Source organism: Nycticebus coucang, chromosome 21, assembly GCF_027406575.1.
Source record: "Nycticebus coucang isolate mNycCou1 chromosome 21, mNycCou1.pri, whole genome shotgun sequence".
In the NCBI taxonomy this organism is placed as follows: domain Eukaryota; kingdom Metazoa; phylum Chordata; class Mammalia; order Primates; family Lorisidae; genus Nycticebus; species Nycticebus coucang.
The window spans coordinates 36090520-36234698 of NC_069800.1; the positions used below are offsets into that span (position 1 = coordinate 36090520).

At 43.2% G+C, this 144179-nt stretch overlaps 3 protein-coding genes and 2 pseudogenes across 6 annotated transcripts; 2 read left to right on the top strand and 3 right to left on the bottom strand.

Moving 5' to 3' along the window:
* The first annotated feature begins 579 nt into the window (after positions 1-579).
* ZNF343 (zinc finger protein 343) lies at positions 580-28843 on the top strand. Of its 3 annotated transcripts, XM_053574668.1 has the most exons (7): positions 580-859; positions 2694-2780; positions 7583-7709; positions 7861-8108; positions 8289-8347; positions 9027-9153; positions 18023-28843. In XM_053574668.1, exons 4-7 carry the CDS (start codon positions 8066-8068, stop codon positions 19522-19524), a joined length of 1731 nt encoding a protein of 576 aa, XP_053430643.1. In that variant the 5' UTR covers positions 580-859; positions 2694-2780; positions 7583-7709; positions 7861-8065; the 3' UTR covers positions 19525-28843. The 3 variants fall into 3 exon arrangements, with proteins under 3 accessions (XP_053430643.1, XP_053430642.1, XP_053430645.1); XM_053574667.1 differs by lacking the exon at positions 7583-7709; XM_053574670.1 differs by lacking the exon at positions 7583-7709 and having other exon boundaries at positions 18026-28843.
* A 2550-nt stretch (positions 28844-31393) lies between these two features.
* Positions 31394-39736, top strand: SNRPB (small nuclear ribonucleoprotein polypeptides B and B1). 2 transcript variants are annotated; one of them, XM_053574671.1, is made up of 7 exons: positions 31394-32051; positions 34189-34340; positions 36016-36127; positions 37547-37699; positions 38208-38346; positions 38639-38764; positions 39587-39736. In XM_053574671.1, the coding sequence occupies exons 1-7, from the start codon at positions 32049-32051 to the stop codon at positions 39622-39624; spliced, it is 723 nt and encodes a 240-aa protein (XP_053430646.1). In that variant the 5' UTR covers positions 31394-32048; the 3' UTR covers positions 39625-39736. The 2 variants fall into 2 exon arrangements, with proteins under 2 accessions (XP_053430646.1, XP_053430647.1); XM_053574672.1 differs by having other exon boundaries at positions 31408-32051; positions 39440-39736.
* An 8819-nt stretch (positions 39737-48555) lies between these two features.
* Positions 48556-49163, bottom strand: LOC128574038 (60S ribosomal protein L13a-like; annotated as a pseudogene).
* Positions 49164-52760: 3597 nt separating this feature from the next.
* On the bottom strand, positions 52761-53140 carry LOC128574039 (60S ribosomal protein L34-like; annotated as a pseudogene).
* Positions 53141-56249: 3109 nt separating this feature from the next.
* On the bottom strand, positions 56250-93166 carry TGM6 (transglutaminase 6). The gene is made up of 13 exons (XM_053574673.1): positions 93088-93166; positions 81088-81261; positions 80260-80502; positions 79390-79508; positions 78023-78151; positions 76301-76478; positions 75633-75771; positions 73802-73905; positions 73485-73727; positions 68482-68823; positions 60828-60982; positions 60436-60569; positions 56250-59272 (listed from the first exon to the last, which is right to left on the bottom strand). Exons 1-13 carry the CDS (start codon positions 93092-93094, stop codon positions 59119-59121), a joined length of 2121 nt encoding a protein of 706 aa, XP_053430648.1. The 5' UTR covers positions 93095-93166; the 3' UTR covers positions 56250-59118.
* Between the last annotated feature and the right edge of the window lie 51013 nt (positions 93167-144179).

Sequence of the window (144179 nt, forward strand, 5' to 3'; positions counted from 1 at the left end):
GCAACAGGAAAATTCAATTTAATTTTTATTGACCATTATGATTTAAACGCTCTCCCCATGAGCAGAAAGCCTGCTTTGCCGACCCCCAACTGGCCTGTTGCAGAAGGTATGAATGCAGCCCAGTTCTTAACCAGGACCTTACCTAAGTGGCCAGTCCGATTCCAGCCTGAGGGAGGCTTCCATCTTCCAAGAACTGGATGAGAGTTTGTCACTAACTATAAGAACTTCAACAAGAAACTGACTACAAGGCACCCAAAGGAATGCAAAGGAGTTGAGGGTAAGGGCTCAAGAGAAACTTTGGGAGATGGCTTTGTCCATCTGTCTCCCTCCCCACATCCAAGTAAAACGGAGATGACCACAGGGGTGCAAGGAAAGACTAAGTCAAACCTAGATGGTCTCCACGTTAAGTTGACGCGGTTGTTACGGTCCCTGAAGCGAAAGCACTCTGCTAATTGGTGCTCTTCAGCAGCCAAATTGGCCAATCAGAAACGCCTTCTCCGGAATCCGGAAGCGCTAGCGAAGCTGCCGCAGAGGCCTCTGGGGAGTATAGTCTTTCTAAGGAACGGGCCAATGGGGCAAAAACTTCGCTTGGGAACCGGTACCTATTTTCAGCCTGGGCATTTTGAGAAAAGAGACGGGAGGCTGTCACTGCGATAGCCATTGTCCCGTTAAATTAACGCCCAGAAGCGGCTCCGCGACCGCCCAGGGAGCCGGAGCCCGCGAGGATTCTGGGAACTGAATTCTGGCGTGGGCCCGAGGCCGACCGCTGCGGCGAGGCCTACCGGGTCCTTGGCCTCAGGATGCTCCTTCTCGGGCGGCGTGTACGGTCGGGAAAGGCCAGACCTAGGCGAGGATTCAGGTAGGGGAGTGCGAGCGGCGCTGCAGGAAACGCAGGCCGGAGGTTGCGAGCGTTTGGGTTTTAGGGGACGGGGTGCGGCTCCAGGAGCGCATTTGGGGCGGGGCAATGGGGAGACCTCTGAATTTCTGGGCGCGGCAAGGACCTTATTTCCCTAGCTGCGGCAAGATTGATCTGGAACTCTAGTTTCTTTTTTAACGGTGGTGGGATTAGAGGCCAAACAATTTCCAAATGGGGAGGGAGGCCCCAGTCTAATGATGTATCCCTAGGGTTTATTTGGGCTGTGGGGATGAGTTCAGGCAGGTCTAAACAGGGCAACAACCTCTGTGCTGGGACGAGAGGTGTGGCTAGGAGCTTTTATCCCCGGGTAGTCTTTTGGCGAGGGATCGTTTACTTGGGTTCTGCATCACCAAGTGGTTGTGGAAATCTAGGGCTCATCTTGAATTCCAAAGTTTTTGTTTTGTTTTTTACTTTTTGGGGTGGGGCTGGGTATGTCCAAAGTGTGTTTGAGCATAGGTGGGAGAGAGGACATCTCAGGCCTTGACATGCCTTGGTTTGTTCTGATGAGGTTGGGGAATAGGTGGTGAGCCCCACGTAATCAAAATATCCTTAAGGGGTGGGTGGGGAGGGTGTCTCGGTCTGGAGTCCGCGAGGTTTTTAGAGGGGTGAGGAAGATTTTTTTTCCCCTAGTAATAGCGGACTGTATCCCGCTGGCTTGCATCTGGGCAGTTTTTTTTTTTTTTTTTTTTTTTTTTTAATTTGGCCGGGGCTGGGTTTGAACCCGCCACCTCCGGCATATGGGACCAGCGCCCTACCCGCTGAGCCACAGGCACTGCCCTACATCTGGGCAGTTTTTGAATGGAGGTAGCTCTGTTTTCTGGGACCTCTTGTTCCAGGGTTTATTGTGTGGCGGGTGCCTGCTCAGCTTTGTGGCAAAGATCCTAGGTTTGGTTGTAATGTGTGTGGCCAGTTTGGATGATTCGCTCTTTTCTTGGGTGTTCTTCTCTCAAGTGTTGGGGCCAAATCTCTGCTTTGGGGATTTAAGGGGGGGTTAGGGACCCCTTAAGGGTGGGGACTTCTGAGAGCTGTTGCTCGACTATATTACTTCTGGCATGTGGCGAGCCTTAAAGTTTTTAAAAAAGTTCTGGCATGTGGCGAGCCTTAAAGTTTTTAAAAAATATTTTGCTAAAGACAAATTTTAAACTTACCCTGTAGAATCATACAGGGACCCCACCCCACCCCCCTTGGACCTATCCCCAAATTCAATGTTCCTTAACTCACGGCCAATCTAGATTCAGCTATATTCCCTCAATGCCATGTGTGCATATACTTTGAGAATAGTTAGACCCCAAAAGAGCTGGACACTATTTACATTGCCATTGACCCAAATGACTAATTGTGTGGCACTCCACAACTAAACTTCAAATCTAGGTACTTTCTAGCTTTGTCAATTTAAACAAGATACATAATTGTGCCTGTTTATCACAAAACCTAACTCATGGAATGTTTGGAAGGTAAAATTTGTACAGGGCTTGGAATTGTCTCTGGTATACAGTAAGAGTTTAGTAAGTGTTAACTATTACTAATAATATCACAATTTGAGGCCCATAGCATTAAAAAGATAAATATGTAGTAGTAGAATGTTAGAGCAGGCTGTATTCTGATGCCCACAGCTGGCTCTATCCCCTAGAAGCTGTCTAGATTCTTCTCTTCTCTAGCAGACCTGAGGCTTTTTTTAAAGGAAGAGGATACTCCCTCATTTTAAACTTGGGGATTTCTAGCCTCATATCTAGGGGCCAGGAAAGAATCCTGAAGCTCATATTGTCTGTTTCTTTAGGTCTACCTTCTTGAATCCCTGCCTGACAGGAAGGGACTGTCTGTTGAGAAAGAGAGGACTTCTGTGCTCCTGACAACCTAATTCCAGGTAGGTCACCTACTTTTCATGTTTGTCTTCTCTGCTCCAAATAATGGGAGAATTTTCTTTGCTAATCCTGACATATCGTGCCCTCAATGTCCCATTTGAGGGTCTATATCCTACTTGTTTCCCCAGGATATCAGGGCTGTTTTATGGGTAAGGGCCTCTGCAGCGAATATTGTCCCAGACCAGTGCTCTCATTCAGATTCCCACCACCCTAGCTCCAATGATACTTCATCCTGGCTGTTATATTCCTAGGGCTGTGTCAGGTGCTGTGAAATAAAAAAATCATAGCAACCACCATTTATTGGGAAGTTGTCCTGTGCCTGGCACTAGGTTTACAGTCACCATGATATTTTAATCCCTCAACAATTTGAAAGTTAGGAATCAAAATTCCCATTTTTATAGGCAAACTGACATGCAATTCTCAGCCTGTGTAACATGGCTGGGTCAAGTGGAATTAAATTTAACATTTCTTCAGTTACCAATATTCTGTAATTCCTATTTTATTCCAGATCCCTCAAGCTCACATTTTGTTTGCTTTTGCTGTCCTTGATGAATCAGTTAGGAAGCATTTTTGTAATGTTTTAGAGCATTTAATATTTATTACAAGAATCACCTATTTCTCAACATTTTGTTAGAATTGACCAATAAAATTATGTAAATCTGATGTCTTTGGGGGAGCAGGTCTTTGGCTTCCCTTTGATTTTTTTCTTTGGTTAATACTTTGTTTATTCTTTTCTTTTTCCTTTTATTTTTTGGCTTGATTTTAGGCAATTTATATTCTCCTAGGAAATTACCTGTGCTTTTTCTCTCTGTCTCTTCCCCTGCCCCCTTCTCTCTCCCCTCTCACCTTTTGAGCAGATTATTTATCCCCTTTGCCTGGTGTGTTGCTTCTTGGATAGATGTGCAGACTTCTAAACAGCAGCATCCTTTTCATTTCTTTAGATCTTCCCCGATGGCCTTCTATGATGACTTAAGTTTCTCCTGGACAGTAAGATCCCTGGCTGTTTTCTGATAGTGTGACAAGTGTAGAGACTTATGTCCTTTATTTTCGTGTTCTAGGCATAGCCACAGATCCTAGCACCTTGAAGTCTCAATCAATAGCAGGGACTGGAGCTAGCTGAGAGTGAGTTCATGGGCTTGGGAACTTCATCAGATATCCTGGCATCCCTCTGTGTGGCCTCTCCTTAGGTATACATCCTACCCTGCTGAGCTTAGAAATGATAATGTGACTTGATTGGCCTATGAGCTATGGTCAGAAGTATCTCTTTTGGTAAGATTTCTAAGAGCCTGTATATAGTTCTCCGTCTTTCATCTCCCTCTGTCATATTGGCATTTTACAAATAGAAGCTGCACTTTAGTCCTGGAGTGAAGGTAACTTAACACAATTACATTTAACAGATGATGTACATAGAGCCTGACTGAGAAATAAATCTTCATTACATTAAGCCACTGAGATTTGAAGGGGGGTGTTTGTTACTACAGCATAACTCAGCCTATCCTAACTGATAGAGACCCTTTCTCTACTTCATGCTGAGGATTCTGTCTTCCTCAGGGTGAATTTCTTTTTATTTTTTTAAACTTTATTCAAATTAATGTAAGGGTGCAATTTTTAGGTTACATTGTTCTCACTTCCAGTGTAAAGTTCCATTTGTAGAAGAGCCCCTCACCAAGGGGACCTGTTATACACCCTCACAATGTGCACATTAGGTGAGATCCCGCCTCATGCCCTCCCTCCTTCTGCCATATGTTCTCCCTCCTCCCTCCTCCCCCTCCCACTTCCCTTTACCCCGGAACTGGATTATATCAGTGTTTTATTATTCTTATGAACATGTAATTATTTATATATTGGTTTTGTATTAGTATGGAGTATATTGGATATTTATTTTTCCATTCTTGTGATACTTTACTAAGAAGAATGTATTTCACCTCCATCCAGGTAAATGTAAAGATGTAAAGTCTCCAGCTTTTTTAATGGCTGAATAATATTCCACGGTGTACATATACCACAGTTTGTTGATCCATTCATGAGTTGATGGGCACTTAGGTTGCTTCCATGACTTGGCAATTATGAATTGAGCAGCAATAAACATTCTAATGCAGATGTCTTTGTGGCAAAATAATTTATGTTCTTCTGGGTAGATATCTAGTAATGGGATTGCAGTGTCAAATGGAAGGTCAGCTTTTAATTCTTTGAGGATTCTCTGTACTTCTCTCCAAAAAGGCTGTATTAGTTTGCAATCCCACCAGCAGTGTAGAAGTGTTCCTATCTCTCCACATCCGTGCCAGTATCTGGTGTTTTGGGATTTTGTGATGTGAGCTAATCTTGCTGGGGTTAGGTGACATTTTAGAGTGGTTTTGATTTGCATTTCTCTGATGATTAAAGACATTTTTTCATGTGTTTGTTGGCCGTTTGTCATCCTCAGAGAAGTTTCTGTTCAAATCTCTTGCTCACTTATGGACATAGTTGTTTGCACTTTTCTTATTGTTTGAGTTCTATGTAAATTCTAGTTATCAAGCCTTTGTCAGATTCATAACATGCAAAAATCTCCCATTCTGAAGGCTCTCTGTTTGCTTTGTGGTATTCTTAGTTGTGCAAAAGCTTTTTAGCTTGATCAAATCCCAGTTATTTATTTTTGGTGTTGCTGCAATTAGTCGGGGGTGGGATCGTCCTCATAAAGTTTTTTCCTAGGCCAATATCTTCAAGTGTTTTCCCTATACTCTCCTCCAGAATTTTTATTGTTTCATGTCTTAAATTTAAAACTTTCATCCAACGAGAATCAATTTTTGTCAGTGGTGAGAGGTGCGGGTCCAGTTTCAGTCTTCTGCATGTGGATAAACAGTTCTCCCAGCATCATTTGTTAAATAAGGGTCCTTTTCCTCATTGTATGTTTTTGTTATGCTTCTCAAAGATTAAATGACAATATGTGGCTAGATTCTCTATCCTATTCCATAGATCTACATCTCTATTTTTATTCCAATACCATGCTGTTGTGATCACTAAATCTAACCTGAAATCTGCCAATGCGATGTTTCCAGAGTTGTTTTTATTTCTAAGACTCAGGGTGAATTTCAAACCCTGTCTGCTTATTTTTTGCCCATTCACTGAGTTATTTGTTTAGTGGACATTATTATAAGCAATGATAAAGAAAAAGGGCTTTGGAATTAGAATCTTGGTTTTTAGGCTTGGTCTGACACTGTGTAATCTTAAGGACCAACTTTTTAGTTCTTCAGTGTCCTCCTCCGTGAGATGGAAAGAACATCAGTATCTGCCTCTTGGCTGTGTTCTGAAAAAAAAAAAAAAATTTTTTTTTCTTTTTTTTTTTTGAGATAGAGTTTCACTCTGATGCCCTGGGTAGAGTGTCATAGCTCACAACAACCTTAAACTCTTGGGCTCGAGCACTACTCTTGCCTCAGCCTCCCTAGTAGCTGGGACAATAGGTACTCGCCAATGACACCTGACTTTTTTTCTTCTTCCTCTTCTATTTTTCGTAGAGACAGGGGTCTCACTCTTGCTCAAGCTGGTCTCAAACTCCTGAGTTCAAGCAATCCACCTGCCTTGGTGTCCCAGAGTGCCAGGATTATAGGCGTGAGCCACTGCGCCCAGCCTCAAACCTAGTCTTTTTTCTTTCTGAGTCACTTTGTCACTCTCAGACTGCTGTGATGTCATAGCTCACAGCAACCTTAAACTCTGGGGCTCAAGCAATTCTCTTGGCTCAGCTTCCAAGTAGCTAGAGTAGCAAGACTACAGATACCCACCACAAGGACTGCCTATTTTTCTGTTGTATTTGTCATTGTTGTTTAGCAGGCCCCGGTTTGAACCTGCCAGCCCTGGTGTATGTGGCAGGCGCCCTAACCACTTAGCTACGGGCGCCGAGCCCTCAAACCCAATCTTATTCCTCCTCCATTTGTAGATTGGCTTTAGCTCTGGATCATGACCTTTTATAGTAAAGCCATAGCCCCTTTTGGGAAATGCTGTTCTTAGGACCAGAGAAATGGTGGAATCATGCCATGCTTAGAAACAGCACAGTCATTTTCACTCACATTTCATTGTACAAGACAAGTCATGAGGCCAAGCCTAATGTCAGGGTCAGGGAAGTACAATCCAGTTATAGAGAAACAAGTAATTGGGAATGATGATAAAATCTACCTATTATAAAGGTCTGTTTTATCCTAATTACTAGGATTGAACTAGCAAAAAAGACTGAGATGCATTTCTTTTTACATTTTAGTAAAGACAGTCATATAAATAGAAAAATTACAATACAGTATGATTAAGGTGAGATGGCCAGGTTGGACAAAAAAGGGAGTAATCATCTGTGCCTCTGGTATTGGGAGATGAATCTCAAGAGCTTCTCAGGGAACCCCACCTAAGCCTCCAGAAGGGTATTAGGCATTGCAAGGCCTATAGTCATTTGGGCTGAGATCCTGGATGAGGTGTCTGAGGAGCTTCTGAAGGTGGCAGAGATCTTTGGGACCACATGAGAATTTTGACATGGGCCTATTAGGAGATGCCAGTATGCACCTCTGATAAGGTCATGTGGTGCATGCATATAGAGATGGAAGTTGGGGGGTTATCTTTACAAAATCATGGTGAGACCTAGGGCTCTGCCTAAGGTAAAGAAGGACTCAGGGTAGATCCCCCAAACTCCTGAGAGTATAGGGACATAGAAGATTGAACACAAATAGAACCTTGGCTGAGGGAGTCAGCATCTGAATTCTGCATGCCCTGATTGGTCTAGAAGAAGACATTCAGAGGCTTTTTCTCCCTAGGCATTATGTTACATTCTGTTTCCTCTTTGACTTAGGCTCTAGGTAGCAGAAACTGATCCAAGACATGAAGTCTGAATCTCAGGTGCAGACGTGGAAGAACTTGTTCATTTTGAAAGCTAAGGGAGAGTGGCAGAAGACAGACTTGAAGGCCTAGAAATGAAGGTAGAATGAATGAAGGTTGAAAACCCCTTTAGATAGAGACTCCATGTTACTTGAATGAGTGTGAGAGGATAGGGTCCCTGCTGAAGAGGCATGAAGCTTAGGGCCCATAATAAAGGCCCCAGCAATGTCCATTTGCTTCTCCATCCTGCAGGTCCTGGCTGCTTGGAAATGAGATGGGCTTTTTAAGGTTGGAAGTCACACTACACACCAGCAATCTACCTTAAGATGAAATAATATCTACTTGGGCCTCTGGCAGACATACGCTGGGCTAACTTTGGGCCCATTATGTTGCCTATTCTTCTGTACTGTGAGAGCAAGCCTGGGAGAAGATTTTGTCTTCAGAGAATGAGGAAAATATGGAGACCATGAAGAAATTGTCTCAAAATAATAAGGCAAAAGGTGAGAATTGTTGAGGGTCTGGAAAGGTGAAGAGGGTGCCAGGGCTCCAGGTTCATTGGAGAATGCTTCAGAGGTCACAGCTGAGTGTAGTGGCTACTTTCTCATCCTAAGACTCAGAAAAGCTACTCTGGGAGTGTCATGAGCATTCTGGCTTCTCATAGCTTCTTTTTCTTTCCCTAGGTTTGCCTTCTAATTATATTTACTGGCCCCAAGAGAAGGAAGACAGGCCCCAAGTACTGGTGAGTAGGGGTTATTTTTTTTTTCTGAATTGATTCATTTTCCAGAGAATAGATATATATTTTCTTTCTTGGGAAGGGAGAAAGCAGACAACACTTAGATAAGTGAAGCATTAGGGGCTTTATTTGGAAAAAGATTGTTAAAATATGTAGGGAAAGATAGGGGTTTACAGATCCCATTTAGTAATCTGGATGTTTCAAAAATACCCATTCTAGACCCCATCAATGACTCCCATTTTTCTTATAGTCAAAGTTTTCTTCCATTTTCTTCTCTAAATCTTTACCATTCCCTACTGCCCAGAAAAGCCCCAAGTCCATGATGCCTTTTTTTTTTCTCCAGCCTATCTTCTGCTGTTCCATTTCTGAATTCCTTCATTACGAGTGCTCAAGGTCACCGTTCTGAACACTTGAGGTTTTCAGATTGATTCACAAATAATTTCTCCATTTAAATTCTAAGTGATCAAAGGCCTAGAATATGTTTTGTGCATTAGTTAAGCTCCCACAGGTTTTAACATAAAGCTAGATGCATAGTAATGCCCAGAAGAACATCATACGGAGAACTGTGTACCCTGAAAAGAATTAGATCAACTTGGATATCCAGACTCCAGGGCTACTAGCCATGCTTCTCTTACAGGCAAAATTTTGGTAGCTTGCTGTACATTAACTTCCTGCCTGTTTGTAGGCACTAGTTACATTCAGGGATGTAGCTGTCATCTTCACAGAGGCAGAATGGAAGAGATTGAGCATGGAGCAGAAGAACCTATACAAAGAAGTGATGCTGGAGAATTACAGCAATCTACTTTCGCTGGGTGAGACTGTGTTCTTTCCTTCATTAATTCAGTAGAGATTCACCGATCACCTACTGTGTACTGGAAAGTATTCTAGATACTTATAATACATTAGTAAATGAAATAATAATCCCTTCCTCCATGGAGGAAACAGACACCAAACCAATACCTTCATACACAGAGATATTGAAATATGGTATGTTAAAAGGCAATAACTGTGACATAGTAAAAAGTAACAATAAAATAAAACAGGATAAAGGAGTATTGAATGTGTTAAGATGACTGGCTGAATTTAAAAATTGGGTATTTGAAATCAATGAGGAAGTAATAACATTTGACCAAAGACAGACTGTGGCGAGGAAGTTAGAACTCTAGATATGTAAGATAAGAACATTTTAGGTGGAAGAAATCAGTGATGCTAAGATCTTATGGAAGGGATGGTTCCACCCAGTGTAAGAAACTGCATGACAGCCACTGAGGCTGGGGCATAGTTTGCAAGCAGAGAGTAGTGAGAGATCAACAAATTATAACCATCAAATTTTTGGTGGCTTTGAATTTCATAAAGCATATACATATATTTTCATTTGTTTAAAACATATAATGATTTTTTAAATCTGGGTAGATAAATGCTTGGCTTTTGGGTATCATAAAGCATAAACATGTATTTTCATTTGCTTAAGAATATATAATGATTCTTTAAATCTGGATTGATAAATGCTATCAAGTGCACCATTATGCTGGATGAGAGGTTGGCCAACCTTTTCTCTAAAGGGCTAAACAGTAACCATTTTGGGTTTTGCAGGTGGTGTAGTCTCTAAACAACTCTTACCTTTGCTACTGTAATGCAAAAGCAGCTGTAAGTAACACATACATGGATGAGTGTTCCAATAAAACTATTTATGGACACTAAAATTTGAATTTCATATATCACGAAATATTACTACTCTTGAGTTTTTTCTAACCATTTAAAAATGTTAAAACCACTTTTAGCTTGTGGGCTATACAGAAAAAGGGCACCAGATTTAGTCTGTAGGCCACAGTTTTCTGCTCCTTGCCTAGATCAGTGCTGTCTAGTAGAAATATAATATGAGCCACTTAGGTAATTTTAAATTTCCTAGTAACCAGATAAAAAAGTATAACTGAACAGGTAAAATCAATTTTAATAAGATATTTTACATAAAAAAAATAAAATTAAATTAAAAAAAGATATTTTATTTAACTCAATATGTCAAAATATAATTTTAACATGTAATTAACATTAAAAATAATTAGATATTTTACTCATTTTTTTACTAAGTCTTTAAAAATCTGGTGTGTATTTTACACTTGGAGCGCATGTTAGTTCAGACATTCCAAGTGCTCAATAAGCACGTATGGTACCACCCAGTGGATGGTGCCTTTCTGGTTGTTCCTCTAGATAAAGCATGGAAAGAAGGATTCACATTTTTAGAGTCATAAACCAATTTCAGGCAGGAATTTCTTTAAGGGTTTCCTTCAAATGGCATGGCTGTTTGCCTGATATGAACTAATTAGGTTTATTTTGTTCCATTTTCATCTTCTTTTATGTGTTTTGAGCTGATCCACCCTGATTTGAACCAACCTCATCTGACCTGGCTCCATCTAAATCAGTATGGAGTCATTCATTTCAATCTGGTTTGATTTATTATTATTTTTTTAATGGTTCTATGTGTTTTGATTTGGCCTTAGCTAGTTAGCCTAACTAGATTTTATTTTTGTTTTTCTGTAGTCATTTTATTCTCCCTCCTTCTCTTAATACATTTAACTGGTTCAGAGGAAAATGTTAAAATGACCTTGTTTGAATTAATCTTGACATTGAAAATGTAGAATCCTAATTGCATTCCTTGAAATAGTTTCCTTTGTCTTGCTTGACACTGTAAACTGTAGTTCCCTAGATTCTTATGTCTCTCTTTTGTGCTTTTACTTCTGTCTTTCTTTTGGACTGTAGAGGTCCATAGGACCTGCTATCATATACTCTTTTTCTGTGTCTGTATTCACGCCCTTTAACATTTTATGAACTTTAATGATTTTCCCCAATCATATATTATAATGAACTCATTTTCTATCACTGTCTCACCTGTGCTTTATCCCCGTATTTCTACTTGTCTGAAAAACAACCACAAGTTTAATCTCAATGTTATCGAAAATTGAAAGCATATTAGTTTTTCTCTTATTATCTTTTTCTGTGTTTCTTTGCATATTCGTATTATAATGTAAGGGCCCTGGTAGAAATAAATGGGTCAATTCTCTTTGAAATAATTTTTAAAGCCTTCACAGGGGTGATACTTTAGTAAGTTATATAGATAATAGTGTGGTAACCAACAAACTCAATACTTCATTGGCTTATAATAGCAGATATTAATTTCTCACATTTACTTTTCACTGTAGTTCAGATGTGGCTTAACTCTGTTAGTTCTGGGATCCACTATCTGGGTCGTGGGGTTTTCAAGGAAAAAGAGCAATAATGGAACCACGTTTTCCCTCCCTCCCTCCCTTCCTCCCTTCCTCTCTTTGTCCCTTCCTTCCTTCCTTCTTTCCTTCCTTCGTCTCACTTGTCACCCTTGGTAGAGTGCTGTGGTGTCATAGCTCACAGCAACCTCAAACTCCTGGGCTTAAGTGATTCTCTTGCTTTAGCCCCTCAAGTAGCTGGGACTACAATGCCCAGCTATGTTTAGAGATGAGGACTAGCTCTGGCTCAGGCTGGTCTCGAACCTGTGAGCTCAGGCAATCCACCTGCTTCAGCCTCCCAAGTGCTGTGATTATAGGCATGAACCACTGTGCCTAGCCAAGGAACCACATTTTTTTTTAATTGTTTGGGATTCGGTACATGAGTTACACTGATTGTGTTTGTTAGATAAAGTCCCTTTTATGGTTTTGCCCCACCCCCAAGAAGTGTGCCATACCCTGTGACCCCCCATCCTCCTCCCTCCTCCCCTCTCCCTGCTCCCTTATTCCCCTACCCTCCCTTGTATTAGGTCATCTACTGCCTTCATATTAGAATTGAGTACATTGGCTTCTTGCTTCTCCATTCTTGTATGCTTTATGGAACCACATTTTTGCTCTTAAAACTTGTTTGACAGTGCATTAACTTCCTACTAACCTTTGTCAACAAAGGTACATCACAAAGCTAAGTCTGATGTCATTGTGGTGGGAAAGATAATCCTTCTTTAGAGATGGGCTCAGTGGGGAGGGTTAGCCAATATGTAACTAAAATGTAATTTACTGCAAGAGGGAAGCTTAAGTTGAAACTTCAAAAGGAAATTAGGATTCATAGGGTTAATGCATGTCAAGGAGGAGCTGGAACCATCTAGACCTAACAGTTATCAGCATATTACCCACTTGCTTCATCCTTTACTTCTCTCTTTTTTGCTTTATTTTAAAGTTAATCCTAAATTTTACCCTTAAAAAAATCATGATATTGGGCGGCGCCTCTGGCTCAGTGAGTAGGGCGCCGGCCCCATATGCCGAGGGTGGCGGGTTCAAACCCAGCCCCGGCCAAACTGCAACAAAAAAATAGCTGGGTGCTGTGGCGGGCACCTGTAGTCCCAGCTACTCGGGAGGCTGAGGCACGAGAATCGCTTAAGCCCAGGAGCTGGAGGTTGCTGTGAGCTGTGTGATGCCACGGCCCTCTACCAAGGGCCATAAAGTGAGAGTCTGTCTCTACAAAAAAAAAAAAAAAAAAAAAATCATGATATTTTACCCTTAAAAAAATCACATTTCTCTAAAAATTAAAGATGACTTCTTACATAACCACAATAACACTATCACATTCAACAAAGTTTGTGGTAGCATCTAATACCAAATGTATGCCAAAATTTTTTTATTTTTAAAAATATATATTTGTAAATTAAATCAGCCTGTCAGTTATCACTGAGGTAATTCTTAAAGTTAACATATCCATATAAAAAATTAGTCATAAGCTCTTTTGTGAAATTCATGTAGAAAAATCATCATGGAAAAGTAGGCAGGAATACACTGAAAAATAAAACTTATAAAAGGGCATTCTGCATATTAGATACTAAAACATACTATGAAGGGCGGCGCCTGTGGCTCAGTCGGTAAGGCACCGGCCCCATGTACCGAGGGTGGTGGGTTCAAACCCGGCCACGGCCAAACTGCAACCAAAAAATAGCCGGGCGTTGTGGCAGGCGCCTGTAGTCCCAGCTACTCGGGAGGCTGAGGCAAGAGAATCGCTTAAGCCCAGGAGTTGGAGGTTGCTGTGAGCTGTGTGAGGCCACGGCACTCTACCGAGGGCCATAAAAAAAAAAAAAACAACAACTCTGTCTCCATCAAAAAAAAAAAACAACAAAACATACTATGAAACCTTTAGAATTAAAACCATGTGGTGCTGGCACATGAATAGTGAAATAGACCAGAAGAATCAAAGAGAAGGTTAACAAATAGACTCAAGTACTTAGGAACTTTGGTGTGTGATAAAGGTGGCATCTCAAATCTCTGGAGTAAAGATGGACATTTTAATAATTGACAAATGGATTTAGTACTGGGCAAATAGATATCCATTTGGAGAAACATTGGAACATACCATATACTATACACAGAAAAAATGCCAAATGACTAGAGACCTAAATGTAAAAAATTAAACCATGGACATACTAGAAGAAAATATGAGTAAATCATGGACATACTAGAAGAAAATATGAGTAAATCTTCTGTAACCTGGGCATAGGAAAAGGTTTTCTAAATTTGCTTAAAACAGGTGCGTAAAGGAGAAGGTTATTAAATTTTACATTATAAGCCAAGTCACAAGAGAAACTTCTGGGACATATTTATCATGTGCAATACATCACATATAAAAGGTTATTTTCCATAATGTAGAATGAATCTTAAAATCTAAGGAAAAGAAACCAAATAGAAGTGGGCATATACCTGAAGAGATAATTCACAAAGTATGAATTGCCCCGAAGTGTATGAAAAGATGTTTGACCTCATTTCTAATGAGATATGTGCAAATTAAAACTGCACACCATTGTCACCTATCATATTGGCAACATTTCAAAAGGTTGACAAAACTGTTGGCAAAGTTGAGGGATATAGGTACTGTTATACAGTGCAGATGGCAATGCAGAAATGGTACAGCCATTATGGAGAGGAATTCGGCAATATCCCACAAAACCATAAATGCATATACTTTGACTTGGCAATACTACTTATAGGAATTTACTCTGATGATTCATTGCCAACAATAATATGAAAATACCTGTGGCGGCGCCTGTGGCTCAATGGAGTAGCGTGCCGGCCCCATATGCTGGAGGTGGCGGGTTCAAACCCAGCCCCAGCCAGAAACTGCCAAAAAAAAAAAAAAAAGAAAAGAAAATATGTTTGTACAAGGTTATCCATTAAAGCATTATTTGTATATAAAATATTATAAATAACCTAATTGTCCCTATGTAGTAAATTGGTTGAAGAAATTATGGTACAACCTTCTAGTGGGTTTCTTCAAAGGTATTAAAAAGAATAAGGAAGATCTCTCTGAAATGATATGGAGTGAGTTATAGGATATATTAAGTGAAAAAAGCCAGGTGCAAAGAATATTTTAAAAAGTAAGAAATTGGCTTGGCGCTTGTAGCATATTGGTTATGGTGCCAGCCACATACGCGGAGGGTGGCAGGTTTGAACCCAGCCTGGGCCAGCTAAACCACAATGACAACTATAACAAAAAAAATAGCAGGGTGTTGTGGTGGGCGTCTGTAGTTCTAGCTACTCCGGAGGCTGAGGCAAGAGAATCGCTTAAGCCTGAGAGTTTGAGGTTGCTGTGAGCTATCACGCCACAGCACTCTACTGAGAGTGACATAGTGAGACTGTTTCCCAAAAAAAAGTGAGAAGTTAGGAGAAGCAGAAATATATATGTTTGTTTTTTTTCTGCACAAAGTAACACAGGATAAATAAACCAGAAATTAATGAAATTGGATTCCTAGGAGGTTTTGTGTGGAATTGGGCTGGAAGGATATGGAAAAGAGGCATTTCCAAAGGTCTGAGGAGAACTTTCTGAGTAGTTTTTTACTTTTGGAACATAGTAGTGTTTTACATACTCAACAGAGAGGGGGGACAAAGAGAAACAAAGCTACCTGGGTTTCAAAATAATAACATGACCACAGATTGGGTGGTGTCTGTGGCTCAGTGAGTAAGGCGCTGGCCTCATATACCGAGTGTGGCGGGTTCAAACCCGGTCTCGGCCGAACTGCAACAAAAAAATAGCCAGGCATTGTGGCAGGCGCCTGTGGTCCCAGCTAATTGGGAGGCTGAGGCAAGAGAATTGCCTAAGCCCAGGAACTGGAGGTTGCTGTGAGCTGTGTGACGCATGGCACTCTACTGAGGGCGATAAAGTGAGACTCCGTCTCTACAAAAAAAAAAAAAGAAAATTGACCACAGGCAACGAGGAAAATAACTCAGTTATCCTTTGAACAGTGAGCTTGACCATATATCCTAGTGCAGCAGGGATTGGCAAACACTGGTCTACAGGCTGAATCTGTCTCACTGCCGATTATTGTAAATAAAGGATTTTGAAACATGGTCATGTTCATTCATTTATGTATTTATGGCTGCCTTATTGCTGCAGTGGCAGAGTTAAGTAATGAGTTAAGTTATGTCACTCGGTATATGAGGCCAGCGCCTTACTCACTGAGCCACAGGCGCCACCCAATCTGTGGTCATGTTATTATTTTGAAACCCAGGTAGCTTTGTTTCTCTTTGTCCCCCCTCTCTGTTAAGCAACAGAGACCATGTGACCTAGAAAGCCTAAAATGTTTACTACTTGATTCTTTACAGAAAAAATTGGCCAACTCCTCCATTGACAAAGAAAAACTGCATACATAAACTGTATTTTGTATACTTGTTTTTTGTAAGGAGTGGCTCAACTATTCTGAAACTACATTCCTTGCATTTTAAGGTTAAGCAAATGAATAAATATAATGATGATTTGGGGAGCCAGTTCTTGACTATATAGTTCTTTAGCAATACATGCTGAATTAATATGTGGCAATGGGACATGATACAAAGGTCTCTGTAAATCAAATTATTTCTCTCTTTTTTTTTTTTTTTTGAGACAGAGTTTCACTTATTAACCCTCGGTAGAGTGCTGTGCTGTCACAGCTCATAGCAACCTCCAAATTCTTGGGCTTAGGTGATTCTCTTGCCTCAGCCTCCCGAGTAGCTGGGATTACAGGCGCCCGCCACGACGCTGGGCTATTTTTTTGTTGCAATTTGGCCGGGGCTGGGTTTGAACCCGCCACCCTCGGTATATGGGGCCGGCGCCTTACTCACTGAGCTACAGGTGTCGCCCAATCAAATGATTTCTTTAGTGAAATAATGACATTTTATTAGTAAGACATAGGGTTTAGAATTATAATGAGTATACAGGAGGTTCCTTTAACAGGGGTTAACTATAAGGAGCTGTGGTCCCCATTTTAACACAGAATAGACACACATGGGATTTCTTCAACTGAAACACTTCTCAGGGATGTAGGGTATAATAGACTATAGTCTAAATGGCCTTATATGCTTCCCGATAAGCCAAAGGGAAGACAGCAAAAAGTCACACCGAAAAAATCAAGACTGAAGGTTCAGCTCACAAAACTCTAGAATTATCACAAAGTCTTATAAGACATGACTGGCCAGGAATGTTTAAAAACAAGTCATGAATTATGGTTACTTCAAGAACCCAAGTAAACAAAATAAACTCAGGGAGTACTCAGTGAGAGCAACCAAAGGCTGGCGGCTTCTGCGAAACTCCCTGGTGGCAGGCTGTCAGACTTGCAGCTGTGTGCACACAGGGCTTAGTTAACTGTGTGGCCCGGCGGTTCCAGCACTGGTGAGGGCCTTGTCAGAGTAGCCAAAGGTAAAACCAAAACAAAAGATCACAACAGGTCAGAAGATCAAAAGGCAGAAGTCATTTACTCACCAGTGATACACCAGTGATTTTACTGTATGGTTTGGTGAAGGGGAGAACACGGGGTTTTAACTGTTAGGTAGGGGTTTCATGGTAGTTATGCTAATTAAGGTTTAAAACTTTATAATAGTCTGGCTAGGATAGAATGAGTCTTTGGGTATAGTTCATTATACAGACTCCACCTTTCATTGCTCAAGCAGGTGTCCTCAGGTCCAGTTAGGGTCTGGGTCCAAGTACAGGGTCATTTATCTGCATCATTTGAATAGGTTCAGTTGTGATGAAATGCAGCATCTGGTTTTGATATCTCATAGGCAGGTACTTCTGTAAATGAAATGTTCCTCTTTTATACCAATTTCTGAAAAACTGAAAAGAAGGGAAGGTTTAGATCAGCTTGGTGCTGGAATCCTAAAATTGTGGACCATGTCTTTCCTGTTCACTGCTGAATCCAGTGAGAACCTAGCACTTAGAAATTTTCTAAGAAATTCACAGATGGGCAGCTTGAAATTCAGCTTTACTTCATATATAATCTCTTCAACCAATATTTCTCATATCATCTCCTACATTTTTATGTCTGTCAGTCCCTTTTTTATATTGAGAAAAGCCGTGAGGGGGATTTCCACGTGGGTCATTGAGACCATTACCTCCATGTAGAACACAAGTTGTGGATAGTATATCAATTTGAGTGTGTGTGGCTTAGATGATTTTAGCAGAAGTAAAAGCCTAACTATAATTAAATCTGTTTACAGAGCAGACTCAAAAGATTCCTAGTCTGACATATAGAAGATGTTTTTGGTGTGGATTTTCTGGATTGCAGTAGAAATTGTAATATGTAAAGTGGACTATAAAGGAATTATTGGTTAGAAACAAATTGTGTTGTACATATATTATCAATTACAAATGTGGCAGTGAGACACCCTGGGTCCTAATACAAGGCAGGTGTTCTAACTGAAAACTTTCTTTCTTCAGCAGAACCAAACCCAGAAATCTACCCTTGTTCCTCCTGTCTTCTGGCCTTCTCCTGTCAGCAGTTTCTCAGCCAACATGTGCTTCAGATCTTCCTGGGCTTATGTGCAGAAAATCATCCAGGGAATTCCAGACCAGGGCATCAGGAACAGCAGGAGCAGCAGTATTCTGATCAAAGCTGCTGCGGTAAAAAGACAGAAAATCAAGAGGAAGAAGGTGGCTCCAAACTCTTGTCTGCCAAGACAGAGGAGAGAGAGAACTCAAGGGCATCCTCTAGCCCATACCAAGGACAGTCAGCAAGTCCTAGGGAAGGCAACATGGTGGTGGAAGCAGAGCCCATCTCAGCCCATAGGGTAAACCCTGTGCAACCAGACAGAGGATTGAAGGAATTAGACATCTTAAGATTTGGAGCCGTCAACTGTAGAGAGTTTGAATCAGACTATAACTTGGAATCAAACTTTATTACAAACCCAAGGATTCTCTTAGGGGAGAAGCCCTATATTTGCAGTGATTGTGGGCAAGGCTTTAAAGACAGGTCAATCGTTATCAGACACCATAGGACACATTCAGTGGAGAAGCGTTATGCGTGCAGTGAGTGTGGCTTTAGCCAGAAGTCCAACCTCACCAGACACTGGAGAACACATTCAGAAGAAAAGCCTTATGTGTGCAGAGAATGTGGGCAAACCTTTAGCAATAAGTCCATCCTGAGTAGACATCAGTGGACTCACTCAGGGGAGAAGCCCTATATGTGCAGTGAGTGTGAGCGAGGCTTTAGCCAGAAGTCATCCTTCATTAGACACCAGAGAACACACTCAGGGGAGAAGCCCTACGTTTGCCTGGAGTGTGGACGAGGCTTTAGTGATAAGTCAACCCTCAGAAAACATCAGAGGACACACTCGGGGGACAAGCCTTATGTTTGCAGGGAGTGTGGGCGAGGCTTTAGCCAAAAGTCAAACCTCATTAGACACCAGAGGACACACTCCCATGAAAAGCCTTACCTTTGCAGGGAGTGTGGGAGAGGCTTTTGTGACAAGTCAAACCTCATTGTGCAGGAGAGGACACACTCAGGGGAGAAGCCTTACATGTGCAGTGAGTGTGGCCGAGGCTTTAGCCGGAAGTCCCTCCTCCTTGTCCACCAGAGGACACACTCAGGGGAGAAGCATTATCTTTGCAGGGAGTGTGGGCGAGGCTTTAGCCAAAAGTCAAACCTCATTAGACACCAGAGGACACACTCCCATGAAAAGCCTTACATTTGCAGGGAGTGTGGGAGAGGCTTTTGTGACAAATCAACCCTCATTGTGCATGAGAGAACACCCTCAGGAGAAAAGCCTTCCATGTGCCGAAGCCTTATAAGTGCTGAGCCTGACTGTGGCCAAGGCTGTAGCCGGAAGTCACTCCTTGTCTACCAGAGGACACGCTCAGGGGAGAAGCGTTATGTTTGCAGGGAGTGTGGGCGAGGCTTTGGCTACAAGTCAAATCTCATCAGACACCAGAGGACACACTGAAGGGAGAAGCCTTGTGTATGCAGGGGTCATGGGCAGACTTGAGCAATCAGTCAGACTTCATCTGACACCAGAGAGACACACAGGGAGTGGTCCCCATGTGTGCATGCGGTGTGAGTGAAGTTTCAGAGATATGTCACCCTCATCAAGCACTGGGGGACATGTGCAGGAGAGGGGCCTGTGGCCATAAGTCACCCTCCAGCATGCATGGAAGGACACACTTGGGAGAAGTTTGTATGTGCAGGGACTGTGGGTGAGGCTTCAGCAATGAGTCAACATTTATTGAAAGTCCAGTGGCAGATGCTGGGGAAAAGTGTCACATGTTCAGAGAGTGTGTGAGCCTCCACGAAAGAACAGTCAGGCACAAGATGGTGCACTCAGGAAGAGTCTTTATTTGCAGGCAGTATGGGCAAAACTTTTTTTATAGACAGAGTCTCACTATGTAGTCCTCGGTAGAGTGCTGTGGCGTCACAGCTCAAGGGCTTAAGTGAGTCTCTTGCCTCAGCCTCCCAAGTAGCTGGGACTACAGGGTGCCTGCCACAAGGCCTGGCTATTTTTTTTGGTGGTGGTTTGGCAGGCCCTGTGGCTGGCGCCCTAGCCACTGAGCTACAGCCGCTGAGCCTGGGCAAGACTTCTGTGGAAATACATTGCAGGGAGGATCCAGATGTGGGGACGCTGTGGAGCTGTACCCAGATGAGCTTTTTAGGGCTAACACCCCAGCTGCTCCAGAGAAGTGTGCTGCTGCAGGCAGAGCTGCTCTCCTTACTGGGACTGGCTCTTAGCCCCAGGGAGCTGTGTGATAAGGGTTATGCACCTTCCAGGGCAGGGGGATCCTCCTCAGTGACTGGTTCATGTAGGGAGATAAAACCCTCAACTGGGACAATTCCAAAGGGTCCATCCCAAATCCAGAGGTCCCTATTGAACTGACTGATCTATTAGTTGTGAATACATTGTGGATCAGCTCCTTCCTCTACCCAGTCTTGCCCCAATAAACCCTGATTCTCCTAACTGTCTCTCCAGGCAATCTGGTCTGAGACATCCGTGGTGTAAAAGGAGTGTGGCTGAGGCTTTGGCTCTAAGTCACCCTCAACAAACTACAGAGTACACTGAGTAGAAGCTCTGTTGTACAGAGAAAATGGGCAAAGACTGGGGGAAAATGTATGCCTCATCAGAGAACAGCTTTTTGGGGAGAAGCTTTCTGTGAGTGGAAAGGGAGAATGTGAGGCACTCAGCAATAAATTAATAAATTAAACCTCATCTTGTAGTGGAGGACACACTCAGGGAGAAGGCCTATGTGGGCAAGGTTTGTGGGTGGAGCTTTATCATGAGGTCTCTTCTCAGCAGACTTGCCAGGGCAGTCTTGCAGACCACTACCTCACCCACCTCTGAGTGGGTTTCAGGAGATGTCTTGACCCCTTAACCTGTATGTGAATAAAGATGGCCATAACAATTAAATAGGCCTTTCCCCCAATTTTGCAATCAGATGGAATAAAAAAGTAAGCTTTATTTAAGTAATCAAAAAATAATCAGTGGATGTGGTATCTCATGCCTGTAATTCCAGCTACTGGGGAATGTAAGGTGGGAGGATGTCTTGACCAGTCGGAGCAACCAAATGAGACCCTGACTGTAGCTCAGTGAGTAGGGTGCCAGCCACATACACCAAAGCTGGCAGGTTCGAGCCCAGCCTCGACCTGCTGAACAATAATGACAACTACACTCCAAAAATAGCCGGAACACAACTACGGTGCATCTTAAATTTACTAAGTGTAGAATATAAATGTCTTAACACAGTAACTAAGGAAATGTGGTGAAGGCTATGTTAACAAGTTGGATGAAAATATTTCAAATGGTATATAAAACCAGCATATTGTACCCCATTAATTGCATTAATGTATGCAGCTATTTATTAAAAAAAAAGCCAGGTGTGGTGGGTGCCTGTAGTCCCAGCTACTTGGGAGGCTGAGGCAAGAGAATTGCTTAAGCCCAAGAGTTTGAGGTTGCTGTGAGCTGTGACATTATGGCACTCTACTGACACAGTGAGACTCTGTCTCAAATAAATAAGAAAAAATTAAGAAATGATCAACTTGTTTTAATTTCAGACATGAATTCTTTCCCATGTCTATCCTTTTGTTTTAGTCAAAATTTCTTTAATAGGCTCAGACCATGTACTTTAGTCACTCTTAGGATTAGAAAGGTGCCAGGAATTCAATTTCACAGTCTGGGTTTCCTGCATGAATTCAACCCTTGAGAATCAATCTCATAGGTATTGTGGAGAATCTGATCCCTTTCACGGGGAAGAGGGATTAGGTTCCAGAGACAGGCCACCTGCAGGGAGGGCATGTCCCAGATCTCTGCTTCTCCCCACTGAATGCTCTCTCTCCAGAGTGTCCTTTCTGGGCTCTAGGCAGTTCTCTTTACCCCATTGAAGTACTGTGGATCCTCAATGATCTGTGCATGTCCTCTTGTTCCAGAGACCCTTTAACTATACCCTCTCTGTAGCCTTCTGGGTTCTAAGGGCAGGTCCTAACCATGCCCAGTCATGAGTCATTGCTTTGGGCCTCTTAGCTCCTCCCCATGTCAGATCAACAATAATAGATGTGAAGACCCCTAAATAGCTCCAATACCATGTCCTGTTGGGTTTCCAGGCCTAGGGTTCAGTCCTACTAATGATACCTTACCTGTACATCATCCCTCTAATAATTGGTCTAAGATAACTGAGCCATACCCCCACCATTGTTTTTCAGACCAAGGATCTGCTGCTCTTTAGCCACACACTTTTCTAATCCTCCCTCAGGGCCTGAATTGCCAGTTTTTTTACAATTCCACTAGCCCTAACTCTGACTTCTATGTCCTAGGTCAATAACTAATAACTAGAGAGGGTCTGCCTAGGTTCCAGCAAATTTGAGAGAGAGTCACTGGCTCCAAGGCCTCTACCCACATCTCCAGCCATGAAGTCAGCTGTCTCAGTCTGTTTTCCGCTGGCATAACAGGATAGCATATACTGAGTAATTTATAATGAATAAAAATGTATTCGGCTCATGGTTCTAGAGGCTGCGAAGTCCAAGAGTGTGGTGTTGGCTTCTAGTAAGGGCCTTCATGCTGCATCATCCCATGGCAGAAGGGGGAAGGGTAAAAGCATGTGAGACAAATCAGGGGAGATGAACTTACTCTTTTTATCACAAACCCACTCCAATGATAACCCACTCCTGTGAGACTGACATTGAGCCTTCATGACCTCTTAAAGGTCCTACCTCTTAATCCCTCATCAGAATGGCAATTAAATTTTGATACGAGTTTTGGAGGGGACAAACAAGCCATAGAATCCACTTTCCAGTGGCTACTCAGAGTCAGGTCTGGTGGGGAAAAACAATGTGTTACCCTGGGAGTGTGGGCCCCCACCTTTTGCCACATTACCCTCATGTCCCTTTGCTAAAACTACCCCTGTAACACCAACACTCTGCTTCTGGGCATAGCTAGAGGCCACTGAGGGAAAAGTATGTAAGTATCTAATGGGGTATGAGGAGGGAAGAGACAGATCCTCCTCATTCTGGATAGTTCCCACATCTCTCCCTATGTCCTGCCATTGGGAAAGAAAAATGGAAGCAAGAAACCCAGCACCTACCTTCGAAAAAAAGGGTGAAAAGAAAGAAAATGATGCAGAAAAATATTTTTAACTCCTGGGCTCAAGTGATCCTTCTTACTTAGCTTTCCCAGTAGCTGGGACTATAGGCATGCATCACCATGCCTAGCTACCATGACCTCAGTGAATTCAGAATCCACCATCCTTTCTTGCTTTAAGTTTTAAAATGGTCTTTGTCATGCTGATTTTTGCTGAGTCTTCCAAAAAAGTGGCAGTGGATTGTGAGAAATGAACATCAATTATAGTATAGAAACATTTGACCAAGTAATCACAATGGGTGGAAACAATGAAATCTGGCAAAACAAAAAAATGTGTAGAAACGAGACTACCGGGTGTAGCAAGGCAATACCTTGTGGGATGAGTCCAAATTAGTCACCTGGGGGTCACAGAGAATATTTGGGTTGTGGGCACTTTCAAGGTGGTCGGCAACCTAATAGCACCTGGTTATGAAATTAGATAGTGATTCAGATTAGAGGTGGAATTATTTATATACCCAAGCTTGATCCTAATTTTAAAATACACATAACTAAATATATGTATATGTCTCATATATGCAAAGTAAGCTCATATTTTATAATCAAATTTTTTCTAAAACAGAACAGATGGTAGGACATTCTTGGCAAACATAAGATTTTCTCATTGCATAATCTTTTTTCCCTTAGTAAATATCATGTTACGCTTTTCTTTTTTCTCTTAATACCCATAAAACATGTAAGGGGTAAAATCGATGTTCTTACCCTGGAAAGATTTTTTTTTTGAGACAGAGTCTCACTATGCTGCCCTTGGTAGAGTGCTGTGGCATTATAGCTCACAGCAACCTCCAACTCTTGGGCTTAAGTGATTCTCTTGCTTCAGCCTCCCAAGTAGCTGGGACTACAAGGTGCCTGCCACAATGCCCAGCTATATATATATTTTTTGGTTGTTGTTGTTTCCTCACCACTATACTAATGACGATGTTGTAGTTGTTGTTGCAAATGTCATTGTTGTTTAGCTGGCTCAGGCCTGGTTCGAACCCACCAGCCTAGGTGTATGTGGCTGGTGCCCTACTCACTGAGCTACGGGCGCCACCCTGGAAAGATTATTTTTATCTAGTTGTGTACCTTATTTGTTAATTTTAATATAGAAGTTGTTTTGGAGAACAGCCACTCGCCTGTTTTTTAATTAAAGAGAAATTTGGGACAGGCTGAAATATGATATTCTAGAAATATAAAAAATTATGAAACAAGATTCCTAGAGTTCCACTTACTAGGTTCTTAAAAGGATAAAAAACATTCCTTCTCTGAGTGTTAGGGCAAGAATTGAAGATTAGAAAAGTCTCCCAAAGCCAGGTTACACAACGGGGCAGGCTATGCTCTCATCTGCTGTAGTTGATAGTCTCAGGTTACCCTGAGCAGCTGGCTCAGCAGCACCCTCACTGCTGCTGGTCACCAGTTCTCACCTTTCCCCTACTTTCCAATTCCTTTGGGAACTAGAAAGCTTTTTTTTTTTTGGGCTGGGAGGAAGAGAGTTTACTTTTGTGAATTTTTCTTATTTTATTTTATTTTTTTTTGTAGAGACAGAGTCTCACTGTACCGCCCTCAGGTAGAGTGCCATGACGTCACATGGCTCACAGCAACCTCTAACTCCTCTAACTCTTAACTCTTGGGCTTACGCGATTCTCTTGCCCCAGCCTCCCAAGCAGCTGGGACTACAGGCGCTCGCCACAACGCCCGGCTATTTTTTTGTTGCAGTTTGGCGGGGACTGGGTTTGAACCCGCCACCCTTGGCATATGGGGCCCGCGCCCTACTCACTGAGCCACAGGCACCGCCCTACTTTTGTGAATTTTAATGGTACTTAAATTAGGATGCGTCTGAGCTTCCTCTCTTCTGTGTCTCTTTTAGTAACCCAGCATTAAAGTACAAGGTCATGGACCTTCAAATATGTCTAGCAAACTGCCACTAAAAGAGGCTTAACTTGTGTTTTGACAGAAGAGCTCAACTTGTAAAAATCTTAGAGTAAATAAATTGTGTAATGTTGGAGGTATGCCTCCCTAAGCAAGTAAAATTATGAAAACATTTCCGATCATAATTTTTGCTGAATGTATTGGCAAAGGAATTTTATATGGAGTTGGAGATCTAGAAGAGATGCTGCAGGGAATCTGAGAGGAAACTTCAGAGCATGAAAGATAAAGTGTAATGAATATAGCACTGAGACTAGGATAAATTTGGCAGCTGTCCAGGAAAAATTTATAGCTAAACCATGGTGATAGCAGAGTGGGCTGAAAGAGAAGACAGACTGTTAGGTGTGTCTTCAAATCATGTGGTGGTTGCCTGGATATAGAAGAGGGGGAGAATGTAAGAAGAACTCCCGCAAATACAACTTTCCAACAGAAGATATATTTGCAAGAGAAAAATTTCTCACCACTCCAGAAATCACAGGACTAGTTCCTTCTCTGAGGGTAGGTTGCCTGGCTGTCCACTTTTTCTTATCCGAGGCCAGGAGTCTGCCCGTCTATGTGGTAGAATATGTTTGTAAGCCTGTGGAATTATGTCAGTTATTAATTTACTATTTCAGCTCCAAATTCACCTGATCTGTACACATGGATCTGGGTCCTATAATTATCTTTCCTTTGCCAGCTGGATGAGGTTTATCAGTAGAAGGGAGACTGGAACAACATTGCCCGAGAAAGGACCCTCTTTCTTAGGTTGGATGGCTCATTCATCAGGCCCCTGCAGGGTACCCTTTTTGCCTTTCATTCTTTGGGCAGTGAAGTTTTATGAAGTTAAATGCCTGCTGGACAGCTTTCTCCACCAATTAGTCACCGTATATTCTCTCCAGCTCTCCACTCAGGCACTGGTGGTATAGTTGAAAACCTAAATAACACAGGCCTGTACCCCAGTCCAGGTCACTGGTCTTGTACCTTTTTTTCAGCCCCAGAGGTATATATGCTGGGGGCTTCACAGGACTGGCTGTCCAGCAAGCAGGCCACCTGACCTTCATCTTATGCAGAGGTTTAGAGCCTCCCAGCCTAGTTTGCTGTTCCTGTGACCTTCTCCCCAGCTCTAGGGCTCCAGCAGCTGCCCTCAGCTGCCTCAGCCCAAGCTGTGCAGAGAAGTACACTAGGTTCTTGTAGTCTCCATTTCCAGCAGTGCCTTGACCCCCCTCTGCTCACCTACCCCCTTTGACCTTGGCTCTTTTTATTTTTAACTTGGGCCTTCCCCACACAGACATAATGTAGTCTAGGCCTTGTATCAGCATCAACACCCAGCTCTCTACATTCCAAACTCCCTTTGTGCACCTGTCTATCAGCTTTGGCTTGCCTGGTGACTTTGAACTAGGTCTAGCCAGCACAATCTCTCAATTTCTCTAGTGAGCCTTGGAGAACTCTCCTTCCAAGTTTGTCTTTTCTTGAGTACTCTCCCTTAGTTGTAGGGTTTTCTTTCAATATATATGTTACTCTCCTACTATTATCTAATAATTCTTTATGATAAATTTCCCATTTAAATTACTGTATGGTTTCTTTTTTCTGATTGAAATCAGGTTGACACAGGAATGGATGTATATATATGTGTGTGTGTGTGTTTTTATATGAGAATAATGACATGAAATTTGACTGCATTTATTCATGAACCCAGAGATAAGCCAAGGAAATAATGCAAATCAAAGTCGTTAGTTATTAATACTTAGCTAGGGCTATGACCCTGAACCCAGAAACAGAAATCTAACGGTCAAGACCAGAGGTTGGCAGACTACAGCTGAAGGCCAACTCTGATCTACCACATGTTTTTGTGTGGCTTTGAGCTAAGAATGGTTTTTATATTTTAAATGGTTAAAAAGAATGAAAAGAAGAATAGTTATTTTGTGACACATATTTGTGTCCATAAATAAAATTTTGTTGGGACCCAACAACACACATTGCTATGTATTATCTATAGCTGCTTTCATGCTACGTGGTAAAAGTTGAGTAATTGCAACAGAGACCAGATGGTCCACAAACCCTAAAATACTATCTGGCCTTTGACAATAAAAGTGTACTGGAAGGCTGGGAGTGGTGGCTCACGCCTGTAGTCCCAGTGCTGTGGGCGGCCGAGGCGGGTGGATTGCCTGAGCTCAGAGGTTCGAGACCAGTATGAACAGCAGTGAGCCAGAGTAAGACCCCGTCTCTACTAACATCAAGAACATCGCCAGAGGAAGAAGAAAATGAACAACAAAAAAGAGTACTTCAAACGAAGAAGAATGAACAAGGAAGCTGAAATTAAAAAAAAAAAGTGTACTGGAAAAGAAAAGAGATAAAACTATAAAATTGTTTGAAGAAAACAAAGGAGTAAATCTTTAGTGCCCCAGATTTGGCAAAAAAAATTTTTTTTTTTTTTTTTGAGACTGTCTCACTATGTCATCCTTGGTAGAATGCTGTGGTGTCATAAGCTCACAGCAACCTCAAACTCTAGGACTTAAGCAATTATCTTGCCTCAGCCTCCCAAGTAGCTGGGACTACAGGCGCCTGCCACAATGCCTGGCTATTTTTTGGTTGTAATTGTCGTCGTTTGGCAGGCCCGGGCTGGATTTGAACCCACCAGCTCTGGTGTATGTGGCTGGCACCCTAGCCGCTGAGCTACAGTGCCCAGCCTTAGCAAAAGATTCTTAGCACTATTTCAAAAACATGACCACCACCAACAAAATATAAATTAGACCTCATAAAAATTAAAAAATGTTGTGTAGGGTCTATTGAGAAAGTGAAAATTCAACCCACAGAATGGGAGAAAAATCTATAAAATCATATATCTGACAAGGGACTTGTCTAGAATACATAAAGAATTCTGGCTCAGCACCTGTAGCTCAAGCGGCTAAGGCACCAACCATATACAGCAGAGCTGTTGGGTTTGAATCCAGCCTGGGCCTGCCAAACGACGACAACTATAACCAAAAAACAGCTGGGCATGATGGTAGGTGCCTGTAGTCCCAGGTACTTGGGAGGCTGAGGCAAGAGAATCGCTTAAGCCCAAGAGTTGGAGGTTGCTGTGAGCTGTGATGCCACAGCACTCTACCCAGGGCGACAGCTTGAGGCTCTGTATCACAAAAAAAAAAAAAAAAGCTTACAACTCAATAATGAAAGACAAATAGCCCAATTAAAAAATGAGCAAAGGATCTGAATGGACATTTGTCTAAGGATGATATATAAATAGGCAATAAGCATGCAAAAAGATGCTGAACCTCTTTAGTCACCATGAGGCAAATGCACAACTAAACTCTGATATCAGAGATAGGTCTACTTCACACCCTTTAGGATGGCTTGAATCAAAAAGTTATCAGATAATAACAAGTGTTGGTGAAGATGTAGAGAAATGAGAACCCTCATATAGTGCTTGTGGGAATATACCATGGTGAAGCCACTTTGGAAAATAGTCTGGAAGTTACTCAAATGATTAAACAGAGTCATCATATGACTCAAAAAGTCTACTCCTAGATATATATCCAAGAGAAATGAAAGCATGTATCTACATGAAAACTTGTACATGAATGTTTATAGCAGCATTATTCATCATAGCCAAAAGGTGGAAACAATTGAAAGATTCATCTGATGAATGGATAAAATGTGATACAATAGTCCCCCATTATGTTAGGAAGATATGTTCCAAGATCCACAGTGTATGTCTCAAACTGGATAATACCAAACCCTATACCATACTATGATTTTTCTCATAAGATAAGAAAAATAGATATATAATATCTATATAATGGGCGGCGCCTGTGGCTCAGTCGGTAAGGCGCCGGCCCCATATACCCAGGGTGGCGGGTTCAAACCCAGCCCCAGCCAAACTGCAACCAAAAAATAGCCGGGCGTTGTGGCAGGCGCCTGTAGTCCCAGCTACTTGGGAGGCTGAGGCAAGAGAATCGCTTAAACCCAGGAGTTGGAGGTTGCTGTGAGCTGTGTGAGGCCATGGCACTCTACTGAGGGCGATAAAGTGAAACTCTGTCTCTACAAAAAAAAAAAAAATAATAATATCTATATAATATATAGATGTTATAAGACTTAATAGATAAGTCTTATAACATCTATTATAATTTATAATATATATTTTATAATAGTTTATAATTATAATAGTTCAATTTATAAATTAGGTACTAGTGATAAAATAGAACAATTATAACAATATCTTGTAGTTAAAGTCTTGTAAGTGTGGTCCTTCTCTCTCAAAAGTTCTTATTGTATTGTACTCACCTGTTTTTGTCCTGTGATTGACTGCAGTTAACTGAAAACACAGAAAGTAAACCATGAGCATTGAAAGACTATTAATATATATCTGTAGTAGGGAATATTATTTGGTCATAAAAAATGAAGTTTGGTATTAATCTCTGGTGTTTAAAAACATATAAAAGAAAAAAAGTAAAGGAATGAAGTATTGCAACATGCCACAACACAAGTGAACTTTGAAAATGTTATGCTAAGTGAAAGAAGGTAGTTGTAAAAGACCACATTATTATATGATTCCCTTTATAAAATGTCTAGAATGTCCTTCATACTATTTCCATTCTGGTCTCTGCTCACAAACTGCTCAGAGAGGCTTTCCCTGACTACCTAAATAAAATTGCACCCCATCACTCTCAGCCCTCTGCCCTTCATTTTTTTATATTACTCTAATGTTACATTGTATATTTATTCATTTGGTTTGTAGTATTTCTCCTCATAAGCTCCTTGAGGGAAGGGCCTTTGTATCTCAGTAACAGTGCATGGCCTTAATAAATGCTAAATTATTTTAAATGTATGCATGAATGATGTATTAAAGGGTTGGGTAACCTGGGGTAAAGGAACAGCTGAGGAGCCAGATCTATCTACATTCATTCATTCACATTCTGACTCTGCCACCTTGAGCAAGATAATTCATCTCTGAGTTTTTAAGTCTTCATCTACAGGTTGACAGAAACAGGACAACAAACATACCTCTTAGAGAAGGTGTGAAGATGATGAAGCCCTGAGGTGGAAGCATCCCTTGCTGGGTTTGAGGAACAGCAAGAAGATGAGTATCACTGGAGGATGACGAATGAGGGGAATGTTGAAGGAGATGATGTTGGAGAGGAATGCAGGGCTGGTAGCACTAAAAATTATTGGGAGGTAAAGATCAGGGTAGGATATCATCTGATATCCCACTACATTTTAGAAAGATTCATCTGGCTGCTTTGGTAACAAGAAAGGAAGTAGGGAAACCATTTAGGGTCTTCAGTAATGATTTGAGACAAAGATGAGGCTAGGCATAGTGGCTCATGCCTGTAATCTTAGCACTTTGGGAGGCTGAGGCAGGAGGATCGCTTGAGCCCAGGAGTTTGGGGTTGCAGTGAGCTGTAATGTCCCCAGTGCTCTCCAGTCCACGTGACAGAATGAGGCTCTGCCTTAAACAACAAGGCTCTGTTAAGGCTCTGCCTTAAACAACAGCCACAAAAAAAGACGACAATACCTAGGACTAGGGTGGTAGCAGTGGAGCAGGTGACAACAATCATATTCAAGGTGGGTTCCACAGAATTTGCTGACAGATTATCAGATGGCAGAGAAGGAGGAATCAAGAATGCTTCAAGGTTGGCACTTTCTTTTTTAACCCAGTTTCAGTTCACTTTGAGGATGGGGAACACTGGTGTATAAAAGGTGGAGAGTTAGCCTGGCATTGTGGCAGGTGCCTGTAGCCACTTGGAAGGCTGAGACAAGAAAATAGCTTAAGCCCAAGAGTTTGAGGTTGCTGTGAGCTGTGACGCCACAGCACTCTACCGAGGGTGACATAGTGACACTCTGTATCAAAAAAAAAAAAAAAAAGGTGGAGAGTTAAATGAAGAGGCAGGGGTTAAAGGAATAAATTAAAAATCTTATGTGTATAGGTAGTATTTAAAAGTTATGGAACTGGCCGGGCACCATGGCTCACGCCTGTAATCCTAGCTCTCTGGGAGGGTGAGGTGGGTGGATTGCCTGAGCTCACAGGTTCGAGACCAGCCTGAGCCAAAGCGAGACCTCATCTCTAAAAATAGCCGGGCGTTGTGGTGGGCGCTGTAGTCCCAGTTGCTCGGGAGGCTGAGCAAGAGAATCATTTGAACCCAAGAGTTTGAGGTTGCTGTGAGCTATGATGCCATCGCACTCTACTAGGGGCGACAAAGTGAGACTGTGTCTCAAAAAAAAAAAAAAAGTCATGTAACTGAATGAGATTATTCAACAAATATTCAGCCTTTATTTTGTGCTGAACAGTATTCTAGATACTACCGCAGTGAACAATACACAAAGAAAAATCCATACCTCCAGGGGCTTACATTCTAATGGGGAGCGGATAATAAAATAACAAAAATATACAGCATGTTAGGCAACAATTGATATTAGGAATAACAAAGGAGTGAGCCGGGTGGGGAGCTTACAGCTTTAAACAGGATGAAGAGGGATGTCTCACTGGGAAAATATTATTTAAGCTGAAGTCTTGAAGGAGGCGAAGGCATGAGTCTTTTCACATATTTGGGAAACTAGCCTTCCAGGTAGAGGCAAAAGCAAACGCGGAGATGCTGAAGCAGGAGCTCGTCCAGCCAGTTCAGGAAATGCAAGGACAAGCTGTACAGGAGAGAGCCGGGAGAGTGGTGGAAGTGCGGGCCCGCGGTACTGACTCTAGCTCGTAAAGCTTCCAAAGCACATACTGAACGTTTCCAGTATCCAGACTGAAAGTTAACGTCCCCGCACGCCGACCCCGAGCCTGCTTTGAATACGAAACTCCAGTCAGCGGCCGGAACTCAAGGGCTCCGCGCCGCGACCGGAAGTAGATTCCTACCCAGCATTTTACCCGTGACTGCACTTCCGGTAGCGGCGGCGGGAATTCGGCTGCCAGTGGGTGACTAGGCCTCTCCAGCGGCAATCCGGCGGGAATCAAAGCCATCAGAACCGCCACCATGGTGAGGAGGCGCGGGCCAGCGGCGCGGGAGTTTCCGAATCTGTGGAGGAGTGGGGACCGCGATTGTCTGGGGAGGAAGCCGTGGGTGGGCGCCGCTTATGGCGGTGAAGGCCCTGGTTAGGGCCTTTCGGTCAGAGCATGAAAGACCTGGACCTCGGCCTTTCGGCCGGCCGGCGGGGTGGGGGGTGGGGAGCCCGGAACCGGGGGACGTAGGCCGAGATCGCTAGCTCGGTGGGGTGAGAGTGGAACCACGGCTGTCGACACCGCTGTAGCCACAATGCCGGGGACCTTGTAGGCACTCAGTAAACTTTTGCTGAATAAATATATGCCCGTGGTTTCGGAGCGGGCCCTAGGGCCGCGGGTAGGACTCGGGAAAAGAAAGGTTCAGACTTGTGAAGGGGGATGAGAGTCTGAGCAGTTGCGGAAAGGGGCGGCAGGGATTGCCGCCCAGGCTAGAGAGTCTTGCCAGGTCTAGTAAATAGGGAAGAGGGAGGGGAAGGGAAATGAGGAAGTTTGGTTAGTTTAGCTCTTCTGTTGTTAAGCATATTTGTATGTTTGCGCGTCTGACTTCTTAGGCTCTTGGCGCTACACCATCAAATGTTCCCTGAACTGAGTTAATTGGGGACACGGATAATACAATTCAGGTTTAGGTAAAAGTTTTAGGCGGGAGGCGGGGTCAGAGTGCTTTCTAGAGTAGATGGTTCTTCAGCAGAGTCCGAAAACATTGTCACGAGTTTTCCTTGCAAAAAACGGGAGGGGATCTGCAAGGCAAAGCATGAAGGATAGTATGATTGAAAGTTGCTGAAGGAAAAGATGTTGACGACGAGAGGAATTAGCAGGAACTTTGTTACAAAAGACCTTACATGTTACTTGGTCCTGTTGGTGAAGAGGCAAGTCATTGAAGGATTTTAACGAGCAGAGTGACTTGAATTTAGTTGTATTTAGAAGGATCACTCCGGCTGTTAATACATTGGATGAGACTGGAAGCAGGGAAACCTGGTAGGCTTTTATTGGAGAATTGGTTAGAATAGGCACTAGATTCAGTCTGACGGATTCCAGCACAGCTTCCCAGCTAATGAAACAGGGCAAGTTACTTCTTAACCTTTTCCAGCCCCCGTGGTCCCATCTGAAAAATAGAGATAATAATGGGCCCAATTTTGAGGATTAAATGAGATGCACGATGTTTATCACAGTGCCTGATACACAGAGAGCATCTGGTAATTCTAGTGGACCAATAAAAGGTGCCCTAAAGGTTCATTCAGATAGTGTGGTTAGATGCCAGTTAAAATGGTCATCTGAGGGAGACTGAACCACATAACTTCCAGGTGGCAGGCAGCATCTTGGTGGAGTCCGGGTTCTGATTTACACCTTTGTAGATTCTCACTTACACATTTGTAGATTCAGAAACTTAGCTGAGCTCACAGTGATGAACAGGCACAGTGCCTGGTATATAGGGCTCTTGGGTGGGTTAGAACTGGCCTACACCAGAATGATGAGATGATGATAGATCAATTGTTAAGTGATCTGTTTCTAGAGAGAATTATAACTGCCATGGGCACCTGACAGTGATCCCTTTGTTTTAGCAAAGCTGTGTTGAAGTCAGACTATAAAAGCAGAAATGTTGGTTTAAGTAAGAATTATATTGTAGTAAGTTATGTTATTAAAGACCATTTTGTGTCCAAACTGATGAGCCTCCTGGCCACCAGAAAAGTTTCTCCAAAAGATAATCTGGGAGGCATTATAACAGATTTCTTATTTTTGAGATTACATTTTCCAACTTGAAGGTGATATCATTTCTGATAACAAGCTTCTTATTGATTGGATTTTTAGTGCCGGCCCCTTTCCAGCTGTTTCCTTAGTCTTTATTTAAAGGGATTTGGGTGTTTCATAGTACTTGAGTATGAAAAAGACTGATTTTAAGGGAAGGGAGAAGAACAGATTACTGGGTAGAGGTCAGGGCTGAAAACAGGGTGATATGAGGGGATTCTCAGGAAGAAGCTGAGAAGACTAACGTTGAGAATCTTTTGAGAAAGACAGATGTGTGGAATAGGGGACTGTGGTGGAAGTTTTGGGGGGATGGCCCGGGGTGTGTGGGTGTAGAAGAGCTGAGTCTCATCCTTGCTGACTTCTCCTTGCAGACTGTGGGCAAGAGTAGCAAGATGCTGCAGCATATTGACTACAGGATGAGGTGCATCCTGCAAGACGGCCGGATCTTCATCGGCACCTTCAAGGCTTTCGACAAGCATATGAATTTGATCCTTTGTGACTGTGATGAGTTCAGAAAAATCAAGTGAGGAGGGGTTTGGGGGAGGGGGCGACTGGATGAGAGGTGTGGATTGGGTGGGTGGGCCAAGTGGCAGGTGGTGATGTAGTTAGTTGGTTCCTCTCTGTTTGGTCTCTGGTTTTAGAGGGCAGATTTAAATGGGGACTTTGAACACTAAGCAATCTTCCTTAGTCCAGCAAGCCTTGCTCTTCAGTTCTAGCAAGGTGCAAGTTGTGAGGAGGGCTGCTAGGCTTTTTGTTTTCTCTGGCTTTGCATGCCCCGGGTACTGGGGTAAAGGGCTCTCGTGTTCTCCCCACAGGTGTGTGAGGGGGGAGAGCTTGAGTTTCTGGCCTCATTGCCTATTTGTAAAGCTGTAGCCTAAAGGGCTCTCCCAATGCAGCCTGGTCTGAAACTGCTTTAAGAAGCCTCTGACCCTCTTCAGGGTAAGTGCTCAGCTCCCCATGTGGGTTTGGGGCCAGTAATTTTTATTGGCATTTATACAAACGATTGGAGATACTTTCTATTCTGCTGCAGTTCCGTAAGTTATTAGCTAATTCTGTCTTAAGTCTCACAGATCATAAGCTCTTGACCCATTAAAAGAGCTACTTGAGGCCCAAAGAAGTTACGTGACATGGGCATCCAGCAATTTTTTCATATGCAATGTCCATATTATGTTGTCATTGGCAGTGAGTTCCCTTTGATTCTCTTGGGGGCCATTTTCCTTTGTGGTATAAGATGAAGTACAGAGGGGAGTATGTGGTAGGGATGCCTGAGTGCCAGTACGTATTAGAGAGGGGCCAACAGATCAGTGGGGAGCTATTCCAGTTCCCTTCTGTTTTTTAAATGAAACTTGAGTATTCTGATAATAAAAAACGATTGCTAGAAAATATTTTGAAAGCATGGAGAAGTCTGAGAAAACCTTTTTAAAGGAAAGTTTATGAGAAGGATTTTTTTTTAAGTTAGGAAACGGCAGTACATGCTTATTAGTAACAAAGAAAATGAGTCAGAAAGGAAACTGTCTTAAATCAGGATACTTTTGTTTTTTTCTTATTCTTAGCATCTTCGACTGGCCTTTTTTTCCTTCTATTATTTTTACTAGTTTACATTTATATTTTATTCGTCTTTTTCTGATTGTTGCTATTTGGGATTTCTGATTTTGTGCTTTTGAGAAATAGGTGTGAAGTTTCTGTTTTCCTTTATGGCTTCTATTTCTGATGTGAGGTGAGGGACAGAATTGTAGGCCTATGAGATTGAACTGGTACTAAAATGACCACTGCATTTAAGTAGGGTGGGTGGGATTCACTTGACTCGAGGAATCCTTTAGGCTGCCTCTTGGCTTCAGGAGGGAATGGAGCAATAGCAAAGAAAACTTGTCTGAGGGAAAGGCCTTCACAGTTTCTGTGGAACAGCCTTTGGGCCAGTGCTAGGCTTTCTTGACCCTGTCCTGTCTCTTGGTCAGAGCAATCTCTTGGAGCATACTCTTGGAGTGGTAGGGAACAGGCAGGGTTGAACACATACCCACATACCCCATACTTATGTGGGTATGTGTTCAGCCATCTAGAAGGGCCATCTCAGGAAATTCTATGTATCATTTGTCAGGAGATCTAGTATAAGAAATCTTAGGCCTCTAGGCAGGTGAGCCTGAACTTTACCCATTCCCTAATACTTGCTTTTTTGTTTATTATCCTCAACTTGTCTTTAGGCCTAAGAACTCCAAACAAGCAGAGAGGGAAGAGAAACGAGTCCTTGGCCTGGTGCTGCTACGAGGGGAGAACCTGGTCTCAATGACGGTAGAGGGACCGCCTCCTAAAGATGTAAGTCAGAGCAGGAAGCCATGTGGAAGGGGGGCCATACCATGAGCCAGACTCTGTGTGTTCTCTGTTTCATTGCCATCCTCACAGGCTTTCTCTGGGCTTTACTCCCCTTTTACCAATAAATAGAGTCTAAAGAGGTTCCCCTGTGGGCAAAAAGTATAGAGCGGGAACTTGAATTGTTTTTTTCCTAACTTAAAAGCCTTACCTGTTCCTCACTATATACATAGTGAGTCGATGGAGGAGGTATCTAAGGTTATCTAGGTCAGATTTTGATGTGATGGCAAAGTCTAGAGCAGTGTTTTTCAGCCTTTTTTTTTTTTTTTTTTTATCGCACAGCACACTTGAACCTATAGTTAAACTTCCTTAGCACACCTAAATTATGTAAAAAAAAATAGTAAAACAAATACATTATGTGCTTTGAACTTCCTTAAAAATAATTTAATTACATTTTTTGTAATTTACATTTTTTACATTTTTTTCTCAGCACACCGGTTGAAAATCCCCCTGATGTAGGGGGACCTGCAAAAGTTAACTCCATACAATAGAATATGTCTGTATTTTGTTTTGTAGAGTTTTAGAATAATAATGTTCATTGAGCACCTCTGTGTGCCAAGCACTTCAGTATTTTATTGAGTACTCGTAATGGTCTTGTGAGATAAATTTTCACTTATAGATAAAACACAATGGGGTTTAGTATTTTGGTCAAGGTATCGCAGATTGTAAGTGGTAGAACTGTTGATCCCAGACAATCAGGGTTCTGTAAACACCAGGCTACCTTTAGGGAATCTTTAGAGACTAATTAAAGTCATGTTAATGATGTAAAGATATCCTCTTAAGTGGTACAGAGTAGTTTATCCTAGTCACTTCCTTTTCTTTGATTCTTACATGCAGCTTTTTCCAATTATAAATGTCTACAAGGGCTTTAGCATATTTCTTAGTTCAACACATACATGTATTCATAACTCTTGGTACCTACTTCTAGTAGAGTTGGCTACTCTAATGTAGCCCATTGTAAACCTTTGTGACGACATCCATTTTTATCGTAACCCCATCATTTACTCATGAGGAAACTCAGTCCTGTAATTGTGGAATTATTTGTCCACTGTCCACTGTCACCTAGCAGGTGAGAATTTTCTGGGAATGGATCTCACATTGTTTTCATGTCAGGTCAAGTGCTCTTGACTACTGAACTCTGAATGGAACCCTGGCCTTTTGCTCGAGGTTTAATTTTCAAAGGAATGTATATAGGTGGTTGAGTGTGGCATAGTTCTTTGGACTTAACTCTTTTAAGTTTGTCTATCCTGCTTCAGGGGTAACAGCTAAACACATAATCTTGGATGGAGGAAGAATGGTATCAGCACTTATGGACATATAGTAGTATTTATAATCTGTTTTTATGCTTGTAAATTTATTTTTCAGACTGGTATTGCCCGAGTGCCACTTGCTGGAGCTGCTGGGGGTCCAGGGATTGGCAGGGCCGCCGGCCGAGGAATCCCAGCTGGGGTTCCCATGCCCCAGGCTCCTGCAGGACTTGCTGGGCCAGTCCGTGGGGTTGGTGGGCCATCCCAACAGGTAAGGTGTCAGGGAAAGGGCACCAGCTTTTGGTGGGTAAATAAAGGATAAGGGAGTCCTATAGTTTGGAACAGAGTCCATAATGACCAACGTAAAATTGTTGAGACTCTCAGTGTGTTTTATTATGCTTTGTGTCCTCAGAGGTGAAAACGCAAACTTGCCATTGTAAACTATGTTAAGAGATACACAAAAAGTATTTTAGTCAAAAAGTGTTTGAGTAGAATGTTTCCATCCTATCATTGGTCACATTCGAAAGTGCAGGTACATCTCTCTAAGTTGGACTAGGCATGCTTAACCTCAGATCTAGAAGGTGAGAATTGGGCATTTAGGCTTGCTCTTTGCTGATGAGTGGTTGTGGATAGGAGGAAGTCTAATGTGAGTTGTAGCTCTAGGGGATTTGGTGTTTGCAGTTTCCTGCTCTCCTTCCCCAAGTTGGGGAGGAGAGTGGAAAGCTCCATTGTGCTGTACTCCATTGTACTGCCTAACTCTTTCTTCCCATGTCCTCTAGGTGATGACCCCACAAGGAAGAGGTACTGTGGCTGCTGCAGCAGCTGCTGCCACAGCTAGTATTGCAGGGGCCCCAACCCAGTACCCACCTGGCCGTGGAGGTCCTCCCCCTCCTATGGGCCGAGGGGCACCCCCTCCAGGTGAGAAGCTCATAAGGAGACCTGAGCTGATTGACATGAGATGCCTTAGCTGGATTTGTGATGAGATATAACCTTGACAGAAACTGATGATGAGTTTGTATAATTAAGCAGGATTACTCTGAGATCCAGCCTGGCTGACTGATCATCAAAGTAGCTGAACAAGAGCCATGGGAGCTCTAGATCTTTGGTTCAAGTGCCAGTTTTCTAGGAGAGGCTAAGAGGGTAGAATGGTTACCATTGTATGTTTCCTGCTACCTTTCCAAACTATATTTATGGGAATTTTCTTTTGCAGGCATGATGGGCCCGCCTCCTGGTATGAGGCCTCCCATGGGTCCCCCAATGGGGATTCCCCCTGGACGAGGGACTCCGATGGGCATGCCCCCTCCAGGGATGCGGCCTCCTCCCCCAGGGATGCGAGGTAAGTATCTGTAGCAATGACTTTAGCTTCTTTCCCTAGAGCCTAGTGGGATAGGAAATGGAGGGAAGATTAGATTTAGGTCATGACCTCTAGGCTTTTAAACTTTAAGCCTAGACAAATCAACTGTTGGAAGGTAACTTTGTCCAGAAAGGACAGGGAAAGGGGAAAAATTTGCCTTAGAACAGTTAGATCAGCTCCACCCAGGGTATTTCTCGATGTCTAAGGCACTAAGCCCAGAGCACTGTGAAATAATGCAGTTTAATGATCCCCAACAAAAGTTAAGAGGTTATCTTCTGCCCTGTGGTTTGATAGTGGCTAGTGATCAAGAGGGGCTATATTGTGTATTTCTGTTTAACTTTAGTTTGAGAAATGCTGAGGTCAGCCCCTGTATGGATGAGAAAATAGGCCCAGAGAGCTCAGTGGCTCCCAGTCCAGTGTTCTTTCCCACAAGCCATAGCAGTCTGTAAGATAGCCTATGGCCATACTCGATGACCTGTGTCTCTAGTTTAAGGTTTTCTGTTTATGGGTATTATAGATATAGAAGTCCCCTGTTAGCACATATGTCATGTACCTCCCTTTAGTTGCTTGATAACTGCAGGGTGTGGGAGTCTGGGGCAGGGTTGGGGATTCAAGTTGCAGATCAGGCACTGACTAAACTTCTTACTCTTACTTCAGGCCTTCTTTGACCCTTGGCCACAGAGTTATGGAAGTAGCTCCACAGAGGCGTGGGCTCGATTCCTCAGGGCCACGTTACCACAGACCTGTTTGTTTGTTATGCTGTTGTTCGAGGAGTCTCACCGGATTGTCTGGTTTCCCTTACAGGGCCCCCTCCCCCGGGAATGCGCCCACCAAGGCCCTAGACTCAACTTGGCCCTCCTCAGCTCCCTGCCTGTTTCCCGTAAGGCTGTACATAGTCCTTTTATTTCCTGGTGGCCTATGAAACTGGTTTATAATAAACTCGTAAGAGAATATATAAATGCACCTATGTATTTATTTTTATAGAAAACTTTTGATATATTGGGTGCTTAATTGAGTCAAGGGTTGCCTTGGAAAAATTATCCCTAATCTTAGCCGCTTCCCTATAAAACATTTTACTTCATGTTTGCATCTGATGTACAATTTCATGCTAAGAATTATAAAATTGAACTACGGTGAGACCTTTTCACCTGTCAAATTCAAATACTTTGTTGAAATAAACACTCTTATACTGTTGGTAAGGGTACAAATTGATATATTCTCTTGGGAAGGTGCTCATCTAGAGAGTTCCATAAGCAGTACTTTATATATTTTTTATATCCAATAAAGTATGAAGCAAATGTTAAAAATGCAAATTGGGAGAAAACAAATTTGATACCTTTTCAGGGTTACATACATACATATAACCTAAAACTTTTGGGTTGTGGGATGTTAATTTCTTCTACCCAAAGTCTATGTTCAGTTGATAGATGGAGTCACTGGGTTGTATTCTAGTACTTGGTATGTCAAGCTTCAAGGTACAGAAATAAGAGAGGGACACTATCCTTAAGTTACTCTATTTGGGGAAGATAATTCTAAATGCAAAGATGTAAATAAAAAAATGTGTTGTACCCCACTATTAATGAGCTTCTCCAGGAACTTAAGGGTGATTCAGCATAAAATCCACCAATGGAATATATCACAGTAATGGAAGAAAAAAGACATAGGTCATCTCAATAGATGCAGCTAAAGCATTTCACAAGATTTCAACAGTCTTTGAAAAACTAGCAAATCAGGATTAGAAGGGAACTTTTTATTATTTTTTTTTTTTGAGACAGTCTCACTTTGTCACTGTTGGTAGAGAATGCTGTGGCGTCATATCTCACAGCAATCTCTAACTCTTGGGCTCAAGCGATTCTCTTGCCTCAGCCTCCAGAGTAGCTGGGACTATAGGTGCCTGCCACAATGCCCAGCTATTTTTTAGTGATGGGGTCTCGCTCTTGCTGAGGCTGGTCTTGAATTTGTGAGCTCAGGGCAATCCACCGTCCTCGGCCTCCCGGTGTGTTAGGATTATAGGCATGAGCCACTGCACCCAGCCCAGAAGGGAACTTTATAAACACGATGAAGGCATTTCTGAAAAACAGCTAGCGATAGTGTAAGACTGAAAGTGTTCCCCTTAAGATTAATAATAAGGAGCTGGGTAAGGTGGCTCATGCCTATAATCCTAGCACTCTGGGAGGCCAAGGCAGGTGGAATGCTTGAGCTTATTAGTTTGAGACCAGCCTGAGCAAGACCCTGTCTCTATTAAAAACTGAGGCAAGAGAATTGAGCTCAATAGTTAGAGGTTGCTGTGAGCTATGATGATGCCATGACACTATCCCAGGGCAACAGCTTTGTGCTTGCATCTTAGGAATAAGACACAAGTTCCTGCTTTCACAACTTCTTTTCAACATTGCACTGAAATTTCTAGCCCAAGCAGTTATGCAAGAAAAAAAAGTTATTCAAATTTGGAAGGAAGAAGTAAGACTATTTCTTTGCATATGATATGGAAAATCCCAAAGAATCTACAAGAGCTACTAGAGCTAGTAAGTGAATTCAGAGTTGAGGACAAAGTCATCCAAAAATCAACTGTTCAATATGGAGTCTGAAAAGGAAAGAATCCTACTTACGATAGCAATCCAAAGGATAAAATACTTAGGAATCAATCAAACTAAGGAATACCTAATTACCAAATAAATACTAAAAATCAAGGAATTCAAAATACCTAGTAGTCAGACCAAAGAAGATTTGAATTCTGAAAACTAAAAATCCTGAAAGAAAACCTGAGTTAAATGGGGAAGACATCTCATGTTCATGGATTGGAAGACTTAACTATCTTTAAGATGGTAGTACTCTCAAAATAAACTCAATGCAATCTCTAAAAATTCCAGTATTTTTTTCAGAAATGGAGAAGCGAATTTCGAGAGCTTACTACAAAGCTGCAACAATCAAAACATATTGGCATAAAGATAGGCCGTCCATTACAGTCTAATGGATAGAATTGAGAGTCCAGAAATAAACCTTGCACATAAAGCCATTTTTCTTTTCTTTTTTTTTTTATAAAGCCATTTTTCTAATGGAACCAAAACTTCATTGGAGAAAGTGTCTTTAAGAAATGGGTCAGCTGGATGACCACATGCAAAAGAATGAAGCTGGATTGCTACCTCATTCCATGTTACTCATTAACTAAAAATTGATCAATCTAAATATAGGAGCTAAAACTATTAGAAGGAAATCTTAAGGACCTTAGATTTGGTGATGTATTCTTAGATTTGACACTAAAAACAACCAGAAAGAAAATAGTACTTCATCAAAATTAAAAACGCATCAAAAGATGTGGTTGGTCGACAAGCACATGAAAAGTTTAACAACAGCGGTCATTAAGGAAAAACAGTCAAAACCACGAAGAGATAAACTACTTTGCACTCATTTTACTGAAGAGAAATACTAATACCAACTTTTGGGAAGGCAGCCTTATGCATTGCTGGTGAGAAGATAAAATGATACAGCTACTATAGAAAACAGTTTATCAGTTCCTGAAAGCTAAGCAAAATTAAAATATCTAGCAAGGTATTATCTGTGGTGTAAGTGTATTTGGTCTTTGCTCTGGTTCCTATCACAGAGCAAGCAAAGTCCTTGGAATTTCCTGTTACTTGTAATGAACTGATTAACATCTGAGTTCAGGATGGGGCCAGTCACCACAAAGACCAAGTATTAAAGGATAGGAGCTTTTAGCTCCACTCACCAGCCTCCAGGAGGTGGCTGGAGATCAAGCTCTGAAAACTTCAACAAAAATTTGGTGAGCTTCTGGATTACTGGAATACACAGGGTAGTGTGCCTCACCTAGAGAAAAGGGCATGGAAGCTGTAATTCCCTTACCCCATACCTTACCTTATGTACCTCTTCATCTGGCTGTTCATCTGTGTTTATAATATCCTTTATAATAAACAGTGAACTTGTTTCCCTGAGTTCTGTGAGCCATCCTAGCATATTAAGCCCAAAGAGGGCAGTCATGGGAACCCTGAGAACCCTGATTTGTAGCTAGTCAATCAGAAGCACAGGCCACAACCTGAGACTTGTGACTGCCATCTAAAGTGGGGCCAGTTTTGTGGGACTGAGCCTTTAATCTGTGGGGTTTGACACTCTGGTAGATGAGGTGTCAGAATTATGGGGCACATGGTGTCCACTGGGGAATTGGTGTGTGGGAGGGGAAACCCACATTTAGTCCCAGAAGTTTTCTGTATTACAGGAGTATCGTAGGAGAGAAACAGTGAGTGTGGTGTTCTCCAGAATTGGTGTTAGAAGTGTGTGAAAGCGAAACAGAATGTTTTCTCAGTACCAAAGAGAAGTGCTACTGTTTGCCTGCAAAGAAACTTACACATGAGTGTTTATAGCAGCATCATTCCTATCAGCCAAAAGGTGGAAATAACTCAGAGATAATGGATGAGCAAATTGTGGTGTATACTGTCAACCTAAGTAACAAATAGGATCTCTAAAGAAAATGATGTTTATTTGGGAATAGGGCATTGCAATAGGAATGTGTCAGAGTAAACTACCTGCATATTCAAGAAGGTAAAAAAAAGATGAAGGCTTTTAAAGGAAAAATAAAGATTACATAGTTGTTTTGAGATCATTATCCCTGGCTAGCTACAAAGTTTAATAACTAGGGTGGCACCAGTGTGAGGTTGGACAGCAGTTCCTGGGCAGATGCCCTTGCAGAAGTTTGTGTGTGTGTCTGAGCGATGTTGTGATGATGGCTTTTGTGCAAGATTGCAGTTTTTGCATTCTTTGGGATCATTTTTGTTATCAGTCATTTATGCATGAGAACCCTCCCTTCATGGCCTTCCTAGGCTCTGTTTTTTGTTTTGTTTTTTTTTGTTTTTAGCACAAGTGACTCCATTTAATTCTGACAACTTTCATAGTATATATAATGGAATATTATTGAGCCATAAAAGGAATGAACAAACATGCTACCACTTGGATAAACCTCGAAAACATTGTGTTAAGTGAGAAAAGATTATGTTATATGATTCCTTTATATGATATATAATAGATCTGTAGAGAAAGAAAGTAGATTGGAGGTTGCTAGGAGTAGGGGCAGGGGGGATGGCATGTGATTACTTATGGGTGTGGGGTAATTTTATAGGGTGATGAAAGATTTAAACTAGGGAGAGCTGGTGGTTGCACAACATTGTGACTACACTAAATATTATTGACTTGTGGTTGAAATGATTAATTATTGTTATATGAATTTCATCTCAAAAAGAAAACAAAGTTTCTTCACAGAAAGAGTTTACTAAGCCTTTTTTTTAATGGGGAGAATTTTCCCAGTAGAAAAGGCTGAGAAGAGATGAAGTTGGTCTGGGTTTATTGGAATGAGGACATCAGGGAGGTGAGTTTGGTGGCAGCTTTTGGTGGAAGAGCCCTTGGTTGGTCTGGTGTCATAGGAGCCTTTACCCTGAGCAGCATAAACTGCCAAGTAGGGCTGAAGCAACTGTGATCCAAAAGGGTTTTGTACTCCCAGTTTGAGCTGAAAGGCAGGTACTCTTGTTTTTACCATGGAAATAACAAGCATAATCCCACAAAAGGAAAAAGGAACAACCTACAGCCACACACCTAATGGTTGGCAAAGTGAAAATCCTGAAAACTTCTTGAAATTCTACTCAAACTCACTTGAAGTGCAGCATATACAGTTCTGTATATACAGTTCTACACTGAAAAATCTTAGGCACACTGGCTTTTGACAACTACAGGCTAAGAAGAACAAAAGGAAGGAAAAGTCAGCAATCAGACATCTGGGCATTCTAAGCATAGAATCGCCACACCAGCTGCTTTGATAGCTTCTTTATTTTTCAAAATTTAGGCATTCCAAACATAGCGAGATCAGCCAGACATGTACTGCTTTCAGGCTTTTGTTCGGATTCCAAGTTGTTTGAGTTCTGGGGCGTTCCGATTTCGGGGGCAATATGCAAGCCTCTATAATCTCAGTTCCTGTTAGATTGGTCTGTGGCTGCAAGGACTAAGAGTAAAGGCTTCCGCTTGGTCAGACCCACATGTGTGCTGTTTCATGGCTTATGTCTTCTGATTGTTTCTTTTAAAATTATTTTGTTATATAAACATGTCCATTAAAGAATGTAGAAAGAAAATACTCAGAGTCCTGTGACAAAAAAGAATAACAAAAGGAAGATGAGGCAGCCGGGGTTAAAGGTGCCTGCTGCGCTGAGCGGCCTGCATAAGAGAAGGCAAGAACACAGGTACTTGAACCACATTCAGACCTTCAATAAGAGTCAGAAATAGGCGGAGCCTGTGGCTCAGTGAGTAGGGTGCCGGCCCCATATGCCGAGGGTGGTGGGTTCAAACCCAGCCCCCGCCAAACTGCAACAACAAAAAAATAGCCGGGCATTGTGGCGGGTGCCTGTAGTCCCAGCTGCTCGGGAGGCTGAGGCAAGAGAATCACATAAGCCCAAGAGCTGGAGGTTGCTGTGAGCTGTGTGACACCACGGCACTCTACCGAGGGCAGTAAAGTGAGACTCTGTCTCTACAAAAAAAAAAAAAAAAAAGTCAGAAATAACCAGGAAGGCTTGTGACCAGCCCTTTGTAGAAGTCTCATGACGTACAATAGATAAAGTTGTAACTAAAACTTTACACACCTGGCGCAAGAAATTAAGACAAAGAGAAATAGCAGTTAGGGCACAAACCAAAGGAACATAGGTTCCCCATCCTTACACACAAAGAAGATAGATGCAATTAGACAACATACCTAATCCCTTAGCATTTACTTTTCACCGGCAGTCTGCCACCCTTCCGCCCCGGAGGCTTTCTGTTCTCTCCTTTTCTTTTCTCTTCGAATAAAGGAATTTCCCACCTGCCTTTAAATTTTCTCTTAATAAACTTTTACTTCACTTGTCATCTCCCTGGGGTCTGGAAATTCATTCCTCAACTTCATGAGACAAAAACCAGGTTCAACAATTCCGGTAACAGACCCAATACCCTAAATATTCTACCTTTTGAGTTTTATTATCTTATATACTCAACTTTCTGTTTCTTTTGACATCAAAAGCATATCCCCAAATCTTTGCAAACTTTAGAATGATAATATTATCTTATTAAGTGAATGTATCACTATTTACTTAACCAATCCTCTGTATTTGAACATTCAGCTTGATTTTCTCACTAACAGTGAGAAAATAAATAAATAAATTTGATTTATTTTTATTGTTTGGGATTGATTGACGGTCCAAAGAATTAGGTTACAGTGATTGCATTTGTTAGGTAAAGTTGCTCTTATAATTGTGTCCCACCCCCGGGAGGTGTGCCATACACTGTGATCCCCATGCCCGTCTCTCCTCTCTCTGCTCTCTCATTTCCCTAACCCCCACCATGTATTAAGGTCATCTGTTTTTAAATTTCTTAAACACTTGAGTCAATTCGCCCTGTTACAAATTAGACACAACTGCACTTTTCACAACATCCTCCTCAGAGTTAATGTTTGTCATGAACATTTCTAGTTTGACACTTTTCTAGTTTGACAGCTGAAAAATGGCACATCATTCTTGAATCTTTGCATTCTTTTTATTTCAAATGAGGGAATTGGTTTTATTATTTTTATTTCCTTTTTTGTGTATTTTCTTTAAAAAAAAAACCTTGTGATAGATGTTTTCCTATGTTATGTAACTCTTCATAATGCTTACTAATAGGTGTAACACAATTTAGTCATTACTCTCATTTTGGGAATTCATATTTTTCTCTGATATTTCATGACCACAAATCAGGCAATAATGGATAATTCATGAGGAAGTTTTTTTCTTTGGATTTTCTGAGTTTTTAGGAGTGATAACTTATGATTCAAAGGCGGGCACTAGAAAGAAAAACACTGTCATTTTCTTACTGAATCCAGGTGTGTGCATGAAATACCTCTGGAAGGCTATCTATAAGGAATTAGCCAATGTGGGTGCGGGGAAAGGAACCTGATTTGAGGAACATAGGAGTGGAAGGGGGAGTTTTCGCCGAATACCACTTACAAGCTTTTAAATATTGAACCATGTAAGTTCATGTAAGAAACCATGTAAGCATTACCTAGTTTAAGAAATTAGATATACTTGTAATCCTAGCACTCTGGGAGGCCAAGGCAGGTGGATTGCCTAAGCTCAGGAGTTGGAAACCAGCATGAACAAGAGTGAGACCCCAGCCGAGTTCTGGCAGGCACCTGTAGTCCCAGCCACTTGGGAGGCTGAGGCAAGAGAATTGCTTGAGCCCCAGAGTTTGAGGTTGCTGTGATCTATGATGCCATGGCACTCTACTGAGGGTGAAAAAATGAGACTCTCAAAACAAAAACAAAAAATGAAATTAAGTATAAAAGGCCAAGCGTGGTGGTGCACACCTGTAATCCTAGCACTCTGGGAGGCTGAGGTGGATGGATTGCCTGAATTCAGAAGTTTGAGACCAACCCGAGCAAGAGTGAGACCTTGTCTCTAAAAAATTAGCCAAACGTTGTGGGCGTTGCCTATAGTCCCAGCTACTTGGAAGGCTGAGGCAAGAGGATCACTTGAGCCCAAGAGATTGAGGTTGCTGTGAGCTATGATGCCATAGTACCCTACCAAAGGCAACAAAGTGAGACTGTCTAAAATAAAATTAAGGGGAAGTGCCTGTGGCTCAGCGAGTAGGTCGCCGGCCCCATATACCGAGGGTGGCGGGTTCAAACCTGGCCCTGGCCAAACTGCAACAAAAAATATAGCTGGGTGTTGTGGCAGGCGCCTGTAGTTCTAGTTGCTCAGGAGGCTAAGGCAAGAGAATCACCTAAGCCCAAGAGCTAGAGGTTGCCATGAGCTGTGACACCACAGCACTCTACCGTGGGCCATGAAGTGAGACTCTGTCTCTAAATAAATAAATTAATTAATTAAGTATATGAGAAAAGTTGAAAATGGTGAAATAATAAATGTTCTGTACCTAAAACAGAACAAAACGCAAAACAACCCCCAAACCCAAATCCACCAGGAGGCAGCATTGCTCTCATAAGGAGGAAGGGAGCAGCAATATATTGGCTCAGTCTCACACAAAGTGCTGGGATTATGAGTTAATTTTTTCCTCATTTTCTCTATAGTCCCTATTTTCCAAGAAAAAAAAAAAAAGAAACCCAATATAGAAATAAAATATTTAATAAAGGAAGGAAGCATCGGGCCCTGTCTTAGCTGTGTAGCCATACCTCTGTATATGTGTATAAATTCCTAGAAGTAATGTTACAGAGAAGCAGGGAGTACCTTTGAAATGGTGATAGTGTGCCAAATGCGTAGGCCCTCGGCCATCAATTACAGTGTACTCAGGTGCCTATTAATAACATTCTTGCCAATACAATGCATTGCTACATTGTTAGATCTTGTTCAGTCTGATAAAATAAAAATATCTCCTACTTTTAATTAGTAGTTATAAGGAGGCTGGTTAGGCTTTCATGGGTTGCAAAGGAGTTTAGATTTATTTTTCTGTGAACTGTTTCATCCATTGTAATGAGGGCAAGGAATTTGTCTATGTTGGGTCCCACAGCTCTGCGCACAAAGAAAAAAATTGTTGAGTAAATGACTGAAAAGTAACTTTTCTGAGCTCTAGTTTGCTTATCTGTAAAATAGGATGTGTTTTGTTGTCGCTGGAAGGGTGGGATTGACTCCTTCATCCAAATTTGGTTTAGATATCTGACACTTATGATCCTACACACATATCAAGAGAGGATGAAAAGATTTATTACTGACACTAGGCTTTCTTTCTTTCTTTTTTTTTTTTTTTAAGGAATAAAGTCTTTACTGGGCTCAGACCAGGAGTCCATGGGTCTTGAGGACCCGTGTGTATTTGTCAATTTTCTTCTCCACGTTCTTTCGACCTGTTTCTGTAACCTCGTGAGCTGCTCTTTCGTCCAGTGGTGGATCTTCACCTTCTCCTTCCTCTGCTCCTCCAGGGTTCTGTCACTGCCTGGTACTTCCAGCCGACTTCATGTGCCAGGCGCCCCAGGTAGGCAGACTTTCTTGTAATCTTCAGACGCACAACCCTGAGGGCAGCAGGAACTGCCATCCATTTTTTGTCATAGGGTGGTGGGATCCCATCAAACACTTTGAGGCTGTCCAGGGCAGCCTGGCCGCGCTTGGTCTTGTGGGGCAGCATGCCTGTCACAGTGCACCAGAAAATATGCTGGAGACCCCGAAATGGTAGTGTCCACGGGATGGGTTGGTGGTGTTCATCCTTTTGTGGAGGAAGGCCAGGTATTTAACTTGTTTCTGTAAAAATTGCCAGAGATGTTGATGCCCTCGCAATGCACAACCACAACTTTCCAGCCTAGCAGTACCTGTTTGGCCACAATGGCCGCCAGGCAGCCCAGGAGATGGCCTCTGCCACCCAGCACCGCGAACTGCCCCTCTGTCATCTTCAGCAGCTGCCTGGGATGACCCTAGGCTTTCTGGGGAGAGCAGAGCAGGCTCCAAGCAGGTTCAAAAACAGCTTGAGAGAGCAAGGAGGGGTGACTAGCCCATTCTGTTGTGCTTAGGGGGTTAGGGCTTCATAAGAAGTCCAAGGTTGGCATGGTGCCAAGAGAGGGAGTCCACAGGCTTTCCTATGGGCTTGCCCCATTAGGGGATAGGAGAGAAAGAGGAAAAGATGCTGCCTGAAAGCTATTAGCAGGCGAACATTTTAAAAAATGAAGTCAAGCCAGGCACTGTGGCTTACGTCTGTGATTCCAGCACTTTGGGAGGCTGAAGCAGGAAGATTGCTTTAGGTCATGAATTTGAGACTAGCCTGAACAGCATAGCAAGACCCCTTCTCTACTTAAAAAAAAAAAAAAAGGAGGATCTCTTGACCCCAGGAATTGGAGGTTAGTTACCTATGATCACATCACTGCACTCTAGCCCCGGCAACAGAGCGAGACACCCTGTCTAAAAAAAAAAAGAAAGAAAAAAATGAGGTCAGACTTTGTATCACAGAATGATTACAAAAAAACTTCATTTCATTGAAGAGTAAATGAGATAATATACATGTGATATGGTTACCACAGAGAAAGAAATCAATAAATATAGCCATTATTATTGGTTTTGAGCTTTTCCATTCCGATTTTGTGAGGAGGATATTTTCTTTTGGACAGTGCCTTATACTATTTTGTGGGGAGATCTATAGTTACAGTTTGGCTGCTCTCATGCATGATGTGGCTTATTTCTCCTTGTTTCTTCCTATTGGACCATGTACACTGGTAACTATGAAGTCAAAGAAAGAAAATGCCCATTTTCAGAATGCCTCATATTGAAGGCCACTCACAGTGCTGGGTGCTTCACATATGTTATGTCAAGGAATACTACTTGATATGAATGAAAGATTACATCCCTGGGCTTGGGGGGTTGGTGTAAAGCTGAACATATGCATATCCTATGAGCCAGCTATTCCATTCCTAAATATATACCAAACAGAAATGCTAACATATGTTCACAAAAGGACAGGTACAAAAGTGCATATGGCAACTCAAATCATAATAGCCCCAAATGGAAGCTACCCACTTGTCCATCAGTAGTATAATAGAGAAACTGCAGTACACCCACACAATGGAGTATTACACAGCTAGGAGTGCCAAAGGGCTACAGTAACACACAGCAATGTGGATGAATCTTCTATCCAAAATGTCAGGTGACAGAAGCCAAAGACCAGGCATAGAAGTAATACCATGTAATTCCATTCATATAAAGTACAAAAGCTAATCTTTGCTTCTACAATTTAGAATATTGGTTACCCCCTGGAAGGGATCACGAAGGGAGCTTCTAGGGTGCTGGTGATGTTCTATTTCTTGATCTGAGTGCAGGTTATCTGGTGGGTTTAGTTTGAAAATAAATCAGTGAGCTGCACACTTTTGATATGAATACATTTCCCTGTGTATGTTAAACTCCTATAAAAATTAAAAAAAAAAAAAAGAAAGCAAAAAACCCAAGGGGGAAAAACCCAAAAGGAAATTTATCATCGTATTAACTGTGATAGTTAACATGATGAGAATGAAATTAAGGCTGGTGTTTTCCCTTCTCTTCTCATATACTCCTAATTTACTGAAGTTCACTCATTCATCCAATAAATATTTATTGAACACCTACTGTGTTCTAGGCACTGTTCTTTTCAGCTCTTCTGGGTATACCAGAGTGAACAAAATAGGATCCCCTGTACTTGATGAGCTAACACTCTACAAAGGGGACACAGGCATGAGCAACAACCATGTAAATAAATGATGTCAAATGGTAATAACTGCTATGGAGGGAAGTAAATTCAGAGAGGGAAGTGGGAAGTGTTATGTGTAAGGTTCTATTTAATTAGGTGGTCAGGAAAGGCTCTACTGATAGAGCAATTTGAGCAGAAACCCGTAGGAAATAAGGGGGCATGTTCTGGCTGGGAATTGAAAGACAGGATTCTAGGTAGAGGGTACAGCAACTTCCAAGGCACTGAGGTGGATTCTTTTTCAGAGGCCATTACGAGGGTCATAATGGCAATTATCAATTTATTGCATCTTAGTTCCACCTTTCAGTGCCTGCTTTGCAGCGGGACCCAGAATACTGTCACCTGGCAAGATGCTCAGGTTGGTCAGTAGAGGGTGCTGGAGAGACACCGCAGGAAGATAGGCTTGCTTTCCTGGTTCTGGGTGCGCTCAGCAGTTCTGCAGTCCCCTTGTTTCCCCAGGGTCCAGCTGCAAACCAAGTGATTTCTCCAGCACCAGGTTTCTGTAGGGAAGATGGCTTTTGCAATGCACAGTGGCCATCGGCACCCACCAAACAGCAGCTTCCTCTGGTACCTTCCCAGGTGGTTTTGTAGTAGAAAGCGTTTGTGGAGATACCACACCATGAATGACTTTCCCTATTAGTCTGGAGGGCAGGTTTCCAGCAAGTTCTGGCAGCGAGATACTGCAGTGGCTTCTCTGCCATCGCTTGAGCCACAGCATGTCTTGGACCTGAACCTTGCTGGGGTGGGGGCGGGAGCTGTTCTTAAGGCTATCTAGGGGTAGTAGCTGCTCCTAAGTCTTTGGAGTTCTCTTCTTGCTACCTGTCCCCTATGAAAGCTGAGATTGTAAATTGGGTCATTGTTGTCATGCCCAACTAAATCAGAGTCAAGGGGCCAGAGGAAAAGAGTACTCAATCAAGAGGATTGCTTGGCCGGCGTTCTGGGAGGCTGAGGCAGGTGGATTGCCTGAGCGCACGAGTTCCACACCAGCCTGAGCAAATGCTAGACCGTCTCTACTAAAAATAGAAAAACTGAGGCAACTGGATCGCTTGAGTCCAAGAGGTGGAGGTTGTTGTGAGCTATAATGCCACAGCACTCTCTACCCAAGGTGACAGTTTGAGACTCTGTCTCAAAAAAACAAACAAACAAACAAACAAAAACAGAGAGAGAATTGAATTTGTTGTGAGCTATGACGCCATGGTCTGAGAGTGACAAAGTGAGACTCTGTCTCAAAAAAAAAAATTTTTTTTAAAATAAATTTTAAAAAAATAAAAGAAAGCTCATTGGCAATAGTAAAGTTGCAGGGAGTGGGCAAGCTCTGATTGGTGAGTGATAGTGGTGGGTTGAAGCAGCCTTAGAGTCAAGGCAGGTCATTTCAGTAGCTGCTAGCTAGGTAAAGCTGGTCTTAGGGTTACTGTGGGCTGCTTCAGCAGCTGGTATTGTGGTCAATTCAATTCTTGGAGTAGATGCTATGTGCTTGAGTACTCTACAGGTGCCGCCACAACACCCGGTTATTTTTAGAGATGGGGGTCTTGCTCTAGCTCAGGCTGGTCTCGAACTCCTGAGCTCAGGCAAAACGCCCTCCTTGGCCTCCCATGGTGCTAGAATTATAGGCATGAGCCACCATGCCTGGTCTCCAACCTTTTCTTTGGACATACCAAAAAACCTGGTCTGTGTGCATGCCCAGCTGTGATTCTTGCTTCCCAAATAAAATTAAATTTATTCAGTGAAAAGCTTATGTCCTTTGCTTGTTTTCTTTTTTCTTTCAGTCTTAATTTTTATTACTCAAAAAAAGCTTCATTTTCTTATTTAGCTTTCTGACTCTGTGCTTGTGCCTTCAACACTTTTACAATGATTTTCTGCTCCTCAATAAGGAAAGCACGCTTGATCCTGTCACGAACACATTTAGCACACATGGAACCACCATAGGCCCTGCTGACATGATTTTTGTTTTAGACAACCTCGTAAGAACTTTAGGTCTCACAGCACAAACCCCTCGAAGTCTGCCTGGGCACACGCCTCATGCAGATTTTGGTGCTTTCCCAACCTTCTTGGGAAAATATAAAGGTAAACAATTCTATTGCCAGGGGTTCGGGCCAGCCTGTTTTTGTTAGAGGCTGTATTGTAGGAAAGCCTACGATGGTAGGTCAAACGCTGCACCATTCTGAGTGCCTGTACGCAGCGTCCCCGTAAGCGCTGCTTGTTTTCTTAGATTGTTTTTACTATTGAATATCGAAGCTGTGTATATAGTTTATATATCTGTTCTTTCTCAAATGTGGCGTACAAATGTTTTCTCCCAGGTTGTAGCTTGTCTTTAACAGGATCTTCTGCAGAGCAAAAAATTTTAAATTTGAATGAAGTCCAGTGTGTCAGTTTTTCTTGCTGTGATTTTGATAGGATTGCATTAAATCTTTCTAAATCAATTTGTGGAGAATTGAGTTCCTAACTATGTTGAATCTTCCACTCCACAGACTTGGTATGTTTCTCCATTTATTTAAATCTTTGATTTCTTATTTATTTATTTAATTTTATTTTTTGAGACAGAGCCTCAAGCTGTTGCCCTGGGTAGAGTACCGTGGCATCACAGCTCACAGCACCCTCCAACTCCTGGGCTCAAGTGATTCTCCTGCCTCTGCCTCCCAAGTAGCCAGGACTATAGGTTCCCTCCACAATGCCTGGCTATTGTTTGGTTGCAGCCATCAGTTGTTTGGCGGGCCCAGGCTGGATTCAAACCCACCAGCTCAGGTGTATGTGGCTGGCGCCTTAGCCGCTTGAGCCACAGGTGCCAAGCCTATTATTAAAATTTGAACTCATTTCCTCAAAGAGTCTTTCTCTGATTCCCCATCTAAAGTAGAGCTCCCTCTAACCCCGCCCTTCTGGGAGAGGTGGCCATCACTTTTATTTTTCTCTTTGGCACTTATGACAGAATTTACTTAGCTTATTTATTCATGAGTTTGTTTACTTGTTTATTTTTATTTCTCATTGTACTTTTTGTTCCATTTACAATGTCGTGATTGAACACCTGTCTCTACTGGCTAGAGAATAAGCCCTGTGAGCGTGAGCCTAGGGAACCCGTCCTGTCATCATTCTGTCTTCTGAGTTAGACAGAATGCAAGGCAGGGACACAGAGACACATGTCTCTTCAACGGAGGGCTGTTTCCCTGACTGCTGGGAGTACCAAGGGCAGATGACAGTCAGCTCTCAGCGGCCTGGGTGCTGGCCTTAGCTGTAGAGAGCCATCTCACCCAAAATCATGCCCCTTCCCAGGCAAATCACTGGTAGATGCAGGCTTAGAAAACCCCTGCCATCTCTGCCTAACCAGGACAACTGGGATAGACCATTCTAGCTACAGAGCTGTCGGGCGGTCAGAGGAAGCTGTTCCTGGACCTGTATCATGGTTTGATTCCTCCCTCTGCCCATGCCTGTGATTCCCTACTTCCCTCCAGGTCACCCCTTAATCAACACCTGCAGCCTAAACCCATCTCAGAATCAGCTTCCTGGGAAACTTAGCCTGTCATAGCTGAGCTGGAGGAAGACAGGCAGCTGGCATTTGCTGGAAGGACAAGGTGTCTGGAGCCACCACAAGGGGAGACCCCTTTGACTGACACACAGAGCCTCCCTGCTGGAAGCAGTGTCCTTGCACAGAAATGGCAGGTGGCCTCCTGTTCGAGGCACCTCCAGGTGCTTACAGAATTCCTGTCACTTGTGGCAAAGCTTAAGAGAAGTGAACCCATGTGATGGAGGAGGGGACCTGGCCAGATGCTCCTTGAGATGTGGGCTGTGAATAGATTCCCACAGCATGACAGCTAAAAGATCAGGGTGCACCAGACTTCTCAAGTATTTCTGCCCAAGCACCTCAAAGGGAAAGGAAGGGAAGCTCAAACCCCTGATCCAGGAGGACAGGTTGTCTTTACCCAGTGATTTAGGGCATGTGGGCCCCAATGTGAGCAGCTCAGATGTAGGTGGGAGATCCAAAGCCAAGGCAGAGAGGTAGATTTAGCTGGGGTCTGACTGAGGTCATGGCTTAGTATGAGGCTGGATTAGGGATCAGCATGGGTAAGAGCTCAGTCTTGCATCAGGCCTTTGAGGTTAGTGCTTATCCTGGAATCAGGGTTCAATCAGATCAGGAATGGAACTCCATCTGGGATCAGGACTTAGTGTGAGGTTTGACCGAGGCTCAGTCTGGAGTTAGGACTTAGTCTGAGGTTGAGATGAGGGCTCAGTCTGGGGCTGGATCAGGGGTCCATGTGGTCAGAGCTCTGTCTAGAGCCAGAGTCAAGTTAGGATTCAGCTGTGGTAGGAGCTAGGGCTTAGTGTGAAGCCAAGGTTTAGGGCAGGTGTCCTCAAACTGTGGCCCGTGGGCCACATGAAGCGGTGTGGATTCTATTTGTTCCCATTTTGTTTTTTACTTCAAAATAAGATATGTGCAGTATGCATAGGAATTTGTTCATAGTTTTTTTTTTTAAACTATAGTCCGGCCCTCCAACGGTCTGAGGGACAGTGAATTGGCCCCCTGTTTAAAAAGTTTGAGGACGCTTGGTTTAAGGCTATTCTGGCATTAGGGTCATGACCCAGTCTGCCTCAGAGTCATGGGTTTCTCTGAGGTCACAGGCACATGTTGGAACCTCGTTCCAATTTTAGGCTGGGGTCTGTTCAGGGCTTGGACATGGTCCAGGTGTTCGAACCCCCTTGTGTGTGGAAGCCCAGATCCCTGACTCAACTTTGTGTTGAGATCCTCCAGGAAGGTTCAGATAGCATTTAAGAGACTAAGGAGACTTGATGGGAGTAGAAGGCCTGAGCCCCAAGTAAAACCTGAAGCTGGCATCCTTCTGAATGCCCCATGGCCAGCCAACTCAAGGCCTTTCTTAGTCCTGAACTATTTATTCTGCCTGTCCTATGCTAAGGGCAAGGCCAGGGTGTTGCCCTACCAATTGAAAGGTAATCCTGCCCTGCATATTTTTCTTTGCAGTTTCTAAAGTCACATTTCCATCCATACACTCCCTTGGGTCTCTGAGCTGTCTTTTCTCAATTTCTCCACCTCTTCCACCCCAACCAGGGCTTTCCCATTGGCTGCTGGGGTGGCCTCTGCTTTCAGCTGGGGCTTGAATAACCTGTGAGGCCAGTTTTGTCCCATTAAAGTGCTACCTGAACTCAGCTGAGAGATGCCCAGGGCAAGAGAATTGCACTGGAAACAGAGCTACCTGGCAGGTGGCCATCCCTAAACACATACGATAGGACTTTTAAAAGTTTGTGGAAAAGTGAAATTAAAAGATAAAAATAAAAAACATAAACTTTATTTCTCAGCAAAAGCTCCATCAGGTTGGAGACAATTTTGTAAGTGATGATACCAGCCATCTAGTCCAACTCTAAAGAACTGAGGGTCCTGGGAACTTAACCATGTCAATGCAGTTAACTGAGGAAAGATGGGTGCCTTTAAAGACTTTTTAAGATCAGGAAATCAAAAGATGTCTGAAGGAGCTGAATCAGGACTGTGAGGTGGATGCCTGACCATTTCCCACTGAAACTCCTGAAAAGTTGCTCTTGTTGGATGGGAAGAATGATCAGGAGCATTGTTGTGGTGAAGAACTCTCGTGAAACTTTCCTGGGCATTCTTCTACTAACGCTTTGGCTAACTTCCTCAAAACACTCACGATAGGTAAAGGTTATCATTCCTTGGCCCTCCAGAATGTCAACAAGCAAAATGCCTTGAGTATCCCTCATCCCCCAAACTGTTGCTATGGCCTTTGCTCTGGACTGGCCCATTTTTGCTTGAGTTTGACCACTTCCACCCTTGGTAGCCATTGCTTTGATTGTGCTTTGTCTTAAGGATTATATTGGTCTAAAGCCATGCTTTATCTCCTGTTACAATTCTTTGAAGAAACACTTCAGTATCTTAATCCCACTTGTTTAAAGTTTTTATCAAATGTTCTGCTTTTGTCTGCATGCAAATCTGGGTGCTAGGGTTTTAGTGGAACCAAAATTTTCAAGTGGAAAGTTTGCTCAACTTTAATTTTCTAGTCAGAACTGTGTAAGCAGAACCAATGGAGACATCTATGGTGTTGGCTATTGTTTCTGCCATTAATCGCGACTCCTCTTCAATTAGGGCATGAACAAGGTGAATTTTTTCCTCGCAAACTGAAGCGGGCTTCATCTTGAACATCATCTCATCCCTTCTGAAAACGAATTATCCATTTGTGAACTGCTGATTGCTTTGGGGCATTGTCCCCATAAGCTTTTCATAAAGCATCAGTGATTTTATCATTCTTCCACCCAATCTTCACTGTAAATTCATTTGTTTTTGCTTCAATTTCAGTAGAATTCATGTTGTTCGATAGGGGCTCTTTCCAAACTGATGTCTTATCCTTCTTAGTGCCCCAAACTAAATCCTGTTTGTATATGTTATAATAAGTTAGTATAAACTTATTTTGGTGGAAATAATTTTGAAATCCATGCATTGTTTTTTTGTAATATGCATTTTCCCTGAACTATTTGAAGACCACTTATATGTAGTCTGATAGAGCATTTTAGCTCCAGAACTGCCTGGGGATGGGCGGAAGCTATCACTGGGCCTGCTTCATGGCCTGATTCCCTTCTCTGCCCACTCCTGTGTCCCCCATCTACCTCCCTGGGCATTGATTTCCAGGTCACTCCTAAACCCATCTCAGAATCAGCTTCCTGGGAACCTCAACCTATGAGAGCCGAGCTTGAGGAATACAGGTAGTTGGCATTTGCTGGATGAGGTGTCTGGAGCCAGCACAAGAGGAGACTTCTTTGGCTGACATGGAGAGCCTCCCTGCTGGATGGAGTGTCCTTACTATTGACTTCAGCCCTCAACACTCTTTTCTGCTGCACGATCTTGAGGAAGAAGCTGCCTGCCCTAAAACACCCTGCCGCTCCTCTGACCTGGGATCAGCATTAAGAACTTGGCCTTGGAAAGGGGGTTCTGGAGCCAAAGCAGCCTCAGAGACTGACTCATCAAATGCATCTGCTCTTCTGGCTCCCAAGTACACGTTATGTAGAATCAGAACAATGAAGGCCACCACTGGGGGGCCCTCAAACACTGTCAAACTGTCTGCCTGACCCTATTTTGGCAAAGACCCACTACATACATTGTTGTCACTTGATTTTGTATCCAGAGGGTGTCTCACTGCACAGGAGCTCGTTTTATTATTGTTGATCACATTGCTTAAATTATATGATTAATTATAATTCCTTTGGCTGTATAAATAGTTTCAGAGTTGGATTCCCTGTCTGTTATCTTTGGGGCCTGGGTGTGTCTACTCTAGTCTCCGTCTTGGGGGTCCGTGTTCTGTTTTGACTCTAAGTCCATATTTTGCAAAGCATGAGCTATTGAGAATATTTTGCAAAGGCAGCATTGTACTGGCTCCAAAGAAAGAAGTCCATGCAGGGCGTGGCTGGGCTGGTGGTATGAGCTCCTAAATAACCATGACTAGATCCGATTTGGGGCTGTAGGTTTCAGGGAATGCACTCCAGCTGGATGGCCTCTCTTTTGTCTTCTTAGTTGCCCCCTAGATCCTGGATCTGTGTCTTCAATGAGGGACAATCTCCCTTGGCTTAAAATCTAATGCTTTTCAGGATCACGACTTTGGTGTAATGGCACACACATGGTCCCCACTCTGCTTCCAGCTCACCCTGTGGCCTTGGTCAGGCTGCTCTTCTGTAACAGGGGTATGGAGGGAAGCTTCAGAGCTAGCACTGACACTTTAGGGTTCTCTGTCAGGGCTGGGAAGAGGAGGACATTTGAAGAACTGAGAGAGAAGCAGGGAGAGCCCAGAGGCCAGCAAGAGTGATGACAAACTGGCCGGGCAGGAGATAGCAGAGCTGGACGGGCCAGGGTTGCTGTGATGCTGGGGCTGTCAACTTCCCAGCTAGGCTGAGGCCCCCTCAGTTCTCACATCATCCAGAGTTGTTTAAAAGCTTAAGGATTACTCAGGGCAACACCTCATTTTATGGATGAGGAAACTGAGGCCCAGGAGGGGAAGGAACTTGCCCAAGTTTACCACGTAGGGTAGAGGTTGGAGCAGGACTAAGCCAGGCCCCTGGGCCCCATGTGGAACTGATAAAGAGGTGGATAAGAGGAGAATGGGACCAAATTCTCCCCTCCAGTCCCTCCTGACCCATCACTTGGTGGGGGCCACATGGACAATCACAAAGCCCTTGATGTCAGGGAAGTGGGGGCTGATGAGGTCCACCTGCAGCTGCCTTGGGCCACTCTTGGAGGGGGTGATATCGAACTTGACCGAGGCCCTCTCCTGGGGCTCCAGGCTGGGCACACTGGAAGAAAGGGTGGGCAAAAGGCAGACATCAGTCCTCTCCCTTTCTGAGGCTGGCCTACCTCTGCCTTCAGAATCAAGCTCACCTGTGGCTTGACACTCAGGCCTCATCAACATGTTTCCAGCTTCATCTTCCCTTCTACCACCCACACTCTTCCCATCTGGCCAGTGCCCTGAATGTAATTTTCACCTCCCTCCACGGGGTTTTGTCTGCTCTGATCCTTCCACCTTGATGTCCTTTCCATTCCAGGGACACCCAAGGCCCAGAACAAGCTTCTCTCCTTCCAGGAGGGCTTCCCTGACAACACCAGCCATGGAGACCTCTGCCTGGGGAGTCCTTCTTCCTTCTTGATACCTGAAAAGCTCCTTGACTCATCATTTTAAGGCCAAGTGCAAATGTGAGCTCACTGGAACTGCTTTCTGGCCCCACCCACCCCTCATCAGGGGGTGCCTCTGACACCCTGGACCTTGGAGATGAATCTGTTTGTAAAATCACACTGTCCTCATGTGAAGGGCCACCTGTCTCTGAGAGCCCATCTCCAGGAAGGACCCGTCTGCCCATCTTAGTGCTTCTAACGATTTCCACGTGGCTCAGAGCACAGGTCAGTATGATCAAAGAATATATGAGTCGTCATTGAAGAGATGAAAGCATGAATATGTGATTGATGATGAATAAATAAATAAATGAGTTTGTGAATAAGTGGAACATGCATAGATAAATAAAATGTGTGTGAATGGACGAGTGAATGCAGAGTGAATAAATGAGTAGGCGAATTAAAGAATGAATGAGTGGATGAATGTGCCAATCAAAACTGAGTTGAATAGAGAAATAGATGAATTAATGAGTGAAAAACATGAATAAAAGAGAGGATGAATGAAGGAGTAAAAGAGCAAATGAATGAGAGTGAGCAAATGGATAAGAAGTGAATAAATGAGTGAAGATCCAAGTGAATGGTATGAGTCAACGAGTGAGTGGGTGAGTTATACAACTAAGTACGTGAGTGACTGATGAAGGAATGAATAGGTGGATGAAGGCTGCTGTGTAGGCAGCGAGCTGGTTCCTGGGGAGTCCAGAATCTCTCCCAACCCCCCACTCCTAGTGGCTTCTCTCTGACCCATCCATAAAGAAGTCGGACTCTCTCCCTGCCACCCTCCAGCACTCACTCAATGTTGAGCTGTCCCTGGAGAAGGCCGCTGCCCTCCACCATCAGCACACAGTCCTCTGCTTTCTCTGAGAGGGGATTGACCACTGTGACTTCCACCACAACTGCCACTCCCACCATGGCTGGACCCAGGACCTGCAGGGGCAGCACTCATGAGCCATCATCTGCCTCTTCTCATCCACCCAGGAAAACCCATGTCCTTGCTGGGTCAGAGGACAGGACATTAATCATGTTTACCCCTGCTGTGAGTGCAATCATCACTTGTGTCCACCCTACTCCCCCACCCTTGGGAGCTGAAGCTGGAGCTAAAGGTACAAACACCCAGATTGCGAGGCCCTCCCCAGCCCTGGAGAGGCCACTGGGAACAGGGTGGTGGACAGGCACAGCGGCCACCTGGATGGTGATGACATCCTCCAGACTAATGTCTTTCTCCACCAGAAGCTTGTCTCCCTTTGTGACATGGCACATGGCAGCCAACAGGATCTTCTTGTCTTCCGTCAGGTCTTCTTTATACTTGGAGTAGGATATGGAAATTGGGATCTTCTTCTCTGGAAGAGAAGCAGAGTAGGAGTTGGGGACTTGATGTTCTTCTTCAAAGGAAGGAGGAAGGGAATGCCGAACTAATAGCTACACCCTCTTTGGTCCTTGCAACCAGCCTGAGATAGGTATTATTCTCCTCAATTCTCAGATGAAGAAACCCAAGGCTCATAGAGGGGACTTTCTTGTCCAAAGACACACAGCAAATATATCAAGGAACTAAGATGAGGTGGGATTCAAAGTCAGGCCAGTAAGCTAGTATGATGTCACATTGTTTCTCCAAGAGCTCTCAGAGATGTGTCTAGACTCTCTCTAATTATTTAAGATGGAAATCTCTCAGTCCATCAACCATCATCCCATGTCTCACTGTTTATTGAGTGCCTACTATGTACATACCAGGTACACAGAAGAGGGAGACCAAAGGCCTGCCACGAGTTTCCAATCCAGTGAGGTCAACTTCCATGCAGCTTCTCCAAATCCCCCCTCTCCATGCAGGGTCAGTCCTAGTCAGCCCCACCAACTGTGGGTCTTCTCCAGTGGGACCCCCACCTACTGCCCTTGTGCTCACTTGCTGTGGTCCTTGCCAGTTCTGTCTTCCTCTCACCAAACACCCTGCCCATGTATTCTGTCCTTGTGAGCATGGGTTGTCACAAGCCATACTTGACACTAGGTCATAGTTTTTTTTCTTTTTTTGGCCACTGTATTTTTTTTCTTTTTGGTGCAATGTGTTCTTTCTGTTTTGCCCCAGGCCCTACCATTCCCTATTGCCCGACTGCCACTGCTTTCTTTTATCTCTGTTCTCTTCTCAATTCTGAAGGCAGCTGAGTTTTCAATTCATGGAAAAAGTTCTTAGAGGGCTTGAACTTGGCTCATACTCTGTTACCCTAAGGCTTTGCGTATAGGGGATATTCCTGAATGCCTGTGGGAGATCTGTGATGTCCATTTTTTTTTTTTTTTAAAGAAACAGAGTCTCCCCTGGTGTCCAGTGGTGCAATAATAGTTCAATGCAGCTTCCAACTCCTGGGCTCAAGCAATCCTCTCACCTTAGCTTCCCACATACCTGAAACTACAGGTGCGCACTACCCTGCTTGATAATTAAAAAAAATTTTTTTTGTAGAGATTGGGTCTGGCTGTATTGCCCAAGCTGGTCTCAAACTCCTAGCGTCAAGTGATTCATGTGTTAAAGTACTAACTTGTTGATGGGCTCCTTTAGCCCATTAGGTCATTACTAGAAGAACTTTCACTACAATAACAACAATAATTAATAATTATGAAAGCTAACTTTTACTAAGGGATTAGACTATGCCACAGAGTTGGAAGCACTTTCATGGATTAACTCATCCAATCCTCATAATACCATAAGTAGGTATTATTATTTTTATCCCCAACATATGATAAAAATTTCTAAAAATAACCACCATAAATTAAATATTCATTAGGTAGTAGGAATGATTCCAGATTCCTCATAAACATTATATCATTTGTTGCCTGTATGGTGATAGACTTTGGTTCTCCAAGTGTGGTCCTGGGACCAGAAGTGTCAGCATCACCTAGGCACTTGTTAAAAATGCAAATTCTCAGGCTCCAGCATGAAGCACCATGATAGGCCACAAAAGATTTGCACAGGGAGACCTTTGGGGATCAGCTCAAACACCAGGAGAAAGTGTCCCCTTACAATGTTCAGATCAGGGCTTCTTGAAGTCCTTTGGGTCATTCGCTGACTCTGCTAACAATCCAGTAAAAGCTGAAATCCTTTCCCTAGAATGGTGATTCTCAACAGCATCGTCAACTGAATATAACTGACATCTGTAGAATACTTCACCCAACAACAGCAGAATACATATAACCAGCGCCAGCCACATAGGGTGGCGGGTTTGAACCCAGCTGCCAAACAATGACAACTACAACCAAAAAATAGCCAGGTGTTGTGGCAGGCGCCTGTAGTCCCAGCTACTTGGGAGGCTGAGGCAAGAGAATCATTTAAGTCCAAGAGTTTGAGGCTGCTGTGGGCTGTGATGCCACAGCATCTACTGAGGGTGACCATAGTAAGACTCTGTCTCCAAAAAAACCAAAACCAAAACAAAAAAACACAACCAAATACAAGTCATACCATCTCTGTTCTCAGACCACAATGGAATTAAACTAGAAATCAATAACACACTTCTAAAAGAACACATTGGCCAAAAGACAACATCTCACGCAAAATTTAAAAATATTTTGAACTAAGTTCTTACGAAAATACAGAATTCATGGGATGCAGAGAAAGCAGTGCTTAGAGGGAAATGAATGTCATTTAATACAAATAGTAGAAAAGAGGGAAGATCTAAAATCAATAGTGTAAGCTTCCAATTAGGGAAACTACAAAAAGGAGAGCAAATTAAACCCAATGTAATCAGAAGAAAAGAAATAATAAAAATTAGAGCAGAAATCAATGAATTTGGAAACAGAAGATCAACAGAGAAAATTAACAAAACCATATTTGATAAAGCAGTGGCAGGGTGTAAGAGGACTGCCTTCAGTTTTGAAAGAACTTGTACCGTGGGTAAAATGAGAAATCTTTCCCAAAAGGAAGAACTAATTAATGCAGCAAACTTCACTGTGGTCTTATTTTAAGAAATAGCCACTGTACCTTTCATCAACCACCACCATGGTCAGTCAGCAGCCATCAACTTGGAGGCATGACCCTCCACCAAAAAAAATCATGACTCACTAAAGGCTCAAATGATTGTTAGCCTTTTTTTTTCTTTTAGCAATAAAGTATTTTTAAATTAAGGCATGTACATTGTTATTTAAAGCTATAATGCTATTGCACACTTACTATAGACTACAGCATAGTGTAAGCATAACATAATTGGGAAACCAAAAAAGTCATGTGACTTGCTTTGTTGTGATAGTACCTTTATTGTGGTTGTGTGAAACCAAACCCACAGTATCTCTGTAGTATACTTGTAGATCAATAGGACAGAATAGAGTTCAGAAAAAAGATTAGACAAATATAGTCAATTGACCTTTGACAAAGGAACAAAGAAAGCACAATGGAGAAAACATAATTTTTTCAACCAGTGGTGGTGAAACAACTGGGTATCCACAAACAACAACAACAACAACAACCCAAGCCAAACTAAACCAAACCCAAACAAAAAATCAGACCCAGAACTTGCACTCTTTACAAAATTCACTTAAAATGGATCATTGACCAAAATGTAAAATGCAAAACTACAAAACTCCTGGAGACAACATGGAAGAAAATCGAGATGACCTTCAGTTTGGTAATAACTTTTTTGATACAATATCAAAGGCATGATCCAAACAAAACTAAAACTCTGCTCTGCAAAAACATCATCAAGAGAATGAGAAGTCAATGCATAGACTGGGAAAAAATATTTGTAAAAGTTAAATCAGATAAAAGATTATTATCCACGTGGATGTGGAGAGAAGGGAACACTTTTACACTGCTGGTGGGACTGCAAACTAGTACAACCTTTCTGGAAGGAAGTATGGAGAAACCTCAAAGCACTCAAGCTAGACCTCCCATTTGATCCTGCAATCCCATTACTGGGCATCTACCAAGAAGGAAAAAAATCCTTTTACCATAAGGACACTTGTACTAGACTGTTTATTGCAGCTCAATTTACAATCGCCAAAATGTGGAAACAGCCTAAATGCCTACCAACCCAGGAATGGATTAACAAGCTGTGGTATATGTATACCATGGAATACTATTCAGCCATTAAAAAAAATGGAGACTTTACATCCTTCGTATTCACCTGGATGGAAGTGGAAGACATTATTCTTAGTAAAGCATCACAGGAATGGAGAAGCATGAATCCTATGTACTCAATTTTGATATGAGGACAATTAATGACAATTAAGGTTATGGGGGGGGAAGCAGAAAGAGGGAAGGAGGGGGGGTGGGGCCTTGGTGTGTGTCACACTTTATGGGGGCAAGACATGATTGCAAGAGGGACTTTACCTAACAATTGCAATCAGTGTAACCTGGCTTATTGTACCCTCAATGAATCCCCAACAATAAAAAAAAAAAAAGATTATTATCCAAAATGCACAAAGACATTAAAAAACCCACCAACAAGAAAATGAGCAACCCAATTAAAAATTTGGTACAAGATCTGGATACCTCACCAAGGAAGATATAGAGATGTCAAATAAGCATATGAAAAGATACTCAACAACGTACTAAGGAAGTGCAAATTAAAACAATGAGATGCTATTACACCACTGTTAGAATGACAATGATGCAAAGCACACACCGCCACCTGCTGGATAGGATGTGGAACTCCAGGAACTCTGTATTCATGGGTGGGAATTCAAAATGGTACAACCTCTTCAGAAGATAATTTGGCAGTTTCTCTACCCCCATCCCCTTTTTCAGGGGCTTCTATGAGATTGGCAGTTTCTTACATAACTAAACATATCCTTACCACATGATCCAGCAATCCAGCAATTGAACTCCTTGCCATTTACTCAAATGGAGCAAAAACTTAAGTCCACACAGAAACCTGCATGTGGATGTTTTCAGCAGCTTTATTTACAGTTGCCAAAACTTGCAGCCAACGAAGACATCCTCCAGTATAGTGAATGGATAAGTAAACTGTGTGTATCCATATAATGAAATACTATTCTGTTATTAAAAAAAAATGGCCTATCAAGATGCAAAAAAAAAAAAAATACGGAGAATCCTTAAATACATATTGCTAAGTGAAAGAAGCCAATATGAAAAGGCTAAATCACATTGTATAATTCCAACTATGACATTTTAGGAAAGGCAAAAGTATAGAGGCAAAGGTTTGGGGAGGGAGGAAGGAAGGCCTAGGGCATGGGGAATACTTAGGGGAGTGACGCTCTCCTGTGTGATATTGTAATGGCACAAACATGCTGTTACAGACTTGCCAAACTCAACAGGATGGAAGCGGAGTGAACCCTAATGTAAATTATGGATTTTAATTAGTGACACTGTGACACTATTGGCTTCTAATGTGAGATGTTAACAATAGGGGCAGAGGGGGATAGAGGGGGAAAGGATATAGGTGAATTCTCTGTACTTTTCACTCATTTTTTCTTGTAAGCCTAAAACTGCTTTAAAAAGGCTATTAAGTTAGAAAATAAGTTACAAATTTTAATAAGTTGTATGTTTCAATAGTCATACCATTTGGCTCAAAAATTCTACTTTTGTGACCTATCCAATGAAATAGTCCAAAACCCAGAAGAAAAAGGTGAAGACTTTGTTTTTGCACTAAGATGTTTACTTTTCTGTTATTTTTACATTTATGTATTTATTTATGTATTTATTTTTTTCTCTACATATGGTATTTATATATATATATTTTTCATTAAATCATAGCTGTGTCCAATAATGCAATCATGAGGTACAAAAATTTATTTATTTTTGAGACAGAGTCTCACCCTGTCACCTATCATAGCTCACAGCAACCTCAAACTCTTGGGCTCAAGCTATCCTCTTGCCTCAGCTTCAAAGCAGTGGGGACTATAGGTGGCCACCAGAACACCTGGCTAATTTTTCTACTTTTAGTAGAGATGGGGTCTCATTCTTGGTCAGGCTGGTTTCAAACTCCTGAGGTCAAGCAATTCACCCATCTTGGCATCCCAAAGTGCTAGGATTACAGGCATGGGCCACTGTGCCCGGCCTTTGCTATTATTTTTAATAGCAATGATCTAATAATTACCCAAAATAAAAGATAAAATAAATCACCATGTATTTATTTAAAGATTACACATCTACAAACGATGTTTATGAAGAGTTTATAAAAATATTTAAATTATAAAGTAATATGGTAAAAGAAAGGCTCTAGTAAGTGTTTTCAGTATTTAACTGGAGCTATGTTTTTCAGAAAGCAGATAGGCATTAAAAATTTGGAAGGAAATCACATTAACAGTTTGTAAGTAGGTGGTAGCATTATAGGTGATTTTTCTTTTTTGCTCTCAAAATCTTTAATGAATATGTATTACTTTGGACATGAAAAAAATAGCTAAAAGCCAGGGGGAGGTGTATGTTAATTATTATTTCGTGATGAAGTGCTATTTTGTGATGTAGAGTCTGTGAAAAATAAATGACAAAAACTACCAAAAAAGTGTGACACCTCCTTCATATGTTTTCACTCCTTGTCAAAATCCACAAGCTTCACTAACCAGAAACTGGCCTAAAGGAACTTCTTTGTTTAACTGAATCCTTCAAGTTCAGAAAGTGTTTATTCAGTTTGTATATTCACACTGAAAGAGAGAGACAGAGAGAGAGGAGAGGAGAGGTAGAGAGACGGAGTGAGAGATAGGGGCAGAGATGGAAACAGAGAAAGAGAGAGAAACAAGAGGGCAAGGTCAAGAATAATCATGGGGTACAGGGGAGATCCTCTGTTGAGTTGACCACCCTGGGAACTGTAACAAATTGGTCAACACATGGAGGTGGTCAACATAAGGAACTAGGCCTAGGGCACTGACACATACAAATGGTGCATGTCTGGTCTGTGAAAATGAGGTCAACTTAAGGAGGTGGTCAATGTGGGGAGGTGGTCAGCTATGGAGGTTCTATTGTATTTAGTAAATTATACATGAAGTGCTATGTATTCAAGGATCATGAAGAAAATCCTTGATATATTTTTTTAAAAAGCAATTGGAAGGAGGTCAATTCAAATTATTTAAAAATCTTCAAAAGCCATTCTGTTTTGCTGTGAAATAATAAGAATGAATTTTAGGCAAATGATAGGCACATTAAGCATATTTGGGCTGGCCCGACCTCTCCACAGTCATGCAACTGAATCAGTGGAGTACATATGCTTTGGGTCAACATTCCTGGCTTTGAACTTGGCTTTGCCCCTTCCCTGGCCTTGGTCAGGGGTGTATCTCTAACACCAGATTGTTGGGGTTTGGGTCCTGCCAGTATGCACACAAACTGTGTGATTTTGGACTTGTGACTTCACTTTTCTGGGTGTGAATTTGCTCATCTGAAAGATGGAGCTGCCACTAGCACCCTGTGCAATGTGGCTGTAGGGACGGTGCTGTTGCTCAAAGAATTCTCAGGACAGGGCCTGGCACATGGAAGCACATCAAACATCTCTTGCTGGTCCAACCTCTCATGTGGAACACTGGTGCAAAATAAACTCCAAAATTTTTTGGATTTTAGAAAAATAACATGAGGTATACTCCATATATTCTGAAATACTTACAGCATGTATTTATTTGGTGTGTAAATATTCACACTATTTGCGATAAATAGAGACTATAGACCATTTCTCCACCAGTTTGCCAACAGATGCTTGTGAACTTTTATTACTACTATTATCATTATTTTGCCTCTCTGATCCTCTGTTTTCTCTTCTATAAAGGAGGGACAAGAGGGAAGGCACTGAATACAGTGCTCAGGGACATCCCTTTCCTTCCTAGGAATGAATGGACCTGGGAAGACCCCTTTCCCAACCAACCTTCCTGGAAAAGCAGGTGGGTTGGCCAGGTCCCTCCCTCCAAGCCCACGTATTCTTACCTTCTTGTGGCCCCAGCCTTACTGTATGGGATTCATGCAGGATCTCTGCCACTGGCCTGCGGGTGTAAAGGATGGTGGCACCACTCAGGTTGACTTGGACACGCTGGGCCCGGGAGGTGAGGTTGACCAGGCACAAGGCCAGTCTCAGATCGTGGCCCAGCACGGGTGGCTCCAGCACTTTGAACTTGCCAGTGATGCTGGGCTTGGTGGCAGGCTCCAGGAGGTCATCACGCCACAGACCACGTCCCCCCGCCCTGCGGACTCGGGTTCTCCTCCCAGAGGCTTCCACACCGAACAGCTTCTTCACCGCCTTGCTGTACACCTGCCTCTCCTTTCGGGACCCTGCAGGGCATTGCGTACCATCAGGGCAGGCACCCTCTGCCCCCTTCTTTAATTTACCAGGGCTCTTGGAGGTCTCAATCTGACAGCTGGAGGGACATATGCAGACCTCAGCCATATGCCTTATGGTTTTCTGACTATCTAAATAACATTTTCATCAGTTGCCAACAACTTCAGATCAGGAAGTTTTACATAAAAATGCACATTTCCAGCTTCTCTGACAACTGCGTCAGAAGCCTCATACAATCATGACAGCTAACATTTTTGTACATACTACATGTCAGGCATTATAGCTCTTGATGCTATATTTTCTCCCTAGGAGGTAGGTACTATTACCGTTCCCATTTTACAGAGGGGGAAACTGAGGCACAGAGAAGTAATGTAACTCCTCAGTCACACAGCTTGTGTAGCAAGTGAGGGAGCTGGGATTTGAACCCAGGCAGCAGGCTCCAAATCCCATTCATGCCCCCTTGCCACTCTCTGCATGGCAGCTATGAGCTCTGGTTGTCTTTGATCTCCACCTTGTAATTCTCACTGAACTGTGGTACTCACAGGGTGCCATCTGCGGGGCCCATGTAGACATGTGAGTTTGGAATCCCTGAGACTCTGCATTCCATTGTCAGACAGACCTTTCTTTTGAGCTCCAGGCTATTACACACCTCAGGACATCTACGGTGTTGTCTTTAAAAATCCAAGCAAACACCTCATCTTCTGCCCAGCAGCATCCTCCATTTCAGCAAATGGTACCACCATTCAGCCAGTCATACAAACCAAAAATCTGGGAGTGTTCTCAGCTTCTCTCACCCTCAACACCCACTGCTGACCTCTCACCACGTCCTGCTGAGCAACATCATTAATATCTGGAATCTTTCCTCTTTTCCCACCATATAAACCACCTAACCATCAGGTTGGTTTGTGAACTTGTGTTACCGTTATCGTTATTTAGTTCCTTTGAGCTTTGGTTTTCCCATCTGCAAAGTGGAAACAGGAGCCTCACAGGCAAGGCACTGAGCACCACAGTGGTCAAGAATGTCCTCTCCAGTCCTTTCCCCACTCTGGTCCTTGCAAAATCCATCTCTGATCTTTCCACTTCCCTACTTGAAATCTGCAGTGCGCAGTCTCCACACTGCTCTTTCCCAGATATTTTCCCCAAAGTCCTTAATTCTGTGTGATCTTGGTCTGAAGGGATCCATGTGGACACCAAGGTTCTTTAACATCCATGTCTTATTAAAATGTATGCAAATTTTGCTATTCCACAATATATTCACAATGTATTTTTACTATGAAATGTTTCATTTCCCTGCCAAAGAATCTAATGATACTTTCACAGGGAAATCTTCTTTGACCACCTGATTTTTTGAACAGCTTTATGAAGACCTAATTCTGTAACATACAGGTCACCTGTTTAAAGTGTACAGTTCCATGTTTTTTAGTATGTTCACAGAGTCATGCATCCATCACCACAATTTAATTTTAGAACATTCGTCACCCATAAAAGAAACTCCATAACCATTAGCAATTGCCATCCATTCCTCTCCACTCCAGCCCCAGCCGTAGGTAACTACCAACTTGATTCCTAATTTTCCTATTCTGGACATTGCATATAAAGGGAATCATACAATGTGTAGTCTTGTGATTGGCTTTTTCAGTTAACATAATGTGTTCAAGGTTCATCCATGTCAGTCACCTTATTCCTTGTTATTGTTGAAGAGTATCCATTGTAGAGATAGATACTCTATTTACCTATTGATGGGTGTTTGGGCTGCTTCCACTTTTTAGCTATTTTGCATAATGTTGCTATGAAGGTTCATGTACAAGTTTTTGTGTGGATGTTTGTTTTCATTTCTCTTGGTTAGGTGCCTAGAAATGTAATTGCTGGGTCATGGTAATGCTGTGTTTAACATTTTGAGGAATGTCCAACGGTTTTCCAAAGTGGCTGTTCCCACCAGTGAGGTATGAGTGTACCAGTTTCTCCACATCCTCAGCAATACTGATTGTCCATATTTTTGATTATAGCACCTCTAGTGGATGTAAAGTGGTATCTCATTATGGTTTTGATTTGCACTTACCTAATGACTTAATAATATTGAGCATCTTTTTATGTGCTTGTTTAGTCATTTGAATATTGTCCTTGGGGAAATGTTTAGTCATATCCTTTGCCATTTTTAAATTGTATTCTTTATTTTATTATTATTACCATTTTTTTTTTTTTGAGACAGGGTCTCACTCTGTCACCCTGGGTAGAGTGCCATGACATCATCATAGGTCACAGCAACTTCAGACTCTTGGGTTTAAATGATCCTTTTGCTTCAGCCTCCCAAGGGCCTGGGACTACAGGTGTCCACCACAATGCCTGGCTAGTTTTTTTAGTAGAGACAGATCTTTCTCTTGCTCAGGCTGGACTTGGACTCCTGAGTTTAAGCAATCCACCCACCTCAGCCTCTAAAAATGCTAGGATTTTAGGCCTAAGTGACCATGCCTGGCTTATTCTTTTTTATTATTGAGTTGTAAGAGTATATATATGTGTACACGCACCCACATATATTCTGGATGCAAATCATTATCCACTAGATACATGATTTACAAATACTCTTTCCTATTCTATGGGCTTTCTTTCCACTTTCTTGATGGTCTTATTTGCAGCACAAATTTTTAATTTTAATGGAGTCCAACTTTTTATGCTTTTCTTTTGCTACTTGTGCTTTTGATGTCATATCTAAAAAGGTTTTGTCTAACATATGGTCATGAAGATTTACTCCTGTTTTCTTCTAAAAGTTTTATAGTTTTAGCCTTCCATATAGGTCTGTGATCCATTTTGAGGTAATTTTTTGTGACATTGTAAAGTAGGGGCCCAACCTCATTCTTTTGCATATGGATATCCAGTGGTCCTGGGACCATTTGTTGAAAAGATTATTCTTTTCTCCATTGAATTATCTCAGCATCCTTGTTGAAATCAATTAAACACAATTTTAAGAGCTTATTTATTTACTCTCAGTTCTATTTCATTGATCTATATGTCTATTTTTATGCCAGTAACACACTCTCTGAATTACTGTATATTTGTACCCCAAGTGCTGGGTCTCAGTTCCCAGCTTTGGAGTGAGGCACAGAATATAGGTTAGGGTGGGGGCCATAGCCTTGTAAAACCCCTGTAAAACTTGGGGACGAAGACCACTATTCACCAACTGGGATGAGAGGGGATAAGTTGGAAGGGGATCTACTGAAAGGGGCCAAGAAATCAACAGTGCCTGGGGACAGCACCAGGAGAGAGTCTCCATGGCAGAAGGATGTGGTGGAGTCACTACTTGTCCCCACCAAGTACAGACAGTAAACCTGGCAGCAGCTCCTGCCCTGCTTATTGGCACTGGATCCCGACCCAGTTAAGACAAAAGTACTTGCTCTCTTCTCTCTTCCTCTCCCTCCTCCTTGGCCTAACACACCAGAAGACTTAGACCCAGGTTCTCAACATTGGCTGGACACTGGAGTCACCTGAGAGCTTTTAAAAGTCCTGATGGCAGGCCACATCCCCTGGATTAGAGACTGCAATCCAATTAGGGTGCAGTCTGGGCCCTAACTGGGCAGATTAAAAATGGCCGTAATATCTTGCAACTCCTCTGCTCAAGAGGTGGAGTCTACTTTCCATTCCTTGATTTGGCCTTACAAAATGCTTTGATTAACTGAATGTAGCAGATGTGATGTGGTACATATTCTTAGGTAGGCCTCAAGAGAATTTTCAGCTTTAATTCTAACCTTTTGAGAATGCTGCTGCCATCTGGACAGAACCAACCTACTGGGGCTAAGTGCAGAAAGAGGCCCAGCAATCCCAGCAGTCCCACATGAGGCCCAGAGTGCAAGATCCTAGCTGAAAGCACATACAACAGATGAGCCATCCCAGCTGAGCACAGCCCAAATTCTGACCCACCCAATTAACCAAATAAGTAATTGTGGTTTAAGATATATCTCCCCAGGTGATTCCAATGTGCAACTAGGTCTGCTAAAGAGTAGAAAAGGGAGGTGAGGGGGTGTGAGGGGGTCTGGAGCAGGCTGTGTCTACTTCTCCTTTGCAAACTTCCAGAGTTGCAGCTCTAGTGTGCTCAGGGGAGGGGAGGAGATAAGATCTGATTCACATTTGAGCCTGAAGTCTTAATTACTTGGTAACATGGTTTTAACCACATAGAAACGGCAGAAAATATATCTATCAGACCACAACACTGCCTAGGAACCTGATATTCAATAGATAAGGGTATAGATAGAGGCAGCTGTAAGAAAAAATACAAGTGTCTTATTTTTGTACCCCAGCAAATACAGGCTCTTCAATAAACCAGTGGCCATAAATTAGTGACCATGCACAGACCATGGCAGATGGTAAACAGGAGCGGCTATTATTAGTCTAAACTGTGCCTAGTGCAATGTATGCCAGGTGTTCAAAAAGTAACACCTGCTACTGTCCTCACTATTATTACTAGTAGTAATCATTATTATCTTAAGCAAATATACCTAATAGTTTCTGGCATATGGCAAGTGTTCAAGGAAATGCACCTACTATTATATGAGGAAAATTTTCTCATACAGAAGAGGTACTTGGAACGTAAATAAAGGCACTCAGCTCAGAGCATGGGATAGTGCCGAATGGAAGCTGCCAAAGCCTGCCTTATGGTCCTTACCTTCTGGATACTTGTAGAGACTTGTGATGTCCACTCGGGAGTCGCTGCCCACCGCCTTGGTGCTGATGCATCTCCCGATCTTCTTTGTGTCTGAATATACACGTTCACGGCTCTCGTCCTCATGCCACAGCCAGGTGACGTAGTCTGCATTGACCTCCGCAAACACAAAGGGGCCATCATGGGCCAGGTGCACATCACCCTCACGAATGGCGGTTACTGAGGCTGGGCCGCAACGGAACACACCTGCAGGGAGGGTGGGCATGAGCAACGTGTGTGAGGAAAGTCTGAGGCCTGGGACCCACTGGGCTAAGCCCTACCTTCACTCTCCTCCTGGGGGGTGGCATCCAGAACCTGCCAGCCATTGTAAGAGAGGCCCAGGTCCCGCCGGGCAAACCAGCTCTCATTCCAGACGTGGAAATTCCTGCCACAGACAGAGGGTGGGTAAGGTGGCTGAGAGTGAGCACAGAGGCCCAAGGAGGGGAAGGTCTCACTGTGAGCCAGGTCCTTATTCCGCATAAGGTCTGTAGCTGCAATTTGTGAACCATTCATTCAAACACCTTGATGAGCACATATCATCCACATATCTTTTTTGTATACATGTGTATATAGATATATGAGTGTATATATGTCAGGAACCTGTTGTTTAATGTATCAGAAATTCAACCGCAAATAAGACAGAAGACCCTTGCTCTCAAGTAGCTTATATTCTAATGAGAGAGATAGGAAAAATTAAATCAGGAGATAAATCAAACAAATGCAAGTGACACTAAATGTAGAAAAGAGAGAGGCTTGAGCTTCAGAATAACTCTTAGACCTACTCTAGGTAAATGACATCTAGGGTGAGACTTGAATAAGAAAGAATTAGCCAAAGGAAGAGTGAAGGGAACAGCATTCCAGGCAGAAGAACAGCATGTGTAAAGGTCCTGAGACAAGGAAAAGCTTAGTGTGTTCAAAGAACAGAAAGTATGTCAGTGTCTCTGGGTGGTGGCTTGCTGTGCAAGGCCATCTGTGTTTCTGTGTTGTGTTCTCATCACCATCTCTCCTTATCTTTAGAAAGTCAGCTGTGTGTGACAGACTTGCATAAGTAGACAGTTGAACAAGGTTATTCACTGAAGACTTGTTTGTAAAAGTTTTTTAAACTGAAGCACTTGCCGTGTCCATTCATGTAAAATGGTTGAATAAAAGATGGCTTTTTCATATGATTGAAAGGCAAACTGGGTTCACACCCTTACTTTTCCACTCACTAGTTGTGTGGCCTTAGGTTATTGAACCTCTCTACACCTCAGTGTCCTCAGCTACACAGTAGAATTTGAACTTACAGATTGTTGGGCGAAAATACATGATTAATCCAAATACATGTAGAACTGGGCCTGGCACAGACTAGGTGTCGGTGGGTGTGCTATTGTTAATATTTCAAACACGACAAATAAGGAAAACTTTAAGTACTGATGTGGCATTGTTCACTGTGCAAGCAAGAACAGTTTTACCTCATGCTGCTGACATTGTTTAAGCAGAGAAGGGGGAGGCCCTAGATCTGTGTGTGTTTCCATATCTGCAGAGCTCCTCTCTGGCAGGAGCTGTAGGAACCTGGTGTTGCCTGGGAGAGGATGGGGAGGCTGGGGATCTGGGGGAGAGGGAGACTTGTCACTGTGACTCACTTTGTCCCTTTTGAACCACATGAATGTATTTTCTATTTTAGAAAATTAAATTAAAATGAATTTTTAAAAACTGTGTGTGAAGAGTTTTGTTTTAACGGGGAAAGGAAAGAGGCTGTTTCCCACGTAAGACACAGCACAGAGAATGCTCAGCCAATGCAGAAACAGAAGCCGGATTCTAAAGAGACCACATGGGAGGAAGTCCCACCCCACACCCAGGAGGTCACAGATTTCCATGAACTGGGGGTTCAAGGCAACCAGTCAAATCTCCAGCCCTCTCCTAAATTCTCAGTCAGGTGTCCAGAGATCTTGCATCACAGAAGGGGATCCCCCATCCACAGGTGGCTCTCCCACTTTCTAGAACTGGCCTAGGTCAGGAGAGCTGGCTCTAAACCTGCCCTCCCAGGCCGTGTCATGGAGGATGACATGGCCACCTTTTGCCACTCCTATTGGGCTCAGGAGCCCCTGGGGCTGGGTTGGAGGCAGGACTCACCACATGCTGTCTTCCGTCAGATCCTCCAGGGTCCGCCCGAAGGAGTCCACATATTTGTCCACACTCAGGTTCTGATCCGTGTCATGGGCTGAGTTGAAGTTGGACACGACCCGTGTGGCGATCCCCAGACACCTAAGTACTGCAGAGCAGAGGCCAGGAGGCTCCAGAGCAGCCCGGGACCCCAGATCTGGAGGGAGAGGTCCACTCCCTCCCCAGCAGGCCAACTGGCCTCATTTCTGGCCAATGCCCTCCCACCATCCTCCCTGTCCCCATGTTTGTCTGCTTTGGGAGGTGGCAGGGCTGTGATGCCTTCACATTCAGAAATGCCACCATCTCCTGTACATTCTCAGGGACTTCTGGAGACACTGCTGCCACCCCATGTGAACCGACAGGCTCTGAGGCTGGCAGGACATTGGGAGCCACATAACAGCCATCTTCCTAAGGGGACCTGAAATCAAGGGGGCCATAACACTTGCCCAAGGCACTCAACAAGTGAAAGGCAGAGGGAGGTAGGACTCCTGCAAAAGTCAAGTAAATGATTTATCCGGTTTCTCTTTTATGAAGCAGACTTCTATTTCCTCCTCATCAATGAAGACAGATTGCAATCTATGCAAATACATGCAAATAAAGGAACAGGCAAGGGGTGGGGCCCCTCTTCTCCAGAGTACCTGTGCACATGACTCCAGCGAAGACCCAGCACTGGCCGTATTTGACTGGCCTATATCTGCCCTTGAACCACTTCTGCAGAATGGCCACGCTGCCACGCCAGTGCAGTGGACTGGTGCCGCTGCCATATTTGCCCTGCCACTCGCCTTGGACCACTCCCCGGTCGTTGTTGCTATTCACCTGGGTAGGGAAGGCACGGGTCCACCACAGGGCAGGGATCCCCACTCTCAGGGCCCTGTCATTGTGAAGTCAGTTGGGGTCACTTCTGCTTTTAAATTGTCTGAAAATTAGGGGCATCTGTAGTTTTAAAAAACCTACTTTTGATGGCACTTATCATTTTCAATTATTTTCTGGATACTCTGTTGAAAATCATCTGTGATTTTAGAGCCTTTCCTGTTTTATTTTATTTTATTTTTTTTGCAGTTTTTGGCCAGGGCCAGGTTTGAACCCGCCACCTCCTGTATACAGGGCACTGCCCTACTCCTTTGAGCCACAGGCGCCGCAACCAGTCCTGTTTTAAATGATCTGTTTTGGGGACTGTTGGTGGCATAATAATTTCTTAAATGCCTAAGGTAACATTTCTTAAATGCCTAAGGTGTTCTTGGCACTATCCTAAAAACTTTGTGCACGCTATATTCACCTGTGTGAGTCTGTGATATAAGTTCTACTATTATCTTTTCTTTTTAAACAAGAAAAATGAGCTTCAGAGGCATTAAGAGCCTTGTCTAAATCACACAGCAGATTTGTAAAAGTGGTGACCTGTGAGTTCAAGACTTGGACTCAGGATCCTGAGTTCAGGACTTTCACTGCCTGCAGGGCTATGATGTGTTTGGGGTTGTCATTGATGGTTCTCTGTGCTCTGCTGGATCTCTAAGATGTAAAAGAATTGAGGCTATCATATATGAAAAACACAGCTTTTGTGCAGTTTTGGAATCTCAGGTACCCATGCACTGAACTTAACACCTGCATGTGACAGAAGGAGCTGGCGGGCCCCCAGCCACCTTTTGAGGAGGAAGCACTGTGGCCTGAAACCTGTGATAGATTAAGGTTTGCACTCCTTCCATGGAAAGCTGAGACCTATGTCCCCTCCTTTTGCGTCTGAGCTGGCTTGTGATTGCTGTTGATCACTGACTGTCTGGGAAGTGATGCTGTGCCAGTTTCCAGGTCTTCTAAAACTGGAGATTCCACTGCCTCTTCCTCGAAACAATCACCCGAGGGGAGGGCCAGCTGCCATGGATGAGCCTGCCATACTGTGAGGAAGCCCAAGCTAGCCACGTGGAAAGGCTTTATGGAGAGACAGAATGGTGACTGACCAGTCCAGCTATTCTGGCCACCTGAGCCTAGGGGCCTGACCCGTGGACAAAGAAGCCATCCTGGACATTCCAGCTCCAGCAGACACCACATGGATGGTGACCAAAGAACTACTGACCACCGGAACCAAGGCCCCGGATACATGGTCCCCCTCAAACCATGCCAGACATCTGCAGTTATTCAGCTACTCCCAGCTGATGCATCTTGGAACAGAGACAATCCATTCTCATGGTGCTCTTCCCACACTCCTGATCTCCAAAATAATAAAGGGCTGTACTTATCCCACCCAGTGTCTGGGGTGGATTTTTATATAGAAACAGAGAACTAAAACAAGGGTTGACTTGGGAAAAATCATAGGGCGTGGCCCTGGGGTTGGCCTGGGAACCCTTGAAGGATGGAAGGGGGCTGCTCACCATGGCACTGACGATCCTGGTGACATAGACAGGATCATGGCGGTGGGACACATCAGTGGCTGGGTTGTCTTGGTGATTAGGGCTTCGGTCCAGGATGGAGAGGCAGATGTTCAGGATGTCCTCCTCAAACTGCTCCCCAGGAAGGCTGTGCTTAGAGGCTGTGCTTAGGTACTACCTTCTCGCCCTCCCCCACCCTCATCTGGTCAGACACCTGTGTCTGTGCAAGGGAGTCTGCCCCTGCCCCATGCCCTAGGGACATCACAGAGCATTCCTTGTCCCAGAACCCCTTCCTCAAAGAGTCACCGTGGGAGCTAGAAGCTCAACATTAGTCATGCCCCTCCCCTGCCCCATAACCTCCCTGGCTCCCTGTTGCCCATGGTAACGTGTGGGCAAACAGTGGCTCCCGAGCTACATCTGCCTCACTGGTGTGTGAACATTTGGTCTACGTGATGCTTTCAAATGTATTTGAAAGTGAGAGGCATTTGAGTTCATTGGCAACATTTAAAAACTGGGGGATTTTTACGTACAAATTTAGATTTCTGGTGTCTCAAGAGTTGGAGGGTCTGGCAAGCCTGGGCTCACATTCCCACACAGCAACAAGAGATGGTGCTGAGTAATGGCCACCCCTAGATAGACCCTGAACTCTCCATAGTATCTTCCCTGCCCAGTTCCAAGCACCAGATGTACTGAAGCCCTCGCCTGCAGGGTGGTGCAGGACTCCTCAGCCTGACAGTCACATCCTTAATGATTCCTGGCCGGGTTCAGACACACAGAGCTCCTCCAGCAGACTCCGGACTCCCTTACTCCCTATCACCATGTGGCTCTGTCTGCTCTTCCCTCTGTTGTCCAGATCCTGCCTAACTGGAGGCACAACCCCAATATCATGACACCTTGCACAGTCCCCTGGGTGGTGTTTCCTCCCACTTTCTTCTGAACTCCATCTGCTCCCACGCCTACCATTCTGACTTTCCTTTCCACCCTTGCATCTGGTGTCATAACTAGTTATCTAAGCCAGTGGCTCTCAAGGGGGTCCCAGGCCAGCAGCATCAGCAATGCAAATTCTCAGGTTCTGCTGAAGCCTACTGAGTCTCGGGGTGAGGCCCAGCAATCCAGGTTTCCACGAGCCCTGCGTATGATTCTGATGTGTGCTCCTCTTTGAAAACCACTGACTGGAGCAGTGGTTTATCATACAAAGACCCTCTCCTTCCTGACGCCCCAGCACAGGCCCTGGCCCAGGGAGCAGTGGAAGGATGAATGAAGGATTTGCTCTAAGAGTGAGCCCATCACGTCCCTCTTGAGGGTTCCTGGGCTAGCCAACTTTCCCATGCCCCCGCCCATGTCCCTGTCTGGCCTGTGCCCCTGGAGACCTGCCCGTAGTTCCAGCCCTGGGCTCGGATGTGCTTCTCCACGCCTCGGAAGATGATCCCACTGTCGTTGAGCACATACTCCTGTCTCTCCTCCTCTGAGGCCAGAAACACATCGTCCTCTGAAAAGCAGTCACCAGGCAGGTTGTGGGCGGGGGCTCTGGACCTGCTGGCCTGGGGAAGGGGCTGTGACTGGATCTGCAGCAGGACAGTGCCTGGAGACTGGGGCAGGGGAGGGCATGAAGGGGCTTGTGGGCTCCCCTGTGCCCCCTGCCAAGCCCAATCCCTCCTGGCTTGTCTTTCCCCAAGCAGGGGCCAACCCCAACCCAGCCCAAGACCAAAGGATTTTAGGAGTCCTGACACCTTTGGGTGACCCTCCTTGATGGCAATAGCAGCCTCATAGTTCTAAATATTAATAAGAATACCTTGTCCGGAGGGCTTACAACGTACCTTGTATTATACAAGCATTAGTCTATGAATTCCCACCATAGTCCTGAGAGGTAGACACTGTTATTATTCCCATACTACAGATGAGAAAACTGAGACTCCAGAGGGTAGCAACTTAGCAGAGCTGGGACTAAACCAAGGCAGTCTGATTCTCTGTCCAGCTCTTACCCACCCTGGGCATCTCCTGCCCACTGGCCTCCGTGTACCAGAAACTGCCGGATTCTTGCCCCTTTCCACAGGCTTCTTTGTGCCACCTGCTACCAAGTTCCTGTTTCCAGTGCTCACCTCTGCCTGGGCCCAGCTCTAGCCCTGCTCTTGGCATTCACCTTCCTGTCTCCTAAACTGCCTCCCAGGCCTCCTCCGAGGGCAGGCCTGCCTCTGAGGACAAGTTCTGGAAACCTTTGTCTTGGATTTGGCAGCTTTTACCTGGACACCAGGGGTTGAAAAGGAGAACAAACTCCCCTAGCTTGCGGTTGCTGTGTTTGCGGCGAGAGGAGACCCTTGTACTCAGCAGGTAACGGCCGATGACAGCATCAGGAGGACTGGCAAGGCTGATGGTTAAGATGTTCTCTGTCTGAGCCTCCTCCACGGCTGTCCAGGTATCACCTTCCTCTGGCCTAGACGTCTGGAACTCAGCTTTGGTGTGGAGCTCCTCAGACGCCCGGGGTCCTAGCGGAGGGGAGAGGGGATCAGGCAGGAGACCCTGTCTGCCCCTGCCCAGCTTCAGAGACCAGGAAAAGCTGCAGGCCTAGGAGCTGCAGGCTTGGGAGAGCAGCCTTCACCCCTGCACTGCTGGGAGGCTGCGGGAGAGGGGAGGACCTGCCTAAGAACAAGAAGGCCAGTGGCAGTGTGGGTTACACTTCTGCTGTCCTGACTCCCAGCCACTTCCTAGGACGTGGAGGAAGTGACAGCACCCCTTTGAAATCAAAGTCTGTCTATGTTGGGGCGGGAAAGAGAACAGCTTGGGTTTCCAAAGTGCCCCTGATTTTCCATGCTGTTCCAGAACCCTGATTCCTTGATATCCACATGCTCCCAGAAAGGACATCTCATCCATCCCGCTGTCTGCAGCAGCATCTTCCAATTGTCCCCAGAAAGCTGTCATCACAAGCCTCCAGGGATCAAGGTTCATTCAGCCTACCCACAGGAACTTGTTTTCTGCAAAGCCCCAGCTGTTAATCGCAAGGTCTCAGGTTACTGGTCACAAGACAAGTCCCTCCAAATGTACCAGCAGAGGGCGCCAGGGAGGCCACTCACCCGTCTCCACCGTGAAGATGAGGGCGTCCTCGTGGTCCAGGGCCCTGCTCAGCTCCAGAATCAGTGTGAATGACTGGCCCCTGCGAACTACCAGCTCGGGGCAGGGGTACTCCTGGGTGTGGTGGGCAGCGCCGTTCCTCTCCAGCTGCCAGTCCACTGTGATGACTCTGATCCCTGATCAGGGAGAGGATAGGAATGAGGCCAGGTTCTCGCCGTGTCCCTCACCCACACCTGGCGGATTGTCCCATCCGTCCACTTCACCCTGCCAGTCATTTGTCCATCCAATCACACTATCACATACGGGAGATTCCCTATTCCGGGTGGTTGTTGAATTCATGAGTACTGTACCATTGCCCTTAGGGAAAACACGGGGTTGGGTTCCTGTGAGCCACTGCTCGTAATTTAGTCATCAACTCATTAGTACGTAACCTTGTTTTATGTGTGTTTCTGTTTAAAGATACATCATTTTACATATATTGCTGATTCATTAAAGTTGAACTTACAGCCAGCAGTGCTATAACTTCATGTTGAATGAAGTTTATCTAACATACCTATTTTCTGTGTAAGGCCCATCACAGCCCTCTTGTGTTTAAGAACTAGATAGCATTTTGCATTGTATGTGGAGGCCATTTTGAGTAGAGAAATAACCAAGAAAAGGGACAAAAATGCAAAAAACTTGGTATGATAGGGACAGAGAAAGGATACTTGTTTATAATATGAGCACTGAAACAGGAAGGCAGAGTGTCACCTGTTCGGCTCCAGCTGGGAACATGCATGTTAGGTGACACGAGTTTTCACTACTCTCTGTGTGTCTGTGAATGATCAAGAAAGTTTCAGGAGTATTGATTTTGGAGTTAAAAATAAATTTCACTGAGTGGACCCATTTATATATGCAGAATCCACAGATGTTGAGGATGGACTGTATATTCTCTATACAGGCTAGTATCTGGCACTGAAGATAGACATGGATTTAAGGCCGTGTTGCTCAATGGTTATGAGCAGAGCCTCTGGGGTCAGATGACACCTTCTGCTTGACTTTTCTGAACCTCAGTTTCCCCCTCTGCAGAATGGGAGTAATAAGGCCAGTGCAGCGATTGTGAGGATAACTACCTATCATCTAGAGCCCTCAGAATGTGAGTGCTCAGTAAAATTAGTTGTGATGTTCCAGGCAAGGAAGGATGACACCTAAATAGGTGAGCTCAGACATGACTGGTTATTGCTTTGATACATCCTGCCACGGAGAAGCACAGGAACTGAAATAACAATAGCAGAGGGGCCAGGCCTGGTCTGAAGGGTGACAAACAAGGCTTCCTCAAGAAGGTGGTGCTGATGCAGAATCTTGAATCGGATGGGATGTCTGCAGGGGAAAGTTGAGTGATGAATCTAGCCTCAAACCCAGTGTCCTTTCTTCAATCTATTCAGGGTTCATTCATTCAGATGTCAGGTGTCACGTTGGATCTTGCAGACCCAATAGTCCATGAAATACCCACTGGCCCTGACACCAGGCAGTTGACAGCCCAGGACAGAAGATTGGCATTAAGCAGACAGATCTCAAATGTCTAGGAGCAATTTTTGAAAAGACCCCTAAGGGACAGACATAGGGAGTACTGGGAGCACAGAACACGTACAGCCCTGGGCTCTAGGCAGGAGTTATGGCGCTAGGCACAGAGGCGGGAGGGAGCACAGTGGCTTCCAAAATGTGAGAGAAAGCAGATGTGTGGGGAAAGCAATGAGGTTGGAGGAGTTAGCAAGGGTCCAGACCACCGAGCCTTGCAGGGGGATGGGGAGTCTGCCTTTTATCCTAAGGGCTGTGGTGTGTCAACAAATTATTTTATTTTAAGCAGCCAGGGGGTGGGGCATGATGTGATCAGATTTGGAAAGATCATGCTGGTGCAGTGTATAAGATTAACTAGCAATATGCAAAAAGATGTTTTAGGAAGCTAATGTATGCTCTTCCTTTTTCTTTTTCTTTTTTTTTTGAGACAGAGCCTCAAGCTGTCACTCTGGGTAGTGTGCTGTGGCATCACAGCTCACAGCAACCTCCAACGGGGCTTAAGCGATTCTCTTGCCTCAGCCTCCCAAGTAGCTGGAACTACAGGTGCTTGCCACAACGCCCGGCTATTTTTTGGCTGTAGTTGTCATTTTTTTGTTTGGCAGGCCCGGGCTGGATTCGAACCCACCAGCTCTGGTGTATGCAGCTGGCACTTTAGCTTCTTGAGCTACAGGCCCCAAGCCTGCTCTTCCTTTTTCATCTTGCGAAGCCTCCTCTGACTGCACCATTGCCTCTTATGATTTGTCCAGACTCCTTCATCTTCAACTAAGGCATATATTTTTTGCATAGGCCAATGTCCAGAAGCTTTTCCTACATATTCTTCTAGAATTTTTATGGTTTCAAGTCTTACTTTTAAGTTTTTAATCCATATTGAGTTAACTTTTGTGTATGGTGAGAGATAGGGATCCAGTTTTATTCTTCTGCGTGTGGCTATCCATTTTCACAGCGCCATTTATTAAATAGGATTGCTTTGTCAAAAATCAATTAAGGCTATATGGCTCTATTTCCTGTCATACGTTTATACTGGTACCATGTTATTTTGGTTATTATAGTCTTATAGTATAATTTGAAGTCAGGTAATGTGATGCTTCCAGATTTGTTCTTTTTGCTTAGAATAGCTTTGGGTATTGGGATATTTTGGGGTTTCATATGAAGTTTAGGATTGTTTTTTCTAGGTCTATGACAAATGACATGGGTATTTTTATGGGAATTTTATTGAATCTCTAAATCATTTTAGGTAGCATAAACATTTTAATCATATTGATCCTTCCAATAGTTAGAATATATTTTTTTAAGTGATACATGGAGGCAGATAAGAAGCATCAATTTCATTTCAGAATGGCAAAGGGGAACTATTAAATATTTGTTATAAGGAGAGAGTATTAGAGACAAGAGAGTTGATGTTTCAGTTATCCATGGTGGCCTAACCAATCTGATTAACCCAGAGTGTAGTTCAGAAAAACAATAATCATATGTTGCCTTTCATGGTCTCTGTGGGTCAGGAATTTGGGGAGAGCTCAGCTGACTGGCTTTACTTGAAGTCCTTCATGTAGTTGCAATCATCTGTCAGCTGGGGCTGTACTTGTCTGAGGATTTGAATTAAGTACGCTGTCTTCATAAGACCACTGCCGTGGTCTTAATACCCTAGCCTAAGATTCATGGAATAGACTAGTGTTAGCATGGCCTAGGCTGGAAGCCACAGCCTTAACATTGTGATTTGGGGATAATGGCTGAACATGGGAGTAGGAACTCATACAGCTGACACATGTCCCAAGCTTGGGAGCTCCTGCAGCCAGCGCTATGGTGGGTGAGCAAGGGCTGTTCAGGACCAGGGTTCAACAGTGACCCTGTGTGGCAGGAGCTGGAACAATAATGCCAGGGGACTTTTCCATTGCTTTGCCAATTCTCACAATGGAAAATAGAACCAACGTCTTCACACCGAGTTAGCTTCAGTAGCTCTTGGGCAGGAACAGGCCCCTGGAGCCCCAGAACTTTGAGTTCAGGTGACTTTGCTTTGTTGGAAAACATAAGCAGAAACTCCCAGGCATCTTGTACATAGAATTGTCAAGTCCAATGTCAGCAGAGCTAGAAAAGCTTATTAGAAGCTCAGGTGTGCATTTATTGACTTAGAAACTGAGATCCAGAGATGAGAAGAAAGAGACTTCTTGCCTGAGGACACACTGGATTTGTAACCCATGAATTCATGTTGCTACTTCCCAAGCACAACCTTCTAGGGACAGGCCAGAACAGGATGTTATGTGTAGATACATACATTAGTGGCTGAGTCAGGACCAGAGGATGAGGTTACTGGGTGGTAATTATCTCAGCCCTGGCATGCCCCAGGGCTGGATACAAGGGGAGTTTGGTATTTGATGAAGGCTCCTGAACCCTGGGTCATGGGTTCAAGCCTTGCATTGGTTTTCTCCTTCCTTGCCACAGCCCACGGCAACTCTGTCACCCTCTGAGTCATCTACAGAGGGTGCCAAAAAATGTATACACATTTTAAGAAAGGAAAAAACTGTATTAAAATTGTAATACTCAATATATGCTGATAACATTTGTTATATATCATATCCTGTACCTCTTGTAATTGCAGAAGTCAAACGTGACCTGAGTATCACAATTTTATTTATTTATTTGTTTATTATTATTATGAGACAGAGTCTCACTATATCACCCTCAGTAGAGTGCTGTGGTGTCACAGCTCACAGCAACTTCAAACTCTTGGGCTTCCCAAGTAGCTGGGGTTACACTCACCCGCCACAACACCTGACTATTTTTTTGTTGCAGTTGTCATTGTTGTTCAGCAGGCCCGGGTCAGGCTTGAACCCCCCAGCCTTGGTGCATGTGGCCAGTGCCCTACTCACTGAGCTATGGGTGCCAAGCCATAATATTACAATTTTAATAGAGATTTTTCCTTTCTTAAAATTGTATACATTCTTTTGGCATCCTCTGTACACCCTTATCACAGATGGGCAAGAGCAGGTAGGATGAGTCAGAATTGCCATTATCATTTTTCTTTTTTTGTTTATGTTTTCCTTTTCTTATTATTTTTTTGCCATTATCATTATTATCCCTGAATCTGAGAGACCATTTCTCTCTCTTTCAGCTTCCTGCTCAGGGTCAGATCCCCTCGGCTGAATTCTTGGTGGATACTTAACCACGGTCCCAGCTGGCCATACCTTTGAGAGGCAGGTCATTCAATGCCCAACTCTCAGAAAGTCCTTCCTTCACTGAGGGGAGCTCTGTTTTTTTGAACTTCCTGTTCATCCCCACTCTGCTTCTTGTTTACTTCCACAGAACACACTTCTTCCTTTTGCTCCTTGATGGTTTTGTAGAAATATTACCTGGAAATCCTAACCTGCCACCCTCTCTCCAAACTCTACACCTGCCCACAACCCAGGAGTCACCATTCTGGCATCCACATGACCTGTCCCTGGAGCTGACTTAGATCATCCACACCCATCAGGGTAGAGTTCTGCCGAGGAGAAACTACTGTCCTGGTGGGTACAGCTCAGTTCTGTCCTAACCAGTCCTCAGGGGGACAGCGAGATTGGGGTGCAGGGGCAGAGATCCTGCATGCAGGGCAAGGCAAGGAGATTGGATGTGCATGTGGGATGGTTTCCAGGCCCCTATCAAAAATAAACCCCACAGCACCTCTTCCCAGTGCTCAGCTCAAATTCTGCTAAGACTGATGACCAAGAATGCAGAGTTACAGTTGTTTGCTTATGAGTGTCTCTCCCTCACTGGCCTGGGTCCCGTCCTCTCTGGGTGTTTAGAGCCTGGCTCAGGGTATTCAGTGAGCACTGGGTGGATGCAGGAGCTAATGCCCCTCCCTGTTCCTTGACTGGGGTACGACTACGGGAGCTCATGCTCAGCAGCGTCCTGGGCCGCCCTGGGGGACCAGTGCCCATGCCTCATACCTGCTCATGCCCCAGCCATCCACACCTCACCTACCACATAATCCATCCCTCTCAAACCAGGGGTGGGGATCTTTTTCATGTCGGAAGGCCACACTAATTTAGCTGTAATCAAATAAGGCCACATTCGAGATATACTTAAATATGTACATTGTTTTGTAACAATCTAACTGCTATGTACTTAATAACTTCAAAAAATGAAAACTTAATTCTAAAGTTAATTACCCTTTTAATGACTGTGCTGTGTCTTCTTTTTGTTGGAGAGCATTTGAATATTTGGTTGCAGCATGGGAGTCTACAGTTTCAGTTGATCCTCCAGATGGGTATCAGTCGTTTGTGACTTTAAGGGCGTCTTGATTTGGGTTAGGTAGGAAAATGCAGATTTACAGCAATAAGTGGTTGCAAGGTGAGAAAGCATGTCTCAGGCGTGTTGCTGGAGGCGTGGGGGTTCTACTGCCTTTCCCATGTTTCAGTTGCATCTTTCTTAGCATCAAACAATGACTTTAAAATGTCATCTCCTGGCAGCTCAATCAATTCCATCTGTAGTTCTTTAGGTGCCTCAGTGATATCACCTAGGTGAGGCTGAAGTGCTAATTTGAGTGTGAGGTCATGATTCTCAAAGTCCATGAAATGTTCATTGAATTCTCCAAGTAATAGGTCTGTAACAGGTGTGTATTCTTCAAGTGATATGAATATATCATCCTGCTCATCCATGACCATTGCTAACGGGGAAAGCATTTATCCAAAATTGCCTTTTGAAAAGTTTTGAAAAAAGCTATCTTTTTTTGAAGTGCTTGTATTTTTTTTGTCACATGGTATAGATAGTTTTACCTTGCAAAGAAATATTTAGTTCGTTTTGATTTGGACATGATATCACAGGGAAATGCTGTCAAGCTGTGTAACTACTTACAAACTTGACTTCAAACAGAAACACAGTACCCCATTGTCAAAAGCTGATAACAGGCAGGTGAACTTGACTCCTATAAACTCCCACCAACCAGCCTCATGCAGTAGTGGTGCCAGTCAGGTGGGGGAAGTTAAAACTAAATCATGAGTGTAGCAGCGTCAATTTAGTCCTTAGGGCTTACTAATGTGCTAATTGTGTCAGTCAGTCTGGGAGGATTACTTCATCGAAACTCTTTGTATTTTTTGGTATTTTAAATACGTTCATTTAAAAAAATAAAATAGGCTGGGTGCGGTGGCTCACGCCTGTAATCCCAGCACTCTGAGAGGCCAGGATGGGTGGATTACTTGAGCTCAGGAGTTCCAGATCAACCTAAGCAAGAGAGAGATCCTGTCTCTAAAAAAATAGCCAGGTATTGTGGGCGACGCTGGTGGCTCAAAGGGGTGGAGAACTGGCCCCATATGCCGGAGGTGGTGGGTTCAAACCCAGCCCCAGCCAAAAAACTGCAAAAAAAAAATTGCCAGGCATTGTAATGGGTGCCTATAGTCCCAGTTACTTGGGAGCCTGCGGCAAGAGGATCACTTGAGCCCAAGAATTTGAGGTTGCTGTGAGTTATGATGTCTTGACACTCTATCCAGGGTTACAAAATGAGACTCTGTCTTAAAAATTAAAATAATATATAATGAAATAAAATAATAAAAGATGAACAAAAGTATATTAATAAAAGTAAAAATATTTGTTCTATAAAACTTGGATTCAGTCAAAAGGCCACATTTTAGAATCCAGAAGGTCACCACATGTGGCCTCAAGTTCTCAGGTTCCCCATCCCTGCTCTCAAGCTGTTATGTTCACAAACCTGCCCTTTCTTCCTTCCTTCTACAAAATGGTAGGGTCAAGAGAAGGGGCTTGTGTTACCTCAGACACAAATAGGCAAACTTGTCACCAACCCAGGTGAGCCTTTCTCTCTCTGGGCCTTACCTGTGAAATGACCAAGAAGGACTCTTTCGGTTTGGAGACTGTGTCTCTGATCCTCAGGGATCCCTCTGAACCCCCTCAGCCCCTCCCCGATGTCTCCCTCCCCAGGGTGTGCTGATGTAAAGGTGGGTACCGGGTGGGGGTGGGGAAGGAAAAGGAAACATCTGATCTGGGACCCCCCTGGTTGGCAGTGTTCTCAGGTAGCCAATGCCCTGAGGACAGAATGGATGACATATTGTCAGCCCCTGGGCCTTCACCTCTGAGACTGAGGATGTACAGGTGAGCTCCAGCCCCGGGCTTAAGGCCCAAGACTCCGGGCCTGAGACTGCACTCCCCAGGTACAGGGACAGAAGGAAGTGGCAAGAGGCTCCCTCTTCCTCTCACACGTCTCGAAGGCCCTCTAGCTTTTCGGCCCTCCTTCCCTTCTCCCTGTCAGGCCTGGGAGCCTGAGTGCAGAGGTTACACTTGAGTTCAAATATAAGCTTCAGGCCAGGCATGGTGGCTCACACCTGTGACCCAGCACTCTGGGAGGCTGAGGCAGGTGGATTGCCTGAGCTCTGGAGTTCGAGACCAGCCTGAGCAAAAGGGAGATCTCGTCTCTACTAAACATAGAAAAAATAGCTGCACGTAGTGGCAGGTGTCTGTAGTCCCAGCTACGCAGGAGACTGAGGCAAGAGGGTCACATTTTCATACCCAGCAAAGGGACCCCTAAAGGCCCCTAACTGTCTCAGCCTGAGTCTCTGCATGTCTCAACCCCCCCCCCCTTGGGTTAATTCCTCAAACAGGTTTCATAATAGAACAAAGAAGTTCCCTGAGTTCTCAAGAACTCCTAGCAACAGGTAAAACAATGGGAAAGCTTACCCCCGTAGAACAGGGCGTTCTCCCAGTTCCCCCATCCCCCAGCTATGGCAAAACAATGGTGACAGAAATTACCTACGCGAAGCTCCCAAGGTGCTGCATCCCCCTAGTCGCCCCCATGCCAGCTCTCCAAGCCAACCACCACGTAGTACACCACGCGATTGCCACGATGTAGCCAACTCACTGTAACCCCACCACGTCATAGCCCCCTGAGACTGTAACCCCACCCCTGAGCTAACTGGCCACATTCTGCTTCTGTTTTTGCTTGGCTTGCCACATAGCACAAAAAGGTATAAAAAGCAACCTGCTTTTCTCTTCGGGGCCATTTGCCCTTCAGGGTGGCGGCCCACCAGCACAGGTGTAATAAATCACCATCTGATTGATACCTGAAGTGGGGTCCAAGTCTTTCTTACAGGTGGCAAATAATTACAACAATGTGAACCCAAGAGTTTGAGGTTGCTGTAAGCTATGATGCCACAGCACTCTACCCCAGGGTGATAGAGTGGGCCCCTATCTCAAAACAAACAAACAAACAAACCCCACTAAATACAAGCTTTGCCATTTGTTGCCAAGTGAGGAAAACTCTCTGAAGCTCAGTCTCCTGGTGGAAATGGGGATGATGATGGCACCTGCCTTCTCACACTGGGAGGGTAAGTGAAGTAATTCACAGAGAACACAGGGACCAGTGCCAGGCACACACCAGCATAGTGTTACTGCTCATGGTATGCTCATCAGTATTCACATAAGACTTTCAGATGTCCACTCCACTTCCTGGCTGTGTGGCCTTGGATAAGTTATTGGGTCTCTCTGAGGTTCAGATTTCCTTCTCTGAGAAGTGGCAATAATATTTTCTTCAGGGTGGCGCCTGTGGCTCAGATGAGTAGGGCACTGGCCCCATATACCGGAGGTGGCGGGTTCAAACCTGGCCCTGGCCAAAAATTGCCCAAAAAAAAACCCCAAACCAAAAAAAACAATATCTTCTTCACAGGCTTTTGAGGAGGATTAAATGCAATGATTATAAACAAGGTAAGGATAAAATGCATCACCTAAAGCAGGAAATTCTGCGTTAAAGGAGAAGCTACTGATAAACATGCTAGGGCAGCATCTTTAACCAGGACAGACGTCTCCCTCTGTACAAGGCACTGGGCACAGTGCTGGATCTAGAATTCCTTTCCCCAAATCTCCCCCATCACTTCATCCTTCCTTGCCAATTCCTACACACATAGGTTTTCATTTTATTCTCACCCCACATAAGCCCCTGGCTTAAGGCCCCAGCAGCCTCAGAGTACTTTTCAGCTCATACTGTTTGTCACTATGGAGAAATTGAGGTTCAGAGACTTTTCACACTTCATGAGTTCCAGCATGCTATCTCTCTTGCTAAAGAACCATCACTCTTACAGCACAAGTATAAAAACAAAACAAAACAAACCCATCACATCCCCGACCATCTTGCTGACATTCAAGGTTCCTCTAACCTACTCCTGTCCTCCCCAGCTCCCTTGCTCACTGGCAAGTGATGCCAGAGGTCAGCTTGGAGAGGAGGGTCTACATTTAAGAAGATCACCTCCTGCCGACTCAGCTATCCACCTCCAGCCCCACCCCCAGGCCTAGGTCACCTAGCTCTTCCTCCTTTGCCCTTGGGTGATACCAGAGGGCTGAGTGATACAACCCTCCCCAAGTTTCTGTCCCAGCCAGGGCATGGTACCTGGTGGGGCTGAGCCCAGGAAGCTCTACTGAAGCCAGCAATATCTCCCAGACTCTGAACTCCACATAATTGGTTTTTAATGGCCCCATTATGATCATATTCGTAGTAAGTGTCATAGGCATCTGACTGTCATAGAGAAATGACTAATTGGGGAGTTGCCTGGAGCCTTCCTGAGTCCACTGACCAATCTCCCTTTCCTTCCTGGTCTTGTTGGAAGCTGCTGGCCTCTCTCTCACCAATAGGCAGTGGCCCATCAACTCCAACCCAACATCCCATCCAAAGCCAGTTTCAGAGTATTCCACTCAATTCTTAAGAGTTCTCAAGCTGAAAGGTTACTGTACTTCAATAATGGCAAAAGAGCTCATCTCATTTGCTAACATTGATCGATGGGTAGGGACTACTTGAAGAACTCTGTCTAACATCCAGGGCCACATCCAGGCTTTGTAGGGAAGAATTCAGGGTCATCTATGGATGTCTACCACGGACTGAGTGAGGGAGGACCTGGGAGGAACTCCAGGTGATGGATAAACTTTCCACCCAGGATCTGACATCTCATCCATTTATGCACAGAGTACATGGTGGTCATGGCCTACTGCTCTTAGGAACCGATCCTCCCAAGAAGCCAGGAGGATCCAGAAGACCTGGGGAATTTAATTCAATCCAACAAATCGTTTACCTGTCTGGCTTGTGGGATTTAATGCTGACATTTTACAAGTGGAGAAATTGAGGCTTAGAGGGAGTAATGGTCATCTAGCAAGTTAGCTGAAGACTGGACAGTGGAACCCTCATTGCCATCAATTAAACTTGATACTGTCCAGTTTAGAACTAATAGTTTATTGAATGTATAGACAGGAGAGATCTTTGAACCAATAGCTTATTGAATGCTTAGGGAAGAGGGATCTTCAGTGCCAGCCCTAAAAAGCAGATCTTAGAGGAATAAAGCCAGTGCTTGCTACACCAGGGCCAACAGGAGAAGCAACCCCAGCTCTGGAAACAGTCTGGGCTGTGAGCTGGGGTGGGCAAGGTCTGGGACTTGGGGCAGCAGACCCACCCCAGGATGCCCAATAATGCTTCTAACTGCCAGGAGGAAATGTGAAGAGGAAGGTAGAATGTGACAAGGAAATTATAACACCTGCCTTTGAAAATCAAAAAATAAACAAGAGTTGATTCATGTAATTGTCACATAATGCTGAGCAATGAAAACCAGCAGGCACAGAATTAGAAACATCCCAAGACCTGAGTTGAGCACAGGACCCCTGTTCTGCTGACTTGTTCATTACTGGACCCAGCATCTGACAGACAAGTTCCTGGCACGGAGTTGGGGGAGTTTGCCACTCACTGTATCGGGGCCACAGGGTACACTTTTTCTGAGTGCATGTTTACAGGGACCCACATGAGATGTTGTGTGGTGAAGGAACAGCATGCAGATCACCTTGGAGAGGAGGGTCTACATTCAGAAGATCACCTCCTGACCACTCAGCTGTCCACCTGCAGTCCCACCCCCAGGCCTAGGTCCCAGGTCTTCCTCCTCTGCCCTTGTGTGATACTACCCTCCCCAAATTGGATTATCAACTCCTCACTGCAGACCTGTGAGATAATTTGTGTTATAATCTCCATTGTACAGATGAGAAAACAGAGGCACCAAGGGCAATTCTTTTGTTTAAGGTCAAGCAGTTCTTTTTACCTCAGACAGAGCTTCTCTTACCCTCAAGGGCTTGAGGCAGGAGTTAGGACAGGGTGCAGCCTGTGGCACCCTTCTCTCCCTCCCACCCATTTCACGACCCCCCGTTATTCCCAGAAATGTCTTTAGATATGCAGAATGTACCCAGGATGTAAGAAGACCTTAGTTCATCTGCCCTGTAGAGAAGGCCTGGCCCCAGCCCAGGAGGGAGTGCTCCAACCAGCCTCGGCCACCAGCTTGCTGGGTGGTCGCGGGGTGGAGGCAGCTTTTTCATCTTGGGTCTCATGAACACTCGGGAATAGCTCATGGAACGCCAAGCTCTAAAACCCTAACTATCCATGATCCTCTCATGGTCCCTCGTACCCCAGGCAAGCCCCTCACATCACCAAGGTCCTGCCTACTCACCTGCCATGCGACGGCTGGATGGACTCCTCGGTTCCTTGGCTCGGTGGTGTGTGGACACTCAGGATGGTGTGGCTCGTCAGAGCATCCAGCCCCACCAACATTAACAAGGAAAATCTCAGGACACTCCTAGGCAGGAAAGTCAGAATTCAAAAGAGGAGGCGTGGCCCTCCACCCCAGGGTGACAGCAGGAGACCCATAATCACCTGGTAATTACGCTGGTGTGCGCTGAGAAGGTGTCCACTGTGGGTGTGGCTCCAGCCAAGAGGCCTTTGAAACATAGCTGAGAGCTGAACTGTAGAGTATGGAGGCACAGGAAGGTCATGGGCTAGCAAAAAACAGAATGGGGAAGAAGAGGGAGAGTGGGAGGGAACTAGGGTTTATGGTCAGCCATTCTTACACCTCAAAACAACCTTCAGATGAGCAAGTGGAGGCTCAGAATGAGGGCCCCAAAGGCACATGATTATAAGTTGTAGAGGCTGCACTGGAGCCCAGGTCTCATGGCTTCTGGTGGATGGCTGTCTTTCCCCCTCCTGAATGAGACCAGAAGATCCCTGGGGCTATGGTTCCTTTCTCTTCTGTAGTGTCTATAGAGGCAAAGGTTCACGATCCTCTTCCCAGGAATCCACCCCCCTCCTCTTCCCCCCACACCTGCACACACCCACAAACAGGCTCAGCCCTGATGGAGGGGCCCTGAGCTTCAGAGGAATAAACTTCAGACCCAGACAGGCCTGGGTTTGAAAACAGATCCTCCCCGACCCCACCCACTCTGTGAGACTCGTGGGGTCTGCGATCCTCCCTGAGTGTTAGGAAAGTGAAGACAGTGTCTCCCCTTCATGGGGCTACTCAGGGAGATTAAGACGATGACTCACAGAGCCGGGATGCGCAGGAAGCCTGAGTCCCCTGTCCCTCCCCTAGTGGACATTGCGCACTGCTGCCATCTCTCACGATTTGACACCTGGACCATTCCTCAGAACATGTCCACCCCCTTCAATGTATGAGAATGTTCTAATGTGGGACTTCTGAGCTTTATGGTGGGAAGATGATGATGTTGTTCCACAGCTGCCTGGGGCACCTGTACCCCGGAAAGTGGGAGAAAATCCTCGCCTGGCTTCTTATCAGGTCTTCTGCCCTTTTGATGTCTTGTCGGACCTCCCTATCACAACCCAACTGCCCAGGGTGAGATTACCCTAGACTCATGGGAGGAGGTAAATAAGCAGAGGAGGGGAGCTGGCTCCCTGATTCAGAGGCAAGAATAATCTGCCCTGGCTTTCTGAGCTGGTGCCAGCCAGGAGCTGAGAGACCCGGCAGCCATGGGCATCCCATGACCTTGGGCAAGGCCTCTCCCTCCTGGACCTCAGCATCTCCACCAGTAAACAAAAGGTACTGGATTAAATTATTCTTCAGAATGATTCTACCTCAAAGTCTAAGATTCTGAGCTTGAAGTCCTCTAAAGTCTTACATGCAATAAAATCAAGGGTTCTCTTTGGGTTGGGGAAACGCTTTGAAGGGTGGCCTGGGGCTATCAGAGGCTGGATGTGGCCAGGGCCAGAGAGGAAGGGGAAGTGGGAGGAGGTAGAATCTGTGAGACGGGGCAAGGAGAGGCCCGCAGATGGCTGTGTGCCGAGCGCAGTGTGACGTGTCCACTCCCTGGGAGAACTCAAACATCCAGGAAAGCACGTGAAAACCCCATAGTGTTTGATGTGGTTGGATTTCTTACGGAAAGTGGCAGAGAGGTTGAGTTCTGCTTGCAGGTTTGATGTAGAGCAAACATCCTTAATGGTCAATTTGCAGGTCCACCTTGCCTTATAATTACTGACATCTGGCACCAGCCCAGGGAAGCTCGTTCCCTAACAGCCTGCAGACTGCTGCCTCAGACCCTGGGCCCTACTGAAGCTGCTTTTCTGCCTCTGCAAGGTCAGGCTCCTCCCCGCTAATGACAGTCTTATTCAGGGCCCTTTTATCTCTTATCCTGGGTTTGCCTGGTCAGGGGCTCCCAGAGGTTGGCATTCCACACACTGCTTGCCCAACCCCAAACAAGGATTCCTCCTCCGGTTCAGGGGGAGACCAGTGCAGCTTGGCAGTGGAGCCCTGGACTCTGTTATTTCTAGGCCACACTAGCTGTGTGACCCTCGGCAGGTTATTTACTTTCTCTGGGGCTTGGTGCCCTCATCTGTGAAATCAGGGTGTGAGCTGAGTGTTGCTGGTTCCAACATTCTCCAATTCTAAGGATCAGGCTAGAGGTGGCAGACAGGCACCAAAACTGGGGGCAACTCAAGATACTCCAGTACCCGGCACGAAGGGAGTACTTCCCAAATTAAAATCTGTGCTATGGGATAATCAGATGCTTTAAAAGCAGTTTAATAGTTCTTCTGACTATAAAGATAATAATACATGCTCATGTACAAAATTCAAGAGATGCAGAGATAGAAGAAAGCGTCCACACACGTCACTGCGCACAAACCCAAATAAATCCGTAGAAATTGACTTGTACGTAGAAGCTGTTTTGTAATCTGCCCTTTTTGCTTAACCATACTGTGCTCCCTTTTCAGGTCACAGAATAGAGCTATGCATTGTCATTCTTAGTGTCATCTTGTGTGAATTTACATAATTTTGCTAACCCTTCTTAATTGAGAGGATGCTAGGTCATTTCCAGTTTTTTGCTCTTAGAAAAAATTATAATATCTTTTGCATGTATTTTTGTGTACTCTGATGGGACAATTTCTGAGAAGTCAAGCGATCAAGTGAACTATTCCTCAAGGCAGCAATTTCCTATGTCAAAATTTGTCTTCTAGATGTCTTCTGTAACATTAGTTGTAATAGCAAGAGTGAAAATGCATCAGTGGGTTAAATTACGATATATCTGTGCAATGAAATCCTGCCCAGCCATTCCCGAAGAGGAGGGAGATTAACACATGTTTATAGGAAGCCGTCTTCTAGACATATCCCTAAGTTAAACACAACAAGTAAGTGTAGCAACAACAACAAAGATGATAGTGGTCAGAAGTGGAGGAGAAACTTGAGTTTTGGACTCTCAGGAATATGTGACTGTGGGCATATACTACCTTCTCAAAAACATCGTTTAAAAAATAATAAAATTATGGCACATTTTCCCAAACTTCCTCTAGACACCTGCATATTCTTGGCATCCCTGGTCCTGAAGGCTCTGTGGCTTCTCACTGCCAATGGGGCCAAGCTCGAACTCTCTGTCGTGGCCTCTGTGCCCTTTGCAATACGATGCTAATTTTCCCTGAGTCTTTTGTTTCTCTAGATGAATTCATGAATTTGCAGTCTCACACAGCCTCAGCAGCATCCCCCAGACCTCCCCCAACCCCACCATGGCACAGACAAGCTACTTCAGAAACCATATTCTCTCATCCTGTGGAGACCACAGCCAACAGTCCCATTCAGGAATCTAGAGTTTACATGGACACATAGTAGACGCTCAACGTATGCAGAATGTTTAGAGGGGTTACCTATGTCTCAGGTTTGCTTAAGATCTTGGCTCTGGAGTCAAACTGCCTGAGTCAAATTCCAGCTCTGTTACTTAGTTTCCTACTAGCCAATCAGCTAAGCTCTCGGTGCCTCAGTTTCCTCATGTGCTAAATGGAGACAAAAGTAGTGCTTACCTCATAGAGTTATAAAAATTAAATATGAGTATACATAAAGCACTTGGATCAGTGCCTGGCATATAGTCAATAAGTATTATGTTGTTATTGTTAAATAATAATATGTTGTTATATATAAATAATAAGGTGCTATTATTATTTTACTTTCTTTTGCAGAGTGCTGTGGCATCATCGCTCAGAGCAATCTCAAACTCTTGGCCTCAAGTGATCCTCTTGCCTCAGCCTCCCCAGTAGTTGGGACTATAAGTGTATACCACTACGCTGCCTGGCCAGGTTTTCTATTTTAGTAGAGATGGGATCTCACTCTTACTTAGGCTGGTCTTGAAATCCTGAGCTCAGGCAATCCACCTGCCTCGCCTCCCAGAGTGCTAGGATTACAGGGTGAGCCACTGTGTCTGGCCTATGTCTTTTTTTTTAAATTGCAGCATTGTTTGACTTTTCTACATGAATCTTCACTATCTTTAAAGTACGGGTGGGAGGGAAACAACAAATAAAGATTTTTGCGAGTTCCTGCCCTACAAACTGAGTCCCAGTTGCACTTTCCCCATCTCCTCCGCCAGAAGACTGGCCTGTCCCTGCTGCCTCCAGGGGTGTTGCTTTCTGGGAGCTCCTGGCCATGTCCGTCCATCTGTCCGCTCATCGTCTGTCTGTGCACCTCATGCTGCAGGGCTTGTTACTGTCCCACTTCAGCCTCCTTGATGAGGATGTGCTGAGGCTTTCAGCCCTCTCTGTCCTCCCACCTGCTCCCCAGTACCAAGCGCTAGAGGCAAGGGAGAGAAGGCCATGCTAAAGCACCCTGTCCTTTCTGCAGTGGGGGTGGGAGGTTCAGAGAAAAGGGGGCCTCTGCAGCCAGTAGGGGCTGGAGGAGAGACCTTCTCCAGGAAGCCCAGAAGCAAAGGCCCTGACAGGGCCCCTCCCTTTCACAAGTGATGGGTTATTCACATGTCTTAAGACACAGCAAAGGGTGGGCACCAAGCCAATTTTTAAAAATAATTAAAATTTTTTTTAAAAATCCAAGGAATCATTTAGGGAAAAATAAGAATTTTATTGACATAACAATTTCTCCACCTGTAAAATGTCAGCATTAAATCCCATAAGTCTGGCATGTAAACTGACTATTTCTAATTTATTCACATTTAAATTATATGCATTGGAAGAGCGTGGAGACTTTTTTCAGGACCCAGGCATCTAGCTAGCCCTGCCTCAGGGCACATCAGAGGCAGGGCTGTGAATTCCAGCGTGTGTACTCAGGCTGCAGCGAAGAAACCAGACTCTTGAACCAGAACCTGCATTTTAACAGTTCCTCATGTGACTTAGCTCACATTAAAGTTCCAGAAGCTCTACGCAGAGCAGTGGTCCTCAAAGGGAGAGGCAGGGCCCAACACTCTTTTAGGGATTTTTTTTTTTTTTTAGAGACAGAGTTTCACTTTATTGCCCTCGGTACAGTGCTGTAGCATCACAGCTCACAGCAACCCTCCAGCTCTTGGGCTTCGGCGATTCTCTTGCCTTGGCCTCCCGAGTAGCTGGGACTACAGGCGCCCGCCACAACGCCCGGCTATTTTCTGTTGCAGTTTGGCAGGGGCCGGGTTTGAACCCACCATCCTTAGCATATGGGGCCAGCACCCTACTCACTGAGCCACAGGCGCCACCCAGAAATTTTTGTAATATTAAGTCCTTTTGCTTATTTATTTTTACCTATTTCACTCTCAATCTCTCTTCAGTGTACAGTGGAATTTTCTAAGGCTATATGATGCATTATATTACAAAAAAGTAAATGCTTTTTCTCTCTCTATATAAATATATGCCTCTCTTACTAATACTTTCTTTTTGTTTTGGAAAATTCAGTTATTTTTCATAAATATATGTCATTTGAGTTATGATGCAATTGGGTCTATTAGTCTTTAAATGAATTAGTTAATAAATACTTTATATTTTTTTTCAGTGTTAGCTTCCAAATCAGTAAATAGCCAAAGATAAAACCCATATAACCAAGTGCTCTTTGGGGGTTTCAACAATTTTAGAAGTGTAAAGGAGAACTTCTGGTCTAGAGTGTGCTTCCTCTCTAGGATTCCAGATCTTTCTCTCAAGAAAAAACCATAGACTGACCCAAATCACAGGAGAGGGGGCCTGAGGCTGTGGCTGGACAAACCCAGGGCAGCGGTAATGTGCAGATGGTACCCAAGACCCCTTTGGTGCTGGGAACCCCCATTTCCAGAGCCCTCAGCCCCAGCCATCATAGGCCTATGCTGCCCATGGGCAAATTCCAAGATCTGAGCAGCCAACAGCCCAAAGGATCCCAGTGCGTTCAGGCCAGGAGTCACCCACATTGTCTTGGAGCTCCTCCTCACAAGACAGTGAGTCAGAAGGACCTACCACAGCTAGACCTGGAATGGTCAAGTGGCTGTCCCTTCCCCTCTCTGGGCCTCTGTTAACCTGGCTATAAAATGGAAGATGCCACTGCTCCCTCCCACCTCTGGGCCAAGTCATCAGGCAGAAAATGAAAGACCATGAAGCTCTAACTCATCCCAAATCACCTCAGCCTGAGGGCAATGACTGTGGTCAGTGACAGAAGCAGAGGATGTTCAAACTCCGGGAGGGCAGTGCGCAGCCAGCCAGAGGCAAGACACTCTTGGACCATCCACAGCTCTTGCCTGCTGTGCATGGGCTAGAAGCTGTGGGCAAGCCTGGATGTGAGAGGTGGGCACTTGCTGCCGGTGTCCAGGTGTTGCCCCGTTCATCCATCTTTCCACACATCCCGCATTATCAGAAGAGCTTTCTGTGTTAGTGCTTTGGGTGTTCAGGAATCACCTCCCTTCTGAACCCCTCTCCATTTCTGCATATACTCATCATTCATACCTTTCCAAATTCACTCAAAAAATACTTCTTTGTGCCTACTAAAAAGCAAACAGTGGAGCCTCCTGAGATGTCAGGGGTTGTAACACTTTTTCTTTCAATGTCTAGATGATTCTATGTCATCCGTTCATGTTGGCTCACTCATTCTGTGATGGGCACAGTGTTTTGAAATGTTTTCAGCTGTATTTCTGGTAAATTACATTGCCCTGGCACTCTACCCACTGAAGCCAAAAGTTCCAGTGTGTCAGGGAAAGAGCAGAGGGAGCCAACAACAGTGGACTGTGGTGCAGCACCGACTGTCCAATTGACTGGGAAGGGGCATGAGGGAAGTTTTTGGAGTGATCATTTGTTTTATATCTTGAGTGGGATATTGGTCCCATGGGCATTTGTTAAAATTCAGCAAATGCACACTTATTATTTGTATACTTCAGGGCGGCGCCTGTGGCTCAGTGAGTAGGGCGCCAGCCCCATATACTGAGGGTGGCGGATTTGAGCCCGGCCCTGGCCAAACTGCAATAACAAAAACAAAAAAAATAGCCGGGCATTGTGGCGGGCGCCTGTAGTTCCAGCTACTTGGGAGGCTGAGGCAAGAGAATCGCCTACGCCCAAGAGCTGGAGGTTGCTGTGAGCTGTGACACATGGCACTCTACCTAGGGCGACAAAGTCAGACTCTGTCTCTAAAAAAAGAATAAAAGATTTGTATACTTCACTATATGTGAAATTAACATTCAAGAAAAAGAGCTGTAAACAAATGCTAAACTCTAGACCCAGCGAGGTGGCTTACAACTGTATCCTAGCACTCTGGGAGGCCAAGGCAGGTGGATTGCTTGAGCTCAGGAGTTTGAGATCAGAGCAAGATTCCTCTCTAAAAATAGTTGGGCATTGTGGCAGGTGCCTGGAGTCTCAGCTACTGGGGAGGATGAGGCAAGAGGATCACTTGAGCCCAGGAGTCTGAAGTTGCTGTGAGCTGTGACATCACAGCACTCTACCGAAGGCAAGAAAGTGAGACTCTGTCTCAAAAAAATAAAATAATAAAAAAAAACCCTAAACCAAAAAAACCAAATGCTGGACTCTGGTTCACTGTAGGCATGCTGAAATATTTAGGGGGCAGTCTGCCAATGTCTGCAATTTACTTGGACATATACCAACAATAGATGGTTGGGTGGATGGATGGATGGATGGATGGGGAGATGAGTGATAAAGTATGCAATTTACTTTGAAATGCACAAAATTGTAGATGCTTAGATGGATCTATGGGTGATAAAACAAGTATAGTAAGATACTTACTAATGGTAGAATCCTAGGTGGTGGGAATGTGGTAGCCACTATTAAATTCTTTTAAATTGGCTTTGTGTTTAACATTTTTCATAATAAAATGAAATACAGGTTTTGCTTCACATGATGTTGTTTTGTCTAGCTGACCAGCCTCTTCTGAATGCCTTTGCTGCACTTTGCAAATTTCCAGTCTCAATATTCCACCATCTACAGGGGACACAGAAAACTGAAAGCCCGGCCTCTCTGGCACCTACACTCATCACATCAGACCCAGGCAAGCCAGGCTCTGACTCAGAAGCGTGCCATTTGGTGCTATGGTCTCCACGCATGACCTGGGTGTGCTGGCAGGTAATGGCAGAGACCAGCTGGTGTGGGGATTTAGTTTCCTGGTAGTTGTGGGATGAATTCCCGGAAGGGCACGGGCAGAGCAGGGCCAGGAGCACTGGTGGAAGCTACTCTTTCTTCTTCAGGCCAGTTCAGAGGTTCTGGATATTGTTCCTGGAAGCTGATGAAACTGCCCATACCAAAATAACATAAGGCCATAAGACAGATACTGTGGTAAAAGTCTAATTTTTACAGAAGTATAGGCATAACTAAAATTATCCAGCCATCGTTCCCTAACGTGCCAACTGCTGTAACCGCTCACTGCTTACATATTATGTATCCCTGACAGAGGCAAGGTTTGTGACTTCTGTAATCACTTTTATAGGTAATGTGACTATTGTAAAACCTAAGATGGGTCTTGGAGATCTCTTCTGGATTCTGCATGTGAGGGGACCAACTGATGTCAGCTGGACAGGTGCCATGCATGAGAACTGATCCAACAAGTCCTGCGACTCTCTACTCAAGAACTATCTCAGCCAGGAAGCTGATTTCTGTCTCTCAACATTATGAGTTCATCTCCAGCCAATTTGCAGATCCAGTTCCATAGCCCTTTGCCAAACCACCTTCAAAAATCTTAGCCCCCAAATCCTCGAGGAGGTGGATTTGAGAAATCTCTCCTATCTCCTCGCTTCATACTCTGCGACGCTGAGCAGCTCCTGCTCTCAGTGTAGTGGCCTTCATCTGGACAGTGGGCAGGGGTCCTAGCAAGGTGGTGACATTGCCTGCTTCTGATGATTCTGCGAGACCTCTTTTATCTTTTCCATGAATTCATTTTTCTGCTGAAAATAGTGGTTGCAAAGAGAGAAGCCCAAGAGGTAGGCCTGAAACAATCCTCCTCTCATAGCAGACAGGGATCCAGAAGTTCCCATGTGCCCAAGGGAGGGGAAGGGAGATGCTGAAAGGGCCTGTTGACCAGCAGTGGCCTGGGGTTGGGACAGAGGCCATGGAAAGTAAGAGCTTCTCAACTGGAGGCACAGGGCAGAGACCACAGATGCCAGTGCCATGCCCAGAATGCCAGATGGGATCAGACATTCATCAACTGTCACCAGTCAAGGACCAGAGCTGTGAAAAGTCTATGAGCAGAGAACACGTGGTGCCCAAACTCCCTCATATAATCCCCCATTCCAGGGCCCCCAGATGCAATCTTGGAGGGGAACAGGAAAAGGACAAGGAACCTGAGAGACTGAGCATTCACGCAGGAGGCTGGTTTTTCACTATAAGACTGCTTGAACTAGAAGAGTCTAATGTGTGACTGATCCAAGTTCTAAATGTACTAGGACCAGTAGAACCAGGGATCATAAAGATTAGATCAGTGATTTAAAAAAATAAAAAGCCTTCCTTTTTTTTCTTTCTTTTTTTCCTTTCCTTTTCTTTTCTTTCTTTCTTTTTTTTTTTTTTTTGACACTCTGTTGCCCTGGATAGAGTGCTATGGCTTCATTGTAGCTCACTGCAACCTCAAACTCTTGGCCTCAAATGATCCTCTTGCCTCAGCCTCCTGAATAGCTGGGATTAGAGGTGCCCACCATAATGCCCAGCTAGTTTTTCTATTTTTAGTAGAGATGGAGGTTTTGCTCTTGCTCCTGAGCTCAGGTGATCCACCCACCTCGGCCTCCCAGAGTGCTAGGATTACAAGCGTGAGCCACCATGCCCAGCCAAAACCCTTATTTTCTTACCCTTTTGAGAAATTATAATGGCACCATTTACAGCATACTTCCTGCGTGTGGGGTGGTGCTCTGATCTACTTCTTACATATTATTTGCTACCAGTGTTCTTTCCACTTTATGGAAGAGAAAACTGAGGCTTGTTAAGGTTACTTATATTTCTCAGGTCCACAAAATTGATAAAGAATTGAGTCAAAATTTGGACCGAGGCAACCTGAGTTTGGTATCCATATTCTTCACCACTCAGTTACACAATGAATGAACTTCTGAGCCCCATACACTTATTTTAAAGTCCCTTCGTTTCTTTCTTTCTTTCTTTTTTTTTTTGCAGTTTTTGGGTAGGGCCAGGTTTGAACCTGCCACCTCTGGTATATGGGGCTGGCGCCCTACTCCTTTGAGCTACAGGCACCACCCAAAAGTTCCTTCATTTCTTTAAGCAATAGTTGGTGCTACCATGGGCAAAAATAGACACTGCAGAAGCCCAAGGAGGTTGCTAAGCTCTGACTTTGCTGTGCCAGTTATCACTTTGTTAAAGACTCTGCACTTCTTCCTGCCAACCATGAAACCCATGTTAGTGCCTATGTGGCAGGAAATTGGGGCAGAGTGAAGAGTTGGACCCTCTCCTGCTACCGTGCATTACCTTGTTCAGCACCTCTCCATTCATTAATTTATTTGCTCGTTCTTTTATAAAATGTTAATCAACACCTGCCTCTGGCAAGATGATAATGGGGCTGGGGCTAAAAATGAATATGACACAGTTCCTAGCCTTAAGGGAACTCCATGTCCGTAAGAAAAAAAACCAAATATACATAAATGACAGCACATGGCAGAAAGAGATGATTCCTAAGAAATGCATAAATAGAGAGAGAGAGATGGGTAGCTCAGAACTGGGAGAGGACATTTCCAGCAAAAGTTTCCTGGGAAAGAGAATAAAAGTAACTTAATTCTGTTGGGAGAATAATTTTCTTCTTGTGAATCATAAGTGCTTTTCTATTAAATCTCAGTGGAATCAGTTGGAAAAAAACTACTCTTATAACCTAATTCCTAATCTTTCCTTCCCCTAAAGAATTCTTCAAACTCTCAAGGGAGATGAGAAAGGAAGAAAAAGATGAAACAGGAGTGTAAGTGAATGGTGCCCCCCAAAACACAAAAGACGCCAAACCACAAAAAATAGCTTTGCGTAATGGAGGAGTATGGGGGGCTTCCACATGGAGACACTGGACCGAACACTGGAATCCTTACCAGAATGGCAAGAAAGAGTTCCTATGTAATAAGCATAGCTGTACAAGGATGGGAGAATCACAGAGAAATTAATAGCAGCAAAATTTGGAAGCTGAAAAGCAGAGGGAAGATTGATCTGGAAAAAAAAAAATAAGAACACAACATTTTTAATGTTGCAATAAAGAAATCCAGGCAGTGGTGAAAACCAGTCCAATATTCACTTGCATCACCTTCAAGCCTTTAAAATTTGATACCTCCGTAAATGGAGGTTGGAGTACAGGGGATTATGTAATAAAAAAAGAATTTGTTGAGTGTCTGTTTTTGAAGTAGTAAACCCCATGTCCCCTCCCAACCTTATGAGCTGAATCATTTCTCCTCTGGCCCAACAAAAGTCTGCAGCTTTATTCTTTGGTGAGAGTAAAAGAAAAGGTCTCTGGGCTAAAACATAGCAAGCTCAGTTGAAGGCTGGAGTACTACACTAAAAACAGGGTATTAAGAGGACATTTACCTACTGGGAGCTGAGATGCTGGTTTATCCACCTCCACCTTCTGCCCACATGCCTTCCTGTAATACTGGCAGCCAAGAGGAAACACCTTACAGTAGTCTGTCAGCTCCTGAGGAAAGACCTAAAGATATTGAGACTAGAGTTCCCTCAGCTATACAGCCCTATTCAGTCACACTACAAGGACTCCCATAGTCAGCAAGCACAGGCTCAGAACTTCCAATTGACAACTTCTAGCTTGTCAATCCCTACTCTTCTTCTTCTTCTTTTTTTTTTTTAAGAGAGAGAGTCTCACTTTGTCACCCTTGGTAGAGTGCTGTGGCCACTGCTCACAGCAGCCTCCAGCTCTTGGGCTTAGGTGATTCTCTTGCCTCAGCCTCCCAAGTAGCTGGAACTACAGGCACCCACCAGAATACTCAACTATTTTTTTGTTGCAGTTTGGCTGGGGCTGGGTTCGAACCTGCCACCCTTGGTATATGGGGCAGGCACCTTACTCACTGAGCCACAGGAACCACCCTCAATCCCTACTCTTAAATATGAATGGGCAAAAATTGACAGCTAAAGAAAACTTCTGACATGAAAGAGAAAGAAAAAAATAAACACACTAAAAAGAGAAGCTTAGAAGAAATAGCCTATTTGGGAGAAGAAAAATCATGAAAAGAAACTATACTTGATATTTTTAGGGCAGTGAGAAGATGAAACAAGAACAGAATATGATCAAAAAGAAACATCCAAACTAGGAAAAAGCTCTAGGAAATTGCAAATAAAATAGCAGAAATTAAAAATCCCAATATGCAGACAGGAATATAAGGTTGAAGCTATAACTCAGTGAATAGTTTAAAAAGAAAAATAAGGATGTATGAAAGAGAAGCGTAAGACAATCAAAAGACCAGGCCACAAGGCCCAATACTGGAACATTAGGAGTTTTGAAAAAAGCTAGAGGTAGATTGAGAGTGAGAGAGTCGGTGGAAGAGGAGAAAACTATAACATAGGGTAAAATATTGTAAGAAAAATTTTCAGAACCAGTCGAAGTGACTTTCCAAATTCATTTATTTTATTATTTTGAATTTTTTTATTAAGTCATTTGTACATAGATTGTGAATACATTTATGCCATTATGGGATTCAATGTGTTGATTATTTATACACATTGGAATGCTTATATCCTACTAATTAACATAGCCTTCACCTCATTTACCCAATTACAGTGTTAAGACATTCGTGTTCTATACCTGATAGGTCCAACTTGTACTTGCAATATGCTCCATAGGTCCCCTATTAACCCTCCCTCTATGAACCCACCTCCCTCCCTTTCCCTCCCTTCCCTCCTTCATCCTAGGCTATAGCTGTGATTCATCTTTCATATGAAAGTGTGAGTGATTATAAATTGGTTTCGTAGTAGTACTGAGTACATTGGATATTTTTTTCCATTCCTGAGATACTTTACTAAGAAGAATATTTTCCAGTTCCATCCATGTAAACATAAAAGAGGTAACGTCTCCATTTTTATTTTTTTGCAGTTTTTGGCTGGGACCGGGCCTGAACCCACCACCTCTGGCACATGAGGCTGGCACTCTACTCCTCTGAGCCACAGGCACTGCCAAGTCTCCATTTTTTTTTAATGATGCATAGTATTCCATGGTATACATATACCATAATTTATTAATCCATTCATGGGTCGATGGGCACTTGGGCTTCTTCCATGAATTGGCAATTATGAATTGAGCTCCAATGAACAATCTGGTGCAAATATCTTTGTTGCCAAATGATTTTTGGTCTTTTGGATATACACCTAGTAGAGGAATTGCAGGATCAAATGGCAGGTCTACATTTAGATCCCTGAGTGTTCTCCAAATTTCCTTCCAAAAAGAACGTACTATTGCATTCCCACCAGCAGTGCAGAAGTGTTCCCTTTTCTCCACATCCATGCCAACATCTGTAGTTATGGGATTTCGTGATGTGAGCTACTCTTACTGGAGTTAGATGGTATCTCAGAGTGGTTTTGATTTGCATTTCTGTAATGATTAAAGATGATAAGCATTTTCTCATGTGTCTGTAGACCATGCGCCTGTCTTCTTCAGAGAAGCTTCTGTTCATTTCTCTTGCTCACAATGAAATGGGATCACTTGTTTTTTTCTTATTAATAAGTTTGAGTTCTGTGTGGATTCTGATTATCAGACCTTTGTCAGAAATATAACTTGCAAAAAATTCTCTCCCATTCGGAGGGCTGTCTGTTTGCTTTACTTAGTGTGTTCTTAGCAGTGCAGAAGCTTTTTAATTTGATCAGATCCCATTAATGTATTTTTGATGTTGCTTCAATTGCCTGGGGTGTCCTCCTTATAAAGTATTCTCCCAGGTCAATTTTTTCAAGTGTTTCCCTGAACTCTCTCCAAGAATTTGTATAGTTTCATGTCTTAAGTTTAAGTTCTTTAGCTATTGACAGTCAATTTTTGTTAGAGGAGAAAGGTGTGGGTCCAGTTTCAGTCTTCTACAGGTCAGGTCACCAGCCAATTCACCCAGCACCATTTGTTAAATAGGGAATCTTTCCCCCAATTTATATTTTTGATAGGCTTATCAAAGATCAAATGAAGATAAGTGTCTGGGTTCACCTCTTGGTCGTCAACTCTGTTCCATACATCTATCTCTCTATTTTTGTGCCAGTACCATGCTGTTTTGGTCACTGTTGATTTATAGTATAGTCTAAAGTCTGGAAGCATGATTCCTTCCAATTTGTTTTTATTTCTGAGTAATGTTGAAAGGACCAAGCTAACTCCATTTTGTTAAAACTAACTCCATTTTGTCTCACAGCCTTCACTGACCCTACTTTGCCCCCACAGCCTTCAATTTGCAGCTGAAGCTGCATACCAAAGGTGATAGGCAACCTGCTTGCATACCAAAGGTGATAAGCAACCTGCTTCCTCCCCCACCCCGGGCTCCAGTGTTTCTGCCCTGAGCGATAACGGCCCCAATAGTAGTAAATCTTTACTTTAAGCAATTAGCCCAACTCAAACATTTTATAGGTCCCTAAGCCCCATCCCTTTTCCCCTTTTGTGTTCTGTATCCTTAAAAATGCTCTTCCCTTGGCAGACAGAGCTTCTCGGCCCTCCTGGTGAGATGAGAAGCCCAAATCCGGGTTTGTGAATAAAACGCCTCTTGCTTTTGCATCAGACTTGGTTTTTGGGTGATTTATGAGGGGTACCCCGTGATCTAGGCACAACAATGTCTTGGCTATTCAAGGTTTTTTCTGTTTCCATATAAAATGAAGTGCTGTGGCTCAGTCGGTAAGGCGCCGGCCCCATATACCGAGGGTGGCGGGTTCAAACCTGGCCCCGGCTGAACTGCAAACCAAAAAATAGCTGGACGTTGTGGCGGGCGCCTGTAGTCCCAGCTACTCGGGAGGCTGAGGCAAGAGAATCGCTTCAGCCCAGGAGTTGGAGGTTGCTGTGAGCTGTGTGATGCCATGGCACTCTACCAAGGGCGATAAAGTGAGACTCTGTCTCTACCAAAAATAAATAAATAAATAAATAAAAATAAAATAAAAATAAAATAAAATGAAGTGCTAATTTTTCCAGGTCTTCAAAGTATGACAGAGGTGATTTAATAGGGATCACATAAATCTGTAGATTGCTTTAGGTAGTATAGACATTTTAACAATGTTGATTCTTCCCAGCCATGAGCATGGTATATTTTTCCATTTGTTAACATCTTCAGCTATTTATTTTCTCAGAGTTTCATAGTTCTCTTTATAGAGATCTTTCACGTCCTTAGTTAGATACACTCCCAGATATTTCATCTTCTTTGGCACTATTGTAAAGGGAATAGAGTCCTTGATGGTTTTTTCCCCTTGACTATTGTTGGTATATATAAAAGCTACAGATTTGTGAGCGTTAATTTTGTATCTTGAGACATTGCTGTATTCCTTGATCACTTCTAGGAGTTTCGTAGTTGAGGCTCTGGGGTTTTCCAGATATACAATCATATCATTTGTGAAGAGTGACAGTTTGATCTCCTCTGGTCCTATTTGGATCCCCTTGATTGCCTTCTCTTGCCTGATTATGATGGCTAAGACTTCCATTACAATGTTGAAAAGCAGTGGAGACAATGGGCATTCTTGCCTGCTTCCTGATCTGAGTGGAAATGATTTCAATTTTACTCTATTTAATATGATATTGGCTGTGGGTTTGCTGTAGATGGCCTCTATCAGTTTAAGAAATGTTTCTTCTATACCTATTTTCTTAAGCGTTCTGATCAAGAAAGGATGCTGGATATTATCAAAAGCTTTTTCTGCATCAATTGAGAGAATCATGTGGTCTTTGTTTTTAAATTGTTTATGTGATGTATTATATTTATGGATTTCGTATATTGAACCATCTTTGGGACCCTGGGATGAAACCCACCTGGTCAGGGTCTATAATTTGTTTGCTGTGTTGTTGGATTCTGTTTGCTGGAATCTTCTTGAATATTTTTGCATCAATATTCATTAGAGATATTGGTCTATAATTTTCTTTTCTTGTTGAGTCTTTTCCTGGTTTGGGAATCAGGGTGATATTTGCTTCATAGAATGTTTTGGGCAGATTCCTTCTTTTTCGATGTTTTTGAAAAGGTTAAGTAACATAGGTACTAATTCCTCTTTAAAGGTTTGGTAGTGGAAAAAAAGAAAAAAGAAAGAAAGAAAGAAGTAAAGGTTTGGTAGAATTCTGATGTGAAGCCATCTGGTCCTGGGCTTTTCTTTTGGGGGAGATTTCTTATATTTGATGCTATTTCAGAACTTGTTACAGGCTTGTTCAACATTTCCACTTCTTTCTAGCTAAGTCTGGGAAGGTGGCGTGTTTCCAAGCATTGATCTATTTCCTTCATATTTTCATACTTCTGAGAATGGAGTTTTATGTAATATTGATTAAGGATTTTTTGAATTTCTGAGGAGTCTGTTGTTATTTGGCCTTTATCATTTCTGATTGATGAAATTAGGGATTTTGCTCTTCTATTTCTCCTTAGGTTAGCCAAAGGTTTATCTATTTTATTGACTTTTTTAAAAAGCAACTTTTTGATTTATCGATCAATTGTATGATTCTTTTGTTTTCAATTTCATTTAGTTCTGCTCTAATTTTAGTTATTTCTTTTCTTCTGCTGGGTCTAAGGTTGGAATGTTTTTCCTTTTCCAGTTGCTTGAGTTGTCCCATTAGGTTGTTGACTTCCTCTCTTTCTGTTCTTTTGAGGAAGACTTGCAATGCTATAAATTTCCCTCTTAGGACTGCCTTTGTGGTATCCCAGAGGTTCTGGTAATTTGTGTCTTCATTATCGTTTTGTTCCAAAAATTTGGTAATTTCCTTCTTAATCTCATCTATGACCCATTCAGCATGAGGTTATTTAGTTTCCATGTTTTTTTTTATGAGTATGTGGATATCTGTTGTTACTGAGTTCAACTTTTATTCCATGATGGTCCAGGAAAATACAAGGAATGATTTCTATTCTTTTAAATTTGCTGAGGTTAGACTTGTGACCTAAGATGTGATCAGTTTTGGAGGATGATCCATGGGCTGATGAGAAGAATGTGTATTCAGTTTTGTTAGGATGAAATGTTCTGTAGATGTCTGTTAAATGCAATTGTTGGATGGTTAAGTCTAAAATTTCTTTGCTTAGCTTCTTATTGGAGGATCTATCCAACACTGTCAAAGGGGTGTAAAAATCTCTGACTATTATGGTGCTGGAGGAAATCACATTGCTCATGTCTGTTAGAGTCTCTCTTATAAATTGAGGCACATTCTGGTTGGGTGCATAAATATTAATAATTGAAATCTCATCATGTTGAGTGTTGCCCTTAACAAATATGAAGTGACCATCCTTATCTTTCCTTACTTTTTGGTTTAAAGCCTATTGTATCTGTGAATAAAATTGTAACACCTGATTTTTCTGATTTCCTTTTGCCTGAATTATAGATGACCATCTCTTCACTCTGAGTTTATGTTTATCTTTTAAGGTAAGGTGAGATTCTTGAATGCAGCAGATGTCTGGCCTGAGTTTTTGTATCCAGTTAGCCAACCCATGCCTCTTTAGAGGGCAATTTAAGCCATTCACATTAATTGAGGGTATTGACAAGCCTGGTAGTATTTTGGGTATAGAGTTTTTCGAAAGTCCAGTGAACCTTTTTTAATCCTTTTGTCACTGTGGAAGTTGGAATTTGGTCAAAAGTTTTTGAGTGAGTTTACTTTGGTGGTGGAGGAATGTGCTGTTCATTATGGAGGCTAGGTCTCAGAATATCCTGGAAAGCTGGTTTAGTTATGGCAAATTTCTTTGACATGTGCATGTCATTATAGTATTTAATTTCTCCATCATAAATGAAACTCAGTTTAGCTGGATACAGTATCCTGGGTTGAAAGTTATTTTGTTTAAGGAGATTAAAGGTCGATGACCACCCTCTTCTAGCTTGAAAGGTTTCAGCAGATAGATCTGCAGTCATTCTAATGTCCTTCCCTTTGTAGGTTATGGTTTTCTTACGCCTGGCTGCTTGCAGAATTTTCTCCTTCATGTTAACTTTGGCGAAGCTAATTATAATGTGTCTATGAAATTTCTTATTTGGGTTGAGGGGTGCTGATGTTCTGAAACTGTCTGCTATCTGAATTTCAGAATCTCTTGGCATGTCTGGGAAATTCTCTTTGATTATTTCATGAAGAAGAGCATATGTATCCTTCAAAGCAATCTCGTCACCTTCAGGAATTCCTATAAGGTGAATACTAGATCTCTGAATTATCCCAGAGATCTCTGAGAAAATGATCCATTTTTGTTCTCCACTTTTTTCCCTCTTTGAGCATTTGGGAGCGTTCAAAAGCTTTGTCTTCAATGTCAGAGATCCTTTCTTCTGACTACTCCATTCTGTTACTGAGGGATTCTACTATATTTCTCAGATCTTTGAGGGCTGCAAGTTCTTGCCTCACTGGGTCAAAATCTTTGGCAATGTTGTCTTTGAATTCATTGCATTCTTTTGAATTACTCTTTGAAATTCTAATTCCATCTTTACCTCCATTCTGTTGATCTTATTTGCTATCCCAATTCTGAACTTGATTTCTGACATCTCAGCCATTTGTTTATGAATGGGATCTTGTGCTGTGTCTGCCATATCGTTCCTTGGGGGAGTTGATCTACTCTGATTATTTATGTTGCCAGAGTTTTTCTGCTGATTCTGCCTCATGATTGTTTTTTGCTGGTTGTCTAGATGGGCAGATAAGGTGAAATTGGATTGGGAGCTCCTGGAGTTGTAGTTAATCAGCCCTTTGTCAAGGATCTGGGACCGGCGACTGCAGCTTTTCCCCTACAGCTTTGCACAGGACCTGTACAGTATTACAGTCTGAGGCTGAGGAAACCTGCTTGGTATGGTGGAGTTAGGTGGCTCTGTTTTGTGTTCAGCTGTTCCTAGTCCAATCCTAGTGGATCAGTGACTCTGGTTTGAAGTCTTAGCTGTGGAGAAATACAAGCTACTAAGACATCCACCTGCCATGGACAATAACTGGAAGAGAAAAATCAACCCTTCCCATTACCACACAAGCAGGGTATCACCCAAGAGGGTCCTTGGGTGATTGGCCCAGGTTAGGAGTTCCAAACCAATTGATCCAGTCAGTATGAATTCTCAAGTGGGAGAGTTTGAAAGGTTTCCAGCAACTAGATGATGGAGGTCTACTGGCTGCTCAAATTTGGCTCTCTCTGGTGCTCTATGGAGTCAGAAAGGCCCACTCAGTAGCAGAGTTGGACCAGGGGGCTGTGTCTCTTTCTCCAATTTGCTCCTCTTTCACGCCCAGTCACTGGTGACCTGACAGGGCTGAGGTCCTGCTCCCTCCAATAAGCAGATGTGTCAGGGCTTGGTGCCTGTCAGAGTCAAAGGAAGGTCAGTGCCCCCTTGGCCTGGCCACTACCCCCTGCCACCAGCCAGCTGGGGGAGCTGAGGCCTGCCTGCTTTGGGTACTCAATAGCAACTGGGGAGTGTTCCGCCTGAACTCAGTCTAAACCTGAGGATAACAAGTCAGCCAAATGCTTTTTTCCCTCAGTCACTGCACCTTTGTCCCAGCTGCTCTGCAGCACCAGTATCTCTATAGAGCGAGGTTGGTTTCCTCTGGCATTCCTCAGAGTTGGGGAGGTGTCTCTCCAAGATTAGACCCTGGCAGGATAGCTCTATTGTTGCTGAATCTTTGTGGGAAGTGATCCTGTGCAGCTCCCAGGTGACTGCTACAGCCAGGGAGTTGGCTGTAGGAGCAGCTCCGGGAGTGCAGGGCACATGGATCCAGCAGCAGGGTGGGGGACGCTGTACAAAGTTCTGGCAGTGCAGAGTGCCCAGTTACTTTGGCAAGGAGAGTGCCTGGCCCACAAATCTGGCAGGGTGAGGCACAGCACAGAGGCTCCAGCAAGGAAGGGTATGGGACGTGTGGCTCTAGCAGGATGGACCCGCTGCTGTAGCAGGGCAGGGCCCGTGGCTCTAGCAGGGCAGATCATGCAGCTCTGGCCAGGTGGAGAGCAGGGTGCTTGGTCTGGGAGGGGGCACTGCTCATGAACCTCCTCCACAGTCTCTGCAGGGGTTAGGCTTCTGGATCGTCAGGCAAGGGGGGAAGGGTGGACTAGAAGTTCAGAATGGCAGGGAAAATGTTAGTTCAATTTTCTTGCCTGGCCAGAGAGTGCTCAGGGTCACAACAGGGTCCTTCTGGGGATGTAGACCCCACTTCCTGCAGCTCTCACCTGTGGTGTGAGACAAGAGGTCCTCAGTTCACCGCTCACCTGTAGAAAACCTACAGGAGCAAACAAAGAGAAAAAAAAAAAAGCACAACTTTCTTGGGGGAGGGGACAGACACTTTTCCTTTGGGATGAATTTTGTACCTGAATATTGCTTTCTCAGAGTTGCAACTTGCCTCAGCAGAGGTGACCTGCAGTTATCACTCTTCTCTCTCAGCTCAGCTCCCAGTCTTCAGCTTAATTGGGTATTTTCTGTACATTATCCTTCCCTCTGGACAGGAGTTTCTGTCAAAGGCTGGTTCCAGTCAGCCATCTTGCCCCTCCCCCCAACTTTCCAAATTTAAATGATTCACTAAATGCCAAGCGGAATGGATAATGGATGAAAACAGACTCTCACCAAATCTTATAAAATTACAGACTATTAAAGACAAAGAGAACATCGTACTGGCTTCCAGAAGAAAACTATACATCCCATGCAAAAGATTTGAACTGAAGTGACTTCAGTTTTCCCCAAAATAACACTAGAATACAAAAAATTATGAGGGAAAATAATTTCTATTTTAGAATTCCATACCCAGCTAAACTATTAAGCCAAGTGTGATGATAACAATAAGGGCACTTTTAGACATACAAAGTCACAAAAGATGTAAATAGGTAAGTAGGTAAGAGGTAACTCTGTGGGCTCTTTCTTGAGAAGTTACTGAATGCTGTCCTGTCATGTAAAAGGAATAAGGCAGATGAGAAGGACATATATATGACAAATGGAACAAGAGATCCAGCACAGAAGAGATGCAGATTCCAGAATGATCCTGAAGGTCACCCCAGGAGACGCCAGCAGGGAGTTGTGCACAAAGACCAGCCGGTCTAGTGGGTTAGAAGGCACTGAGAGAAATGTCTTTAGGATGTTGAATTTCATAGACTAATTGTGTGTGTCTAATAGTCTTGAGAGGCTATTTTAGCAACTGGGAAGTGTTTGACACTGAAATAGCAATAGGTATATAGAAAACTAAGCAAATACGAAGCCTACCTAGACTTGGAAACTTTAACTTCAGGGGAGACAAAATGTTTAGGAAATAGAAAGTAAACATAGTTTAAACATATGGATCAACTGTGAATTTACACAGTTCAATAATGTAAGCACTCAGTAGTGACCCAATCAAAATTATGACATAACAGTACTGGGAAGACAGGTGAGGATTGGCCACACTTGGGTATAGTGATAAATGTGGAAGAGAGCTAAGCTCTCAGTTACCATAGATGGAAGTACCTGGACAGTTGTCACCATATTTCTGACAAGTCAAGAAGCAGAAATTATATTCTTGATTTTTAATTGATTAATTAATTAATTAATTTAGATAGAGTCTCGCTTTGTCACCCTTGCTAGAGGGCTATGGTGTCTTAGCTCACAGCAACCTCAAACTCTTAGGCTAAAGTGATTCTCTTTCCTCAGCTTCCTAAGTAGCTGGGAGTACAGATACCCACTATTAATGCCTGACTATTTTTTAAAGACAGGGTCTCACTCTTGCTCAGGCTTGTCTCAAACTCCTGAACTCAAGCAATCCACTTGCCTCGGCCTCCCAAAGTACTAGGATTACAGGTGTGAGCCACCGCGCATGGCCAAGAAGTTTTATTCTTTAATCCATGTTATTTAGAGACATGAATGTAAATCTTAAAATAATCAGAGAAAAAGAAAGGTGAATTTGTTTTATGATTTTGTGTAACAAATTCCCACACACTTAGCAGCCTAAAAGAACCTATATAGAAAACTGTAATAGTTCTTTGAAAGTTAAACATAGAGTTATCATATGACCCAGAAATTCAACTTCCAGGTATTTACTCCAAAGAATTAAGACAAATACCTGTACATGTACACTCATGGTAGCATTATTATCATTATTTACTAATAGCTGAAAGGTGAAAACAACCCAAATGTCCATCATCAGATTAATCAATAAACAAATTGGGGGTTATATATACAATGGAATATTCAGCCATAAAAAGAAGTGAAGCAACGATCCATGGTACAACATAGATAAACTTTGAAAACATTATGCTAAGTAAAGAGTCATATGCTATGTGATTTCTTTCTTTCTTTTTTCTTTTTGGAGATAGATTCTCACTCTGTCAGCCTGGGTAGAGTGCTGCAGAGTCATCATAGCTCACAACTTAAACTCTTAGGTTCAAGCAATCCTCTTGCCTCTGTTGTTCTATTTTTTAGTAATGGGGTCTCACTCTTGCTCAGGCTGATCTCTCTTGAACTCAAACAATATGCCCCGACCTGGGCCTTTCATAGTGTTAGGATTACATGCGTGAGCCACGGTGTCAAGCCTGTATGATTTCTTTCACATGAAATAGCCAGTATAGGGTGGAGACAAGATGGCTGACTGAAGCCAGCTTTCCATAGAGGCTCCCATCCAGAAGGAGAGTTAAAGGAAAGAAATTTAGGAAGTAACCTGGTGGATTTGAGCTGCACCAAGAGAGAAGGTTGAAGAATGTGCATCAATCCCGCTGAGGCGAGTTGCGACCACAAGGATATAAACAAAAGGTACAAAATCCATCACCAAGAGGACGGGATTCTCTTCCCCATGAGAATGGCTCGGAGTGCCCCACAAACAAATGGGCAGAGTTCAAAGGTCATCCCACTACAGTCCACAGGAGAGACCATCTAAAAACTGGACCTACCTTCCCTACTAGGGTGCCATGGCATTCTCTTGCCAGGCATAAAACTGTATAAAACTATATATATTCTCTACCTGCAACTCTGAGCTCCCAGCACTCCCCTCCACTCTCACTCTGAGGTCTGGAGGCCTGTCCCCCAGGAGTCCAGATTCTTGGGTGATTTCTCGAGGGGTGTGAACAGTGCCTAAACTGCAGCTGGTCAGTGATGACTCTGGGGCACGGGATCAAGGAGAGGACGGTTGGCTGAGAGGGAACCACACCAGAGCAGCAGTTCCCTGAGACACAGAGCAGCAGCCGTCTTTTACCAACAATACGGCTCACTCCCAGATATTCTGAAGCCACACCCCCTGTCTCCCTGAGCAACCAGAAGAGGCTGGCAACCACCACGAACAGATCTGGGATGGAAACGCAGGCCCCGTGAGTAAAGGATTTGCCTGAGATGGTACTGACCTGGGTGGAGTGCAGGGACTAGAAATGCACTCACAGACCTGGGAAGTTCCCAGGGCAGGGCTGACCCAGAGGACCGCTTTACTGAGCCTAAGACGCACCTGGCCCTCAGGGGATGGTCAGCCTATAGACAAAGGAAGGCAGCAGGATAGAACTGACAGGTAACCGAATACAAACCTGCAGGAGCAAAGACAGGGCCTGAGGCACAGGCTCTGGAAACTCAAAACAGCTTCTCTTCTGCAGGGGAATTTAGCAAGAACAGAAACAAAATCTCGCAAAGTTGTTCTGTTCTGTTCTGTTCTGTCAGTAACATCAATCAGGGGTGGGGCTGGAACTGAGTCAACACCCCCCAGCCTTCATCAAGGGCCCAAGGTTGTCAGGCCTCACCTCCTCCTGCTAGGTAGAAGCAGAGCACAGTGGCCTGGAAAAACAGAAATAGATTTCCTTGTGATTCGGGCAGGTGCAAAACCCTGGAGTATCTGTTCACTACAGGCAACTGGGTCAGCCAACTGCAGGCCTATCAGTGACTGGGTGTGACAGAGGTGCAAGGTGGGGAAGGAGGCATCAACCTTCCCAGACTGAACTATTTGCTGGGTGGCTCCTCCTGACTCCACGCAGCACTGGAGCAAGCCATATCAGAGTAGTCACCAGACCCCTGTGATCCAGTTCCCAGAGACCTCTTAAACTCTCCCACCCGAGACAGGTGCTGACTGAGACAATTGATTTGGACCTTTTGAACTGAGCCAATTGCCTGAGGACTATTCAGGTGGTGCCCTGGGTGTGTGGTTATAGGAAGGTTTGATTCTCCTTTTCCAATTGTTGCCTGTGTTGGGCGAGGTGACTTAATTGGTGGTATTTCTCCACAGCTGAGACTTCAACCCAGAGTAACTGTTTCACTAGGGTCATACAGAAACCAGCTGAAAACAAGACAGAACCACTTAGCCCCACCACACCAAATAGGGCCCCAGTTTCTCAAGCCATAGCACTGTACAGGTCCTCGACAAAGCTCCAGGGGAAAAAATCAAAGAGTGTAAAACAATCATGGGGCAGAATCAGTGGAAAAATTCTGGTAACATGAATAACCAGAATAGAGCACCCCATCCCCCAAGGAAAGATATGGCAGATGTAACTGAAGATCCCATTCATAAACAACTGGCCGAGATGTCAGAAATTGAATTCAGAATTTGGATTGCAAACAAGATTAATAAAGTGGAGGAAAATTTGGAATTAGAAATTCAAGCAGCAATTCAAAAGTTGGAATTAGGAATTCGAGGAGAAATTCAAAAGTTGTCTCAAGAATTTAACGAATTTAAAGACAAAACCACCAAAGATTTAGACACACTGAAGCAAGAATTTGCAGCCCTCAAAGATCTGAAAAATACAGTAGAATCCCTCAGCAACAAAATGGAGCAAGCAGAAGAAAGGATTTCTGACATTGAAGATAAAGCCTTTGAACGTTCCCAAACTCTCAAAGAGGAAGAGAAATGGAGAGCAAAAACGGATCATTCTCTCAGAGAACTCTGGGATAATTCGAAGAAGGCTAATATCAGCCTCCTTGGAATCCCTGAAACTGATGAAGTGGCCTCGCTAGGCACAGAGGCCCTTCTCCATGAAATTATGAAAGAGAATTTTCCAGACATGCCTAGAGATTCTGAAATTCAGATAGCAGACATTTTCAGAACCCCAGCACAACTCAATCCCAATAAGACATCCCCCAGGCATATCATAATTAACTTCACTAAAGTTAATATGAAGGGAAAATTTTCCTTATTGGGGTTGAATCATGCTGGGGTTCTGAAGCTGTCTGCTATCTGAATTTCAGAATCTCTAGGCATGTCTGGAAAATTTTCTTTCATAATTTCATGCAGAAGGGCCTCTGTGCCCATCGAGGCCACTTCAGCATTTTCAGAAATTCCAATTATTCATATATTGACCTTCTTTGAATTATCCCAGAGCTCTCTGAGAGAATGATCCGTTTTTGCTCTCCATTTCTCTTCCTCTTTGAGAGTTTGGGAGCATTCAAAGGCTTTATCTTCAATGTCAGAAATCCTTTCTTCTGCTTGCTCCATTCTGTTGCTGAGGGATTCTACTGTATTTTTCAGATCTTTGAGGGCTGCAAATTCTTGCTTCAGTGTGTCTAAGTCTTTGGTGGTTTTGTCTTTAAATTTGTTAAATTCTTGAGACAACTTTTGAATTTCTCCTTAAATTCCTAATTCCATTTTATTAGTCTTGTCTGCAATCCAAATTCTGAATTCAATTTCTGACATCTCAGCTAGTTGTTTATGAATGGGATCTTCAATTACATCTGCCGTATCTTTTCTTGGGGGTTTTGATCTATTCTGGTTATTCATGTTACCAGAGTTTTTCCACTGATTCTGCCCATGGTTGTTTTACTCCCTTTGATTTTTCCCCTGGGGCTTTATCGAGGGCCCGTACAGTGTTGTGGCCTGAGAAACTGGGGCCCTGTCTGGTGTTGTGGGGCTAAGTGGTTCTGTCTTGTTTTCAGCTGGTTTCTGTTCAACCCTAGTGTAACATTTACTCTGGGTTGAAGTCTCTGCTGTGGGGAAAAACCAGCAATTAAGTCACCCTGCCTGGCCACCTTTGGCATCAATTGGAAAAGGAAAATCAAACCTTCCTACAACCGCACACCCAGGGCACCTCCTGAAAAGTCTTCAGTCTATTGGTTCAGTTCAAAAGGTCCAAATCAATTATCACAATTGGCACCAGTCTCGGATGGGAGAGTTCAAGAGGTCTCTGGGAACTGGATCACAGGGGTCTGGTGGCTACTCTGATATGGCTTACTGCCATGTTTGGAGAGACAGTTTTAAGGTGTGTATTCCACACAACTCCTCAGAGAGTCTGCAGTGAGACCCAGCCCCAGTTGCCCATAGACATCCATTCTTCACACACACTGTACTGACCTTCCTCCTTTCCCTGTCTCACTCTCAATGATCTTTCACTTCTGCTTCCTTGAATAACCCTCCAATTAAACTACACATACCCATGATTGTCTTAGGGTTTGCTTCTGGGGGAGCCCAAACTAAGACACCCTTCATCCCTAGCCCCAACATGTGTCCTGAGACACTTAACAGGGCTCCTCCCTGGAAGGTGTGTGGCAGCCATGGCCCTACTATCTCTTCAGCCATCACTCAGTGACCTTAGCTTTTCTCCCCTCACCTCCAAGAAGCCACCTGCACTCAGGAAAAAGGTAGCCAAAAGAAAAAAAGCAATATAGTTGACTTTGTACAGTATTTAGAATTCTTTATTTTTTATTTATTTCATTTATTTTTTAGAGACAGAGTCTGACTTTGTCTCCTCGGTAGAGTGCTGTGGTGTCATACAAGCTCACAGCAACCTCCAATTCCTGGGCTTAGGTGATTCTCTTGCCTCAGCCTCCCAAGTAGCTGGGACTACAGGTGCCCACCACAATGCTTGGCTAAGTATTTAGAATTCTTTAAGTGAGAAAAGGAAAAGGTAAAGAGGCAATGGCAACTAGATGCAGGAGGTGAGGGGGTAGGGAGGAGGGGAGGTTCACAGGCTTCTCACTAGGGCCAAGGAACAGGAAGTGACACCATCAAAGCAGATTAGGGGACATAAAAAGACAGGTCATGTGTTTTGGTGCTTGAGGGATATGCTGGTGGTTATCAGTTTCTGAAACTTAGCAGATAGAGCCTTGAAAGACATCAAACCATCAGTAATATTCAAAGTCATGGGCATGGATGAAGTCACCCAAGGTGAATTTTTAGAGCAATTAAGAACTAATGTTTTAAATGGAACCATGGTGACTTCCAAAGGGTGATGTCTTAGTGGTAGTGGAATGAAGAACTTTTACTTAAGCTTTATACACTTTTGATTTATTGTTTTATATATATTTATCTATAGTAGTTGAGAATGAGAGACAAGATGATGGAGACCCCCTCCCACGTTTTGTACCTGCTGCACATATCTCCTGGCATCCTCTTAGCATCTTCAAGAGAGACAGCTCCCTACATGTGGCCCAGCTCAGTGGGCAGGTTTGTTCCATCCTCTCAACATTAACTATGCCAGGCCTGACCAGTGCCCCAGACATTACATGCTGTGAGGTGTGCTCAACGGAGGCAACAAGGGTTTATTGTTCTATAGAATCACCAACAAACAGCTGACAAATCCCTTTGGGCTGTTTCAGAGGGCAGCTTCCCAATATAGGCATCAACGTGCTCTCCTCCTAATGAGTGCCATCTATGAAACTCAGGATGAGATGCCAACTCCACCAAAGGCTCTATCCACCAGGAACTCCCTAAGTTTGAGGAGAAAGACATCAAGTGTGATCACTTGAGCCTCTTTGAATTGAGCAAGATCATATGGGATGATGCATTTTGAAATTTTTGTGTAAATTATAGTGTGCTGAACACATTATCAAGGAATTGTTCTTATTACCCTGATGGTTGTCACCAGCAATGACTTCTTCCAAAGCACAAGGTATTCATGAAGTCTCAAAGAGAATAGCCCAGTATGAATCCCAAACTTGTCAATTGTAAATCATCTTCATGAGTTTCACGTTTTCTGAGAACTGTTGATTATCTCTGCTTAATTTTTTAATGTTTTTAACTTTTTCTTGAAACATAATAAGCATACAATAGAAGGCATATCTTCAGTATTCAATATGAGTTTTGACAACTATATACACCTGTTCAATTACTACCCAAATCAAGTTGTAGAACATTTCCATCTCCCCTCAAAAATAAGATATTTTTAAACTTTTTTTCAACTTTTAAAAATTGTGGTAAAATATATATAGCCTAAAATTTACTATTTTAGCCATTTTTAAATTTATAGTTCAGCGGTATTAAATACATTCATATTGTTGTGCAACCATTACCACCATCTGTCTCCAGAACTCTGTTTTGCAAAAATGAAACTATACTCATTAAACAATAACTCCCTATTCTCCTTTTCCCCCAGCTCCTGACAATTATCATTTTGTCTCTGTGAATTTGACTATTCCAAGTACCTCAAACAACTAGAATCATTCTATAGTTATTTTCTTTGTGGTTACCATACCAGTTACATTTAACATCCTAGAGTTACAGCACTCTGATTTGAATTTATGCCACCTTAACTTCAATAACATACAAAAACTTTGCTCATTTAGTGTCCCATCCCCACCCCTTCAGTTGTTGATATCACAAAATTAGTCTGTTAATATATGTATAAAACAAAAACTGGAACCACAAACCATTGTTACAATATTAGCTTTTATAATTGCCCGTGTATTTACCTTTACTGAGATCTTTATTTCTTCATACGGCTTTGAGTTACTGTCTAGTGTCTTTTTATTTCATCTAGAGCTGGTCTAGTGGTAATAAACTCCCTCAGCTTTTGTTTTTATAGGGACATCTTAATTTTTCCCTCACTTTTGAATTACAGCTTTTCTAAATACAGGATGCTTGGTTGACATTATTTTTAGATTTAACAATTTTAACACTGTTAATATATTAGCCACTGTCTTTGGGCCTCCAAAGTTTCTGATGAGAAATCTGCTTTTAATGTCATTTAAACTCCCTTAAACGTGATGAGTTGCTTGTCTTTTGCTGTCAAGATTATCTTTCTGTTTTTGATTTTTGACAACTTGAGTATATGTGTCTTGGTGTAAGTCTCTTTGAGTTCATTCTGCTTGGAGTTCATTATGCCTCTTGGATGTTTACATTCACATTTTTGCCACATTTGGGAAGATTTCAGTCATTATTTTCTTAAATATTCCCTCTGCCCCTTTCTCTGTCTTCTCTTCCCGAAAGCATACACTGCATCTGTTTGTTCACTTGATCATGCCGCACAGATTCCTTAAGCTCTGTTCATTTTTCTTCAATCTATCTGTTTCTCATACTTAATAATTTCCATTGTCCTATCTTCAACTTTGCCGATTTTTTTCCTTCTGCCTACTTGAATCTGCTTTTGAATCTCTTTATCAAATATATTTTTTATTTCAGTTCTGGTAGTTTTTAGCTCCAGAGTTTCTTGTGGATTTATCTTTAGGTTTTTATTTCTTTGTTGACATTTCCATTTTTTTATGTAGTATTATGTTATTGTTGTTTACTTTCTTCACATTTTTCTTTAGTTCTTTAAAATAGTTGTTCTAAAGTCTGTGTCTAGTAGAACTTTTTCAGAGACAGTTTCTGCTTATTTTTCCTTTAAATGGGCTGTACTTACATGTTTCTTTGTCTGTCTTGCAATTTTTTATTGAAAACTGTACATTTGAATCTAATAATGTGGTAACTTCAAAAACCAATTCTCTTCTTTCCCCAGAGTTTTCTGGGTTTTATTTTGTTTATGGTTTTTGACTTTTGTTGCTGTTGTTATAGGCTGTCTTTGTGCCAAGAATTAGCCTGAACCATAAACTCATGGTCTTCTCAGGCCTTTCCTGAGCCTGCACCTTTTTTGAGTATGTGTAGTAACTTTCAAACTTTTTCCATACATGGAGCTGCTTTTAAATGTCCTAGTTTTCAATAAATGGCTCTCAAAGGGGTAAAAAAAGAAATAATGAATGGGGGCAGAATGTGCCACCCATTCATGACCCCTGGAATTCACTTCGGTTGGAGGAGGAGGGACTTGGAACAATTGGGGAGGTGCAACAACCACCACCTACCTCTTTGGATGCACATCTGTGATCAGAAGCAGCAATCAGTATTAGGAGCACACATTCCTGATATTTGGAGGACAGGGTCTTTTTTGCCCACCCTGGTTCTTGCAAGATGCTTACAAGCTGCTCCCAGAAAGCATGCACATTTGCCTACCATGGGGGGTTGGGGAATTGCTACTGTACTAAGAGCCAAAATGACCAAAATTAACTGCAACTTACCATCTAAGCTTTCCCCTGGAATTTGCAAGTCATCAGTAGACTCCAGAGTTCCATACATTTTTTTTCTCTTCTTTTTTTTTTTTTTAGAGACAGAGTCTCACTTTGTCACCCTCAGTAGAGTGCCATGGCATCACAGCTTACAGCAACCTCCAACTCCTGGGCTTAGGTGATTCTCTTGCCTCAGCCTCCCAAGTAGCTGGACTACAGGCACCTGACACAAAGCCTGGCTATTTTTTGTTTGTTTGTTTGTTTGTTTTGCTGCAGTTTTGACTGGGGCGGGTTCGAACCCACCACCCTCAGTATATGGGGCCAGCAGCCTACCCACTGAGCCACAGGCATTACCCAGGTTCCAAACATTTTATCAGACGGATTCTGCCAGTTCAATTGTCGTCTTGGTGGATACTTCCTAGTGCTTCCTACTATGCCATCTTCCCAAAATTCTCTTGGTGCTTAATATTTTTCTTTAAACCAATTGCTTCTTTTTTCTTAGCTTCATCCTAAGCATTAGTATCTATCTTTGTTGAGAATACCCTGTTGCACAGGAAACCAGACCAAGCTCTGAATGGTATTCCTCATTCTCCAGGTAGAACATCTTACAATATTTTTTGTGACTCTTTTGAAAACATCCAAAGAAGAAATTAAATGAAGTTCACTTTTTCTAATTGACTCTTCATAAGGTGAGCAAGAAAATGTTTTTCCTCTTTCAAAGAAAGTATTTTTTTTTTTTTTTTATGTAGAGACAGAGTCTCACTTTACCGCCCTCGGCAGAGTGCCATGACGTCACATGGCTCACAGCAACCTCCAGCTTTTGGGCTTCTGAGATTCTCTTGTCTCAGCCTCCCAAGCAGCTGGGACTACAGGCGCCCGCCACAACGCCCGGTTATTTTTTTGTTGCAGTTTGGCCAAGGCCAGGTTTGAACCCACTACCCTCGGTATATGGGGCCGGCGCCCTACTCACTGAACCACAGGTGCCACCCTCAAAGAAAGTATTTTTATTTTTACTTTTTATCAATGATTTTCTTGCCCATAGCACCTGGAAATGGAGGCTCACAAATTTTGTGTACAAATATTTAAAAGTCATAAATCAAGTTAATAAGATGCTACAAAATATCTGTTCTTGCCTCCAGCCTTGACACATATATATTCAAAATGACTAGATGACCAGGCAGTCAATTTTGTTTCATTTTTTGTTTTGCTCCAATTTTGTTTCATAAGTCACAGTGTGAAAAAAGCAAGACCCCAATCCCTGGCCCTAGATCATCTCCATCTTCCGCCTCACCTGTGGCTTTGTGTCACCTTCAGAGTGCAAAAGGACACCTCAGGACTCCCAGTCCAAATAAGATAGTATGTATTTGATCTCTCTGCTTGTCCCAGTCATTACAACTATAAGCCCTAGAGCAGAGATTTTCAACTTGTGTCACAGCACACTGGTGTGCCATGAGAGGATCTTAGGTGTACTGCAAAAATTTTTAAAGATCACTAATTAAATTATTTTTGAAAGACATTCAAAACACAGTAAGTATATTCTTTTGTCTTACTCCTTTTTTTTTATTAACATAATTTAAGTGTGCCACAGAAGTTTAGCTATAGGTTCAAGTGTGCTATGAGATGAAAATGATTGAAAAAGTACTGCCCTAGAGATAACTCAAGAGGCCACCAAAGGAAAACTCTGAGAGGTGGTAAGAAGAAGGTGAGAGAGACCTTGGTTAGAGACCCCAGGCCTGTAGGAAAAAACACAGTAGCGAGACATCCTCTATCTCTCACCCAACAAAGGAAGGTGATCCAGAGCCAACTCCAACACAGCAACTGAAGGTGGCCCAGGTGGGCTCAGTCCTTCCCCAGATCAAACAGGATGTCCCTCCAGCAACACCAGGTGAACTGAGCAGCACTGTTAAGGGGACAAATTGGTAGCTTTGTTGAAAAAGGCAGCCATGGGAAACACCGTCCTTCCCAGCAGGACCTGGACACTTCCTTCCCAACCCAGACGCACCATGAGATGGGTGGCACCAACAAGAAGGAATCCCATCACAGCCAGCACCACAAGATCACCAAGGCCAAATGGTTTCATGGGAGAATTCCATTAAACTTTCAAAGAAGAATTAACACTAATTTTATGATGTTGCTTGCAGAAAATAGGAAAGAGAGCACTTCCCCATTTTTTTTTTTTTTTTTTTGCATTGTCTTTACCTGATTTTGGTATCAGGGTGATTTGGGCCTTTAACTTGTGCATGTCAATAGTTTGTTCCTCTTTAATGCTGCACAGAATCCCATGGTATGAATGTATCACAATTTGTTTACCAATTCATCCTTGGAAGGGCTGGCTGTTTTAAGCTTTGAGGGTATTAAGAATAAAGTTGCTGGCAGCGCCTGTGCCTCAGTGAGTAGGGCGCCGGCCCCATATGCCGAGGGTGGCGGGTTCAAACCCAGCCCCGGCCAAACTAACAAAAAAATAGCCGGGCGTTGTGGCGGATGCCTGTAGTCCCAGCTGCTCGGGAGGCTGAGGCAAGAGAATCGCGTAAGCCCAAGAGTTAGAGGTTGCTGTAAGCCGTGTGACTCCACGGCACTCTACCCGAGGGTGGTACAGTGAGACTCTGTCTCTACAAAAAAAAAAAAAACAGAATAAAGTTGCTATGGATACTCATATAACAGATTTTTGTGTGAACAAAAGTTTTTATTTCTCTAGATTAAATGCCTAAGAGTACAATTTCTAGGTCATATAGAAATTGCATGTTTATTTTTTATTTTTTTAAAGTCAGAGTCTCACTTTGTCGCCCTCAGCAGAGTGCTGTAGTGTCACAGCTCACAGCAACCTCCAACTCCTGGGCTTAGGTGATTCTCTTGCCTCAGCCTCCCAAATAGCTGGGACTACAGGCGCCCGCCACAACACCCGGCTATTTTTTTGTTGCAGTTTGGCCAGGGCTAGGTTTGAACCTGCCATCCTAGGTATATAGGGCCAGGACCCTACTCACCGAGCCACAGGCGCTGCCCTACATGTTTAGTTTCATAAGAAACTATCAGATTGTTTCCATAGTGGTAATATTGGTCTGTATTCTCATTAGAAACGTGTGACTGATCTAGGTTGTCTGAGTCCTGGCCACCATTTGGAACAAACTACTGAACATGCAACACTTGGAAGAATCTCACAGAATTTATGCTGTGTAGAAAAAAAAATACTATTCATAAAAGATTACATATTATATGTTTCTATTTATATAACATTCATGAAATGACAAAAATCATAGAAATGGAGAACAGCTTAGGGGTTGTCAGTGGTGAGAGGCGGACTGAGGTTGATATTTTTTTCCACAGCAGCAGAATGTTTTTGGAAGAGGTTGATATTGTTTTAAAAGAACAATATGAGGGATCCTTTCAGTGACAGAATTGGTGTGTGTACTTGCTGGACACACAAAGCTTTGGTGGTGGACACACAAAGCTACACACAAAATTCGCATAGGAAGAAACACATACACACACATAACACACACATCAGTATCAGTAAAAACTAGAGAGATCTGAATCAGTTTGATGGATTGTATCACTACTAATATACTGGTTGTGATGAACATCTTGTAAAACTATAGTATAATATCAGGCTGAGGATATTACCCTTAGGGAAACTGAATAAAAGATGCCTGGGATCTCTCTGTGTTGTGTGTTGTTCTGATGGTTAATGTTATTTAACAACTTGACTGAGCCACAGGGTGCCCAGATATTTGGTCAAACTATGTCCTGGGTGTTTCTGTGAGGGTGTTTGGGATGAGATTAACATCTAAATTGGCAGAGTGAATAAAGCAGATTGCCCTCCCTAACATGGATGGGCCTCATCCAATCAGTTGAAGCCCTGAATAGAATAAGAAGTTGATCTTCCCCCAAATAAGAAGGTATTCCTCCTGCCTGACTGACTTCAAGCTGGGACATTGGCTCTTTCCTGCCTTCAGACTTGAACTAAAATATCAACTCTTCCTGATTCTTGAGGCTGCTGCTGCTTTCAAATGTAAAATACACCATTGGCTCTCAGGCCTTTGAACTTTGACTCAAACTAAGCCATTGGCTCTCCTGAGTCTCTAGCTTGCTGAGTTACCATGCAGATCTTAGGATTTTCCAGTCTCCATAGTCATGTGAGCTCATTCCTTATAATAAATAAATAAATAGCCTGTTGATTCTTTTTCTCTGGAGAACTCCAACTAATGTAACCACCAATGACCCTTGTTCTTATAACATCCCCTCCCCTTTGAGTGTAGATAGAAATTGTGAGTGTAATATCCCTCCCATGATTTTGGTACCTTTTATCACCAAAGGAGATTATTCTGGGTGGGCCAGATAGTTCAGGTGAGCCCTCTGAAGTAAATGGTTTTCTCTACCTAGTCACAGAATAGGAAATCAGAGAGACCTGCTCCAGCTGTCCTGGAAGGAAGAAACATCAAAGTTGCAAACTGCCTATAGGAGCCACTTGGCACGTCACTGTGGGTGGCTTCCAGGTGCTGAGAGCAGCTGACAGCTAGCAAGAAAGCAAGAACTTGGGTCCTATAATTTCCAGGTTCTACCAGCAATCTAAACAAGCTTGGAAGAGGACCTGAAGCCTCAGATGAGAGAACAGCTCTGGTCAACAACTTGGTTTCAAGTTGTTTAAGGTCTTCAGTAGAGAATCCAATTATACTGAACCTGGACCTTCAGAAACTGAGAAATAGTGATTGAGTAGAACATTTTGTTTTGTTTTTGGTTTTCAGAAAAAGAATCTTATTTCACATATATAAGATCACAATTTCTAGATATTCTCCCTCATGCTAGAGAATGTAGACTTGTCGATTTGAGTTTTAGTTGAAAACTCAAATTAAAGGGACCAGAATATTTTCAAAGGACACTAATAAACACATCTCTCCCTCTGTTTTTAAGGATTTCCAAAGGGAAGTGTACTGCACCTGTTTTTGGAATGGAAATAAATTGAAGAAAAGAATAGAATAGTCTAAGTAAATAAAGAAGAAGAAGAAAGGAAATAAGTTTGTAACTTTATCTCACAGTAAATTTTCTTAATCAGGTTAGTGGACTACTAACACACTAACTCAGAATGATATTGTACAATTAGATTATATAGTTTTCTTACTAAGGTCAAATTCACATAACCTAAAATTAATGACTTGAAAAATGAACAATTCCGTGGCAGCCACTCTTTCTTTCTTTTTTTTTTTCTCTTTAGAGATAGAGTCTTACCCTATCACCCTTGGTAGAGTGCCGTGGCATCACAGCTCACAGCAACCTCCAACTCCTGGGCCCAGGCCATTCTCCTGCCTCAGCATCCCAAGCAGCAGGGACTACAGGCACCCGCCATAACACCCAGACATTTTCTGTTGCAGTTTGGCCAGGGCCAGGTTTGAACCCACCATCCTCAGTATATGGGGCTGGTGCCCTACCCACTGAGCCACAGGTGCTGCCCCTGTAGCCACTCTTTCTTATACTTCTACAACATTTTCATCACCACAAATGATACCTGTATCTATTAAGTAATTACTCCCATTTCTCCCCCTCCAGCCCTTGGCAACCATCCCCTTTCTGTCTGTATAATTTTCCTATACTGGCTATTTCTTTTTTTTTTTTTTTATTAAATCATAGCTGTGTACATTAATGTGATCATGGGGCACCATACACTGGTTTCATAGACCGTTTGACACATTTTCATCACACTTGTTAACATAGCCTTCCTGGCATTTTCTTAGTTATTGTGCTAAGACATTTACATTCCACATTTACTAAGTTTCACATATACCCTTGTAAGATGCACCGCAGGTGTAATCCCCACCAATCCCCCTCCCTCTGCCCACCTCCCCCTCCCTCTCCTCCCTTTCACCCTTCCCCCTATTCTTAGGTTGTAACTGGGTTATAGCTTTCATGTGAAAGCCCTAAATTAGTTTCATAGTAGGGCTGAGAACATTGGATACTTTTTCTTCCATTCTTGAGATACTTTACTAAGAAGAATATGTTCCAGCTCCATCTATGTAAACATGAAAGAGGTAAAGTCTCCATCTTTCTTTAAGGCTGCATAATATTCCATGGTGTACATATACCACAATTTATTAATCCATTCGTAGATCGATGGGCACTTGGGCTTTTTCCATGACTTAGCAATTATGAATTGGGCTGCAATAAATATTCTGGTACAAATATCTTTGTTAGGATGTGATTTTTGGTCTTCTGGGTATATGCCTAGTAGAGGAATTATAGGATTGAATGGCAGATCTATTTTTACATCTCTAAGTGTTCTCCAAACATCTTTCCAAAAGGAATGTGTTAATTTGCATTCCCACCAGCAGTGTAGAAGTGTTCCCTTTTCTCCACATCTGCGCCAACATCTCTGGTCTTGGGATTTTATGATACAGGCTAATCTTACTGGAGTTAGATGATATCTCAAAGTAGTTTTGATTTGCATTTCTCTAATGATTAAAGATGATGAGCATTTTTTCATATGTCTGTAGGCCGCGCGCCTGTCTTCTTCAGAGAAGTTTCTCTTCAAATCCCTTGCCCAGCCTGTGATGGGATCACTTGCTCTTTTCTTGCTTATACGTTTGAGTTCTCTATGAATTCTGGTTATTAAACCTTTGTCGGAGACATAACCTGCAAATATCTTCTCCCATTCTGAGGGCTGTTTGCTTGCTTTACTTACTGTGTTCTTGGTTGTGCAGAAGATTTTTAGTTTGATCAGGTCCCAGTAGTGTATTTTTGAAGCTGCTTCAATTGCCCGAGGGTCCTCCTCATAAAATACTCACCCAGACTGATTTCTTCAAGGGTTTTCCTTGCACTCTCCTCTAGTATTTTTATAGTTTCGTGTCTTAAGTTTAAATCTTTAAACCAGTGAGAGTCTATCTTAGTTAATGGTGAAAGGTGTGGGCCCAGTTTCAGTCTTCTGCAGGTTGCCAGCCAGTTCACCCAGCACCATTTGTTAAATAGGGAATCTTTTCCCCACTGAATGTTTTTAATTGGCTTGTCAAAGATTAAATAACGGTAAGTAGCTGGATTCATCTCTTGGTTCTCTATTCTGTTCCAGACATCTACTTCTCTGTTTTTGTGCCAGTACCATGCTGTTTTGATCACCATCAATTTGTAGTATAGTCTGAGGTCTGGTAGCATGATTCCTCCTGCTTTGTTTTTATTTCTGAGTAATGTCTTTGCTATTCAAGGTTTTTTCTGATTCCATATAAAACGAAGTATTGTTTTTTTCAAGATCTTTAAAGTATGACAGTGGAGCTTTAATAGGGATTGTGTTGAAGTTATATATTGCTTTGGGTAGTATGGACATTTTAACAATGTTGATTCTTCCCAGCCATGAGCATGGTATGTTTTTCCATTGTTAACGTTTTCAGCTATTTCTTTTCTTAGAGTTTCATAGTTCTCGTTATAGAGATCTTTCACATCCTTTGTTCGATAAACTCCCAAATATTTCATCTTCTTTGGCACTACTGTGAATGGAATAGAGTCCTTAACTGTTTTTTCAGCTTGGCTATTGTTGGTATATATAAAGGCTACCGATTTATGAATGTTGATTTTGTATCCTGAGACACTGCTGCATTCCTTGATCACATCTAAGAGTTTTGTAGTAGAATCCCTGGTGTTTTCCAGATATAAGCTCATATCATCTGCAAAGAGCGAAAGTTTGATCTGTTTTGACCCTATATGCATACCCTTGATCAACTTTTCTTCCCTAATTGCGGTGGCTAAAACTTCCATTACAATGTTAAAGAGCAGTGGAGACAATGCGCAGCCTTGTCTGGTTCCTGATCTGAGTGGAAATGATTTCAATTTAACTCCATTCAATACGATATTGGCTGTGAGTTTGCTGTAGATAGCCTCTATCCATTTAAGAAATGTCCCTTCTATAGCAATTTTCTTCAGTGTTCTGATCATGAAGGGATGCTGGATATTATCAAAAGCTTTTTCTGCATCAATTGAGAGAATCATATGGTCTTTGTTTTTTAATTTGTTTATGTGCTGAATTATACTCATAGATTTATGTATATTGAACCAGCCTTGAGACCCTGGGATAAAACTGACTTGGTCATGATGTATAATTTGTTTGATGTGTTGCTGGATTCTGTTTGTTAGGATCTTGATAAATATTTTTGCATCAATATTCATTAGTGATATTGGTCTATAATTTTCTTTTCTTGTTGGGTCTTTTCCTGTTTTGGGGATCAGTGTGATGTTTGCTTCATAGAACATGTTGGATAGTCTTCCTTCTTTTTCTACCTTTTGGAACAGGTTGAGTAATATAGGTACTAATTCCTCTTTAAAGGTTTGGTAGAATTCTGAAGTGAAGCCATCTGATACCGGGCTTTTCTTTTTAGGGAGATTTCGTATGGTTGATGCTATTTCAGAACTTGATATGGGCCTGTTCAATATTTCCACTTGATTCTGGCTAAGTCTTGGAAGATGACGTGCTTCCAAGTATTGGTCAATTTCCTTCAGGTTTTCATATTTCTGAGAATAAAGTTTCTTGTAATATTCATTAGGAATTTTTTGAATTTCTGAGGAGTCTGTTGTTATTTCATCTTTGTCGTTTCTGATTGATGAGATTAGAGATTTTACTCTTTTTTTTCCTGGTTAGGTTAGCCAGAGGTTTATATATTTTATTGACCTTTTCAAAATACCAGCTTTTTGATTTATTGATCGGTTTATAATTCTTTTGTTTTCAATTTCATTTAATTCTGCTCTAATTTTGGTTATTTCTTTCTTCTACTGGGTTTGGGGTTGGAATGTTCTTCCTTTTCCAGTTGCTTGAGATGTCCCATTAAGTTGTTAACTTCCTCTCTTTCTGTTCTCTTGAGGAAGGTTGCAGTGCTATCAATTTCCCTCTTAGGACTGCCTTTGCGGTATCCCAGAGGTGCTGATAATTCGTGTCTTCATAGTCGTTTTGTTCCAAAAATTTGGCAATTTGCTTCTTGATCTCATCTCTGACCCAGCTATCATTCAGCATAAGGTTATTTAAATTCCATGTTTTTGTATGAGTATGCAGATTCCTGTTGTTACTGAGCTCAACTTTTATTCCATGGTGGTCCAAGAAGATGCAAGGAATCATTTCTATTCCTTTAAATTTACTGAGGTTAGACTTGTGACCCAAGATGTGATCGATTTTGGAGTATGTTCTGTGGACTGACGAAAAGTATGTGTATTCAGTTTTTTGGGGATGAAATGTTCTGTAGATGTCTGCTAAATCCAAATGTTGGATGGTTAGGTTTAAATCTAAAATTTCTTTGCCAATAAGAATTTAAATAACTTTATGCTGAATGATAGCTGGATCAGAGACGAGATTAAGAAAGAAATTGCCAATTTTTGGGAACAAAACAACAATGAAGACACAAACTATCAGAACCTCTGGGACACCACAAAGGCAGTTCTAAGAGGGAAATTTATAGCACTGCAACCTTCCTCAAGAGAATGGAAAGAGAGGAAGTTAACAACTTAATGGGACATCTCAAGCAACTGAAAAAGGAAGAACATTCCAAACCTAAACCCAGTAGAAGAAAAGAAATAACCAAAACTAGAGCAGAATTAAATGAAATTGAAAACAAAAGAATTATACAACAGATCAATAAATCAAAAAGCTGTTTTTTTGAAAAGGTCAATAAAATTGATAAACCTTTGGCCAACCTAATCAGAAAAAAAAGAGTAAAATCTCTAATCTCATCAATCAGAAATGACAAAGATGAAATAACAACAGACTCCTCAGAAATCCAAAACATCCTTAATGAATACCACAAGAAACTTTATTCTCAGAAATATGAAAATCTGAAGGAAATTGACCAATACTTGGAAGCACGTCACCTTCCAAGACTTAGCCAGAATCAAGTGGAAATACTGAACAGTTCGGAAATAGCATCAACTATACAAAACCTCCCTAAAAAGAAAAGCCCAGGACCAGATGGTTTCACATAAGAATTCTACCAAACCTTTAAAGAGGAATTAGTACCTATATTACTCAACCTGTTCCAAAAGGTAGAAAAAGAAGGAAGACTACTCAACATGTTCTATGAAGCAAACATCACCCTGATCCCCAAACCAGGAAAAGACCCAACAAGAAAAGAAAATTATAGACCAATATCACTAATGAATATAGATGCAAAAATATTCAACAAGATCCTAACAAACAGAATCCAGCCACACATCAAACAAATTATATATCATGACCAAGTCAGTTTTATCCCAGGGTCTCAAGGCCGGTTCAATATATGTAAATCTATAAATGTAATTCAACACATAAACAAATTAAAAAACAAAGACCATATGATTCTCTCAATTGATGCAGAAAAGCTTTTGATAATATCCAGCATCCCTTCATGATCAGAACACTGAAGAAAATTGCTATAGAAGGGACATTTCTTAAATGGATAGAGGCCATCTACAGCAAATCTATAGCCAATATCATATTGAATGGAGTTAAATTGAAATCATTTCCACTCAGATCAGGAACCAGACAAGGCTGCGCATTGTCTCCACTGCTCTTTAACATTGTAATGGAAGTTTTAGCCACCACAATTAGGGAAGAAAAGGCGATCAAGGGTATCCATATAGGGTCAGAAGAGATCAAACTTTCACTCTTCGCAGATGATATGATTGTATATCTGGAAAACACCAGGGATTCTACTACAAAACTCTTAGAAGTGATCAAGGAATACAGCAGTGTCTCAGGTTACAAAATCAACATTCATAAATCGGTAGCCTTTATATATACCAACAATAGCCAAGCTGAAAAAACAGTTAAGGACTCTATTCCATTCACAGTAGTGCCAAAGAAGATGAAATATTTGGGAGTTCATCGAATAAAGGACGTGAAAGATCTCTATAATGAGAACTATGAAACTCTAAGAAAAGAAATAGCTGAAAATGTTAACAAATGGAAAAACATACCATGCTCATGGCTGGGAAGAATCAACATTGTTAAAACATCCATACTACCCAAAGCAATATATAATTTCAATGCAATCCCTATTAAAGCTCCACTGTCATACTTTGAACATCTTGAAAAAACAATACTTCATTTTATTTAGAATCAGAAAAAACCTCGAATAGCCAAGACATTACTCAGCAATAAAAACAAAGCAGGAGGAAGCACGCTACCAGACCTGAGACTGTACTATAAATCGATAGTGATCAAAACAGCATGGTACTGGCACAAAAGCATAGAAGTAAATGTCTGGAACAGAATAGAGAACCAAGAGATGAATCCAACTACATACCGTTATTTGATCTTTGACAAGCCAATTAAAAACATCCAGTGGGGAAAAGATTCCCTATTTAACAAATGGTGGTGGGTGAACTGGCTGGCAACCTGTAGAAGACTGAAATTAGACCCACACCTTTCACCATTAACTAAGATAGACTCTTATGAATTAAAGATTTAAACTTAAGGCATGAAACTATAAAAATACTAGAGGAGAGTGCAGGGAAAAGCCTTGAAGAAATTGGTCTGGGCGAGTATTTTATGAGGAGGACCCTCCGGGCACTTGAAGCAGCTTCAAAAATACACTACTGGGACTTGATCAAACTAAAAAGCTTCTGCACAGCCAAGAACACAGTAAGTAAAGCAAGCAAACAGCCCTCAGAATGGGAGAAGATATTTGCAGGTTATATCTCCAACAAAGGTTTAATAACCAGAATCCACAGAGAACTCAAACGCATTAGTAAGAAAAAAACAAGGGATCTCATCGCAGGCTGGGCAAGGGATTTGAAGAGAAACTTCTCTGAAGAAGACAGGTGCATGGCCTACAGACATATGAAAAAATGCTCATCATCTTTAATCATCGTAGAAATGCAAGTCAAAACTACTTCGAGATATCATCTAACTCCAGTGAGACTAGCCTATATCACAAAATCTCAAGCCCAGAGATGTTGGCGTGGATGTGGAGAAAAGGGAACACTTCTACACTGCTGGTGGGAATGCAAATTAATACATTCCTTTTGGAAAGATATATGGAGAACACTTAGAGATCTAAAAATAGATCTGCCATTCAATCCTGTAATTCCTCTGCTGGGCATATACCCAGAAGACCAAAAATCACATCCTAACAAAGATATTTGTACCAGAATGTTTATTGCAGCCCTATTCATAATTGCTAAGTCATGGAAAAAGCCCAAGTGCCCATCGATCCACGAATGGATTAATAAATTGTGGTATATGTACACCATGGAATATTATGCAGCCTTAAAGAAAGATGGAGACTTTACCTCTTTCATGTTTACATGAATGGAGCTGGAACATATTCTTAGTAAAGTATCTCAAGAATGGAAGAGAAAGTATCCAATGTACTCAGCCCTACTATGAAACTAATTTAGGGCTTTCACATGAAAGCTATAACCCAGTTACAACCTAAGAATAGGGGGAAGGGGGAAAGTGAGGGGAGGGAGTGGAGGTGGGTAGAGGGAGGGGGATTGGTGGGATTACACCTGTGGTGCATCTTACAAGGGTATACGCGAAACTTAGTAATGTGGAATGTAAATGTCTTGGCACAGTAACTAAGAAAATGCCAGGAAGGCTATGTTAACCATTGTGATGAAAATGTGTCAAATGGTCTATGAAGCTAGTGTATGATTCCCCATGATCATATCAATGTACACAGCTACTATTTAATAAAAAAAAAAAAAAAGAAATCATTGCCAGATCCAACATCATACAGATTTCACCTGAGGTTTTTTTCTAAGAATTATATAGTTTTAGCCCTTATATTAGTGAATGCTTTATTTCCAAGTATGGGACATATTTTCCTGTTTCATGTGCATCTCATAGTTTTTCTTGAAAAGCAGACATTCTAGATAATACAATGTGTCAACTATGGAAATCAAATTTCTACTTTTCTTGTTTCGTTGTTGTCTCTTCTTAGGGGCTTAGTGACTAAGCTGGCTCAGTGGTCAGCTAGAGATTGGTCAGAGATTTTCTTAAATTCCATGGCTAATAAGTCAATTGCCCTCTCCCCAGGGGCTCTGTGTGTTGACGTACACCTACATCACTGGGGTAGTTTTACAGCTTGACTGCTACTTCCTGCTTACACAAGGCCTCAAGGCTACTTTGACATCAAGACAAATATAGGCTCTCTCTCTAATCTTTCTTCTAGAACCTCAGGAATCTCAGATCTTTTCAATATGGGAATTTTACTTCTTATATCTTCCTTTCAAATTTTTGGCTAGGCTCTTGTGTGACAAAACTGGTAACACTGTTCCAGGCAGCTGCCATGTTAAACAGTTGCTATTGATTGTCTTTGACAAACACCCTAGGGCTAGGATTTTTTCCTGCTGTGAAAGCTTTAGGTTGTAACTAAGGACAATACCTTTCCAGGAGAAGAAGCCATAAGAGCATTGTCAAATGGTGCCAATGTTCTGGACATGGGACTACTTGAGGTGCTCCAGACCAGTCTGCCCCATCTGGTGGCTTTGGGCTACTGGTTTTGCAGATATGAGTGATTGTGACACTTCTGTTTTTTTTTTTTTTTTTGCAGGTTTTTTGGCTGGGGCTAGGTTTGAACCCACCACCTCCCGTATATGGGGCCGGCGCCCTACTCCTTTGAGCCACAGGCACCACCCCAAGACACTTCTGGGTTTTAAGGTTACCACAGAGAAGGGGAAAGGGGGAAATAGGTCAAGATACCACAAACTCTCCTTGCTCTTTTTGAGATTCAGCAATTTTTCTTAAATGGATGCTCTTCAGATTATCATAAATTGTTATAAAATTAGTTACTTTCAGGGTTCCATAAAGTTGATTTTGATAAATTTTGTTGGTTTTGTCATTGCTTTTACGAAGATCCTCATTCCTGAATTCCCACCTCCAGAACATGCATTTTAATTTGTGTATGTGTTTTTTGTTATGGACATTTTCAAACACATACACGACTAGAGAGGATAGCATAATAAAGTCCTCTGTACCCATAAAACGAGGCTTAACAAGTATTAACATACAGCTGATTTAGTTTCATTTTTTCTTAGTCTTTATCCTGAGAAAGCATAGTTTAAGGAAAAGATATGTGGATACTTTATTTAGGAGAGCTTTCCCCTGGAGGGAGGGCCAAAACTAGGGTATGATATGTAGCTAGTCACTGCTAAGTGCAACTGATTGCTCCTGAGAAGCCATTATAAGCTGTGTTTCAGGATCATGCATCTGTATGAGAAAGGTGGAGGAATACATTCATTGAGACCTATCTCATTTTGATGAAAGGATCACCAGACAGGTTATTAACTACTCTGCCCTTCCAGTTGCACATGTGTGGATGCTGAGTTAGATGTTTAGCTTCAGAAGGAAAGTCACAGACAGGGATTGAGAGTCCAAGGTGCAGGTGCAAGGGGAGGTGCTGTCAGGTACCAGAGTCAGTTCTTGCAGCCGTAACTGGGATAAGTGACAGGTGAGGGCCAGAGAAATCGAAGGGTCTGATACACACTATGTTCTTAAACTACTGCCTGTCTCCCTTCTCATGCTGGATTAAAAATGCATTTTCAACACACTTCCCAGGTGCTTTCAATGCCCTTGGTAGGGAATTTGGTCTCACTCATGAAAGCACCTGGAAATCACTGCTTCACTGAGGCTGGCGTTTGCCAATTTGTTATTCAGTTCCGGAGGCTTGTGCCATCTAGGACTCCCTCTTCTGGTTACAGTTAAGATTGCATCAGGCTGTCCCCATCCCTGAACAGCCTCGGGTCTTAATTTTCAGGCCACAAGCTGTCCAAACCTATTCCTGTGATTCTCCAGAAAAGGGGAATTCTTCTTTGCTCTGGGCAGACCTCCAGACCCCTGAAATGAGCCCTAGCCTGTCCATCTCTCTCGTGCCACAGACTCAGCCCTGATTAGACTTCTGACCAAAGGGAAACTCAAATTTCACCTCCATCAAAAGTCCTCCCAATTACCTCCAATCAGAATGAGTTACATTCTTGATAGGCTCTGCTTCCCATAGTGTGGGGTGACAATAGGGAACCATAATCAAGATGATGCTTTGGCCAGTGCCTGGCTCTGGCAGTAATCACCAAAGCCGACCTTTACTGATCACTTACCATCTGCAAGGCACTGTTCTAAGAGCTCAACATACAACACAGTAACCATCATAACTCATGACTTGGGCACCATGATCATCTGCACTGTACAAATGAGGAAACTGAGGCACTGACTAATTTGCCCAAAGTCATATAGTCAGTTAAGAGGTAGTGCCAGGATCCCCAGGCAGACTGGTACAATAAATAATAGCATTTATACTTTTTTTTATTATTAAATCATAGCTGTGTACATTAATGCAATCATGGGGTACCCTGCGCTGGTTAGCACTTTATACTTTTACTGTTACTGTGCCCAGGCACTGTTAGTTACTTGACACTCCTTGTCACATTTAGTTTTTCAAATGAGACGTTGGGACTCAGAGAGGAAGAGGAGGAAGAAAACGAGCAGACTGAGGTCTGCTTGTGCCTGTGCACCTGTCCCTGTGTGCCCCAGAATTCACCAGGTCTGCCAGTGGGCTGCCCACATAATGCATCTGGATGCTGTAAAAATGCACATCCTTTATGATTCTAAGCAAGTTTGAAGATAAGTTGTGAGAATCTACATTTAATAAGCACCCCCAGTTGATTCACCCCCAAATTTGGGAAACTCTCCAGCTCCCAACCCCTAACCCCCATTAGAGCACATCCTGTCAACATGTGTCTCTTTACAATGGTTAAAAATGCTTTCTCGGGGCAGCACTTGTAGCTTGGTGGGTAGGGTGCTGGCCACGTACACCCGGGCTAGCAGGTTTGAACCCAGCCCAGGCCTGCTAAAACAACAATGACAACTGCAACAAAAACAAAAAAAATTGCCAGGTGTTGTAGCAGGCGCCTGTAGTTCCAGCTACTTGGGAGGCTGAGGCAAGAGAATCGCTTCAGCTCAAGAGTTTGAGGCTGCTGTGAGTTGTACTCTACCCAGGGTGACAGCTTGAGACTCTGTCTCAAAAAAAAAAAAAAAATGCTTTCTCTGCAAGTAACAGAATCTTTGATAACAGTGGCTTCAAGTCCTAAGGATTTTTACTGTTTTTTTAATAAAATGTGCAGAATTAGATGGTCTGGAGACGGGTATACCAGCTCAGCAGCACCAGCAGCCTGTCTGTCACTGTCCTTGGCTGTCGGCTGTTCTTCTTGCTTGTTGCTTCACTCTCAGGAGATGGCTGCTGTAGGGGCAGGCGTCTTGTCGCAGCAGTGGCTTTCCCAGACTTGGTCACAGCAAAGGCATAGTCTCAGGACTGTGGCTCAGCCTCGCCGGTGTTCCCACCTGGGATTTCTAATTGGGGCTTGTAGCAAGCAGAGAGCACAGTGTGGACTCCATCCTGGGGGACAGTGGTGATGGCTCTGGTGACCAGAATGGATGTGTGCACCTGCTGGGTTTTGTGATGTGATTTTGACTGTGGTGCTGGCTGTGTGGCCATCCTTTTCTCCTGCCCATTTTTCCTAAGCCTGGTTTCTCTAACTCACTGCTGTCTGTGAGTTCCCTCATGTACTTTTAATATTTTCTCCTGTCCTTGATTCAGCCAGAGTCCATTTCCATTGCTTACAATTAAGTCTGCCATGCTTGGCTCCTTTGGGTGTGTCTCAGCTGAAACATAATTCCCCAGAGACCTGCCCTGGCCTCAAGGGAAAGCTGTCTACTGTTTCAAGGGCAAAATTTTGTGTCCTTCCATCATCACACTTACCACAACCTGTCACTCTACAGTGTTTTGTTTGTTTACCTGCTTTCCTCTGGCTCCCCACTAGGCAATCAGCTCCATCAGGGCATGGGTCATTGTGTTCTTGTGTGGATAGCAACAGAGCCCAACGAATAGTAGGTGTTCAACATGGCTGTGGTTGGCTGAACAGGTGAACGGTGCATGGGTGGGTAAAGAGGCTTGTTTGGAGACGGGGCTGACCTGAGTCACCAGATGGGCAGATAAATCCCTTACTCCAGGTCGCATTTCTTCCTCGAGTCATGTGGAAACTCCAGTGTGGTTCTTTCATGATGAGCAGACTTATTGTTGACTCTAAGAGGGCATCGTGAAGAGAAAACCCAATTCTTAAACAGAGTCACGGGAGTTGTCTCTGCCCTGGGTGGAGAGGGTGTCTGCCACCCCAACAAACAGACACCAGGCAAGCACAGCAGGAACAATAATAAAGTAATAGATGAAGGGCTATAATTGTCTTTAATATCTGTGCATAATGCCTGCTTAGACATTGATAACCCTGGAAATAATAGGGGAGATGTTAATGACACTGGGAAATCACTCACCAGGCTGACGTGTAGCAAGGCCTATTCCAGTTACTGTTGCTACATAACAACCTCCTCCCATCCCCCGCCCAAACCTCACGGTGGAAAGCATTTATTTATTATGCTTATTGGTGGGGATTTTGGACAGGGCACCTGGGGATGGTCTGCCTCTGCTCCACAGTGTCTGTGGCCTCAGCTTGAAGACTGAGGGCTGAGGATCACACCAGGTCTGGGGCTGATGTTACCAGAGGACTTGTTGACTCATGTGGTTGGTAGTTGATTCCAGTTATGGGCTGGAACCTTCGCTGCACTGTTGTTGGAAGACATGATAAGGAGACAAGGCCTCTCCATGTGGTCTGAGCTTTTTTTTTTTGAGACAGAGTCTAACTATGTCACCCTCAGTAGAGTGCTGTGCTGTCACAGCTCACAGCAATTGGGCGTAAGAGATTCTCTTGCCTCGGCCTCCCAAGTAGCTGGGACTACAGGTGCCCACCACGACGCCCGGCTATTTTTTTGTTGCAGTTGTTTAGCTGGCCCTGGTGGGTTCGAACCTGTCACCCTTGGTGTTATGTGGCTGGTACCGTGACCTCTGTGCTACAGGCGCCGAGGCTGGTCTGAGCTTCTTCACAACATGGTGGCTCAGTTCCAAGGGTGAGTGGAGAGAGAGAGAGATGCAAGTAGGCAGAAGCCATGTCGCCTTTCACAGTTTATCAGACGTCATGGAGCATCCCGTCACTGCATCCCACTAGTCAAGGCAGTCTCAAAGGACAACCAGAGCTCAAGTGCAGAAAGTAGACTCCATCTTCAGATTGAGTTTGGAAGAGCACATGAAGTTAGAAATATTACTGTGGTCATTTTTGGCAAATATAATCTGCCATAGGTTCCCTCCCCCATCTCATTCCACCAAATCAGAATTAACTCTGGCCAGCCAGGGTCAGGCTCTTCCCAGTCCTTTCCGACCTGCCTCTCAGCCTCATGTCACTCAGGTTTACTAATACATCTTCCTTCCTCATGTTTGTCCCCTGCCAGAGTACAAAACCCCCGCCCTAAGTTAAGGAAGCTTAAGCATTCTTCAAGGCCGGCTGGTGTGAGATGTCCTTCTGGCTGCCCCAGCCTCCCAGCTGGGCCTCAAGCCTCCTTTTCCCTCTGAAACCTGCCCCTCCTTCCAGCTCAGGTGTGGGGCTCCAAGCCCCTGGGGCCTCCACCAAAGAAGATGCAGCCTTGGCTCTCTGGGCCAGGATCCTGGCCCAGAGACAAGGGGCCAGAGTGAACTGGAGGGTAGGGAAAGAGCTTCCCTCATTCCTGTCCCTTGGGGCCCACCTGCTAGAGGAGGAGCCCCAGAGCTGTGTCCCATTAGCCTTGAGATCTCAGAATTGCTCAGGCTAAGAAACACTGATGTCAGTTGCAAGCTCCTTTCTTGCCAATGTCACACACAAAATGCCACAATCTTTCTGTAGAGTTATACCCCCAGCCCCCACAGGCATTTCATGATTAAACAGAATGCTGGGCCTTTAGTTTGAAGTGCTCACTGTCAGATGACTTTACAAATGCCTGCAATTCCTGCATGGACCTCAGCCCTAAGGGCTGAGAAGGCGCAACCAATTATGCCTTGAGGAAAGACAGCATGTCAAATGTATCATGTAATGTCACTGAGCATATCATGTAACATGATATCAATAAATGATTTCATGCATATTTACCTGTGTTTCCACCTGTAGACTGCCAACCATTGACAGATAAAGAAATGATTGCAATAAGTGCTGCAGCTTCACATAAAGATATGTGAAGACTAGTATGAGACCAAGGAATGGAGAAAATTTGCTCTAAGCCTCCGTTTCCCCATTGGCACCAGGGGGCAGAAATGTTTTGTGGGAGGAGAAATGACATAATGCCAGGAGGTGCAGGTTAGGCAGTACTGGGCAGGCTCCAGGTTGAATCTGGCTGTCTGAGGCTGGCTTCCCTAGGCAGGCATGATCAGGGTTGGGAGAAGGAGTGGTCTAGTGCTAGAAACCGGATGGTGAAGAGGTTGCTTCTGGAAATAGGGACTCTCAGATCCCCAGCACAGGAATGAGAGAGACAGTAAGTGAGCAGTTGCAGAGATGAGGCTGGGAGGAGGGAGTCAAGAATCTCTCCCCAGGGCCGGGCACCACAGCAGAACAACACCCCCTAGGGTTTCATCATCGTTTACTTCCCGATTAGATATTATGGATTTTTCAGTTATTTCAATCAGTTGCCTCATTCATTCATCCACAATCTCATTCACTTCTTTGGCTATTTTATGAATATTTATGGGTGATTAATCTACACCACACACTACGTTAGGGTGGAGACTATAGTGCTGAAGAAAACGAGGTTCTTGCCCATGACAAACACATGGTCTAGGAGGAGGTAGGATACAGTAATACACAGGCCAGATGATTTTAAGCCCAAGTGGTCTGAAAAGATGCATGCACAATGAAGGGAAGCGCAGAGGAAGAGGGGACCAAGTGTGCTTGGATGCAGCCAGGTGGGAGGGTATAGGGAAGGTTTGTAAGAAGAGGGGACATTCGAACTGGGTGCTGGGGTGAATAAATGTTTTCACGGGGATGGGAAATAATAATAAATAATATCCTTTAGTGCATAAAAAACTACCTGAAACCACAGAAACAAAATGACAACCACCTCCTTGGCTGGCAATTTGGGTTAGGCTCAGTTGATGGTTTTCTACTGAAAACCAAATTCCATTTCTTCCATAGATACAGGGATATTCTGAACATCTATTTCTTCCTGAATGAGTTTTGGTAGTTTGTGTCTTTCAAGGAATTTGTCCATTTCCTCTAAGTTGTCAAATTTATTTTCTCATAATAAGTTTGTTCGTAATATTCCTTTGTTATGCTTCCAATAGCTATAGGGTTTCCTATCCCTAATTTTTGTAGTTTATGTCTTTTTAATTTTTTCCTCATCACTGTGGCTACAGATTTATCAACATTATTCATCCTCTCAAAGAATCCAGTTTTGGTTTCATCAGTGTACTATTTCTTTCTATTTTCTATTTTACTGATTGATGCTCTTTATCTTTTCCTTTCTCCTGCTCATTTTGGGTTTAATTTCTATTTCTTTTTTCAGTTTTCTAAGGTGGAAGCTGAGTTGATTGATTTTTCTTTTTTTCTAATTTAGGAATTCTAATGCTACAAATTTTCCCCTAAATCTTGCTTCAGTTGCATCTTACACATTTTGATATGCTGCTTTTAGTTTCAAAAACTTTACAATGCCTTTTTAAATTTCTTTCTTGACCTGTGGGTTACTAAGAAAGCTTATCTTTAGATTATAAATATTTGGAGACTTTCTAGATATATTTATGTTATTGTCTTCTAATTTCATTTCATTGAGGCCAAAGAACATTGAGGTTGTTTTTAATTTTTATCCTTCTTGATGGATGTTTCCTTTTATCATTGTAATATAGTCCTCTTTTTCTATAGTAACCAGTTTTGTGTATTTTGTTTGATATTTGTATAGCTATTCCAGCTTTTATCGACTACTATTTGTATGGTGTATCATTTTCCATCCTTCCACATTTAACCCATTTTAACTCTATATTTGAAATTAATTTTTTTTTTTTTTTTTTGAGACAGAGTCTCACTTTATCACCCTTGGTAGAGTGCCATAACATCACAGCTCACAGCAACCTCCAACTCCTG

Excerpts from the sequence above, each read along its gene's own strand:
- ZNF343 (XM_053574668.1), top strand. The coding sequence starts at position 8,066 with ATGGAGACCATGAAGAAATTGTCTCAAAATAATAAGGCAAAAG. Across the intron at positions 8,348-9,026 it reads AAGACAGGCCCCAAGTACTG|GCACTAGTTACATTCAGGGA; the intron begins GTGAGTAGGGGT and ends GCCTGTTTGTAG. Across the intron at positions 9,154-18,022 it reads CAGCAATCTACTTTCGCTGG|CAGAACCAAACCCAGAAATC; the intron begins GTGAGACTGTGT and ends TTCTTTCTTCAG.
- SNRPB (XM_053574671.1), top strand. Across the intron at positions 34,341-36,015 it reads GATGAGTTCAGAAAAATCAA|GCCTAAGAACTCCAAACAAG; the intron begins GTGAGGAGGGGT and ends ACTTGTCTTTAG. Across the intron at positions 38,765-39,586 it reads TCCTCCCCCAGGGATGCGAG|GGCCCCCTCCCCCGGGAATG; the intron begins GTAAGTATCTGT and ends TTTCCCTTACAG.
- TGM6 (XM_053574673.1), bottom strand. Across the intron at positions 75,772-76,300 it reads CGCTGGAGTCATGTGCACAG|TACTTAGGTGTCTGGGGATC; the intron begins GTACTCTGGAGA and ends TCTGCTCTGCAG. Across the intron at positions 68,824-73,484 it reads TCTCTACAAGTATCCAGAAG|GGTCCCGAAAGGAGAGGCAG; the intron begins GTAAGGACCATA and ends AATGCCCTGCAG.